Source organism: Periplaneta americana, chromosome 14, assembly GCF_040183065.1.
Source record: "Periplaneta americana isolate PAMFEO1 chromosome 14, P.americana_PAMFEO1_priV1, whole genome shotgun sequence".
Taxonomy (NCBI): domain Eukaryota; kingdom Metazoa; phylum Arthropoda; class Insecta; order Blattodea; family Blattidae; genus Periplaneta; species Periplaneta americana.
Genome location: NC_091130.1, coordinates 37,106,410 through 37,250,588, shown reverse-complemented (window position 1 = coordinate 37,250,588; position 144,179 = coordinate 37,106,410).

Genomic DNA, 144,179 nt, shown 5'->3' with positions numbered 1-144,179 from the left:
GCCCCGAAGAAATCAGGTAGCAGATGGGACATGGCATAGTTGCGCCCCGAAGAAATCAGGTAGCAGATGGGACATGGCATAGTTGCGCCCCGAAGAAATCAGGTAGCAGGATGGACATGGCATAGTTGCGCCCCGAAGAAATCAGGTAGCAGATGGGACATGGCATAGTTGCGCCCCGAAGAAATCAGGTACCAGATGGGACATGACATAGTTGCGCCCCGAAGAAATCAGGTAGCAGATGGGACATGGCATATTTGCGCCCCGAAGAAATCAGGTAGCAGATGGGACATGACATAGTTGCGCCCCGAAGAAATCAGGTAGCAGGATGGACATGGCATAGTTGCGCCCCGATGAGCATAGTACACACGAAAGTGATTGTCATAAAATAAATAAATTACTTAAAAATAGTACAGTGATAGCTGCATTGAAATCGGGTAGGCCTAGCGTATGATCAATTTTGCTATTTAAAATAACACTTTTTTATTGATCACACACAATAAATGAACTGCATTTTTTGTTTCTACATCTATATCTTAACCCTACGGTACAGGGTTTCGAAAATTGAAACTTAGAACCATTATCAATTATTAACTCTTCACCCTTTTCACTAAACTTAACATTTATTTTAAATTAACCTCACTATACGCCACAGACGGTGTGAAAATCACTAATAAAATGTCAAGACTGCTAAGGCCCCATATTCCAACGGCTCACTCATTTGAATATGTCAGTTAATAAAGTACTGCCAACTTCATGGTGTTCATTTTAACGGTAGGCTATTGATAATCACTGCATAAACAGTAGAAAAACAGTTAATAAAGTACTGCCAACTTCATGGTGTTCATTTTAGCGGTATCGATAATGAATATAAATCGAATAAGAAATCAATAGCTAAGGTTGGTTGATGACGAGGCTCGAGTTTCCGTAATGTCTTTTTCTCTACCTATTTCATCGGGGCGCAACTATGCCATGACCTTTTCTCTACCTGAAGGGAACGGGGCGCAACTATGCCATGCCTTTTTCCCTACCTGATGGGAACGGGGCGCAACTATGCCCACAAAACAGGGACCCTTTTTTATATGCTGCATTTTATCTGACCGTGTGGCGCAACTATGCCCTGCCCCATTGAGGTACCAAATTGAAGCTTAAACATATGGCTATGTTGTAAACTACTCGTACTAAAATTATTTTCAATCGATGATAATTGTTTTGTTTCTGAAGTGCGTATATAATGTGGCATATCTTTTGAATGTTTCAAGATAAATAAATATTTTTATTTTGTAACGTTCTCCATATGAGCCGTTGAGAGCAGAAGTGGTGTAAGTCAAAATTAGGTAATGAGGTTTAAAGTAAAAATTCTGTAAAATACAGCGCAAAGTAGCAATTAATATATCCTTTGTACTATCTACTGACTACTAATAGTTTAAATAAATTAAATATTAATTGCTACTTCACGTTGTATTTTACAGAATGTTTACTTTAACCCTCGTTACCCATTTTTAACTTACATCACTTCTGCTCTGAACGGCTCATATGTAGGGAATCATTTGGCGAAATAAGTTTTACCCTAGGTGAATTTCTAATGGAGTTATGTTGAACCAAAATTTTATCAATTAAAGTCTTTGGACCCCCAAATTAGATATTCAAGTTTGAATTGTATAAATTGCTTATGCAAATCAAGCTTCCAGGTATCAAGGTAATCAAGCTTTGATTTGCATATACTCGTCACTGTTCGTCAACAGAAAACCACAATTTAAGTCACACAGAGGTAATGTGCACTGAATGTTGGTTGCTTGACGGTTGTCAGCCCACTTTGAGGTCTGTGGATATAGAGGGAAAAATTGGATCGGTGTCTAGTAGAGTTCCAGGGTAGCTCAGTTGGTAGGGTGTTAATACGTTTAACCAGAGGTCCCGGGTTCGATGCCCGGCCCCGGAACAACATTTCCCTCGAAATTATTCATATACATTGCTTAATTCACTCCCAAGAATGTCACTATTGCTTGAAAACATAAAGGAATAAATGTGAATTTTTATCCTAAGAGCCGATGTATACTTTATTATCTCAAATATTCGGACCTATTTACTGGCTTCATCATTAGTTGACCAGTTGTATAGCCGACTCAGGCATAAAACCCAAACTAAGCGAGCCTTCAGGTTCTGAGCACTGGTGTTAGAACATGCACGTAGTCCCGAAACTTTGGATATATGAAGTTCCAACACACAAATGCAAACAAAAAATAATAATTAATCTTCTGGATATACGAGTATGGATATAATCGTAAAACGTGAACAATTCGCGATGACATCTTGCAAGTACAATATAAATTAACTAAATTTGTAACTACATCTTTGTTTGCTAAAGTGCCTCTTTTCAACATGACGTTAATGTTGTAGGCCTATCGGAATTGTTAATGTGTTTGCAACTGTGGAACTTTACATCTATTTTCCACATTGTCAAGGTTTTCCAGATTCTTTTACACCTCCTAGTAAACAAGTTGAACTGCGCAGTATAATGTCCTGTACTGTTTCCTGACAATTGCACGATCTTGGTTAAGGTTTCATATAATTATCATTCCATTAGTTGTTCTTTCATATTTCATACATGCTTTTAATCTCTTCACAATTGTTTTCTTAGATACTTTTTATTACCACAGTAATGAATAGAACAACATATGCTTATAAAATTGAGTCATATTTCTGAATTCTTTTTAAAGAAATAATTGATCACCAAATATCTAATTTCAAAGCAGGATGTAGCCTATTACCGACGGAATTTCTAAGTCACGAAATGCGATATGGCAGGTGTTGCTTCTGCAGTACTTTTGTTCGTATGGACGGTCACACTATTATTTTTCTTGATTTGTAGTAGCAGATCTAAGCTCTGGTAATGTGGTTTGTTTATTTCTGGTTAATGTTGCATTCCAGATTAGGAGAATCCTAAGAACTTTTCCCTAATTTGTTTCTATTTTACACTCTCATACATAGAGCTTCAAGCTCGGCTCCCGACCAGGAACACACGCATCACAATGCTTGCATGGTCGGCGTATTATTATCGATCCGTAACCTCAAACGAATATTCACTCTTTTATTGCCTATAGGTGGGGGGGACCTACAAAGGAGGACTTGTTTTGGGTACAAAGCACGTACGGTCAGAAGACCCGTGCATTGGATTTTAGGCAAAATTATGATAATATAAAATTTGTATATATAATTTAGTCAATAAATCCCTCTATCAATCTATCTTTTATTGCCAAGATACTGAAAGCGTGATACTTGTTCCACTCTTTTACCATCAATTTCTATTTTCGCTCGTCTTATATTTTTCCTACACATCGCCATGTCTCTTGTTTTAGAAGCTGAAATTTTCATATCGTAATTGTTCATGATTCCATTTGAAGAGTCCACTGCAAGAATGACGGATGTCACTTTCTTGTCGAAAATGAACCAAGACTGTCAATGCATAGCTTAAGACATATAGAATGTACACAGAGAGTTATATGGCATTAACACTGATAGTCATTGTCCAGTAATGATCAGAAAATCACAGTTAAGCTTTGAGCGCTAAGCATTTCAAACTTTCAATTGTTTCTCCTGCAAAATGTACTCCAAATGACATGCATCATTCTTGCAGTGGACTCTTCATTTATTAGTTACGTAAAATTAAAATATGTATTTTAGTTTTTGTTTTATTTATTTTTTTTTGTATTAATGCAAAAATACCAACAGACTGCCCAGTCAGTAGACAGTGTTCAAAAATGTCATTATTTTTACAAGCTGTAATCTCTCCCTACCTGTTACACATTGTTGCAAAGTAATATGGCCTCTGTATAATAATAGGGAGACCACAAATATTTATTTCCACTACTGAAAATGTGAGTTGAGCCCCCCCCCCCATTTCCGGAAAAATTCCTGCGGGCGTCGATTTCAAGAAGAGGTTATTACATCGTTACACATGAGTTTGGAAAACTTTTTTATGAAAGTGCATCGACAATAAGAAGGGATATGTCCCGGTTTTATCGTACTTAGGCTTTCGTTTTCCCGTAAAAAATAGATACGGAACTCTTTTCAGTATACTTGAGTCTGTTTTGCGTACATTACAATCCGCCTCGCTAGCAGTAGACTGAAGTTTGTCGCTGTATCAACTACTAGGTTATTTAGCGTCGATGGGATTGGTGATAGCGAGATGGTAGGTCTATTTGGCGAGATGAGGTCGAGGATTCGTCATTTGCCTTACGGTTGGGGAAACCTCGGAAAAAACCTAATCAGGTAATCAGCCCAAGCTGGACTCGAACCCGCGCCCAACTCCTGATCGGCAGGCAAGCGCCTTAGCCGACTGAGCTACGCCGGTGTCTAATTAATTACTGCTAGGCCTTTAGAAATAAATAATGACTTTAAATATAGAGTTAGAAGAATTTTAGTGCAAAATTGTTTGAGTTACCATTACCACAATTTCATGCCACTTAATTACAAACAAATAAGTGTATAATCGTGGAAATAGTCTATTATCGGCAGACCTGGAAACATGTTTTATTCCCCCTTTAATTCCGAAAATTGTTTTCTTACAATGACTGTAATTTGTTTTTGTAGTGGTTTAGAAGAATGATAATTGTGCAGATGGCCGACGTAATATTCCTGTATTGTTAATTAATTATCTGATGTATATTAATTTAGTTTTGAGATCTGTAATTAAACAATTTGCTATAAAAACGGAAATGTTTATTTATTTGAAGTTGTTTAAATTACAGAGCTTTATAAAACCCTATTTTACATGAAGTATACAGGGTTGTTTCCGATCTCTGATAACGAATTTGAATGACGTCATGTGCGTCAGGAATCACACCGACAGCTGAAATGAGGCGAGAGGTGACAGACCAGTAGTAAGTGATCATAATCATAGTGCACGGTGTATCACAGTAGCAATGTCCAAGGAAATCGATCCTTTTTGGGAGGGGTACATAACAACCCTTTCCGATGCCAAGTACAGTTACTTGAAAATCATAGGAGCCTGCAAAAAACATAGTTTCGTTATTTCCAACGAAGTCATCTTGTGTGTACCTAATAAGACTGGCAAAACTCGAATGGGATTAATTCCAGAGTGGAAAAAGCAAGCAAATCCACCCCCCCCCGTCACAAGTCGCCGCGCCCCACGAGATGATACAAATTAATTCGATTCCAGCTTTACCAATCTTATTAAGTACACAGAAGATTCCTTTCTTGTAAATAACGAAACCTCGTTTATTGCAGGCTTCTTTTATTTTCACTTAACTGTACTTGGCATTGGAAAGGGTCGTAATGTACCCCTCCCAAAAAGGCTCGATTTTCTTGGGAATTTCTTCTGTGAGTCGCCGTGCACTCTGACTATGAGATCATTCACTACTGGTCTGTCACTTTGCGCCACAGTTCAGCCGTCATGTGACTCCTGACACACATGTCATTCAAATTCGTTATAAGAGATAGGAAACAACCTTGTATTAGCTCTTCGCAAGGACGCTGGAGGATAGCTATTGGCAAAGGGAATTTATCTGTTGGATTTTTTTGCTCGGTCGTTTAATGAACGGTGTATCAATTGCTAGGTTATTTAACGTCGATGTAACTAGTGATAGCGAGATGGTATTTGGCGAAATGAGGCGTAGGATTCGCCATAGGCTACTTGACATTCACCTTACGCTTTGGGAAAACCTCGGAAAAATCCCAACTATGTAATCAGGCCAAGCGGAATGGTATCCACGCCCGAGCGTAACTTCAGATCAGCAGGCAAACGCGCTACCGTCTGAGCTACGCCGATGGTTCTGTTGGATTCGTTGAGAATTGCTTTTAGCATGGAGAAACCTATTTATTGGATTCGTTACCAAGACTGGAGAGTAAGCTCTTTGCAGGGAGGAACCTTTCTGTTGCATTTGTTAACCAGGATTGGAGAATAGCTCTTGACAAGGGATCCAAAAGATAAGTAGGTTCCTCTCCATTTTCCTACTTCCCCGATGTTGGAGCAGTTACATTGTTTATTGTTCTTTATTTTTAGTAAAATAACATGTACAAAAATACAGTCTTAATTCTACCCTGAAGGAGTAAAAACTCGTGTTCAGGGAGTAATCTAAACACATACATAACACAAATAAAGATAATTATTTGACACAAAGTGGGTCAAGGAAAAAAATATATAGGAATAAATTAACTTTAAAAAATACAATTTCAGTTTTAACAATTTAACTTATACAAATACATATACATATTAAACCAATATATATTCTTTGAAAAATTAAATTCCTAACGCTATTTTTTAAATTTCTGATACTAAACTTTTCCAAATTTGAGTATTTTTCAATGATTTTATTATACAGGATGTTTCCGGACTGGTGTTACAAACTTTCAGGGATGATGGGGATGGGCATATGTATCAATTTGAGATAAGGAAACTTGGTTCGGAAATGACTGAGTCGAAAGTTATAAGCAAAAATAGTTGTGTGGAAATGGAATTGTAATTTCGCACCACGTGCTCTCCTTCCCTTAACCTTTGGAACAGTCGTGGAAAGATGTTACGGACCGGATGTCTTCTACATGGGTACTTGTCCCGATACAATCTGTGAGCTTGTCTACTGTTCCCATTGGCTCATCCGTATTCGAAAATCATGTCTGCATATTCCGCTCTCGTTTACTCCTCCATTTCACTAGGACTCATCGACTGAACACTGCAATTTATACACATACACTGCTGTCTACAGACGTGCATATCAGGACCGACCATGTCCGTTACACATTACGCTATCTGCATTGCTTTAGTATAGTTTCCTGTCCCCACCCCTAAGACACCCCACTGAATGGAATATTGTAAGTAGACAACGTAAACGTCAAATGAATACAGTATGTGTAAGATGTACAGATAAATACACATAAATAAGGTGTACAGAGGAATAAAATTATTTCATTTCCATACAAATATTTTTGCTTGTAACTTTCGACTCAGTCATTTCCGGACCAGGATTCCTTATCCCAAATTGTCGTACATGTGCCCTTTCCCTATCATCCCTGAAAGTTTGTAACACTAGCCCGGAAACACCCTGCATAGCCTCGAACCAAAGTAGGTACCAAGGCTAAGAGCTGCTGAGTGTCTATAGCAGGCATGTCAATTGATGCCCATAGGAGCAAGCGCGCGCTTTAGAGCCCAGGAGAGTCTGAGCGCTTTACAGCGGAAAGGAAAGAGACAGACGAAAAAGGTGGTATATGCCGCTTGGTCGAGCTATATTCAGGGATGGCCAGCACTGATTCAATAGATAAACGGAAGAGAACTTATTAAAACTGTATCCATGTTAATTTTTAGATTTGCCTGAGAAGTATAAGTGCATTATAAGAATGTAAGTTTTAATTTTAATGCTCATTTTTCACAAGTTTGATTTTTTTATTCAAAAGAAATATTTTCTCAACTTTCCGTATAGAAAAGTGAAATTTTCAGGTATAGGCCTATTTATTTAGTAGCCTTACAGAATGTTTTCGTAAATCTAATATACGCTATATACATATTACTGAAGATAGTGTATTGAAAATTTTGAAAATATTCGCATGGAAATTGTTTGTAAGGAAATGAATTAACAAAGCAACTACTATTACATCATAAGCAAAAGATACGGTACGTGCCCATGTGTTGTAAACATGTCAGCTCTATAGCTTCATCAGATTTCGAGAAAATAATTTAATATTATGATGATAGGAAGTTGCTCAAAAATATCACCTTAAAAGCATAATGCGATAAGAGTTTTGTTATGTAATATTAGTTACACTTAAAACAGATACAGTACCTAGGTAACTTTGCTTTGTACTGGAATATTGTTTTGATTAGTTTATTGATTACTTTTGTAAGGCTAAAGATACCATCAATATAAATTCCAACTTATCATGTCATACTAAATCTCTTTCTTTGGAATATCACTTTCTTTATGAATGATGTGTTTCATCCACTTAATACAGTATAATATTATACTACTATGGAATTTAAGTGAATATTCCTTCTTAACTCTCTATTATGTTATTAAGATTTAAAACACAAGTGCAATATTAAGAAATCAGTGTTAGTACTTTTGTTTTACAGACAATATGGATAATGTTAAACAGAAAGAAGCCCTATAAAAATAACGACATAAAATTTCACGTTCCGTTTGAAGTTTGTGCACCACTGTTTTCTTAATCCAACAGGTTGCTTATTCATATACACAACCTTTCCTCTTTCCATACTTAGCGCTTGCTGCCCGCGCACGACGTCAAGGTCAGAAAAATGCGCTTGCTTTGACATCACTGGTCTATAGCTATGATACGGTGCAAAGTTCGAAATTAATTGCACCACGTTAAAAACCATTAAATTACTTATATAATTAATTTTTAAAACTATACAATTTATTCTTACTTTATTATTTCTTAGAGCCTTCCTGCTGCGTAATATACAAATATATTTTGACAGAACTAAATTTTTTTTCGTTTTCCACCTCCATTCAGCGACCAGTTTTCGCAGATAGAATACAAAATTGGGTATGGTATCACACTGTATAATTTGTCTGAGAAACTGCGTATTTTTACCGTAAAATAAGTTTGTCGTATGTTTTTTCTGCCTTATATGATGCACGAATTCAGATGTAATTTGTTCCGTTATCTCCTATTTATAACACGAAGTTTTCTCGTTTTTCATCTGAAGAACACGCTAACCGTTGTCACAGTCTGCAGTCTCCGTCATTGGCGACGGTCATTAAAATCTTAACACACGACGAATCCTCGAGTCAAGATATCGACGTCCGCTCTGAAACATTTTAACAGCCCATTACACTAATCCAATACGACCATATGTTTACACAATTATTATTTATTTCTGTATAAAGTAAAAGAACTATCGTGTGTTAGTTTTTTATAAACTTCCCCACCTATAACAGTTACGATTATTTCTTGCGTTACAGAATTTATTGTTCGCCGATATGTTTCAGGGTATGATGTAACTCTTGATATTCCTATGGCTAACCGCAACTCGATATTGGGATTCTCCATTGTTTCAAAATGACATAAAGGAAATGTTCATTTCCGCGCAGTTTCATTTTGTAGTAAAACCTTTCCGATGATAAAGATCCAGAAAGAAATAAGTGCTTATTAAAAAGTTATAAATTTGAAATCGTTAAAAATCTTACCTATAAAACAGTTTATACGAGGTGGTATTGATAAGTTCTTACCCTATCAAGGAAAAAAGTGACAGCATCTCAAATTACAATTTTTTATTTATGCAACATAATACCTCTGAAAGGAAATCACGAAAAAACAAATTATATGATTGTTTCGGAATATATATTAGGCCTATATGTCTTTCTCGTATTAAATATTACTGTACCTGGTTGACATGTTTCGGTCTGTTATTGATCTACTTCAGAACTGGTTGTTGTGGTCTTGGCGCCTTTTGTTTTTTTCCTGTGGGTATGTGTTTGTGTAGTGTAATGTGGAGTCAAAGAGTGTGTGTGTTCTGAAATTGAGTTGTGTGTTGAGAATTTCATTTGGATGTGTTTTTGTGTGTCTGTATATTTCGTATTATTCTAGTGTGTTTAGTTTCTGGCTTTTTGGTTCGATGTGTAGAATTTCCATGTCTGTGTTGATGTCTCTATAGGTGTGGTTAGCATTTGTGATGTGTCCTGCGTATGTGGAAGTGTTTTGTAATTTTGTTATGGATGTGATGTTTTCTTTGTAACGTGTTTGAAATGATCTGCCTGTCTGTCCTATGTAGAAGTTATTGCAGGTGTTACAATTATAATTACAAAAAACTTTCATAGTGTAGAGTATAGAGCCTACGACTGTGTAGTAGGGCGTATCGAAAAAAAATTCCGAAATTCAAATCGTAAGGGTGTAAACAAACAACGAGTCAAAGAGTCAAAGTCAGGACCGAAGAAGAAATGTCGGAAGGAAGTAAAATAGGGAGAGGAGTAGGACAAGGATGCTCTTTATCACCTACCCTGTTCAACATCTATTTGGAGGATTTAGTGAAAAACTCTTTTCAGAACATGGCAAGAGTGATACTAGGAGGAAGAAGAATAAAGTGTGTACGATTTGCTGATGTTATGACGATATTAGCAGAAGAGGAGATAATACTAAGCGATATGCTACTGGAGCTAAATGACAGATGTGAGCAGTATAGAATGACGACAAAGACCATGGTCATAGGAAGAAAAGTAAAGAAGGTAAACCTGCGAATTCTAAATGAGGCAGTAGAGCAAGTAAACAGCTTCAAATGCCTGGGATGTACTATAAGCAGTAATGTGAGCTGCAGTCAAGAAGTCAAAAGGAGAACAGCAATGGCAAAGAAAGCTTTTAATAGAAAAAGAAGCATCTTCTGCGGACCTCTGGAGAAAGAACTACGGAAGAAACTAGTGAAGTGCTTTGTGTGGAGTGTGGCATTGTATGGAATAGAAACATGGACATTACGACGAAATGAAGAGAAGCGAATAGAAGCATTTGAAATGTGGATATGGAGAAGAATGGAGCGTGTGAAATGAACAGGCAGAATAAGAAATGAAGCTGTGTTGGAAAGGGTGATTCTTCAACTGCTGAAACTGATCAGAAAGAGAAAAAGAAATTGATTGGGTCACTGGCTGAGAAGAAACTGCTACTGAAGGATGCACTGGAAGGAATGGTGAAGGGAGAAGAGTTCGGTGCAGAAGAAGGTATCAGATGATAGAGGACATTAAGATGTATGGGTCATATGCGGAGACTAAGAGGAAGGCAGAAAATAGGAAAGATTGGAGAATGCTGGGTTTGCAGTGAAAGACCTGCCCTTCGGCTGACCATAATGTAATATCATTGGATCGACAGAGGGGTGCAGACGGCTGTCACACACTGGTTTCGATCCCAGGCGGCAGACTTCTACGACACAGGGATATAAAGTTCATCACCATGGTATGACAAATGTCTCAATTCCAGCGGAGGATATGTTGACAAATAGCGCAACAATTGCTATATTTGTTCCAACAAATATTTCCATGCAATTGTGCTTTTTTTTCTGTGAACGACCTCCAAGTAAAATTACTTTCTTGACGGCCTCGTAATTGCGGTCGAGTGGCCAAAATTTGTATAAGCACATCTTTTAACATTATTAACATGGTTGGAGGAGAAAATTTAACTTTTTTATATGCCCCCATCAGAATGTTTGATTGTTAGACTAAAACACAAAGCAAGGGTATGACACACAAACTCGCAAAATCAAAATGGGAGAACATAGTAGTACAATCAAGATGGCTCTTGGCTTGTGCAGACATCTGTGGGATTTCTTTTTCAACTCTGTATCCATAGGAACAGAATGGTGTAACAGGCCTGACTGATTTACTGGACTAGAGTAATTATGCAATCATATTTAAGGAAACATAAACTCAGACATAAATGAAGAAGTTTTGATAATATCAAATGTTTCTTTAATTTTTTTCTCAATTACATTATTAAACAAGCCTTTATCTGGACATAAGCATGCTCCATTTTAAATACTTAACTAGTATGGACACGGCATTTTAGCTGTTACTAAGACAATTTTATTTTATTCTCGTGAAATATTTGACATGAAGGAAATAATTCTTGTGACGTTTACTACTGTACTCCAACCACGTGAAAGTCTCCAGGGAATGAGAGGGAGCGGGGTGATGCTATGAATGAATGTTGATGTCATAAGATGTCATAAGGTCACACACGTGGGTACTCGTATCTCTATTGCCTAGCTCTCACAGCACAAACAATAACACTGATATACACATATTTATACTACCCTAGTTACAAAATTAGATCACGGTTAATCTCCTGGTCTTTTAATCCCTCCATACAGGAAATAACATATGCAGGAGAGCGCATGATTTTTAAAGTGACGTTATAACTCTAATATTATCTATCTACTTCGCTCCAATAGATGACGCAATAGTAAGCACATTCCATTAAGGGTTATCTCCTGGTTGGAGCACAGTACATTAGTATTGAAAGTACTCACTGTTAGGAATTTATCTCTCTATCGTTATAAATGCAATAATGGGAAGGGTATGAATTGATGACGTAATGTATGTATGTATGGGGTTATATTACGACGCTGTATCAACATCTAGGTTATTTAGCGTCTTAATGAAATGAAGATGATAATGCCGGTGAAATGAGTCCGGGGTCCAGCACCGAAAGTTGCCCATGTATGTATGTATGTATGTATGTATGTATGTATGTATGTATGTATGTATGTATGTATGCATGCATGTATGTTTGATGTATGTATGTATGTATGTATGTATGTATTGAGGTTTTTTCCGGGTTTTCCCTCAACCCAATATGAGCAAATGCTCGGTAACTTTCGGTGTTGGACCCCGGACTCATTTCACCGGCGTTATCACCTCCATCTCATTCAGACGCTAAATAACCTAAGATGTTGATAAAGCGTCTTAAAATAACGTACTGAAAAAAATGTATGTATGTATGTATGTATGTATCCGCGCTGTAGTACTCAGTTATCGAAAGACATTTTCTTAATACTGAGTATACATTAGTAATTTTTCTGTGTTCGATGCAATAACACGTGACTTTCGGAGAGCGCCAACAAATGTCTATTAAAAGTAACGCACGTTAATTTCTTCAATTACCTACACCAACCCGAATCATTCTTACTTCGATCGGCATGTGAGACTCGAAGCTACGATCTCTGCGGCATACAAGAATCACAGTTCACTGCATTGACTTGGATTTGAGCCAGTCTTCCTTCACTCTGACGGTGTCTGAAGACAAGTAAAGAATACAATGCTCGCATTTGTACTAAGCGACACCACAAGTGGAAAATGTTAAGTTTGCTTTTTGAAGAAGTGTTTCTCTGTTTGGGTCTGGTTTCAAGTGTTCACCGATGCATAACGAAACTTTTTTATATGTATACATCAAGGAAGAACTCTTCTTCCACCTAGATTGCCCACAAATTTTTAGAACTGGTTGATATCTTTTTGCTTTATTTCTCTTCCCCCCCCCCCCTTCATCTTTCCTACCATCCCGTTCTTTGTAGGAACGAAAACTTCTTTTTTTATATTCCCTTACTTTTCGAGAGTCGTTAGTGATACGTGGTAGACTTCCAGTGGATGTTACGATTATAGGAAATGCTTGGAGGAGAAAAGAAAGAAGCCATCTTAGCTTTTGAAGCTCACTCTTCCATATAGGATTCGTTTTCACAGTGTCGATTCCAATACATTCCTCGATCGATCATGCTCCCATTTATGTTCGACTATAGAATTCTCATTAAATTTTGATGTAGTGGGATTTACATGCGGTTAGCCGCCTCTAATGTGGTCTTATGACTTCCCTTATGATCTGCATATCCAGGTTCGACTTTATTGCCACTTAATAAGAAGCTAGAAAATTCCTATTTCCTTTCAGATGTTACATAATCCCACTGTCCGCTCAATTTTCTTTGCAAGCACACGGAGTAAGTAATTTCATCACGAACAGATATCCTACGGTATGGAGATAAAAAAGAAATGAATAAATGTTACTAACTCACACAGAATTTTATTTCCGTTTGCTTCTGATCCTCAAATAAAAAGTTACAGCTTATTACAGGCCTGATAAAACAAACAAATGGGTAATTATATATTGTATTGTATTGTATTGTATTGTATTGTATTGTATTGTATTGTATTGTATTAATTAACATTCCATGGTATTCATACATTGCTTCACAGCTGGAATATGGAAGAAGTCCAAAAACTTTAATACTATTATAAAGTCTTAATTTACAGTCACAGTCTAGATGAAATATATACAGAAGAGGTTTACAATATAGTCTCCTAGTACAACACAAAGTTTTAGTATCAATTTAATGAAGCGTTATTGAATGTCATAAATTCACCTATAGAATATAAGGTGTGAGAAATTAGGTACTTCTTTAATTTGGCCCTAAACAGTCTTATGTTTTGAGTTTCATTTTTTATATCGATAGGGAGGCTATTAAAAATGTTTATTGCCATATAACGCACTCCTTTTTGATAGCACGATAGACTTGTTCTATCGGTATAAGAATTACATTTACCTGTTTCTTAATTTATTTGTGTATGTATTTATTCACACTGCAATGGGTATATACCCGGTGGCAGTGGTAACTAATTACACTCAATAAAGACAATAATAAACACAATTAATAATAAATACAATTAATAATAATACTAATAATTAATACTAACAATAATTAATAATAATTATAATAATAATAATAACAACAACAACAACAGGGAACATCCTAAATTAAATGAAGCACGATCGGTTAAAATAACATTTAAAGTAAATCTAATTTGTACCTTAAACCTAAGTTCGAACTAAAACCCACGAGTATGATATGTTCATATCTGCACAAGTACCTTTCAACACTACACTCATTTCGCTGTCAACTCACTCACTGCACTGGAACTACGACACATTTCACTGATTCTATCCTGATTTCACTAACACTTCAAAAACATTTCACTGTTCAAATAGTTTGCACTGCCACTATAAACTATAAAGCTTCACTGACAGGAACACGTTTCACTTACTCAACACACTTCACTGACAAACACACTTCACTGACACAACATAATTCTTCACTGATAGAACACTCCCATAACAAAATATCAATTACACCCTTTAAATACTGTGTATAATTATTGTGGTCAATTTCTAAATGTTTCATGGACTTATGAAGGACTGTGTACATTCTCTGTTCGAATTTTCATTCATGTGTATGTAGGCCTATGTATAAATCTATTACAAATGAATACACTAAGTGCTATTCTAAACGTATAAGGGTATACCTTTATTGTACTCTTCTGTCTTTTTTTTTTCTCATTATTAAATTACAGACAGTCATTGCACTTGGCATGAAAAGGAAGTCTCAGCAACATATGTTGTTAAAATTCAGTCATGTGTTATGTTTATTTGAAATAAGTGCGCAGTAATTAGTATATTCAAATAAAAAAATAAATATAAGTCATTATAACTGTATTTTGCGAAAACCGCATACTAGTTCCTTTGTCATTTGTTTTTATATCCAAGTTTAAAAGCTGGCTTGCATATTTTTTGTGCATATGTTAATTTCAATTTGATATCAGACTCTGTAACTTTATATTCACATCTGTTTTATGAATGTTAAAGGAAACATATTAATAGACTTCTGCTAACTGCTATCAAAATAAAAATTATTTCAATATTACCTCTTCTTATAAACAGAGAAGATATGTTTCATTTCAATTCAGTTTTTACTATCGTCTTCTTCTTCTTCTTCTTCTTCTTCTTCTTCTTCTTCTTCTTCTTCTTCAAGGGGAGCCGCAAGAGATCATCCTACCTTCAGCGACTATGTCTTCCGATATCCCAAGTGCCTTTAGGATTGCATTGAAATGCTAGTCTTGTTGGTTTTCCAAAAAAATTTGTTCATACCATTTTTCCTTCTTTTGAGTGTTTCATTATACAGGGTGTATCGAAAATTGTGAGAATAACTTTACATATTGATTCCTCATATGTAGAGAAGAAAAAAAGGCTATAATATCAACTTGGGTCCGGATATGAAGATGAGTAATATGACTGAAATCTAAATTCTTTTCTACAGGGAAGAGGAAGGCAAATGGACCCTGACAAAGAAAATTCAAACACGACAATTGTCTAAGTAAACCACAGAAAAACCAAGTCAGGTTCCTCAGTCCGGGGATTTGAACCGCGGAACGCATGAGCCATCTCGCTCGGTGAACTTAACCTTAAAAATGACTAAGGTATCCTGGTAGGGCAACTCAGTCTAAATCGGGTCAAAGGTTAAATCGGGTCAATTTCAAAACCCTGTCTCCATGTTCAAGCGTAAACCAGTTCAAGCAAGTGCTACCATATACTGGTTAGGAAGAGAACTTCCTGTACACGTTGAGTGCCATTGATGCTAGCTGGTGTGTGTATTCTTTGTGTTGACAATAAAAGAATAAAGAGAATATAAAGACGAGTTATACATTTTAAATTATGCTCTAAGGTTCCTTTATTATTTTACAACGACTATTGCAGAGGATTTGTGCGATTAACTTTCAATATTAAGTTTAAGCTTTTTAGAAGAAGTTATGGGTATTAACGCCTTCGTCGAAGCAGTATTCAGTACTACCAACCTCTGGCGTAAAAAAATTCTAAATTTCGGTTAAATAGGGTCAGTAATATTGGACAAATAGGGTCAACATGTTTCAAATCAGTCCACTCAAATTAAGTATTTATTTTCAATTCTTTGTGACAGATAGGTAAATATAATAGGAAAACCTCAAATTCGTGGACTGAGAACGACATGCAGAAGGCTATTAAAGCATTTCGCGAGGGAAGAAGCCAACGCCATGCTGCTGAGTTGTTGGGAGTTCCTCATTCATGTCTGCAACGACGTCTTCAAAGTGGCCAGGACAACCACTTGAAAAATAAAGGCCGTCAAACTACGTTTACTCCAGAACAAGAAAATGAACTTGTGTCTAGAATTTTGAAACTGTACGCATTGGTTTTGGACTACACTGCAACACAGTTCGCTGGTGCAGAAAAGAAAACAGTGTTTATTGGTGGAAGGTGTGAAGTGTTAAATTAAATCAATTTAATATTGATTTTAACGTTCCGTGCAGGTATATAGAGGGGAAAAAATGTGACCCGATTTGCCCTAAACATTGACCCCATTTATCCTTATACAGAAGGGTAAAAGGGGTCACTGCAGTGAAATATTTCAGTTCATGTACAGTTTGTTTAGAGTAAAAAAAAACATTTTTGGGGAAGTAGTACTTACATGTGGCTGTAACTAATGATATGTTATGAATGTAATATATTATGAAATTACCAATAAAATTAAGGATTTGTTACTTTTGCCCCATTTATCCTTGGTTACCCTACATTTTTTTTTTAATTTTGGGCCCAATTTTTTTTTTTTTTCAAGAAAAATAATTCAAATTTAACCATTCTCTCGCCTTAATTCTAGGCTTCACCTGGCTCTTTGTATGCGTGTACGGTTCTACCGGGCTCGGTTAATGTCATAAGCTATTTTTAAAAATCTTGGGTTCGGGTCGAGTTCTGGTTCAGATGGGAACGGGCCGAGCCGGGATTCAATATTTTGGCCCGTGCACACGTGTATAGTGTACGTAAAGCAGGCTTATATTGTATCTGTACACAAAATAATAATCAGAAAGTTTGGTTTCGTTTGGAAATAACATAAAATCCCATCAGTAATGATCAGAGAGCGGAATTTAGGCAAAAACCTAATTTTTTTCCTTGATACATACAGGCTTGAGATTTAATATTTACATTTTTCAAGGAAATATAGGTATAAATAAAGGGGTTTTATAGTGCCTAAAATGCCTATTTCGACGTTAGTGCCTATTTTTAAGTTTTTAAAAATATTTGCATCGTTTTTCGTAACTGTTTACTGTTTTCCTTAACATCCTGTACCGTTTACATTCCAAGACGGATAACAGTAACTCCTTCCTAGCAGTGAAGAACACAATAGAGAAGTACCTCCGGGCCACCCCTTCTCATTCTTACAATCTTTCAATCCTAAAATTCCAACTTTCAATTGGCCTGGGTAGCGTAGTCTGTATAGCGCTGGCCTTCTGTGCTCGAGGCTGCAGGTTCGATCCCGGCCCAGGTCAATGGCATTTAAGCGTGTGCTTAAATGCGACAGGCTCATGTCAGTAGATTTACTGGCACAAATTATTATTATTATTATTATTATTATTATTATTATTATTATTATTATTATTATTATTATTATTATTACTACTACTACTACTACTACTACTGGCTTTTAAGGAACTCGGAGGTTCATTGCCGCCCTCACATAAGCCCGCCATTGGTCCCTATCCTGAGCAAGATTAATCCAGTCTCTATCATCATATCCCACCTCCCTCAAATCCATTTTAATATGATCTTCCCATCTACGTCTCGGCCTCTCCAAAAGTCTTTTTCCCTCCGGCCCCCCAACTAACACTCTATATGCATTTCTGGATTCGCCCATACGTGCTACATGCCCTACTCATCTCAAACGTCTGGATTTAATGTTCCTAATTATGACAGGTGAAGAATACAATGCGTGCAGTTCTGTGTTGTGTAACTTTCTCCATTCTCCTGTAACTTCAGCCCTGTTAGCCCCAAATGTTTTCCTAAGCACTTTATTCTCAAACACCCTTAACCTGTGTTCCTCTCTCAAAAAGTGAGAGTCCAAGTTTCACAACCATAAAGAACAACCGGCAATATAACTGTTTTATAAATACTAACTTTCAGATTTTTTGACAACAGACTGGATGATAAAAGCTTCTCAACGGAATAATAACATGCATTTTTCATATTCATTCTGTGTTTAATTTCCTCCCGAGTATCATTTATATTTGTTACTGTTGCTCCCAGGTATTTGAATTTTTCCACCTTTTCAAAAGATATATTACCATTTCGTACAATATTCTCGTCACGAGACATAATCATATACTTTGTCTTTTCGGGATTTACTTCCAAACCTATCTCTTTACTTGTTTCAAGTAAAATTCCCGTGTTTTCCCTAATCGTTTTTGGATTTTCGCCTAACATATTCACGTCATTCGCATAGACAAGGAGCTGATGTAACCCGTTCAATTTCAAACCCTCTCCGTTATCATAGACTTCCCTAATTGCATACTCTAGAGCAAAGTTAAAAAGTAAAGGTGATTATTATTTCCTCCTCTGTCTGTCAGCAATTTAACATAAACTCGCTGGGTTGTACCCGAATAAGCATTCTCTTACATTCTAAGACAGATAACAACCCCTTCCATTTTTCTTACCATTTTTAAGTACAGCAGTGAGCAACACAATAGCCACTATAGGTGCTGATCATCTAATATGAAGAAAACTATAGAAATGTGATTAGTGAATGAAAAACACTCTTATACTATATATATATTATTTTAATGTACCGAAGTACATATGATATTTCCATGCAGGTATTCTGCGTCATCATACAATGAAAGAGTAATGGAACGGAGAAAGATTCTCTCCGGCACCGGGATTTGAACCCGGGTTTTCAGCTGGAGAGAATCTTTCTCCGTTCCATTACTAATATCTGCAGAATATCTGCATGGAAATATCATATGTACTTCGGTACATTAATAGTACATTATGCAACGAGCCTAAAATGAAGATAATTTTCATACGAGCTTCTTAATTACCATTATAGGCGAGTTTCATACGACTTTTTATGCTCGACCATATTTCTAACTTGATATTATTAATTTTATTGTATCTGACCTGGATCAATGTCCCGTATGTTGTGAGATGTGCGCAGACGCGAAAGTATTTATTTTTTCCGAGGAACAGATGTCCACATTGACCTTGCTAGGCCATAAGAACCTACAGAGATAACACTGAAATAAAATTAGACATTGAAAAACGAGATGACAAATTGAATTTATTTGAATATTATTTACAATTAACGCTAATTATTATAGTAACAGAACATAACCTTCTGCGACAGTATTGGATTTCCAGCCTCCGTGACTTTTCGCTAATTCTCTTTCGATTGCATATCCGAGAATAATCGATACTTGCGGTTTTATAACGGTAGAAAGTTGACCTGTCATTGGCTGAACAGTTGTAACTTGAGTCGTCATTGGCTGAAAGACCTGACCTTTAATGAGTAGGTGTACTTTAATGACATGCATTAAAGGTCTGCTACCAGGTGTATAATTACTACATTTCGGCGTGGTCGAGCATAAAATAATATATATGATACGCATAAATCACTTGGTGATTTAAGACGGCGCTTATTCCGTCGGATCCCGGCCAACTAGTCACGCATAACGAGTGCACCTCAGCACATGTGTGGACTTCAGACATCTATGACGTAGTGCAGAGGGTGGCCACTAGAGGGAACCCAAGAGTTTGAACTTAAACTGAGACGATTCTGTCCGACACCGGGATGGGTATCCGGTGTGGCTTAGTGGATAAAGCATCAGCACGTATACCTGAAAATCCGGGTTCAAATCCCGGTGCCGGAGAGAATCTTTCTCCGTTCCATTACTCTTTCATCGTACACTTATACTAGTGGCATTCCATAACAAAAAAAACCTATTTTTTATTTTATAGAGCCTAAATTAAGGAGTTTAAGAGCCTAGTTTGGGCGCCTAAAATGCTAATTTTTAGAACCTAAAATTCCGCTTTCTAGTAATGATAATAGTCCTACTTGTAATTCCTTACTTTCAAATGCGTATGTACGTTTCCAATGTAATACAGGGTGTTTCAAAAATACGGGGCATAGTTTCAGGTATGTATTTCCCACATGTAGACAATCAAAATAGTTCATTACAACATGTGTCCGGAAATGCTTCATTTCCGAGTTATGGCCTTCACAGCATTGAAATTCACCGGAACGTTTTTCTTTCCGCAGGTCGTTGTCATTACAGATGTTCAAAATGTCCACCTCCTGCTTGAATACAGACCTCACATCGATGTCTCATTGACCTGCGAACACGATCCCAAACTCCAGGAGTATTGCGTATGTCCTCAGAACATGCCAGAATTCGATTCCGAAAGGATTCCAAATCAGGCACCGGAGACGAATAAACCAATGATTTTAAATGGCCCCAGAAGTAGAAATCGAGGGGGTTCAGATCAGGTGAGCGTGGAGGCAAAGTAATTGGGCCACCTCTACCTATCCATCGATCTGCCAGCTCTTGATTTGAATACATGTCGCACAGTCTAACGCCTACACAACACTGAATGTAACCTTCGCCTCGGAATGAACTGTCAGAGTGCCCTCTTAATGTCTCCTTTGACGGCAACGATCTGCGGAAAGAAAAACGTTCCGGTGGATTTCAATGTTGTGAAGGCCATAACTCGGAAATAAAACATTTCCGGACACATGTTGTAATGAACTATTTTGATTGTATACATATGGGAAATACATACCTGAAATTATACTCCGTATTTCTGAAACACCCTGTATACTAATATTACTCCTCTATTACGACTTCTTATTGTGAAGCGACGTTGCGTAAGTCGTCTTCGACACGCAGGATGGGAAGAATGTTGAATATGTGGCCATGAGGATGGCAGACATTTGTTCTACTAATAAATTGAGGGAGAAGATGACTGTTAACGGCTTTACGTTTTAGCTAGCAGCTAGAGCTGAGAGAATAGGCGTTTTTCATTATTTTTAAGTTACATGCAACTGTACTTTCCATTAAGTTGGATATATATCTTAATATCTTGCACACACACAAACACATCGTTTTCGCAACGGCTAAGGGAAAAGTGAATCACATGTGTTCGTGTATAACAACAAATGTTGCTGTATAAATTACTCCCCAACGTGTTTGGGAGTTGCTGTATTTATGAGACATAACTGCAAGCTTAATAAGATAATTATAGCGAGATGCACTGAAGGACGAAATTCATAACAGCGCAGAAAGTTGTGTGTCCGATGCATACGGTGGTGGGTTTATATTAGACGTGAGTGTTAGCATTACGGAGTTAATAAATTTCTGTTTGCTTGTCTTTATTCAGGGTTGTGAAATCTATTGATTTATGACCGCATTTTGTTTCCAAAATTCGAACAATCACCATATTTATTGCGATGTGATCATCATTACAGCCTAATATCTTGAGCTGTGGTAGTACGCATCACAAAAAGAATGAAAGAGTTCAATAAAAATGAGTCCTAAAATTAATAGTTTTTTTTTTTTACGAAAAACATATTTTAAAATTCGTGTGTTGGCGACAGATTAATACCTTGTAGATTAATTAACTGGTTCTCAACATCGGCGTTTCTTAGCAAACAAATTGCCCGTCTTGTTAAGGGAAATGCCATACCATCAAAGACAACAAAATAAATGTAGTTTTTGCATGACGGGGAACCAGATCATTTCCATAATAGAGTCAGAAGACATCTAACACAGGTATTTAAACTTCGATGGATTGGCCGGGGAGATCCTGTACCATGGTCTGCTCGTTCCCCAGATTTTAATTCCTTGTATTTTTGATAATAATAATAATAATAATAATAATAATAATAATGATAATAATAATAATAATAATAATAATAATAATTTTTTATTTTTACTGGCAGAGTTAAGGCCATAGGACCTTCTCTTACACTCTACCAGGTCACAAAGTATACAAGCAGTTAAAATTTAACACGTTAAAGAACAGAATATTAACATATTACAAAAAATAATAATAATAGCATAATAAAATAGACACTAAACAACATGAAAGTAATACCATAATAGAAAAAAAAGAAAGTAAAATACATTGGAATATAGTAAAAGCAACTCACTTAGTACAAATAGTTAATATGGAAAACGTAAGGAAGAATATAACAATATAATGTCATAAAATAAGAAGAAGAAGAAGAAGAAGAAGGAAGAAAGAAAGAAGGAAAGAAAGAAAGAAAGAAAGAAAATAAATACAAAAATGAAATAAAATTCACAATAAAAAGATTATGATCATAAATTCATCTGCTGATCAAGAGAACAAAAAGGGGAAAGGAAGCAAAAGAAATATATATTTTTACAAAACTATCGCAGAGAAAAGGGCTTATAACTGGAATGAATCTGAATTGAAAAAGTGCAATTTTAGTTTATTTTTGAAACTAGACAATGTCCGACAGTCTCTGACATGTTGTGATAGAGAGTTCCAGAGGGACACTTAAAAACATTAGTGTATGAAACACCCATTGAAAATGAATAGCTTCAAGGTGGGCCGGGTATCGATCCTGGGACTCTTCGTTTAGCGCACGAATGCTCTACCGACTGAGCTACCCAGCAACTACACCCGACACCGTCCCAATTTCTCCCTTTATATCGACACAACTCAAGTGGGCTGACAAGGCGCCAGAAACCCACTTTGAGTGCACACGAACTGTGTGTGTCGGGTGTAGTTCCTGGGTAGCTCAGTCGGTAGAGCATTCGTGCTCAAAGCGAAGGGTCCCGGGATCGATACCCGGTCCCGGAATAATTTTTCCCTTGAAACTATTCAAGTCTGCTTCGCAGGGAGTTTTGACCTGAAAGCCAGATTTGAACCCATTGAACAGATTCAACGCTACAGGAGCGTATCTTCAACGCCTGTCAGTACATCAGAGACCAACCAGGGATGTTTGAGAGATTGCGTGGTTCCCTAAGACGTCGAGCAGAATGATGTGTTGTGATGACTGGATGAAAGTTAAGTTCTGTACTGTTAATGAGATGCCTGATGTTTTCTGCACGCCAGCTCCTCAATTCTTGGTCGAATCTTCGTGATTGCGCGTATCAGAAATCATTCTGAATTTAAGAAATTTCTGTGTTTTGTTTGGATTGATGCCATTGCAGAGAAACTCTACTCATACAAATAAGCTGAAGGTATGAAATGGCAGTGTCACTAATTTCCATTTACTCTTTTCGAGCATAACACCAAAAGTCTCAAATTGACAAGTTTTCGAATTTTATTTTCACTAACAACGGACATTTCTAGCACACTTTCTTTCAATTTTAAGGGAAGTTCAGGGAAATAGACGACTGTGGTAGAAAAGGGATTTGTAAACCAATCATTAGCTCTAATCTTTCACGAAACGTAGGCTACATGCGTATTTTAAATTTTACGTAGGCCTACCCTTGAAAAGTTATCGCGTACGGAGGTACGCGTACACCCGGTTGAATACCACTGATTGTACATTTTAGTTTGCACTTACAACCTTTAGTTTATGTACTGCTTAGATCATTTGTACTGAGGAAATTATAACGAATGATTGAGAGTAAATACGGCTCGAGAACAAAGTGTGTGGAATTGCAGTAGCTATAAAGGGCGGAGAAGGAAGGTAAAGCTGCATCCATCATACACTGCGAATGGCAGTCTGGAAACAACGTATATCCTCTTTCCGATGTAATCTGGAACAATACAAGCTACCTACCGAGATGTTCTGAAAACTGAGATTCAGAAGGCTACCATGTCTTTGATTACTTGAATTCTGTAACGGAGAGTTGACTAACACACCTTCCATTGTCTCTCAGAAAGATTAATTGGATATCACCAGATACGGCGTACTAACACATCCTACATCTTGTAAAAATATATTTGCAAATAAATACAGAGTGTCCCAAATGTATGTATGCACTTTTTAAAATACTATTTCGCGGGAAAAATGAGATAGAAATACGATTTGTGCGGTTTATGATTCAGAAGGCAGTGGAAAGCATGGAAACATGTTCATCTGTTTATAAACAAACATACATGGCGGTGCAATTATCGTTCGATGAACGTAAGTGGATACTGAAATGTTATTGGAAAGTGGAGAATGTTGTTGAGGTTCAATGACGTTGGAAGGCTGAATTTGGGACACAACCACCAACAAGGTTAATTATCACAAGAATCCGAGACTAGTTTGAAGTCGACGGAACGGTGCAAGATGTGTTGAAAGAGCGGTGCGGAAGAAAGGGAAGTTCCACCGATAACGAGATTGTTGATGCTGTCATACAGGCTTTTGCACAATCCCCAAAGAAGTCAATGAGGCAATGTTCTCGTGAGATTGGTATCAGCAAATCTAGTGTTCATCGAATTTTACGAGCTCAAAAATGGAAGCCTTACATTCCGACACTTGTCACGCATTAAATGAGGACGACCCAGAGTTTGATAGGACGAAGAGGAAGTGCTGCGGAGTTTCCGCCTCGATCTCCGGGTTTAACCCCTCCAGACTTCCACCTATGGGGAGCTCTAAAGTACACAGTGTACGCCACAAAACCACAAACATTGGAGGAACTGAGAGTACAGACTGAACATGCCTGTAATGATATTTCATTAGCAACAATTCAGTTGGTATGTCGCTCTGTTATACGTCGTTGTTGAGAGTGTACTGTGGCGGAAGGGGGCCATTTGGAACATGTACGGGCTTAAGGAATATAAAACCGCAAAAATCGTATTTCTGTCTCATCTCGTTGCTGGTAAATAGTGTTTCAAAGTGTGTATACATAATTTTGGGACACTCTGTATTGAAGTTGCATAGGTCAGCTATAGCAGCAAATCACATATTATCAGCTGAAGTGCTTATATAGAATGTTAACGACATTGCTTTTCAATCAGTGAACTATAAAGTGTATACTCTCCACCACCACCACCACCACCACCACCACCACCACCACCACCACCAGGGATTAAGCTTCGTACAGTGGACGCAAAATACTGTATCTCCCAGCCTGGACTACGTCACAGAAAAAGTTGGGCAAGTTGAGGGAAAGCAAATAAATGATTCCGTAGTTAGGATTGTTACAAGTGCATGTTAAAACTGAAAACATGGACTACTCACTGCACAATGTTCCGCTTAGAGCAGCGGTCATCAGCACAGAGCACCCTCGGGTTGCGTCCCTTACCTGCGGATAAGACATTGCACTGGCATGCATCCGTGGCTGCTGGTGGATATGCTTTCTATCTCTCCCTTCTGCACGACGGAGCATATTATGTTGCACTCGTTGTGTGTCATTATATTCAATCAATCGATCAACCAATCAATCAATCAAACTCCTGTATCTCCTCATGAGGAGCATAGGGCATTCAAAAAGTGCCTCCATCGGACCCTATTTTTAGCCAACTTCACTTCGCTCCATGTTTTCCCCTCCCTAGCAATTTCCTCCAAAACTGTTCTCTTCCATGTGTTTTTTGGCCTTCCTCTTGTTCTACTACCCTGGGGGTTCCAATCCAAAACCATTCTTTCTACTACTCCATCTTCTTTCCTGATTGTGTGCCCTATTCAATTCCACTTTCGTCTTTTGATTTCTATTGTGATTTCTTTCTGATTTATTATCTTCCATAGTTCTGAGTTTGTGATTATATCTGGCCATCTAATTTTTAAGATTCTTCCTGAACATCTATTAACAAATGTTTGCAGTTTATTTTGTATAATTTTACTTGTTTTCCATGTCTCACAGCCATATAATAAGACTGATTTCACATTACTGTTAAAGATTTTAATTTTTGTAGATCTGGATATAATATAAGATTTCCATATTGGGTACAACTGGACAAATGCACTATTTGCATTTTTTATTCGGTTCTTTACATCCTCAAAGGCTCCACCATCCTTGTCAGTTATACTACCCAAATATTTAAATTCTTGAACAGTATCAATGTTATTATTATTTATTATAATTGTATGTCTTTTTACTATTTAATCTCATTTCTTTAGTTTTCTTTACGTTTATTTTCAACGAGCCCCTTTTATTACTTCTAATAAAGTATTGACTTTATTCTGCATGTCACCAAAACTATGGGAGAGCAAATAGATATCATCAGCGAAATCCAGATCTTTCAAGGTATCGTTTAATCCCCATCTTATACCTCGTCTAACATTGCCAACAGACCTTTCCATAATATCATTCATAATAATCAGAAATATGATCGGAGAGAGAATACAACCCTGTTTCACTCCGCATGTAGTTATATTTTGTGACAGCATACCTTTATGTATGACATTTCAAGTATAATTTTCATACATAAGTCATTACATTCCGTAATTTGTTTCTGTTAACCTTATCAAAGGTTTTTGAAAATTCATAAAATCTATAAATGTTGGTACGTTAAACAAAATTATGTGAATGATTGTGAAGTGTCCAACAAAGTGTAAAGCTGGATGAACTCGGCCAATTTTCAAATAGGCTATTGTGTGTTTAGAGGTTCGCTTGTTTGTATCTGTACAATATGTCTATAAAATTAACTTATTTTCCAGTCACCCTATATGTGCGCCTTTCCGGGGCAATACAGGTATCTAGGCGCAACGTGGACGGAGATGAATTGTCTTGTTTTCAGAAACGTTGAATTTAAATTATAGCAAACAAATGGACGATGCGAAATATTCTGGCTAAAGATATATAAATTCCAGTCTGTAACGTAAGTTAATATTTATTGCTGAACAACTGAGGAGAAGTAATGAACAATAAATCCAAGATGAGATGTGTTAACCTGGTTGCGAATAACGCTTCAGAGTTTATAATATACACGATGCTGAAACTGTACGGTTCGTTGTTGATGCAGAAGAGAATTATTACAAAGAACATCCATACAAATGTTACGTGAATGGTTTATTTTTTAAGAAATTGTATGCATTATACATAGGCCAAATAATGAATTTTTTTCTAATATAATATAATGACGATCTGGACTCAATCTGGACATGGACACGGAAATTCCGACTTAAACTAAATCCAGAAAAATCACAGTCAATCATTGTGGGCCATTCACGTTTGTTAAGCAATATTACCATACCAAATTTGTCCCCGATTAAAATACACGGCACCGAAATTCCGTTCAGTGAATCAGTAAAGATACTAGGTATTTATATGGATAAAAGTTTAAATTGGAACATTCAAGTTGCAGAAACCTGCAAAAAGGTAATTTCATTAATCCACTCGTTTAGACGATTGAAGAATTTTCTACCCTTTTCCATGAAAAAAATGTTAGTGCAAACACTCGTGATGCTCCACTTCGATTACTGTGATATTCTGCTTACTGACCTAAGCGTTACTTCGGCGCAGAGACTACATCGTGTTCATAATATGTGCGTCCGTTTCGTCTGCAATATTCGCCGGGTTGATCACGTAACACCATCCCTCGAAATGTTGTCCTGGCTCCGTCTAGAAGATCGTAGGAAAATCCACTGTCTTTCCCTTCTCTTTCACATATTGCATTTCCTTGCGTCTCGTTTTCAAAATTTATCCACCCATCATAACCTAGACACACGATCACAACACTCCTCAATATTATCCATTCCCTCCCACCGAACATCCTCATATTTATCTTCTTTCACTGTGGCTGTTCCTCGGCTTTGGAATTCCCTACCGAGTAATGTCAGGGACTGTCAGACATCAAATCAATTTAAGAATAGGCTAACGAGATATTTTTCTAACAATTATTGTCAACAATAATAGCTGTTTCAGGTTTCTCAATGTTTAATGGTTATATATATCACAGATAAATATCTAAATTATCTCATTATTATTATTATTATTACTATTATTATTACCATTATTATTATCATTATTATTATAACTATTTCTTACCAGTGTCTATTATTGTCACACTAACATTAGTTATCCAATTTTCATTATTTACTTTCATGTTGTTTTATGATCCAAATATTAATGTAATAACTATGTAAGAAAATGTATTTAATTAGAATTAGAGTCTGGCTGGGCGGAAGAGTAGGCCTACTGGCCTTAGCTCTGCCAGATTAAATAAATAATAATTATTATTATTAATTATTATTATTATCAGGCCAAATTCCTTCATTTTTAAAACTAAAATAGATCAATTTTATGAAAGTAACTTGAATGAAGGGAAGTGAGGTTTTAGAGGAAGCTAGGGATAATGAATGAGATATTCACCCTCCAACAAATAAATATAAAAATGAAGAGAGCTAAATTTACTTGTTGCCATACTACTCATATACCTACTCACTTATTTACTTACATACTTACAAATGGCTTTTAAGGGACCCGCAGGTTCATTGCCGCCCTCACATAAGTCCGCCATTGGTCACTATCCTGTGCAAGATTAATCCAGTCTCTATCATCATATCCCACCTCCCTCAAATCCATTTTAATATTATCCTCCCATCTAAGTCTCGGCCTCCCTAAAGGTCTTTTTCCCTCCGGTCTCCCAACTAACACTCTATATGCATTCTGGTTTCGCCCATACGTGCTACATGTCCTGCCCATCTCATACGTCTGGATTTAATGTTCCTGATTATGTCAGTGAAGAAAATAATGCGTGCAGTTCTGAGTTGTGTAACTTTCTCCATTCTCATGTAACTTCATCCCTCTTAGCCCCAAATATTTTCCTAAGCACCTTATTCTCAAACATCCTTAATCCCTGTTCCTCTCTCAAAGTAAGTCCAAGTTTCACAACCATACACAACAACAGGTAATATAACTGTTTTATAAATTCTGGCTTTCAAATCTTTTGACAGCATGATGACAAACGCTTCTCAACCGAATAATAACACGCATTTCCCATATTTATTCTGCGTTTAATTTCCTCCCGAGTATCATGTATATTTGTTACTGTTGCTCCAAGATATTTGAATTTTTTCACCCCTTCGAAGGATAGATCTCCAATTGTTATGTTTCCATTTGGTACAATACTCTGGTCACGAGACATAATCATTTACAGTGACATCATTTTATTTTTACTTCAGCTTTTATTGTACCTGAGTTTTTTAATGTACTTCACTCCCACCCCTTCTACTAACGAAGTTCCAACTGTCCTCCACACAGAACCATGGCCGCAGTACTGAGTTAGTGATTATAGTACGTTTCAGAAATATGTTCGCGTTTTCCAGTGACGAAAACTTCCAATATTGAATCATATTTTCGCATAGGTACTGTCGTCCGTTTGCCTACGTCGCATCCTGATTTCCCCCACCTGCTTCTGCTCGCTCCACTGTAAAGACTAGTGGCTGGGCTTTCTTAGCTCTTTTCTGAAAACATTAATTTCTGTTAGGAATTAATTGGACGTCTACGTAATATTATGCAACTGTTTAAAATAACTTAAATAAAAGGGCCTCGTTAAGTTAATTAACTATCACGTGATTCCCCCCTTTTTACGATCCTGCGACATAACCACTTGGACGGACAGTAGGTAGCATGTCTGAGTAATTTTATCTGTGCGGGTCGGACAGAAGTGAAGATTGATTTTTTTTTTTTTTACGTTTACAGTACGTAAGGTATTATTTTATAGAGTATATACAGAATTATTTCAACATGAGTTACTAAGTATGAAGGACGAAACTGGTAATTGGAATTAGATGCAATAGTCTATAGTGCGATAATAGACAGAAAAGAACTGAAGCCTGTATCGAAATGAACGGCCACCATTTTCAAAAATGTATTTAAATATCCATATTATGATTATTTTTCAATTTAACTTCATTCTCTATATCGTACGCTAATGTGCTGTAGACAGTATAATATACATTGCATAATGAATACGTTCGCATGGATAGCTCAGTTCGTGAGTAAAAACACTTACTGTTAATAGTGTACTGTATTTTGATTAAACAAAACCTAATGAAAATTATCAAACTCAAAATCGCGATATTTCCTACTTTACGTAAATGGATGAACTACTTTTCTTCCCTCTTGTACCTAGTAAAGTGATTTGTTTATATTTTACGCCAGTATCATCGAACTCCAGTCGTGGAAGGAGGTAGCAAACGGTGTTTCCGGGTCTCAATCATTAATCCAAAGGTATAGCCAGGTTAATATTAAAAATGTTAGTAAAAATAAAATGATGTCCCTGTACTTTGTTTTTTCGGGATTTACTTCCAAACCTATCGCTTTACTTGCTTCAAGTAAAATTTTCGTGTTTTCCTTAGTCGTTTTTGGATGGCATACTACTCATATATAGCATTTATCCCAGTTTGATTCAGAATCAATGCAGATATCGATAGAATCCAGTAAAATTATAAGGAAAACACCATACACTCATTTTCTTCAAATTGTGGACTTGTCTGGTATTTGCAAGCTCCACATTTATAAATTTGAAAGCCTCCCTAACATATTGCTGCGAAACTTAGATTTTATACAAAAACAAAAATAGTTGGAACCGACACTTTTCCAATACAAGAAATGAGAATATTAGAAACACTTTAGAAAGTAAAAATATCGCTGAGTAAGTAAAATAATTCCAACAGCAATGGCTGCGACACATCGAGAGAATGGACAATATCGACTTTCAAAACTTGTGTTATCACATTACCGTAAAAGACGTATTCTGTAAGACCTAAAAGTTAACCTTTACGTAGATTATCACATTAAGTGATTTGGGACATCTGAAGTCTATATGAATACTTAGTATACATTGCTGAGTTTCCCAGCAGAGAATATTAAGATTCGTAAATCCTGATGTGTTCAAGACGATGTGATTGTAACCCGTAGAATTTTTTCTACATATATCTACAAGTCGGTTATTTTCAGTTTTAAATTAATAATAGAATTTATTTATTGATATTTATGTGCTAGTCAACAGCCGTTGGCCAATTTATTATACAGTTCTCCATTCATTCATTCATTCATTGTTCTGCCCAAGGGCAGGTCTTTCACTGCAAACCCAGCTTTCTCCAATCTTTCCTATTTTCTGCCTTCCTCTTTGTTTCCTCATATGATCCATATATTATCTTATTGTCGTCTATCATATGATATCTTCTTCTTCCCCGAACTCTTCTCCCGTTCACCATTTCTTCTAGTGCATCCTTCAGTAGGCAGTTTCTTCTCAGCCAGTGACTCAACCAATTTTTTTCCTCTTCCTGATCAGTTTCTCTAACCACTCTTTCCAACACAGTTCCATTAGTAATACAATAATAACAATAAATACTGTAATACAAATGAAACAGTATGAATGAACAGTATGAAACCATACATTAATAACAATAAGAATGCAGTAATACAAATAAAATTTCCCGCGCCATGGCGTCGTGGTCTAAGGCATCCTGGCTAGGACTCGCGTTACGAAATTCGCTCTGGGGGAAGAAATTTTCTCATGAAATTTCGGCCAGTGTATGGGACCGGTGCCCACCCAGCATCGTGATGCACTTGGGGAGCTACGATAGGTAGCGAAATCTGGTTACGCAAACCAGCCATAACGGCTGGGGGGCTCATCGTGCTAACCACACGATACATCCATTCTGGTTGGATGATCGTCCACCTCTGTTTCGGCATGTGGCCGTGAGGCCAGCAGCCGGCTGGTCGGTCTTGGCCCTTCATGGGCTGTAGCGCCACGGATTATTATTATTATTATTATTATTATTATTATTATTATTATTATTATTATTATTATTATTAATACAAATAAAACATTATGAATAGTGTGAGTGTTACAGCTTTCTAAAACAATGATGTAGTATTAATAAAGAAATAAAATGAACAAGTTTAACTAGTGATAATGTTAATTAAAACAAGTATTAATATAATGTAATATAATGAAAATAAAAATGACTTACGTTTACAGAATAAATAGTACAGTTAACACACTGAACAATATGAGACTATTATACATTAAATGACATTTGTATGCCCCTAGAGACCGGAGAAAGAAATTCAGAATTTATAGTATAGAAAATTGAGTGAACTCTCAATTCTTTCGTAGGAACACGAAAGCTGATATTAGTTATGAAAGTTTCAGAGATAATATCAGTCTTGATGACCTTACAAAATGTAATATTGGAATATGTAGTCAAGTTCACGTCGTCTAATATTTAAGCTATGAGATTAAAAGTATTCACTATTTACGTCCTAGCTATTTCCAAAGGAAGTTGATAAAAATCTATGTGCACATAAGGATATAAATTTTCTTTGAATATTTTCTAATTTGACCGAATCAGTGGTTGTAAGAGAGTTCCAAACTACAGATGCATATTCAAGTTTCGATCTAACTAATGTAACATAATGTGGTGGTGGTGGTGGTGATAAAATTTCTTATACTTATTTACTTTAGCTTCTTGTACTAATCAAATCCTGTTAAAATCAATGTCAAAATCAATAATAGAAAATGTAACTTACGTAACTACTATAGCATCCAGAAACTGCGTCAAGTACGCGTTAACAGTATAATACAGAGGAGCCTTGCAATACGGACAAGTTCACGAGTGACAATGAGCTGAAGTATTGAAGTTAAATATATAAAGGGTGGGCAATTTATACCAAGTTATTAGATATGTTTTATGATAAGGAATTTTAAAGATTTACAATGTATACTAACCGCCTGAAGAACGATGTCAGTGCTTATGGCTACGAAGTGAATGAAACTGGATTTTATTCCCACCACAACGCTCTGCGCCGGTCCCTTTGTACTCGTACATAGGAAGAAAGACTCCTGTGCTAACGTGATGCGAGGTTGGATGGCCCACAGCAGTTCTGGAAGTTAATGTTGAAGAGAGCAATTATTGTTACTTACTCCGGCTCCTTTATTCTACTTTACTCTGGCATAATTTGACTATGCTTCCACTTTGTTATTACAATCGATATCACCTTCGTAGATAGTACGTATTATTCACATTGAAGTTAGAATTAATACATAAAATCATCAAATTATTTGCAGTAAGTAACCAAAACAAAATGGGTAACAACGCTTGAAATATCCAGAAATGTTTTGAAGATAGAGAGGAAAACGTTGAGGAGAAGACGAACAGATGGGACTGAGGAAGAGAAGGGAGGAAGAAGAGGGGATGAAAAAGTATGGGAAAGAGATAAAGTGGAAGGAGAGAGGATATGAGTGGGAGATGAGAGAAATAGAGAGGAGAAAGAGGTGAGCGGAGGTGAAAGAGAGAAAACAACAGGTCAAAACGCGAAAAAAGGGAGTAGGTGGAGAGTAAGAGGGAAAGATAGGAATTACAGTAGGGGAGGAAAAGGAAGTGGAGAGAGAGAAGAGAAGAAAGAAGGTGAAGGAAAATAGGAGGAAAAAGAAAATCGAGAGGAAGATGCGGAGGAGACAGATGGTATGGGAGAAAAGAAGGAAGGGATAGAGAGGGTAGTGCGGGGAAGAAATGGACAGGGAGATACGGAGGAAAAGGAGATAGATATGGACGAGAAAGAGATAGAGAAATATGCGGACACAGGGAGATACGGAGGAGAAAGAGGTAGAGAGATATGCGGAGAAGATGGAAATGGAGAGGGAGAAGAAAGGAGAAAGTAGGTGGAGAGAAAGAAGAGAATAAGGAAGTAGGTGGGGAAGAAGAGGGGAACGACAAGAAAAGAGAAAGTAGTTGGAGAGAGAGAAGAATGAGAGAAAGTGATGGAGAGGGAGAAGAGTAAGAGAAAAGATATGAAGAGGAAGACGAGAAGAAAGGTGGAGAGGGAGAAGAAGAGTAAAACAGATGGAGAGTGAGAAGAGGAAGGAGGTGGTGTAGAGGGAGATGATGTTGAGGGAGTAGGTGGAGAGGGAGATGAGGAGTACAATGCAGATGGAGATGGAGAAGAGGAGGAGAAAGGAGGTGGAGACAAAGAAGTGGAGAAAGTTGGAGAGGGAGAAGAGGAGGAAAAAGGACATTGAGGGAGGAAAAAGGAGGTAGAGAAGGAGATGAGGAGAAAGTAGGTAGATAGGAACAAGAGGAGGAAAAAGGAAGTGGAGAGGAAGAAGAGGAGAAAGTAGGTGGAGAGGAAGAAGAGGAGGGAAAGCAGGTGTGGAAAGGAGATGGAGAGGGAGAAGAAGAGGAGAAAGCAAGTGGAGGAGAATAGAAGAAAGCAGGTTGACAAAAGTAGGTGGAGGAAAAGAAGAAGATGAGAAAGCACTTGGAGAGGGAAAAGAGAAGGAGAAAGTAAATGGAGTGGGAGAAGCGGTGGAAAAGGACGTGGAGAGTGGAAGAGGTGAATAATAGTTGTGAAGATGAAGAGTAGGTAGGAGGTTTTGGATATGGAAAAGAAAAAAGAAAAGAAAAAAATGATATGGAGAAGGAGGAAAGAGATGACGTGGACTGAAAGGGGAATCAATTGGAAAAAGGAGAGAGAAGAAACGAGTAGGAAGAATGAAATCCCAAAATAGAAACATGTGGAAAAGAAAGAGGAAACTGGAGGCGAGATGGTAAAGTTTGATGAGAAAACGGTGAAGAAAGAAGTGGAGAAGGGAAGATTTGCATGATAGAAAGATAGTATGTGGAGCAGAGAATGAGAAGTGATGTTAATAGAAGGAGAGATCAGAATTTAAAGCAGGAGAAAGGAAAGGAAAAGAAGATAAAAGTGGTGAAGATAGAGTAGGTGGAAAAACAGTTGAAAGGAGGAAAAAAAAGACGAAGTGGAGGCTAAAAAGAGGAAGAGGATCAAAGGAGACGGAGAAGTAGATAGTTGAGGAGAGAAGTAAGAGTGTGTGGTTAAGGAGGCAGAAGGCGAAGGGGAAGTAGAAAATAACTGAAGAGAGGATAGGAAGAGGCAAGAGGACAGGAATTGGAGAAAAGGAAAATAGGAGATAGATGGGACGGAAATAAAACCATGCGATGCATTTAAAACTTGGCTCGACGCAGAGTTCACCGAGCTAGAGATGTTCTGCACAGCCTGTAGCAGTTAATTGAATGACGCTGCAGCGATGCAGTGAAGCTGCTAATCGCACAAATAAAGAGCGCACACCTACGTTGGATGAAACAAAAAGGATCGTTGGTCGAGTTCCCGCTATATAAATGACCATTTCATTCTTATTTACGGCCCGGCAGTGTGTGGATGGGCTGTAGATCTTGTCACCAAGAAATGTTGATGACTGCACGTAATTTGTGCTCTAATTGCACAGTGGAACTGTATCAAATTGTGAAACTCTTCAAAGCAGCTCAAAATATAACTCACTAATGCACTAAAATGTTGCAATTCCTCGTGAAAATTATTTCAGTTTTTAATGCACTTGTTACAGCAATATTATACACCGTGGTTACAAATTATTGGACGATTTCAGAAGGCTATATTTTCACCAATATTGAACACAAATACAACAAGATCTTACCACCATTTGAAAGAGGGAAGTTTGAAGTTTTACACTGACCTTAGATGCACTCGATGTGAGCCGCACGTGTAATACGGCAGACGTCCCATTCTTGCCAAAACTCTCTCAAGCATGTCTTGTGTGACGTTCCTAATTTATATATCAATGCGCCTTCTCAATTCGGCCAACGTCGCTGTAAGTGGAGGTATGTAAACATTGTCCTTGGAGAAACGCCATAAGAAATCATACTGTGAGATCCGGTGAACGGGGTGACCATGTGCAAAAGGTGCTGTCTGGGACCCCTGCACGACCAATCCATCGAACTGGTAGGTGTTGATTTAGGCACCTCCGGCTTTTTGGAAAATGAACCTCTGTTCCTACTCGTTCGTGAGATGTGACATTAGCAAATTTTCCTAAATCAAATTTAGAGCTAGGATGTGAGGTGATAAAACAAACTGTGAAAGGACTAGGTTCAGTTTCTGGTTCTTCTATTTCTGTTGTTGGTATTCCTCCTAGTAGGAAGATGATACCTTCCATTTTAAAGCCATCTCCCAAGATAAGTAAACAACAAATGTTTAAAACTTATTTTGTGTGTCCATATTTTTAACGTTTTAAAATTATGTCCTATAAGAATTTAGAAAGTCGTTCAAATAAAACACTGTGGAGGGATTTTAGATAAGATAATCCAAATAGGTCTATTTTTATATGTTGTGTACGATCCTCCAATGAAAAGTATGACAATTTGGAAGCAGTTGTGCGATCCAATGAAGCCGCAGGGTTGGCAGCGCTGCAATATGATAATATTGTGGCGTTTTGTAGTTAACAGTAGCACAATATCCAGTATTAAAATGAATACATGAAAGTTGTTATGTGAGCTGACAATTAAAAGTTTAAAAGGAAAGAATTTTCAGAAGCTAGTGAATTATATAGTGATTCAAGTTTACTGTCCATAATCAAGAGCAGATTTCCCATGGACATCAAAATTTGTCACACCAACCTTCTGTGTACATTACTTATTAACAATTTTTTGTCCATTGAGGAGCCCTTATCGAGGCTGCCCTCAATTCAATGTCACAAATTGCATTTGTATTTGTTCATTTAATTTATTTAGAAGTGGTCTGTACAGCGCTAAATGTGATGGTCGATCAATAAAAATCATTAGGCCTATTTAAAAAAAAACTTACTGCAACCTGATATTCGATTCTCAACATACGGGAATGATACGATAAAAGAACTTAAACGGGAAACATTGTAAAACAGACGTAGAAAAACTAGAACAACATCATTGTACAGACCACACCTAGGTCAAAAAGTATAGGTAGACAAAACGGCTCGGTTAGAGAAGCCAACTTACTATGGTAGGAACGATCATGAGTTCAAAATCAAATGCAGGAAACAGAAAACGGATGTAGATAAATTCTCATTTTTAAATCGAACTATAAATGATTGGAATGACCTACCTGCAGCGGTCTTTGAAGGCTTCCCTTCCTTAAGGAGATTTAAAAATAAATTAAAAAGTTGTGTATAAAGTGTAAATTGAAAAAAGAGATGTTACATTACTTCAGGTGATGTGTATTTACTTAATCTGACGAGTTATTCCCTTGGTTTGAATTGTAACTTATTTGAAAATAGTTTAATGTAGTTCTGTTTGTAAGTATGAATAAGGGTGTAATTGTTTGTCTTATTTGAACTGTTGTATCAGTGAAGCATGCTGAGTCAGTGAAGTAATACAGTGGAAATTAAAAACAGAATTACACAAACAAAACAAGCAATAAATGATCTAAATTCTATTTGGTGGAGCAAAATATTACAAAAAATAGAAAATTACAAATATATAAAACCATAGTCCAAAGTATGCTAACATATGAAGAGTCCACTGCAAGAATGATGGATGTCATTTGGAATACATTTTGCAGGAGAAACAATTGAAAGTTTGAAATGCTTAGCGCTCAAAGCTTAACTGTGATTTTCCGATCATTACTGGACAATGACTATCAATGTTAATATCATATAACTCTCTATGTACATTCTATATGTCTTAAGCTATGCATTGACAGTCTTGGTTCATTTTCGACAAGAAAGTAACATCCATTATTCTTGCAGTGGATTCTTCATATGGAGCTGAAGTTTGGCAAATTCCAACTAGTGAAACAAAAAGGACTTTAAGTACAGGAATGGATGTCCTAAGAAGATCAGCTGGGAAATCTAAAATGGAAAAAATAAGAAATAGACGAATAAAAGACGAGCCAGACATTATAGATAACATAGAAAGGAAGGGGTTACAGTGGTACGGCCATATCAGAAGAATGCCAGAACAATGATTACCAAAAATAATTATGGAAAGAATCTCACCAGAAAGAAGGAAAAAAGGACGACCAAAGAAGACTTGGATGGAGGGCGTACTAGCAGCTATGGATGCTAGAGGATTAGAGCCAGGCAATGGATGAACAGAAAGGAGTGGCGTTTTGTTTCCGGAAGACGGCGACAGCTGTTATGACACCGGAATGATGAATATAATGATAATAATAATTTATTTAACCTGGTAGAGTTAAGGCCATACGGCCTTCTCTAACACTCAACCAGGAGTAAAACTGCATTACAAAAAAACAATACAAATTTACAAAGTACATTACAATTTTACACACAAAACTGAATAAGATAATAATAATAATAATAATAATAATAATAATAATAATAAAATGTAAACAACGAGTAAGTAGAAATCAGACATAATATATAACATACAGAAAGAAAGGAAAAAGCATAATAAAATGTGAACAGCAGGTCAAAATAAATGAGACATACAAAGTATAAAAAATAAGACAATTATTGATGATGATGATAATAATAATAATAATAATAATAATAATAATAATGATAAAAAATAAGAATAGTAATAATAATACTAATAATAATAATAATAATAATAATAATAATAATAATAAAATAGTGCCGTACAAAGTATACAATGAATACAATATTTTTAAGTACACACATTAAGGAAAATTATTGTTATATATAGCTCATCATCACATTATAGATATACCATTATCGGAAAATATGAAAACAATAATATAAAATAAGTTAAATATCACTAGAACATAAAAAAAATGTGAATACGTGGAACCATGCAATACAGCACTTGTCATAATAGTAAGTTAGTTTGGCAACTCATCATAAGATAATTTTCTAACTTGGATTTAAAAGATTTCAATGTTCGGCAGCCCTTGACTTCAGGCGGCAGAAAGTTCCAGTGACGAGAGGTAGCAACAGTGAAAGATGAGGAATACAGAGATGATGTGTGAAGTGGAATTTCTAGCGTGTTATCGCGTTGTGATCGAGTATTAATATTATGATAGCGAGAGAGAGTATGAAAACGAGCGAATAAATAATAGGGGGATGAAGTGTGCATAATTCGATATAAGAGAGAAAGCGAGTGCAGAGTTCTCCTCTCATGTAACCTAAGCCATGATAACTTCTCGAAAGAAGGTGTGATATGATCATAGTATCGAACATTACAAATGAAGCGGACGCACGCGTTATGAACACGCTGTAGTTTCTGAGCGGAATCAATCCTGAGGTCACTAAACAAAACATCGCAATAATTAAGTGAGGTAGAATGAGTGCCTGTACCAGAGTCTGTTTTAATTTAGATGGATACTGATGGATAATGATGATATGATGATGATGATGATTATTATTATTATTATTATTATTATTATTATTATTATTATTATTATTAGCCTATTATACTGTTCACTAACATTTTCTTCCACTTAAAGAAAACAAGAGGGGCACAGGTTATAAAAGACTAGATGTCTGATTTTGCCCATGATTTGTTCAATTCATTTTTCCCCTTTCGTTTCCCAAAATTTCAACATGTAACTCGGAATCGGAAAGTCCAGAGTTTGCCTATCGAGAGAGCCATCTCGTCTCTTCTGTTACAATACGAAATTTCAAACTAATTAAATTACAGTAGTTATTTTCCTGCATGTGATTCGTTTTACCCCGCCATCAGATTATTCTCAAATTATAGTCACGAGCTGCTCCGCTTGCCCTTTTCATGGAAATTCCATTGTAGTATTTGAATTCAAATGAAGGAAGCGCTTTCGTCCGTGTCACAAGCGATGCGTTTTTGGCATTTAACGGTGTTTGAAGTGCGTTCTGATTCAGGTGATAAGTTCTGTCCGTGGTACAGAGGGGAAGAGGATTGGCACAGTACCATCTCTGTGCGTGGGAGTGCCAGCAGGATGTTTGGTCACGGTTAGCTGACCCCAGTATACACACAACCAAAAAAAATAGGAGTCGCCCCGTTCATAAATATTGCAAATTAGCGAGATACTGTCTGTGTGCAGTATAGAAATGTAGTTGAAAAAAGCAAAAAGTGATTTGAAGCTTGTACGTTCTCTATTTATATTTGAAGAGCAGTATAAACTCGCCAAATACGAACCGTAATTCAATTCACATTTTATTTTTTTAGCCGATTGCGGCCTTCACGTGAAATAACGTAATGACAGAGATGAAAATATAGAATTCTTTCTGTACTGGTTTTCGAACGGGAGGGGTTTGAATTTTGAAAATATAATTGCGCACCCACGATACTAATACATTAATAATAATAATAATAATAATAATAATAATAATAATAATAATAATAATAATAATAATAATAATCATCATCATCATCATCATCCTTCACGAATTAGGCCTCTGTAGACCTGTTTCGGCCCCATCTAGCAGTCTTCTTAAAGGTCTTCCTGGTCGACGATGTCCTCTAGGTTTATAGTGCATCATAATTTTTGGGATTCTTGAATTTTCCATTCTTCTTACATGATCTAGCCAATTGAATTTGTATCTGCTGATTTTTTCTTCTACTAACTCTACTTCTAATTGTTCTAAAGTTTCTTCATTCCTTTTTCGGTCTAAAAGAGTATATCCTGCTGTCCTCCTGAAAAATTTCATTTCCGTTGCTTTGATTCTGTTCATGTCTTTTTTCTTTAATGTCCAAATCTCGCTTCCGTATAAAAGGGAGGGTAATGCTAGTGTATTATATATTTTTATTCTTGTAGATTTTTGTTCTAATTTAGCTTTTAATGTATTGTTTATTATTCCTAGAATTTGTGTACATTTGGTAATTTTCTTGTTCACATCATTTTCATTTTGATAAGATATTTCACAACCCAGATAATTGAAATTTTGCACTTGTTCGAGGCATTGGTTATTGTGTATTATCTCACTTCTGACTGGGTCTTGTCCTAAAAATGCCATTACTTTTGATTTTTGTGCTGAAATTTCCATCCCAAAATCTTTTAATATTTTATTTAATGTATACAATCCTCTTTGTAAATTATCCTCTGAATTGGAAATTATGACTTGATCATCGGCATAGAGTAAGGTATTTAATGTTAGAGCACTGGTTATTTTGATTCCTGATGTGTAGATTTGGTTCCATTTTAAAATAATTTCATTTATATAGATATTAAATAAAGTTGGTGATAGTGGACAACCTTGTCGAACTCCATTATTAACTAATTTTCTTTCGGATATACAGTTATTTATTTTGACACTTATTTTGCTGTCTGTGTAGATTTCTATTATATTTTGTAATAGCAAATTTTTAATATTTTTATCTTGTAATATGTCGAATAAAAGGTCTCTTCGGACTTTATCAAAAGCTTTCACAAAATCAATAAAAGCTATATGGGTTTCTAAATTAAATTCTCTTCTTTTTTCTAACAATAGTTTGATACTAAATAATGGATCTACACATGACCTTCCTTTTCTAAAGCCATTTTGACACTCCAGAAGGAAAGTTTCAGCATGTTTTTTTAATTTTTCATTTAAAATCCTACTAAATATCTTATAACATGTGTTGAGGATACTAATCCCTCTATAGTTTTCAACATTCTGTTTATCTTCTGTTTTATATAGGGGAATAATTACACTATTTTTCCATTCTTCCGGTAAAGTGGCAGTCAGATATATGCTGTTTTGAAATCTTAGTAATCTTTCTTGAAATAGATCTCCTGCACATTTAAGTTATACAATTCTGAATTTAGGTTATCTTCTCCAGGTGATTTACTATTTTTCGTCTTCTTTAATGCTTCTTGTAGTTCTTCTTTTGTAATGAATTGTTCATCTGGGTTTTTTGCGTCCCAGAATTTTGAATCAGAAGTAGAATTGTTCCATAAGTTTTTGTAAAAGTCTAGGAATGTTTCTATTTTGGGGCAAGGGTTTATCTTGGTGGATTCATTTATGTCTCTGTTCATGTATTTTAAAATGTTATACGTATTGGGTTTCATTTTATAAATGTCAGTTTCTAAAATAATAATAATAATAATAGAGGAAGTATTGCATATATGATGAAGAATACATGAATTAGTGTTATACACGACCTGAGACGTGTTGTATTGCAACGAAATTACTACGCACTGATACTCTCTTTCGCGGAAATGTGTTAGTTTGCAGTTAGAAGCTGAACTGTTGAAACGTTTACCATTATTATGTTTTCGAGAAAAAGTGAAAATTTTGTCAGTAAGTTCTTTTCTTGAATATAGGCCTACATTATTCGTATTATTTTGTTTTTAAATTATAGTTTTTGCCTTTATTTTTTCGTATCATTATTTTTTCTGAATTTCTTTCTTTCTTTCGTTACTTTTTCCAGTCTTAATTTTTTCCCGTCTTCGCGTTTTCCTGTCTTTACTTTTCCCTGTATATTTACTTTTCTTCGTATTTAGCCTACTCTTTCCCGTCTTTACTATTTGCGGTCTTTAAGTTTTTGTCTCTACCTTTTTTCTGCCTACTTTTTCCCGTCTTTATTGCAATTGACTTTATTTTCTGTCTTAACTTTTTCTATATAGCAGTGATGACAAAGCAAGTGCATTTTTCTGACCTTGACGTTGTGCACGGGCATCAAGCGCTAGGTATGGAAGGAGAAATAAGGAATCTGTTGGATTAAGAAAACAGTGGTGCACAAACTTCAAATTTTATGTCGTTATTTTTATATGGATTCTTTATGTAAAACAAAAGTATCAACACCAATTTCTTAATATTGCAGTTGTGTTTTAAACGTTAATAATAAAATAATAAAGAGTTAAGAAGAAATATCCACATACATTCCAGAGCAGTATAACTATACTATATTAAGTTGATGAAACACATTTTTCGTAAAGAAAGTGATATTGCAAAAAAAGAGATTGAGTATGACAAGATAAGTTGGAATTTATATTGATGGGATCTTTAGCCTTACAAAAATAATCAATGAAGTAATTAAAACAATATTATAGTACAAAGTAACGTTACCTAGGTAGCTACTGTATATGTTTTAAGTGTAACTAATATTCCATAACAAAACTCTTATCGCATTAAGCTTTTGAGGTGATATTGGTGAGCAACTTCCTATCATCAGAATATTAAATTATTTTCTCGAAACCTGCTGAAGCTATAGAGCTGACATTTTTATAACACATGGGCACGTATCTTCTGCTTATGATGTAACAGTAGTTGCAGTTGCTTTGTTAATTCACTTTCCATGCGAATATTTTCCAAATTTGTAATACACTATCTTCAGTAATACGTATTTACGGTATTTTAAATTTACAAGAACATTGTATCAGTGCTGTAAGGCTACTAAATAAATAGGCCTTTATCTGAAAATTTCACTTTTCTATAAAAAATAAAACTTGAGAAAATATCCCTTTTGAATAAAAAAAAAAAAACAAACTTATGAAATATGAGCATTAAAATTAAAACTTACATTCTTATAATGCACTTATACTTCTCAGACAAATCTAAAAATTAACATGGATACAGCTTTAATAAGTTCTCTTCCCTTTATCTATGGAATCAGTGCTTGCCATCCCTGTATATAGCTCGACCAAGCGGCATATACTACCTCTTTCATCTGTCTCTTTCCTTTCCGCTATAAAGCGCTCAGGCTCTCCTGAGCTCTAATGCGCGTGCTTGCGCCTGTGGGCATCAAATGACATGACTGCTATATAGGTTACTTTTCCCTGTACTCATTTTTTCTGTTCTTACCTTTTCCTGTCTTTACTTTTTATTGTATCTCTTTATTTGCTGTCTCTGATTCATCCTGTCCTTCATTCTTCCACTTTTCATCTTCCTCATTTCCGTCTTCCAAATTTTATTTGCCGTCTTCTTAAGATTTCTCCGTTCTTTCGTTTTACCTTATTTCTTCTTTCGTCTTCCGTTTCCCCGTACTTCATTTTTCCGTCTTTCATTTCCCTTTGTTTCATTTTTTCAATCTTCCATTTATCCTGTCTTTCGTTTTTTCTGTTTCTTTTTTTTTTGATCCTTCCTTTTCCCGTATTATTTACCTTCATTTGTTTTCCTTCGTTTTCTCCGACTGACATATTTCCTGTCTTTCCCGCTTCCTGTTCGTCTTTCTTACCGCCTTTTCTTCATCGTGTCCGTCCGTCCTCATCGCCTTTCGTCTTTTCTTGTTCTCGCTTTTTCTTCTTCCCGACTTTCCTCCTCCTGTCCTTGTTATTTTTTTCTTCATCAATTTATCGGAAGTGTTCTTACAACAAACTTGCATAGGTGTGCTCCTCTTGGTTAGGTTTAATATAAAAAATTATGGAATTGTAATTTAGGAGTGGGAGTGCCCCAAGAATTCTATCACTGACTCTTCATGTTTATTAAAATTCATTTTAACTCTCGAGGTTTGAACCTTGGTCCTTGTCGATGTACTAACTCTTTGATAAACAGTACATCTATTGAAAAGTACGGACGCTATATATTTGAAGCATGTAGATATATGAAGAACTCCAAGATAGCAGGGTCGTAAAAGTCCCGATAGCTTTGTCTATAATGTTCAAGTTGAAAGACCGGACCAATGTCACGTGGTGACCTCTAGAGTGGACCTAGTAGTCCTTGGAATACCAAAACACATAAGTAACCTTGTCTCTCCTGTTTGGACTGATTACATTTTGGTCTCGCATCTTTTTGTGTTATCAGAATGAACAGAAGGCAGGACATCGAAATGTTTGCAGGAGTCTGGCCTTATGGCGTGTGGCCTTGTGGCCTTGTGCACGGAGTTACAGTTACATCGCCGATAAGATAAATGACACAGACGAAATATTTAAGCCATGCCTATGAAACGGACAGTCTCGGCTCATGTACAGTTCTGGATAATATTATTGCAATTCAGTGGATGTTAATTCGTGGTCTGTTTTATTAATCCAGCAACAAGTAAAGCATTAAAACAATCTTATTAAAAATGAACACTGTTAAGAAAAACAATGCTCTCAAATTGCAGTTCTAATATTTATTTATTTATTTATTTATTTATTTATTTATTTATTTATTTATTTATTTATATTTATGTGCTGACAATAGTCATTGGCCAATAAAAGTTTAGTACAGTGCTACAATAATTAATACTTACTTACTTACTTACAAATGGCTTTTAAGGAACCCGAAGGTTCATTGCCGCCCTCACATAGGCCCGCCATCGGTCCCTATCCTGTGCAAGATTAATCCAGTCTCTATCATCATATCCCACCTCCCTCAAATCCATTTTAATATTATCCTCCCATCTACGTCTCGGCCTCCCCAAAGGTCTTTTTCCCTCTGGTCTCCCAACTAACACTCTAGGCTATATGCATTTCTGGATTCGCCCGTACGTGCTACATGCCCTGCCCATCTCAAACGTCTGGATTTAATGTTCCTAATTATGTCAGGTGAAGAATACAATGCATGCAGTTCTGTGTTGTGTAACTTTCTCCTTTCTCCTATAACTTCATCCCGCTTAGCCCCAAATATTTTCCTAAGCACCTTATTCTCAAACACCCTTAACCTGTGTTCCTCTCTGACAGTGAGAGTCCAAGTTTCACAACCATACAGAACAACCGGTAATATGACTGTTTTATAAATTCTAACTTTCAGATTTTTTGACAGCAGACTAGATGATAAAAGCTTCTCAACCGAATAATAACACGCATTTCCCATATTTATTCTGCGTTTAATTTCCTCCCGAGTGTCATTTATATTTGTTACTGTTGCGCCAAGATATTTGAATTTTTCCACCCCTTCGAAGGATAAATCTCCAATTTTTATATTTCCATTTCGTACAATATTCTGGTCACGAGACATAATCATATACTTTGTCTTTTCGGGATTTACTTCCAAACCGATCGCTTTACTTGCTTCAAGTAAAATTTCCGTGTTTTCCCTAATCGTTTGTGGATTTTCTCCTAACATATTCACGTCATCCGCATAGACAAGAAGCTGATACAATAATTAATACAACAATAAAATGAACATCAATGATACAAATTATATTGTATATAAAAGACAATACAAACAAATTGAAAAACATGGTTTACAATGGTGACTTTAAACAACAAACAAAACTAATAAATTTTAATCAGTAATATAGTAAGGAATTAAATATAGCATAAATATTACAAATTTGGGTAGAAATAGTTTGCAAATAATATAAAAGCATATAGCATTGCCATGATGTAATACTTCTTTAAACACTTGGGTGTTGTTCTTGACTCTAAGTTGACATGGGGTCACATTAATGACCTGTGTATTAGATTGTCAAGAGTAATCTGTTAAGGAGACTTAGATACCTTGTACCTAAAGAATTTCTTAAAACCTTGTATTTTGTTTTTTTTTTAATAGTATTATTACTTATGGTATTCATTTGTGGGGAAATTGTCAGAAAATTGATCATGTACTTCTTTTGCAAAAAAAAAAAAAAAAAAAAAAAAAAAAAAAAGAAAAAAAAAGGAAATACGCATTTTGACTGATTATGATTTTGATGCTCACTGCAGACCTTTGTTTATTTCTGAAAGAATTTTAACTGTTGTGAATTTATATATTTTCCATTGTTTGATTAAAATTAAGTCAAATTTAAACAGTTATTATCCACATAGCGAGATTCATCATTATGGTTCAAGATATAATAACCACCTTGTGGCCCCTAGGGTTAGATTAGCCAAGTCTAAACAGTAGTTTACATCAATTGCATGTCTATGTTTAATAAACTTGCTTATAGTGCACATATTTGTTAATTTTAATAGATTTAGGTGTTATTCGTGATTGGCTAGTCAAAAATCCTTTTTATGATATAAATGAATTTATGCTCGACCATGCCGAAATGTACTAATTATACACCTGGTAGCAGTTCTTTAATGCATGTCATTAAAGTACACCTACTCATTAAAGTACAGGTCTTCAGCCAATGATAACTCAGCATACATGTGTTCAGCCAGTGACAAATCAACTTTTTACCGTTATAAAACTGCAAGTATCGATTATTCTCGGATATGCAATCGAAAGAGAATTAGCGAAAAGTCATGGAGGCTGGAAATCCAATACTGTCGCAGAAGGTTATGTTCTGTTACTGTAATAATTAGCGTTAATTGTAAATAATATTCAAATAAATTCAATTTGTCGTCTCGTTTTTCAATGTCGAATTCAATAATCAAGGTTATAATATTATAATATTATCAAGTTTAACGGAACTACGTCAAGGTCAATGACATTATTGTTCCTCGGAAAAAATCAATACTTTCGCGTCTGCGCACATCTCACAATTCACGACCTAGAACAAGGTCACTTACGATCTTGTCAGTTACAAATAAAATGTATACATCTGAATACCGGTAATTTCAAGTTAGAAATATGGTCGAGCATAAAAAGTCGTATGAAACTCGCCTATAATGGTAATTAAGAAGCTCGTATGAAAATTGCTCGTTGCATAATGTACTATTATGGAAACTAGTGTTGTTATAGTATTTTAGTTTGTTTATCTTGTTTTTCTTTTGACTTTGTCTATGTATCTGTGAAACCACGACTGGTTTTATCAATAAATCAATATACATTGACTGGATCAAAATGGCATACATGCAAATTAGCATTTTAATGCATCTGGACCGGACAGAGAGATTTTGAATTTATAATATAGTAAAGTGTGTGAATTCTCATGTCCTTTATTGGAATACGAAAGATGACATTGCTTAAAAAAAGATTTACAGTTAATTTCACCTTTAAGGACCTTACATAAAAAATAGGTATTCGAGTTCTTGTCGTCTAGCATACAAGATTCGAAATTTAAAGTACTCGCATTTTTGCTCATGGTTATACCCGGAGTTATTAGGCGGAAATCTGTACGAACATAACAATATAAATTTCCTTTGATATTTTACAATTTTGCCGATTTAGTAGTTGTAACAGATTTCCAAACTACAGATGCATATTCAAGTTTCGATCTCACTAATGTATAGGATAGCATTAAAAGAGAATCAGGTGTAGAAAAATAATAAGTAATTGACAGTATTATTCCTACCATTCTTATTGCATGGTTATATATGTATTTAATATGGTTGTGAAAATATAATTTATTGTCGACTATTACACTTTTACTACGTCTTACAACTTTTGACCAATAAAACGGTACGGAACGACGTGTTTAAACGATTCATGGCTGCTTAACCTACAATTTTTATCACCTCCCTAGCATTTGTTTGTTTTTATCACCTACCTAGCATTTGTTTCTTTGTTTGCCAACATTGTACCTTTAAAATGATTTATGTTTATTTCGCCATCCTTAATTAAAATTTTTCTATCGTTATCTTGTTTATATTATTTAGATATGTTGTAGTTTGTGCTCTATGAGATTGTGCATAGTCACGTATCAGAGATTGTTTAATATATTGACAATTGAAGTGGAATCCAACTGTTTTATTAAAAATGAAACTGAATGAACAAAGCCTTCTTGACTAGTAATCGCCCATAGAGCTCAATGAAGTATAGTTCGCACAACTGGTAATAGAAGAACAGCTCATAACACACTACTGCCATCTAGCAGAATATTTGTATATATTTTAGTAAGTCAGTTAATATTTTATTGTATTAGAGTACTTTATTTCTTCTAATCATTATACAGGGTGATTCAGTGACTATGTTACAAATTCTTAGGGATGATAAAGGATACATTTATGAAGAACTTTCATATAGGAACCTATGTCAGGAAATATTCCGTTTGGTAGTTACAAGCCTAGATATGTTAGTCAGTGCAACCAGCTAGAATCGAACTCAGGGCCATCCTTTTGAAGTTCGGTTGCAAATGACCTGTTACTGCAAACGTTGATGATTTCTCATAAACATGGTATAAGCTAATTGGCATCTTAAATGATATTTTGACTGATTAAACCTTGCAACTTTTTTTACAACTTGCTGATACGCATTTCATTTATGGACGAATAAAAGGCAATGGAAGGAAAGTTGCAAGGTTTAATCAGTCAAAAATCATTCAAAAGTGAATGCGTAAGTTCGCAGTTTTTTGTTCAGAAGTTGTAACGGACTAAAATGGTAAAGATTTATATAGCTCACCCTGTATTACATAATTTATTTCTTATGACTATCAAACGCTTTTATCAAAATTCTATCTCGCTGTCAGCAATTCCATACACTCTAGATAAACGTGCGCCTGGTACGGCATCAATACAAAAGAATACTCGGAAATATACGAGTAATAAGATGAGATAACCTTGGTTCGTATCTCTTCTGCAGCGTAGTCGGAGTATAAAAATATTTATAATACAATTTACTTGTGCTGTAATTGAAAAATTAAGTTATTCATTTCTGATTTTGACATTTTGCTTGCAAATGTACCGAGTAGCGGCCTGGGTTCATATTCATGGGCATTCGGCAGTCTTCGAGCGAGAAGGGCGGTTTGTGGGGGGAGAGACTAGTCTCTCAATTTGCGCCTCGACTTTATTCATTATTATAATTAACTTATAAAGTTCTGGCAAGTGTGTATGTCTGTCTATATGAGGAGAGGAGCTTGGGATAAAATAGATTGAAGAAGGTGGTGTGGACAAAAGGAAAATAAAAGTAGCAAACACTACAGATATGGCAGCATGTTGGCTTACGTACGGCTAAGGTGAGGGGGCAAAGAAGGCAAAAGCCATCCCAGCTGTTCGTAATCCTAAGTACGCTTGATTACTAGTACATTTTCCTCGTCTTTTTTCTTTCTCATCAGCATGCAGGAACAACCGGCTTGTCAGCTGCTATTTACATACAGTTCTCTCTTGTTACAACATGAGGGAAGGGGTACACGAATTGTAGTCTATATTTTAAGCTTACCAAGTCAAGATGAGAACTGCGAGTCAAGAGCTAAAATTCTGTTCTATCTTTTGTCGTTTTATTGGACGTTTTTATGTATGTAAGTATGTATGTATGTATGTATGTATGTATGTATGTATGTATGTATGTATGTATGTACAGTATATATGTATGTATGTAGGCCAATGTATGTATGTAAAATTTAAATTGTGATTTATTTAACGACGCTCGCAACTGCAGAGGTTATATCATCGTCGCCGGTGTGCCGGAATTTGTTCCGCAGGAGTTCTTTTACATGCCAGGAAATCTACTGTTATGAGCCTGTCGCATTTAAATACACTTAAATGCCCTCAAACTGGGCCGGGATCGAACCCTCAACCTCGAGCATAGAAGGCCAGCGCTGTGTGTGTATGTATGTATGTATGTATGTTATGTTGTGTTATGTTATATATGTATGTATATTTGTATATATGTGTATGTACAGTATGTATGTAGGCCAATGTATGTATGTAAAATTTAAATTATGGTTTATTTAACGACACTCGCAACTGCCGAGGTTATATCAGCGTCGCCGGTGTGCCGGAATTTTGTTCCGCAGGAGTTCTTTTACATGCCAGTAAATCTACTGACATGAGCCTGTCGCATTTAAATACACTTAAATGCCATCGACCTGTGTCGGGATCGAACCCTCAATCTCGAGCATAGAATGCCAGCGCTGTGTGTATGTATGTATGTATGTATTTTTATTTTATTGGGTTATTTTACGACGTTACATCAACATCTAGGTTATTTAGCGTCTGAATGAAATGAAGGTGATAATGCCGGTGAAATGAGTCCGGGGTCCAGCACCGAAAGTTACCCAGCATTTGCTCGTATTGGGTTGAGGAAAAACCCCCGAAAAAAACTCAACCAGGTAACTTGCCCCGACCGGGATTCGAACCCGGGCCACCTGGTTTCTCAGCCAGACGTGTTGACCGTTACTCCACAGGTGTGGACTGTATGTATGTATGTATGTATGTATGTATGTATGTATGTATGTATGTATGTATGTAATGTAAGCTTATGTACTGAGTGGAAGTGAAATAATTTTGCAGATTGGAATTGATAGGGACGATAGGTTACACTTAATGAATAGAAAATCTATATTACGTTTTGTGATTAATTGCACGCTTAATTAGAAAATTGGAGTTGGAAGTTTCGGCAGTCTGGCAACGTCGACGCCAGATATAAGACATCAACCAACTCTGGTCTGTTTCGCTTAGTGAACTATCTCCCAGTTCTCTTTCTGGCTACAAGCTGGTCGCATCGGCCAGTGGCTTCAAATTAGTAGTTTTTAAATTAAATTTACAAGAAAACCGTCCACGCTATTGAAATAAGCCAGAAGGGTAAATGATTATTTATTAGATTTTCTATCGGTATGGACAAAAATCATGATCCTACTCATAATAGTTACCGAATGAGAGGGTGTTAATATTTGGGGGGTGGGGACTTTTTTTTTTTTTCTGAGAAAAGTATGGACTTGCCACCAATAAGTTATTACACCATTTTGCTACATACAACATGAGTTATTCGCTCTGAAAATCTACAGGTTATTTCACTTCCATCATGTATGTATGTATGTATGTATGTATGTATGTATGTATGTATGTATGTATGTATGTATGTATGTATGTATGTATGTATGTATGTATGTATTTATGTATGTAGGCCTATGTATGCATAGAGAGTGAAAAGAGACTAAAACCTAAAGGACAGGCATTTCTTTCGTCTCTCGACGCTGCAGTGTGGCTGTCTAGTGAATTATCTGTTTACGGAAATGGATTAGTATGTTCCCTAATGGAGAGTAACTACCTGAATTTCGGATCATTTGCTGAGAACTTTCTCCATTACATTATGTACACATGTTACAGCCGTGTATGAAGTTCTGGAACACACTATAATATGTGAGGTCTGGAAAACTGATTGCACTACGCCACACACGAATCTCACAGCTTGGTAAGAATGCTAGTGACTTGGGCTTACTTTAAGGAGGTCGGAATAGGACACAATGGTCAGTTTTCTGTACGCAGTTAAATGTCTGATGAGAAATACGCATTGTTAAACATGTTTAGATATACTTGTACAGTAGGCTATAGCAGTGCTTTTTCCTCGTTGAAACACAGACTACTGAAGAAGAAGAAAAAGAAGAAGAAGAAGAAGAAGAAGGAGGAGGAGGAGGCGAAGGAGGAGGAGTAATACTTTCGGCTGTGCTTTCCAGAGGCTGCACAACCATATAGACATATTATTAAATTATTTCATAAGTGGAGGGAAAGAGATGATGAGGAGGAGGAGATGATGATGATGATGATGATGATGATGATGATGTGCCCGGCTAATACTCAATATGAGGAAGCATGAGCTCCAGCGAGTGTAGTAAAATGTTGCAAAAGACTAAAGTGGAGGGACTTGTAGGAGGAGGGTGGAGCCCAAAAAGGAAATAGTTACAAGAGTGTGAAAGCACTGCCACTCGTGTTCAGGCGATTGGGAAGACCAAGATCTCAATATGTAGATAACATAGAGAAAGAAATGAAGTCGTTAAAAATGTGTAATTGGAAGAAGATCTATACAGATTTAACTTTGCTCTAGAATATTCCATTAGTCCAGGAAAACAGAGAGAGTTTGGAACTGAACGGGTTATTTCAGATTTTTGTTTATGCGGATGACTTCAATATGTTAGGAGAAAATCCACAAAGGATTAGGGAAAGCACGGGAATTTTACTGGAATCAAGTAAAGAGATAGGTTTGGAAGTAAATCCCGAAAACACAAAGTACGAGTATATTACTGTCTGTCGTGACCAGAATATAATACGAAATGGAAATATAAAAATAAAAAAAATATTTTTTGAAGAGGTGGACAAATTCAAATATCTTGGAGCAACAGTAAGATATATAAATGACACTCGGGAGGAAATTGAACGCAGAATAAATAGGATGGAAAATGCCTGTTATAATTCGGTTGAGAAACTTTTTCATCTAGTATGCTTTCTAAGAAACTGAAAGTTAGAATTTATAAAACAGTTATATTACCGGTTGTTCTGTATGGTTGTGAAACTTGGACTCTCACTTTGAGAGAGGAACAGAGATTAAGGGTGCTCGAGAATAAGGTGCTTAGGAAAATATTTGAGGCTAAGAGGAATGAAGCTATAGCATAATTGAGAAAGTTATACAGTGCAGAACTACACGCAGTGCATTCTTCACCTAAAATAATTAGTAACATTAAATCCAGACGTTTGAGATGGACAGGGCATGTTGCACGTGTGAGCGAATCCAGAAATGCGTAGGCCTATAGATTGTTAGTTGGGAAACCTGAGGGAAGAAGACTTTTGGGGAGGCCGAGACGTAGATGGGAGGATAATGTTATAGTGAATTTGAGGGAGGTGGGATACGATGCTAGGGACTGGATTAATCTTGCTCAGGATAGGGACCAATGGGAGACTTACATGAAGGCGGCAATGAACCTCCGGGCTTCATAAAAACCATTTGTAAGTAAGTAAATTATTAGTTTTAGTATTAGAATTAGTAGTACATTAGAATTTACGTTATAATTAGTAGTACCGGTAGTATTAGTGTTAGTGGTGGCAGTGGTAGCAGTAACTCCAATCAACGTCGGGTATCAGCACGAATCCATAACCTCGTGCTCTAACACAGAAGTACGGGCAGGAAAACAGCTTAATTGTCTACCATAATATTCTCATGGACTTCAATTCTGTGTATGCCACAGATAAGAGATTTTTAGAAACATTTAGTAATGTCTTAATTATCTGAAACGGCTTGACTTAAATAGCTGAGAATGACCTTTAAACAGTTGGTGTTATATTGGTTCAGTGATATCAGAAACACCATGACCACCACACTCGCACGTGTCATTGGTGTCTGACCTCAGTCTAAAACGTTGCAGTTCACTTCTTCTTGACCCCACTTTCGGATTCTGTTCTTATTACATTTCATTATTGTATTTTTTTTCGAAAGCCAATTCTGATTTGATCAAGTGATTATGCTTATAACTTCATTTTTAAATACAATTATTGTCCTGTTCAGCAAATAACCTGGTGAGAAGACTATAATAGGTAGTAACCTATCGAATAAAATATTTTATATATTATTAAAAATACTATTACAGGTGATTATAATTATTGCTAATAATAAATAAAAATATTTTATTCAATAACGAAAGAAAATATAGAAATAATAATAATAATAATAATAATAATAATAATAATAATAATAATAATAATAATAATACAATGGGTTACATCAGTTGCTTGTCTATGCGGATGACGTGAATATGTTAGAAGAAAATCCACAAACGATCAAGGAAAACACGGGAATTTTACTTGAAGGAAGTAAAGACATAGGTTTGAAATTAAATCTCGAAAAGATAAAGTATATGATTATATCTCGTGACAAGAATATTGTACGAAATGGAAAATTAAAAATTGGAAATTTATCCTTTGAAGAGGAGGAAAAATTGAAGTGTTTGGAACAACAGTAACATAATATAAATTACACTCGAGAGGAAATTAAACGCAAAACAGATATGGTTGAGAAGCTTTTGTCATCCAGTCTGCTCACAAAAAAATGAAAGTTAAGAATTTATAAAACAGTTATATTACCGGTTGCTCTGTAAAGTTGTGAAACTTGGACTCTCACTTTGGGAAAGGAAGAGAGGTTAAGGGTGATTGAGAATAAGGTTCTTAGGAAAATATTTGGGACTAATAGAGATGAAGTTACAGGAGAATGGAGAAGTTACATAACGCAGAACTGCACGCATTGTATTCTTTAGCTGACATAATTAGGAACATTAAATCTAGACGTCTGAGTTTGGCATGGCATGTAGCATGTTTGGGCGAATTCAGAAATGTTAATTGGGAGACCGGAGGGAAAAAGACCTTTGGGAAGGTCGAGACGTAGATGGAAGATAATATTAAAATGGATTTGAGGGAGGAGGGATATGATTGTAGAGACTGGATTAATCTTGCTTAGGATAGGAACCGATGGCGGTCTTATGTGAGGGCGGCAATGAACCTGCGGGTTCCTTAAAAGACATAAGCAAGTAAGTAGGCCTAGTAGTAGTAGTAGTAGTAGTAGTAGTAGTAGTAGTAGTAGTAGTAGTAGTTGTAGCCAGCACTAGTAGTTTTTTTATTAGGTTATTTTACGACGCTTTATCAACATCTTAGGTTATTTAGCGTCCGAATGAGATGAAGGTGATAATGCCGGTGAAATGAGTCCGGGGTCCAGCACCGAAAGTTATCCAGCATTTGCTCATATTGGGTTGAGGGAAAACGCCGGAAAAAACCTCAACCAGATAACTTGCCCCGACCGGGAATCGAACCCGGGCCACCTGGTTTCGCAGCCAGACGCGCTGACCGTTACTCCACAGGTGTGGACAGTAGTAGTAGTAGTAGCAGCAGCAGGACTAGCAGTAGTAGTAGCAGGACTAGCAGTAGTAGTAGTACTAGCAGGAGTAGTAGTAGTAGTAGTAGTAGCAGGACTAGTAGTAGTAGTAGTAGCAGGACTAGCAGTAGTAGTAGTAGTAGCAGGACTAGCAGTAGTAGTAGTAGTAGCAGGACTAGCAGTAGTAGTAGTAGTAGTAGTAGTAGTAGTAGTAGCAGCAGGACTAGCAGTAGTAGGAGTAGTAGTAGCAGGAGTAGTAGCAGGACTAGCAGCAGTAGTAGTAGCAGGAGTAGTAGTAGCAGGAGTAGTAGTAGTAGCAGGAGTAGTAGTAGTAGTAGTAATAGTAGCAGGAGTAGTAGTAGTAGTAGTAGTAGTAATAGTAGCAGCAGAAGGAGTTGGAGTAGTAGCAGTAGCACTTGTAGTAGTAGTAGTAGTAGTAGTAGCAGCAGCAGTAGTAGTAGTAGCAGCACTAGTAGTACTAGTAGTAGTAGTAGTAGTAGTACTATTAGCAGTACCAGCAGTAGTAGTAGTAGTAATAGTAGTAGTAGTAGTAGTAGTAGTAATGGCACTAGTAGTAGTAGTAGTAGTAGTAGTAGAAGCAGCACTAGTAGTAGTAGTAGTAGCACTAGTAGTTGTAGCAGTAGCAGTAGTAGTAGTAGTATAGACTTTATTAGTGATTACTGCACTATAAGCTGTAATATTCGTATAACGTGAATTCATAGAAGGCTAATAACTAGCAATTTGCAAGTTTCTGCAAAGCTCTTAATAATGACTGGAGATGTTGTTGGATGATAGCAAACTCGTGTAGTAAGTAGGGCGTAAGCATTGACATCTGGGGGACTGAGCCTTTGCTACAGGTGATAGCACCGAGGCAGCTGCTATAACTACATGACACGTAGAGATGATGTACAGCTCCAAGGATAATATAATACATACATTACATGCAAGAGTGTAAGCCACTTCATTGCAGCTGCGGCCGCGACCGGGAAAAAAGAGAAATGACTCGCTATGGCACATGATACGTTAATTTTTGGATCAAGGTGGTAATTGGGTAAATACTTGAGGAGGGGCATTCGCTTTCATATCTGACCCGTACGGCGGGTGTTGGTAAGGTACTTAAGAAGGAAGACACGTGTTTATAACTTATTAACCGGTCAGTAGAAGCGGTTCATATTAATAAATGTGAAGAAAGGCGGTTTCGATTATTATTATATGGTAGCGTAATAAGGAACTGGCGAGCATGAATTTGCATTGTGTGTATCAGATAACGCGATAAAATACCATCGTCCTTCCTTACGAAGGATGTCAAATGTCAGTGTACATTTAGCGGCTGACAGTGGCTCGTTTGTGTAGGAAACGCGTTGGAGAGGGCAGCTTGGTTTTATAGCTATGAACTTTGTTTTATATAAAAGAATAATGCAATTTTTGTTCGTAATATTCTACAATTTTTATCCCACATGTTGCTGGAGCTGTTATTTTTTTCATACTTAAAAGCGAGAAGTATTCTACAGGATAGTTTAGTCTTTCACCATCCGCTGCATTAACGTTTCTCACCTAATGTTGTGTCATCACAAGTGATCAGGCTTTAAAGAAGACTATCCCCTTTCAGTTGAAACACTTTTGGTATGAAACAATTTTTCAATTGGTGCTTGCATACGAAGTTATTTTGAGTGGTCAAGTAATATAAAGATTAGAAGAAATAAAGTGCTCTCATACATTGACTTACTAAAATTCTATTTCAGTAATATTAGCTTCACCAAAACCTTTGAATGGAGCCGCCATGTTCAGTTGACTATCCGGTAAACAAATGACGACCACAATAGTAATAGGCGTTACAAGAGAGGTATGTTGAAGTTTTCATGTTCGAGGAAAAGTTTGAAAAAGCGAAACATAGTTGAGCTTTTTTATTTTCCGAGAATTGAAAGAAAACATACCGCTCGTGTATCGTACATTATTTTGTGCGAAGATCGTTTATTACATACCTGAAAGAGGAATTTCTAATTAGTTGCAATGAAATCTCCATCTTGGTTTCTGTTCAATGACGGCAAATTTGCAAAACAAAAAAATCTATCTTCAACATTGTTGCTTTAAAATGTTTTCTGTGTTTACTATACTCCAGCAGGCCGTGATATACGTCTGTCTTCCCCCCCCCCCCCGGGTCTATAAATGCGAACCTAAAACAAACGGTAAGGTTATGTAATGATTTATTTTTCATTTTAATATTTAACAATAATATTTATATAACATATTGCAGTAATAACATCGGCAAGTTTAATTTTGCCGGTCAAGGAGATGTTTAGAAATGGAAAATATCTTTGACATCTAATTCTGCACATTGAAATGATGAGTCTGGAATCTTGTTGATTTTTTTACGGCTTCCTTAATGTTACTTGCATCACGAATGCAGTAACTTTAGTGGAGTTGTAGAATTTACTTAATTTTTGCAAATATTTAAAAACAATAATTAACAGTGCAGTTTAGGTGAAATTGCAGTGGTAAGTTTCCAATTTATAATATTATTACTATATTGAACGTCTCTAAAAATAATATGCTAAAAGCCTAAAGCAGTAAAATCAGTATGTCACTTAAGCGGTAAGAAGAGGTAAATTGTTATGTGTGTTACGTTGGGAATACTGAATGAGGAATTTTAGACTTTCCGCGGATTGGTTTTGTGCGGAAACCAAGCAAATACGCACGTTCTCGCACAATAGTAATATGCGTTACAAGAGCGGTATGTTGAAGTTTTCATGTTCGAGGAAAAGTATGAAAAAGCGAAACGTAGTTGAGCTTTTTTAATTTCTGAGAATTGAAAGAAAACATACCGCTCGTGTATCGTACATTATTTTGTGCGAAGATCGTTTATTACATACCTGAAAGAGGAATTTCTAATTAGTTGCAATGAAATCTCCATCTTGGTTTCTGTTCAATGACGGCAATTTTGGAAAACAAAAATATCTATCTTCAACATTGTTGCTTTAAAATTTTTTCTGTGTTTACTATACTCCAGCAGGCCGTGATATACGTCTGTCTTTTTTTTCCCCCCAGTCTATAAATGCGAACTTACAACAACCGGCTTCCTTAATGTTACATGCATCACGAATGCAGTAACTTTAGTGGAGTTGCAGAGTTTACTTAATTTTTGCAAATATTTAAAAACAATAATTAACTGTGCAATTTAGGTGAAATTGCAGTGGTAAGTTTCCAATTTATAATTATTACTATATTGAACGTCTCTAAAAATAATATGTTAAAAGCCTAAAGCAGTAAAATCAATATGTCACTTAAGCGGTAAGAAGAGGGAAATTGTTATGTGTGTTAGGTTGGGAATACTGAATGTGGAATTTTAGACTTACTGCGGGTTGGTTTTGTGCGGAAACCAAGCAAATACGCACGATCTCGCAGAAAACATGTTTTATAGTACGATAAAGAATTTGCAGTTTGAAATGTTGGCAAACAAAGAAACAAATGGTAGGGAGGTGATAAAAACAGAAGAAAGTATATAAAGATTACAAGAAATAAAGCACTCTAATATAATAAAATGGGTGTTAATTGACTTACTAAAATTCTGTTTCACTAATGTTAGCTCCACCAAACCGTTTGAACGGAGCCTCCATTTTCAGTTGACTACCTATGCGGGAAACGAATGACGATTGCAAAGCATGTTTTACAGTACCGCAAAAATTTGCACTTTGAAATTTTGGCGAATAAACAAATACTAGGGAAGTGATAATAACAAACAAATGCTAGGGAAGTGATACAATTTTGGTGATAAACAGCCATGATTAGTTGAAACATGTCCTTTCGTACCGTTTCATTGGTCCAAAGTACTATGACGTAGTAAATGTGTAATAGTCACCAGAAATGAACTAAGCATTCAATATTGAACATTTTCACACACACACACACACACACACATTATACTTATATAGGAAATTTTTAAAGAATTAAGAGAGTTACTATTATACAGGGTGATTCACAAGGATTTATCGTCGCTTACAGAGACATTCTGAGCAAAAAATGTCATATAAACATGTTTCAATATTTTCGGAGTTACACTAATTTTTCCTTATTTTAAGAGTAAAAAAATATTACAAATAGAGAATGAACTATTCTGAAGCATAATTTATTTAATTAGCTATTGTTCTGAAGCTAAAAATGTGTTGTTAATTGCTATGTACAGATTTTGTTTTTTTTCAATTTTTAACTAAAATGATGTAAGCAGAAAAAATAACAAATTTTTACAAATATTAGGACTGCTAAACCATACCCTAAAACCAAGTTTAGTAGAGAAACATTCCAGAATAAAACTATATAAAACCCTTGCACTACCAACTCTCCTCTATGGAAGCGAAATTTTGCTTCTGAAACAAACAGATATCAACAGATTAAGAGCAGCTGAAATGAAATATCTGCGACGAACTGCAGGATACACACTTCTGGACCACAAGAGGAACGAGGATATACTGCACGAACTCAACATGCAACCATTAGAAGAAAAAATTACAGAATACAGAAACAGATGGCTTGAACACATTTCTCGTATGGAAGCTGGCCGGACACCCCAAGAAATGCTAAAATACCACTCTCAAGGACGACGACGACCTGGACGTCCACAGAAACGTCTATTGGATCCTGTATAGCTGGAACCGAAACAGGTCAACAATGGCCTAATTTCGTTCCTGGAATATGATGATAATGATGAACTAAAATTTACATTATTCTTAAGCACTTAACACAAAAATTGTTACAAATCATAAGACTTTAGGAACTTGATTCTTTACAGTTTAATTATGCATCTTAAAGTATAGTCTTAAAGAATTTACAAGAGTGGCGTGATTTGTAACAATTGTTGTGATAAATGCGTAGGAAAAATGTAATTTTGTGGTTTAAAAAACTGTACGTAGCAAGTATGGAATTCACAACACATTTTTAGCTTCAGAATACTAGCTTATTAAAGAAATGATACTCCTGAATAGTTCATACTTTATCTGTAATATTCTTTTACCCTTAAAACTGAAGAATAATGGTATTTTAGAAATAACTTCAAATTAATGTAACTATGAAAATATTGAGATTAGGACACATAAAAATAAAATAAAACAAAAAAAATAATTTATATAATATTTCAGATTATACCGAATTGCACGATAAAACTATTCAGTGTAAATGAAATTCTTAACTTAAAGATTTAATCTGTATTAAATTATCATCCATGTTAAAATTAATTAATTGTTTTTGTATATGTTGTTGATTAAATTTTTTTATGCTCGACCATGCCGAAATGTAGTAACTATACACCTGGTAGCAGACCTTTAATGCATGTCATTAAAGTACACCTACTCATTAAAGGTCAGGTCTTTCAGCCAATGACGACTCAGGTTACAACTGTTCAGCCAATGACAGGTCAGCTTTCTACCGTTATAAAACCGCAAGTATCGATTATTCTCGGATATGCAATCGAAAGAGAATTAGCGAAAAGTCACGGAGGCTGGAAATCCAATACTGTCGCAGAAGGTTATGTTCTGTTACTATAATAATTAGCGTTAATTGTAAATAATATTCAAATAAATTCAATTTGTCATCTCGATTTTCAATTCTAAATAAATTTCCAGGTTATACCACGTTTAACGGGATTACACAAGGTCAATGTAGACATCTGTTCCTCGGAAAAAAATCAATACTTTCGCGTCTGCGCACATCTCACAATTCACGACCTAGAACAAGGTGACTTCCGATCTTGGCAGATACAAATAAAATGTATACATCTGAATACCGGTAATTTCAAGTTAGAAATATGGTCGAGCATAAAAAGTCGTATGAAACTCGCCTATAATGGTAATTAAGAAGCTCGTATGAAAATTATGAAACTCGCTTGCGCTCGTTTCATAAACATCCATACTCGCTTCTTAATTACTATCATTATAGGCTCGTTGCATAATGTACTATTATATGACTGTTTTGCTCAGAATGTCTTCGGAAATAAGCTCCGTAAGTGGCGGTAAATCATCGTGAATCACCCTGTATAATATATTGTTGGGGCGGATACTGATCTAAAGCTCTTGGACGAATGCATAAGTCGTATTCGTTTGTAACTTGTAGGTGCAGTAAAAGTAAATAAATAAAGAAGCAAGCGCTAAGAGCATAAAAAGTCCTCGTCAATAAATCTATATTAACACGCTTGTCTGATAATTCGAAAACGAAGGTTGTGAGTTTTTGGACCAACACGAACAGAATGCAGCTACACAATGCACAGAGAGGAGTAGCAATTGCTCCAACTTCCTCTGTACAATGACTTGCAGGCTAATGATAGCCTGATAGCACAAATTGTAGCAATTAGCCACCTGTACCGCATTCCTTCTGTCCGGGGCTATAGCCAGTCTTTTCCTGTTGCCGTTGTTACACGTCATGAGAAATTAGCGTAATTACGGGTCTGTTTCTTAGGTGGGTACAGAGTACGTACGATTACAGGGGTACATTTCAGAGCACTAATATTGTATGTCAAGGCTCTCAACTTGCTATCGGATAGGAATGTTCCCAACCGTAGGCTCGCGGGCCTGTCAGGTCCGACTAACGGAAGGAAAGGGAATTCGGGTCACCAAAGCAAGACATTTTTGTACCTTAACCATTTTCTGAACATTTTCAAAACAAAAGGAAGAGAGAATTGAGAAATATTAATGCGAATAATGGATTTCAGGTAGTCAAAGAGTGGTTTGATTCAAGCACACTTTCCTTAACCCTTTGATGCACGCATTTGGGAAGGAAATAAAAAATTGTGTTTGCAATCAAATTAAACTTTTATTTGTCTAAGAGAAGTGCCTCAAATTAAAAAAATTTAAAAAACTTCCATTTTTTACACAGAAAGTGGGTGGTTTTATGGTAAAACCACTATGCAATACTGCAGAACACAATGTCTTCAGACTTATTGCGAATGATACAAAAGGAAACAGTTTCTGGTTTCATTAAGGCAGAGTGCCACTTCACATGTGTTGTCTGGTAATTAGAAAGGAAAAGAATGGATCTTCTATCCTTCCAGGACACTCCAGCATATGACGTACGGCTATCACTCTCACCACGTTTCATGTCGCGGTCTCTTCTTTCGTCGTGCGGTAAACCAATACGCCCATGTCTAACTGTACCACATGCATAGATATTTTGCTCCCTTAGAGATCATCAGATTCAAACTTGTGAAAAAGTTGTCAAAAACACTTTGTGATTGTCACCAACCATTTCTTCCTTGTAGCCAGGATGAATAAGCTGACACAAAAATGGAACATTTTGTTGGATATGGTAAGCATAACTAGCCTGTTTTCGTAGTGGTTACGTTTTGAAACCACCACATTATTTCTATATTGACGCCACATATGTCGAAATAGTACATTATGCAACGAGCCTATAATGATAGTAATTAAGAAGCGAGTATGGATGTTTATGAAACGAGCGCAAGCGAGTAGTAAGTAGGCAGGAAACGCAAATTTAAAAGGTGGTTATGTACTGTAACCACTGCGCTTCAAAGGATTAAACATCCAAAACAACTGTTGTTCCGTTTTCACTAAGGTCCAGTGGTCTTAAATCTTCTCAGTCTTCTTTTAAGCTCAAAATTCATCATTCTCATTGTTCTTCTCAAAACTGTGAATGACCCATACTAATCGAATTCTCAGAAGTTAAGTATTTAGGCATTACGATCGACCAGTATTTACGATGGAATAAACATATTACATATTTATGCAATAGATTACGTAAAAAAAAATATATCTTTGTTATGCTTCGGTCATATTTACCATGTAATATTTTACGTCTAATTTATTTAGCTTTATTTCAATCCATTCTCCAGTATGGAATTTTAGGGTGAGGAAATGCTTGTAATTCTAATCTCACTCCACTAATATTTATTCAGAAACGAATAATTAAACTATGCCTTAATAAACCAATTGATTACTCATCCGAGCTTTCGTTCACTGATTTCAATGTTTTGAAAATTAAACAAAATTATTATATTGCCTTATTAAACTTCATACAAAAAAATCGCAATAAGTTCAAATTGTATCATAATTATGGAACTAAAGATCCGATTAATTAACTTATTACTCCAAGAACATGTATTTTACCAGCTTATTTCCTAATGGCTTTCGAAATGGACTACGTCAGCAGTCGAAACTACAACAATTTCAATAGATTACTCGCTATCTTGTGAATGCGGGCGTGGCATGTGCAGTGGCTCATTTCGGGGACTTTGATTGTTCCGTCGGTCCGATTTTTTTTTTGCCACTACTGTACTTTGAATATAGAGGACTTCAGATTTTCCTCCTGCGTTAAAGTTTCACCCAATGGGATGTCATGGTAATCTAAAATTATCCTTGTTTATTTTTCGTATCAAATAACGAAAAAAAAAAAAAATTATCGAGCGTATCCCATGACCAAGTATTGCTGCTTTTAGGTGATAGTGGGATAAAACCTGGGGAGGGTATGGTTTGTCCATATATTAATGTAGTCAATCTTTTTTCATGGTTGTAAAGGCTAAATGTGTAAAATTTGGAAAATATTGGTCAAAATATACTTCGACTTAGATTTAGGTAATCTTAAAGTGTTGATTTCACTTGGATACCATGATTCCCTGTCACTGTTTTCTTTTGTAGTTTTTAAATCGTCATCAGCAGTGTAATGATTTTGAATTTTAACACCAGTGTAGCGCTGTGTTGACTTCTGAGAAATTTTCTTGATCTATACTTTCTCATTATAAGAAGATATCGTGAGAAAATATTGTGATTCTTCAAAAATATATTTTGAGATCTACACGGAAAACACACTTTCAGCATACGATGTAAGAGTAATGGAACGGAGAAAAAAATTCTCTCCGGCGCCGGGATTTGAACCCGGGTTTTCGGCTCTACGTGCTGATGCTTTATCCACTAAACCACACCGGATACCACCCCGGCGTCGGACAGAATCGTCTCAGATTAAGCTCCAACTCTTGGGTTCCCTCTAGTGGCCGCCCTCTGCACTACGTCATAGATGTCTATGAACGTAGGACCGAAGTCCACACATGTGCTGAGGTGCACTCGTTATGAGTGACTAGTTGGCCGGGATCCGACGGAATAAGCGCCGTCTTAAATCACGAAGTGATTTACGCATATCATATATATTATTTTAATGTACCGAAGTACGTATGATATTTCCATGCAGATATTCTGCAGGTTTTTCTCCGTTCCATTACTTTTACATCGTATGATGACGCAGAATATCTGCATGGAAATATCATATGTACTTCGGTACATTAAAATAATATACATTTTCAGCATCTTAATTAGGAAAAGTGGTTTTTGACATGGAGTCTGTCAATCTGTCTCTATTCAGCAATTTCTTGCAGTACTAGTTCCCACTACTTGCTATCATAAGTTAGATTTAGATCCCCTTTCATCTTGTCGCGCATTGTCTTCGAGTGGCGAATATATGAACGACAACCAGGAACTCTCTAGAAAACCCCATTTACTGAAAGAGGAAGTGACGACGAATTGTCTGTCCATTAGTTCATTTTAGTAAATGGACGGTAACTTAAATGCCCTCTCATATCTGCAAAACACTTAACTGGCATCAAGAGCTGTGCTTACTAGAACCGTTAGAAATATCTATTCTCAGAGAATGTCGCAAATATTGACACCCTTCAGTCTTCTGCCTCCAAGCGGTACATTGTTTCGAGACCTTTGAACAGTTACCCACACGGTACACCTACCCAAAATAGTGGCATTTAACTGGCAGCTATGAAAGTTCGAGTTGTAGTTGTCTGTATTTGTAACGGTGTTATACAGTTATTCGTTCATTATTGTTTAATTTAGATTATAGCTAGTGGATAGGGTCTATAGCAGGGGTTCTTAACCTTTTTTGACTGGGCGATAAACTTAACGAAACATAGGCCTATTTTGAAGTTAAACAGTGCTATTGTAATAAAAACAAATAGCCTAAGTGGATCAATTATTTATTAACATAATGAGAGTTATAATATTTCATAATAAGCAATAATTATAAAATATAATCATAATCCCAAGTATTTTAATTAACATTACTTACTTACTTACTGACTGGCTTTTACGGAACCCGGAGGTTCATTGCCGCCCTCACATAAGCCCGCCATTGGTCCCTATCCTGAGCAAGATTCATTCATTATCATCATATCCCACCTCCCTCAAATATATTTTAATATTATCTTCCCATCTACGTCTCGGCCTCCCTAAAGTCTTTTTCCCTCCGGCCTCCCAAACACTCTATATGCATTTCTGGATTCGCCCATATGTGCTACATGTCCTGCCCATCTCAAACGTCTGGATTTAATGTTCCTAATTATGTCAGGTGAAGAATACAATGTGTGCAGTTGTGTTGTGTAACTTTCTCCATTCTCCTGTAACTTCATCCCTCTTAGCCCCAAATATTTTCCTAAGCATCTTATTTTCAAACACCCTTAACCCATGTTCCAAGTTTCACAACCATAAAGAACAACCGGTAATATGTTAATTAACATTTCTTTAATTAATTAATTTTTTCGGAAAGATACGGCGACCCATCCCGAAAGCCACGGCGACCCTTGTTTGGGCTCCGACCCATAATAGGTTAGGGTGACCAGACGTCCTTTTCTGTCCGGACATATCCTTCTTTTTAGGGCTTTGTCCGAGGTCCGGGCGGATTTTTTAAAATCTAGAATTGTCCTCCTTTTCGTAACTTCTACCCCTGATATTTTGAAATTATCTGATTTGACGCCTTTTTCAAGTAATTTATCTATAGGTGGCAGCAGCATCGACGGAATATATTGTTTGCCAACCATCATAACTCTCTTTGCTCCTGCATGTTGTGGTCGTTGCTCACAGGTAGCTAGTAAATCGAGAGATGGAGGTGCGAATATAAATCTAAATAGATATTTGCTGTTCTCTTTAATAATTATAGTTCCCTTGACTTTCATATGTAGCTAACTGTAAAATGATGAGGTATTATTAAATTTTTCCATAATTATTTTGTAATAAAATAGATATTAACATACTTTTAAGCATAATATAAGCCCAAATATGTACTGTAAATATTTTCTAATAAAATAGTTATTGACGTAATTTAAAGTATAATATAGGCCAAGCCTGAATCTAAGTACATATTTTCTGTCTTCTTTTTTCGAACAATGTCTCCCTTTTTGAAGCTTTGTGTCCTCTTTTTATCGATGCGAATCTGATCACACTACCATAGGTTAAGAATCCCTGGTCTATAGTGTACATTATATCTCTATATAGTTTTCTAATGTGTGGATTCTATAAGCTAAAATTAATAAATGCTACTTACATTTCCACCAATGTAACTGTATTTAGCATACCAAAGAACATATTGTGCCCGCTTTTGATTTGTAGTAGTTATTTTAATCATTTACGATTTTCATTTGTCCTATCAGATCATGCGTTGTTGATTGTTATACCGTATATGGAAACTCCCATCTTTTAATCATAATATAACCAGGAAGATATTTTTCCTACTATCATAATAGCTTTATAATAATAAATTAATATTATCCATATCCAAATGCATCAAACTGTAATAATAATAATAATAATTTATATTTATATTTATTTATATTTTTATTTATTTATTTATTTAATCTGCTGTACAACAGCCAATGGCCAATTACAGTTCAGCACAAATATAACAAAAACATAAAACAAAAATAATTATTACACATAAATATAATTACAATTAATTACAATAATGACGATGAATGGATAACTAAGAATACTATGAGACAATGTTAATTGAGTATAATGCCTAAAAGAATACATAAATGATAAATCGTTGCCAAGAGCAAACAAAGTCTATACATTGAAGGGATCGAATTCGCAGCCATGCATGTTGGCATTTTTAATGCATCTGGAGACTGGTGAAAGAAATTTCGAATTTCTAATATAGAAAAGTTTGTGGGCTCTCATATCTTTTGTTGGAATACGTAAGGTAATATTGTTTAAGAAAGAGTCACAGGATATATCACCTTTGAGGACTTTACAAAAGAACAGATAATCTAGCTCATGGCGTCTAGCATATAGATTTTGACAATTAAAATAGTCACATTTTCTCTCATAACTATACCCGGAATTAATGGGCAGAAATCTGAATGAACATAAGGATATACATTTTCTTTGTACTGTATATTTTCTAATTTAGCCGAGTCCGTAGTTGTAATCGAGTTCCAAACTACAGATGCATATTTAGGATCGAGATAGGTCTGTAGTATCTGACATCATTTCTTTTTCCGTTTTTAAATATAGAAATAATTGCAGCTTGTTTCCATAGTGAGGGAAATTCACCATTTTTCAAACTAATATTAAATATGTGGGCTAAAAGAGGAATAAATATATTAGAGCATCCTTTAATTATAAAATTTGGAATACCGTCAGTGCCAGTTGTTTTTGTTGGTTTCAGTTTTTTAATTGCTTTACGAACGTCATCATGTGTTACTTTAGGTATAGGTAATGAGTCTGTTATATTCGTAATAATGTTTTCATATGTATGACTGTTTAGTCTGAACAGATTTGAAGTGATCAGCAAAAGCATTGACAATATCTAATTGATCTAATATTAATAATAATAATACAGTAATAACAATGAAAATAATAATTAATATTATTAGGATTTTTAGGTGCTAAATATCTGGAAAATATTTATTTTTATCTGTTAAAAATCGGGAAAATATGTGACAAGGAAAGAAAAATATTTAATTATGTTTCAGTTATTTTATGTGAATATAAACAATATGCAGTACTCACAAGAATAAAATATAATGTCTCGCCAACTGCTGAAGAATTACAGTACACAATGAGATTCATCCTCAAGTTGTCCATTACAAATTAGTGACGATTATCGCGGAACACTGCATGGTACTGAGAAAAAGAGCGCCCTGGCCATTGAGAAACAACATGGACTCCCTAGAGACTTGTTTATGATAGGAAACGAAAACAGAGGCAGCTGATGTTTATGAAATTTTAGTGTTTCCCGAATCAACATTATGATAACTTACAAGGTACACATTATGATAATTTACAAGGTACACCTAAATGACACATCGATGTTTATGTGTGTTAGTTACAGTACACTTTTTAGAGATGACAGTTCTTATCGCTTATGGTGAGAGAGTTCCACAGGTCTACAGATAGGCAATTCCGAGAAATAGTTGCCAGCTGTCACGTCTAAGCAACTGCACTGAACATTCGGGTGATGATTAATCTGAAATGGGGCGTTTATCGAGAATTATTTCATTAAAACTTAATTTTTTGTATGTTTTTATGTGAATATTTGAAAATATGTTGCATTAAAAATTCAAAATAAGTATTTTTATGTGAAATAAATTTTAAAATATATGCTCAGATGATCCGAAACTTAAAACACAATTACGAGTTTTTGTTACAGTGCAAATATAGTATATTATGCAACGAGCCTATAATAGTAGTAATTAAGACGCGAGTATGTTTATTTATGAAACGAGCGCAAGCGAGTTTCATAATTTTCATACGAGCGTCTTAATTACCATTATAGGCAAGTTTCATACGACTTTTTATGCTCCACCATATTTCTAACTTGAAATTATTCATAAATATTCATGTTATGGTTATCGAAGTGAGGAGCGGAACTGACCTTCTAAATTGCGAGATGTGCGCAGACGCGAAAGTATTGATTTTTTCCGAGGAACGAATGTCATTGACCTTGATATAATCTAGAGAATAACATGAACATTAATCTTGATATAAGCTGGAAATTGATTTAGAATTGAAAAACGAGATGACAAATTGAATTTATTTGAATATTATTTACAATTAACGCTAATTATTACAGTAACAGAACATAAACTTCTGTGACAGTATTGGATTCCCAGCCTCATGACGTTTTGCTAGTTGTCTCTCGATTGTATGTCCGAGAATAATCGATACTTGCGGTTTTATAAAGGTACAATGGTGATTTCTCATTGGCTGAACAAGTGAACTATAATGAATAGGTGTACTTTAATGAGGTGCATTAAAGGGCTACTACCAGGTGTATAGGCCTATATAATTACTACATTTCGGCATGGTCGAGCATAATAGTAATATACGTTACAAGAGCGGTATGTTGACGTTTTCATGGTCGAGGAAAAGATTGATAAAGCGAAACGTAGTTGAGCTTTTTTAATTTCCGAGAACATGAAAACAAACATACCGCTCGTGTATCGTACATTATTTTGTGCGAAGATCGTTTATTACATACCTGAAAGACGAATTTCTAATTAGTTCCAATGAAATCTCCATGTTGGTTTCTGTTCAATGACTCCAACTTCGGAACACCAAAATATCTTTCTTCAACATTGTTGCTGTAAAATGTTTTCTGTGTTTACTATACTCCAGCAGGCCGTGATATACGTCTGTCTTCCCCCTCCCCCCAAATCTATAAATGCGAACTTAAAACAAACGGTAAGGTTATGTAATGATTTATTTTTCATTTTAACATTTGAACAATATTATTTATATAACATATTGCAGTAATAACATCGGCATCTGCAATCTCGTTGATTTTTTTCACGGCTTCCTTAATGTTACTTGTATCAGGAATGCAATAAGTTTCGTGGAGTAGTAGACTTTACTTAATTTTTGCAAATATTTAAAAACAATAATTAACATTGCAATTTAGGTGAAATTGCAGTGGTAAGTTTCCAATTTATAATTATTACTATGTTAAACGTCTCTAAAAATAATATGTTAAAAGCCTAAAGCAGTAAAATGAATGTCGCGCTTAAGCGGTAAGAAGAGGGAAATTGTTATGTGTGTTACGTTGGGAATACTGAATGTGGTATTTCACACTTACCGCGTATTGGTTCTGTGCGGAAAACAAGCAAATACGCACGATCTCGCACACAAATATTTATATATCTAAGAATTCTATCCCTAATCATTAGTTGCTTAGCGCACAACGAGAACTTGTTACTCGTACAGTTAGCCTCGAGGTTGGAACTCTGGACCTCTCAATTATGACACGGAAACGTTAATTACCTGTAAGTACACTGAAACCCGCATGTAGAACAGAACCCGAGCCATGTGTTAAAGCGAGCGAGAACTTCCAAACGGCATCGTAAAAAGTAAACTTGAAATGAAAAGTAACAGGACAAACTAAAATTTACAGCAGCCTTATATTAATTGCTATATATAATACAACTACTCAATTAATTTCCGCTGACCTACATATTTGTCTTCAAAAAGGGACAGGTGAGGATGTAAATTAAACGTGTTTTGTCGGCGCTCTTAATATGTCAACTGGAAACATGCAGCTGGAATGAAAACGTATGTCCCATGACAGACGTAGTACTAATACAGAAAAAAATACTTTCTAAGTAAACGCAATATTAAAATAAGGTCTACCGCCTTGACTCTGTAGATAACGTACTCGCATTCCTTGCAAGCGATACGCGGTTCGATACCCACCGAGGGCAATGGAAGAGATTTATCTTCTTTTTACGCGACTTAATGTATATCCTTAATATCAGCTGGTCTTAACTGTCACCCAAAAGATATACCGTACCCTACAATGGGAATGGAAGAAAAGATTAGAAAGAAAGGAAAAGTACTGTACTCCAACCAGGAGAAAATCTCAAGGGAATGAGACGCAGCGGGGTAATGCTGTGAATGAATGTTGATGTCATAAGGTCACACACGTGGGTACACGCATCTCCATTGGCTAACTCTCAAACCACAAACGATAACATTGATACACACAAACTTATACTACCCTCGTTACAAAATTAGATCACGGTTAATCTCCTGGGGCCGTAATCATAGACATTTTTAGCGCGGGCTTTCGGTGGATTATCAGCTTTTTTCGTATTCATAAACCAGTGTTAGCGATAGGATATGATTTGAATTCTGTACTAGTAACCAGTGGATAGCCGGGGCTAGCTTAGTACGCTCGTAGCGCGTGCTGCGAAATGTCTATGAATAGCACCCCAAGTCTTTTAATCCCTCCATACAGGAAATAACATATGCAAGAGAGCGCATATTTTTTAAACTGACGTTATAACGGTAATATTATCTATCTACTTCGCTCCAATAGATGACGCAATAGTAAGTACATTCCTTTCACGGTCGGTACGATGAGGAGGAGGAAGAAAGGAAAAGGGAAAAATTAAGATAAATGAAAGAGGAAAAGAAGAAAATGGAAACCCAAACGGAAACGGAGGAGAATTTTTAGCTTTATTTTTAATTGGTTATGTTACGACGCTTTATCAACTACTGTAGTTATCTAGCGTCTGAATGAGATGAATATGATAATTTTAGAGAAATGAGTCCGGGGTTCAGCGCCCAAGTTACCCAACATTTGCTTTCAGTGGGTTGAGAAAAAAAAACCTCAACCAGGTAACTTATCCCAACCAGGATTTGAACCCGGGCCCGCTCATTTCACGATCAGGCATGCTAACCGTTACTCCACAGCGGTGGACGGGAGAAAAAGATGCGGAAGAAAATGAAATTGAGGACGAAAGGAGAAAGGAACAAAATTTGAAAGAAGAAAAGAATGAGAAAAATAAAGTAGATGAGGAAGATGGAAGTGCATAAAGGAAGAATATGGATGAAATGGAGAAAAAACAGAAAAATAAAGATAATTATTTAGAAACAGGGAAACATCAAGAGAAATAAGGCAAAGAAAGGAAGGTGATAGAGATAAAGAGAAGAAAATGAGAAGGAAACGAAAAAAGTAGAAGAGGTCAACAGGAGTAGATGATGATGTGAAGGAAATGGAGGATAAGCAGAAGAGATGAGTATGAGAAAGGGAAGGAAAAAATGAGTAAGGAATATGTGGAATAAAGGGAACAAAACAATGAAAAGAAGAGAAAAATATCAAGAGTAAAACAGGGAGAACGGGAAAGATGTAGTTGAAAAAGAAAATAAGAAATGGAAATGAAAAAGATGAGGGACGGGTGATGAACACGGAAAAGAAGGATATAAAGAAAAGGAAAGGAAGTAAAAGAGAGAAGAGAATTTGGACGAAAGGATTGGAATTGGGAAGGGAATATAATGAGGGAGAAAGGAAAGGAAACAAAGAAACATGATGAAAAGGGGTTTGGATACTTTATCCTGTAGCCTATAACAACGTATTTAAGGCCACTTTTTATTGAAAAGTGATAGATGGTAAGATTTCTAAAATAAAAATATGTACTGGATTATTTAGATTTGTTCCATAAAATGACATGCATTGGACATATTGTATTCACACACACACACACACACACACACACACACACACACGAGCGCGCGCGCTCGTACGGAATGCAATTTCTGTGGAACTTATTTACGAAGCGCAAGCTTGTTGCTTAACAATTTTACGGTTAAATTAAATACCTGAACTCGAATTTTGCGATGACGTATATCTGTTGTCCGTGACGACAAGTTCGCTATTGGAATATAACTAATAGACAGTGTTGCCAACACATAAATTGTATCCCTGTCAGTATAACACCTGGAAAACCGCCATAATCTGTCAAAATTAAGAAAAATAAGACCCGATAAATAAATATATACTTACTTACCTACATACTTATTGGCTTTTAAGGAACACGGAGGTTCATTTCCGCCCTCACATAAGCCCGCCATTGGTCCCTATCCTGAGCAAGATTAATCCAGTCTCTATCATCATATTCCAACTCCCTCAAATCCAATTTACTATTATCTTCCCATCTACGTCTCGGCCTCCCCAAAGGTCTTTTTCCCTCAGACCTCCCAACTAACACTCTATATGCATTTCTGGATTCGCCCATACGTGCTACATGCCCTGCCCATCTCAAACGTCTGGATTTAGTGGTCCTAATTATGTCAGGTGAAGAATATAATGCGTGCAGTTCTGTGTTATGTAACTTTCTCCATTCTCCTATAACTTCATCCCTCTTAGCCCCAAATATTTTTCTAAGCACCTTATTCTCAAACACCCTTAACCTATGTTGCTCTCTCAAAGTGAGAGTCCAAGTTTCACAACCATAATGAACAATCAGTAATATAACTGTTTTATAAATTCTAACTTTCAGATTTTTTGAAAACAGACTGGATGATAAAAACTTCTCAACCGAATAATAACAGGCATTTCCCATATTTATTCTGTGTTTAATTTCCTCCCGAGTATCATTTATACTTGTTACTGTTGCTCCCAGGTATTTGAATTTTTCCACCTCTTGAAAGGATAAATTTCCAATTTTTATATTTCCATTTCGTACAATATTCTCGTCACGAGATATAATCAATATACTTTGTCTTTTCGGGATTTACTTCCAAACCTATCTCTTTACTTGCTTCAAGTAACATTCCCGTGTTTTACCTAATCGTTTGTGGATTTTCTCCCAACATATTCACGTCATCCGCATAGACAACCAGCTGATGTAACCCGTTCAATTCCAAACCCTTTCTGTTATCCTGGACTTCCCTAATGGCATACTCTAGAGCAAAGTTAAAAAGGAAAGGTGATAGTGCATTTCCTTGCTTTAGCCCGCAGTGAATTGGAAACGCATCTGACAGAAATTGGCCTATACGGACTCTGCTGTATGTTTCATTGAGACGCATTTTCATTAATCGAACTAGTTCCTTGGGAATACCAAATTCAATAAGAATATCATATAAAACTTCTCTCTTAACAGAGTCATATGCCTTTTAAATAAATATATATAAAGCAAATTTTAACACAACTTACTTACCAATCCTGATTAAAATAATAATTCGTCAACATCTAACTTCATTACGAGAAAATCTGAAACAGGGGATTGTTAAACATAGTACGGAACAGGCAGAGCTGTTCAACAAAAAATGAAATTTCCCAAAAATTAAACAATTAAAAATGACAGCAGCTAAAAGTGTCAAAAGACGATGTAAATCGTAATTTCCGCCAGAAAATCCGTCATCCGTCAAAGACTTTTTTTTTCCCGTCCGCTTCATTGAAATTCCGTCCGTTTTGACGGAATTTGACGGAATTTCCGTCCAGTTGGTAACACTGCTAATAGATAAGATATTAATTATATTAGCTTTTGCGACGTGATGCATGAGCCACTTCAAGAACGTTTCAATAATTGCACTGATAGGCTGCTGAGAGTTGTAGTGACTGGACTCCTCCACATGCGAGATGTTACGTCACCGTTAAATAGAAGTGTTATGTTTACGATATTGATGTTTTCAAGACGATAACTTTGTTTATTAGTAAATCGTTGAACCCTGAATCGTAGATGGCAGATGTTAAATATATAACAAACATATTGGCAACCTTGAAGAAAACTGGCATGAACATTATCTTCCAGAAACTATTCATGCTATTGTAAGGTACACGAAGAGGCTGTGTTAAAATTAAATATTCCGCACGTTTGGTGGTCTGATTTTAAAATATTCTGCGGATTTGTATCACTCAGGGGATTTTATTTTTGTGCCAAAGGCGGTTATGGGCATGGAATCATTGTTTCTCTGCACACATGTTTCAGAATTCAGGTTTTGAAGTCCATCTAAGGAAATACTCGAATACAACAACTCTGAAAATAATTATATGCAATAGTATAAAAAAGGGCTCCAAAATGAATATTACATGTTACAACTGTGCGTATTTGCATTATGGGAGAATAATTCCATACATCTGGAACAAAGACTATGTTCTAAGTAGGCGTCATTCACTAGACGCGTTCGTTTTGAGTATTTAGTTGGGGAGTCCGCTGTTCGATTCTGAATATCTTAACGGTAGCTTTATTTTTTATTCATTTATTGTATTCTATAGATCTTTTATACCTGAAGTTTTTAGCTTTGAGATGTGAATCAAGTGAAATTTATACAATAATATACAATAAACAGAGTCAAAATGCAATAACCCTGCAGATTAAAAGGGACGATATAGTGCACTTAAATGAATAGTAAACCTATATTACGTTTTGTGATTAAATGCACGGTTAATAATAAAATTAAATTGGAAATTTCAGCAGTCTGGCAACATTACCGTTAAAACACTGCTCTTTCTTCTCATATTGCAGATGTAAGAGGTCAACGAACTCAGGTCTGTCTGCTAGGTCATACATGGGCACAATTTTCGGTTACGTGAGGCACTCGATTTAAAATAGTTTATTTTCTAGGAGAGGAGACTGCAGAGTAGGTTGGGAAGTATAAACTGCTGTGATCTGCGTCACCTTATTGTAATCGCTAAGGCGGTCAGTGGCGAATTGTTAGGAAAGCGCTTGGTTAACATGAGAGACTCGAAAACCTTTATTCAATTTGGCAAATTAATTCGGCAGCTTTAATCATAAATCTCTTTACTATTTCTCCATCATTGAATTGATTTAAATCACAGGCGAGAAATTGCGTAACTAGCCAATAATATTCCATCACGTTGTCTACGTTTATTTTCTTGAATTTTCTGGCGTTTATCAAGATTACCTAATAGATTTGCACGTTCTCGACCTAAAATAATTTCAGAAAATCATATTTCGTTTTCTACGCACATTTGATTTTTTTAATAAATTTCTTTTGGAAATAATACGTACAAACAACATTTAATTCCTCGTACCTTTTAATGCAGCGTGTTTAAGGTATAATGTCGTATTTAGTATACTATGCAAATGTAAAGATCATAAATTTTCTTCGGAATAGCATGAAAAATAACATTTAATTTGTCTTACCTTCTAATTCAGCATGTTCTTTATGACATAGGGAGTAATGTCGTTGTATATTAAAATTATTAATGCCTAATAGGATTTTCGAGCAAAACATACATCGTATGTTCTCCCCTTCTAAACAGCAAAAAACTCTTCCTCCCATTTCTCATGAAATAATCGTTTTCTAACGCGTACACGCTGCTTTGATAATGCCATTATGCCACCAATGGTTATGAAACTGATATCTTAGAACTTGCCCACGCCTAGGAGCTGCGTGAGGGAGGAACGGGGACTGTGAAGATGATGTCACTCAGAGCGATAAGATCTGTGAAGGTCAGTGAGGCACGATGCCCATCCTTGCTCTAGGTGAACCTCTTCTTCTCTGACTACAGCGTTGCAATCTGTTCGCATCGTTCAGTGGCTTGAAATTTGTGGTTTTCAAATTAAATTTACACGAAGACCGTCCAAGTTATGGAAATATGCCAGAGCGATAAATAAATATCTATTAGATTTCCTATGAATATGGACAAAAATCACGATCCTACTCGCAATAGTTACCGAATAACAGGGTGTTAAACATTTGGGAATTTTTTTTCTGCGAAAACTATGGACTTTCCACAAATATGGTATTACACTTTTTTATTACGTACAACATGAGGTCACCCTGGGTGCTGCAATAGGTATAGTGCTGGCCTTCTGTGCCCGAGGTTGCGGGTTTGATTCCGGCTCAGATCGATGGCATTTAAGTGTGCTTAAATGCGACAGGCTCATGTTAGCAGAAGATTTACTGGCATGTAAAAGAACTCCTGCGGGATAAAATTCCGGCACACCGGCGACACTGATATAACGTCGGCTGTTGCGAGCGTCGTTAAATGAACAATAATTAAAATTACAATATCAGCTATTCACTCTGAAAATCTGTAGGGTTATTTCACTTCCACTGTGTATAATAAGTAGATTAATTCAATTTACAAGCATAAACAAATATTAAGTTTTGTGATTAAATGCATGGTTAATTAGAAAATTAAATTGGAAGTTTCAGCAATCTGGCAACATTGCCGCTAACACACTGCTCTTTCTTCTCGTAATACATATGTAAGATGTCAACGAACTCAGGTCTGTCTCTCTAGGTGAACCTCTCCTTCTCTGAATACAGCGTTGCAATCTGTTCACATCGTTCAGTGGCTTGAAATTAGTGGTTTTTAAATTAAATTTACACGAAAACCGTTCACGTTATGGAAATACGTCAGACGAATAAATAATTATTTATTAGATTTTCTATCGATATGGATAAAAATCATGATCCTATTCGCAATAGTTACCGAATAATAGGCTATTGAACATTTGGGAAAAATAAACATTATTTTCTGAGAAAACTATGGACTTTTCACCAATATGGTACTAGACTTACACTTTTTTGTTACATACAACATGAGCTATTCGCTTTGAAAATCTGCAGGGTTATTTGACGTCCACCCTGTATAATAGTAGATTAATTCAATTTAGAATCATAAACAAATCCCTCAGTTGGGCAGACGGTACGTACTAATATTGTAAATTCTATTGTAAACCTTTTCTCATGGCCCTTCAAAGCTTTACAATAATTAGGCAATGCACTGAAGACCGTAATTCATGAATAGTGAACTTCTTTTTTGTAACAAATGAAATTGGTAGAGAATTGTTGGAAATCTAATTTGTATCTTCTCTTAAAATAATCCTGCCTAGGACTCGCGATACGGAATGCGCGCTGGTTCGAGTCCTCATGGGGGAAGAAATTTTCTCATGAAATTTCGGCCAGTGTATGGGACCGGTGCCCACCCAGCATCGTGATGCACTTGGGGAGCTACGATAGGTAGCGAAATCCGGTTGCGAATACCCGCTATAACGGCTGGGGATCATCGTGCTAACCACACGATACTTCCATCCTGGTTGGATGATCGCCCACCTCTGCTTCGGCATGTGGGCGTAAGGCCAGCAGCCGGCTGGTCGGTCTAGGGCTCTAGGCTCTTCACGGGCTGTAGCGCCACGGATTATTATTATTATTATTATTATTATTATTATTATTATTATTATTGTTATTATTATTATTATTATTATTACTTACTTACTTACAAATGGCTTTTAAGGAACCCGAAGGTTCATTGCCGCCCTCACATAAGCCCGCCAGCGGTCCCTATCCTGTGCAAGATTAATCCAGTCTCTATCATCATATCCCACCTCCCTCAAATCCATTTTAATATTATCCTCCCATCTACGTCTCGGCCTCCCTAAAGGTCTTTTTCCCTCCGGTCTCCCAACTAACACTCTATATGCATTTCTGGATTCGCCCATACGTGCTACATGCCCTGCCCATCTCAAACGTCTGGATTTAATGTTCCTAATTATGTCAGGTGAAGAATACAATGCGTGCAGTTCTGTGTTGTGTAACTTTCTCCATTCCCCTGTAACTTCATCCCGCTTAGCCCCAAATATTTTCCTAAGCACCTTATTCTCAAACACCCTGAACCTATGTTCCTCTCTCAGAGTGAGAGTCCAAGTTTCACAACCATACAGAACAACCGGTAATATAACTGTTTTATAAATTCTAACTTTCAGATTTTTGGACAGCAGACTGGATGATAAGAGCTTCTCAACCGAATAATAACACGCATTTCCCATATTTATTCTGCGTTTGATTTCCTCCCGAGTGTCATTTATATTTGTTACTGTTGCTCCAAGATATTTGAATTTTTCCACCTCTTCGAAGGATAAATCTCCAATTTTTATATTTCCATTTCGTACAATATTCTGGTCACGAGACATAATCATATACTTTGTCTTTTCGGGATTTACTTCCAAACCGATCGCTCTACTTGCTTCAAGTAAAATTTCCGTGTTTTCCCTAATCGTTTGTGTATTTTCTCCTAACATATTCACGTCATCCGCATAGACAAGAAGCTGATGTAACCCGTTCAATTCCAAACCCTGCCTGTTATCCTGAACTTTCCTAATAGCATATTCAAGCGCGAAGTTAAAAAGTAAAGGTGATAGTGCATCTCCCTGCTTTAGCCCGCAGTGAATTGGAAAAGCATCAGATAGAAACTGACCTATACGGACTCTGCTGTATGTTTCACTGAGACACATTTTAATTAATCGAACTAGTTTCTTGGGAATACCAAATTCAATAAGAATATCATATAATACTTCCCTCTTAACCGAGTCATATGCCTTATTATTATTATTATTATTATTATTATTATTATTATTATTATTATTATTATTATTATTATTATTATTAAAATAATGAATGGTCTGATTAGTACTAAATGTTTATAGTTTTTAATATAACAAATTGTGAGGAAAAGACTGAAGTTTAATATTCCTCGTTTACGTGGTATCTTTTATGCCCACCTTTCATCCTTAGTGATTTATTTCATAAAGAAAAATATGTTTATTTTCAGATGACTTTCTTCAGAATATTAATCCTTATTTCATTATGGAATGAAAGTATGCAAAGCCATCCTAATTATTATTAGAGACATGATGTCTGGTAACTTTTATGCCCACCTTTCATCCTTAGTGATTTATTTCATAAAGAAAAATATGTTTATTTTCAGATGACTTTCTTCAGAATATTAATCCTTATTTCATTATGGAATGAAAGTATGCAAAGCCATCCTAATTATTATTAGAGACATGATGTCTACACCACGATGCTACGGCGAGGGACAACATACGCCTATTAATTTTACTGTATTATTATTATTATTATTATTATTAATATTAATAACAGTCCCACGCCCTCGCGTCGTGCTATAAGGCATCCTGTCTAAGACTTGCGTTATGGAATGCGCTCTGGTTCGAGTCCTCATGGCGGAAGAAATTTTCTCATGACATTTCGGCCAGTGTATGGGACCGGTGTCCACTCTGCAACGTGATGCACTTGGAGAGCTACGTTATTTAGTGAAATCCGGTTACGATAGCCAGCTATAACGGCTGGGAGGATCATCGTGCTAACCACAAGACATCTCCATTCTGGTTGGATGATCGTTTACCTCTGCTTCGGTATGTGGACGTAAGGACAGCAGCCGGCTGGTCGGTCATAGTCCTTCATGGGTTGTCGTGTCTCTGTCATTATTATTATTATTATTATTATTATTATTATTATTATTAACAGCTTTATCTCATGAATGTTTCAAATAGGCTACAATTCTGTGTAGACCTATAAAATTATTGGTCATTAAGATTGTGTCTGAGTTTATGACTTATACTTACTTACTGGCTTTTAAGGAACCCGTAGGTTCATTGCCACCCTCAAATAAGCCCGCCATAGGTCCCTATCCTGAGAAGATCAATCCAGTCTCTATCATCATATCCCACCTCCCTCAAAGTCATTTTAATATTATCTTCCTATCTACGTCTCGGCCTCCCCAAAGGTCTTTTTCCCTCCGGCCTCCCAACTAACACTCATATATATGCATTTCCTGATTCACCCATACGTGCTACATGCCCTGCCCATCTCAAACGTGTGGATTTAATGTTCCTAATTAGGTCTATGTCAGGTGAAGAATACAATGCATGCAGTTCTGTGTTGTGTAACTTTCTCCATTCTCCTGTAACCTCATCCCTCTTAGCCCCAAATATTTTCCCAAGCACCTTATTCTGAAACATCCTTAACCTATGTTCCTCTCAAAGTGAGAGTCCAAGTTTCACAACCATAAATAACAACCGGTAATATAACTGTTTTATAAATTCCAACTTTCCGATTTTTTTACAGCAGACTGGATGATAAAAGCTTCTCAACCGAATAATAACAGGCATTTCTCATATTTATTCTGTGTTTAATTTCCTCCCGAGTGTCATTTATATTTGTTACTGTTGCTCCGAGGTATTTGACTTCTTCCACTTCTTCAAAAGATAAATTTCCAATTTTTATATTTCCATTTCGTACAGTATTCTCGTCACGAGACATAATCATATACTTTGTCTTTTCGGGATTTACTTCCAAACCTATCCCTTATGACATTATTTGGTTAAAAAAAAAGTAATCACGAAATTTCTGTCGCATTTTTAACCATAAGTTCAATAGCCTACTTCATATATTTTTACGAAAATTTTAAAAAATATTCGCCAAAAAAAAACTAACCCTATCTGAGTGATATACTGTATTAACTTGAAGCGGTAGAGTGAAATGTACAGTTACAAATGATACTTTGTTTCGAAATTATATATCCAGAATTTTTTCTGCATAGACTACACCACATTACTATATAGAATTCGGGACTCTCTGCCCCTAAGTAATAGCCTTTCGCCCCCTCCCCCTTCTTCAGCTAATAAATTCTAGGCGGTACTAACTACTTGAATAAATTGACGGAAGGTTACATTCCTAACGCTATTGCACTTAATTATTCGCAACGTTCAAGACACCTTGCTAAGTTAAGAGCTCGTCTATTTCATTTACGCGGCCTATGACATGCATTTTGAACTGCAATTTATTAGCTCTGTAGCCGTATAATTGCATGACAAGGGATGCTACAACTCTGATGAAGCATTGTATTATATGTTTTATATAGTTAGGCCTATTGTGTGTCAGACGGTTGTCACGTAAGCTTCACGCAACTCCTCGAATGTATTGTCTGTGTGCTGTTGTAGCAATTAGCAAATACTTTATGTTCGCACTTAGTAAATCGTGTATGTAGGTTTACGCAAATCTTTGACCAAGCCGAACTGTATGGCGTTCATATCTAGGCTACCTAAACACTGAAGTTAGGGTCCCTTCAAACGAGGACACTTTTAGTGGCGCGTTAGTGGCGCTGCTAAATTTTTGTAGAGAATTTTTCAGTCTTCCAGTGAACATGGACGTAGACGGAGATATACTTTTGGAAAATTTGCTCAGACGGAGAAAGAATAGACGTAAAAATAGAAGAAGAGTTTGAGCCCATCCATTAGTTTTGGAAAGACAGAATCGAGGATTATTCCATACCTTGTTTGATGATTCACATGAGAACAATAAAAATATTAATTTAAAATTACGCAAATGAAGAACGATATAGCATAAAACATATTTTTGTTTACCTTTTAAGAATTAAAAACTAAATATAATAGGCACCAAACATGAAATCAATCATAGCACGTGCGAGTAATTCAACTAATATACTAGAAATGTTTGTCTGTAGGGTAATGACAAAGACAAAGGCCGTGGTGTAATTGAACCCAGGTTCGAACATGAGATCACCTAATTTTCCATCGCTTTATTAATATTTTATTTAGTAGGCCTACAATATTTTAGATGCGTTATTTTATTTTAACATGAAATAAGGGGATTTTACTACATAAATAATATATCCGTAATTCTCACTAGTCTATGGTTATATTATTATTATTATTATTATTATTATTATTATTATTATTATGCCATGACACATTTTTCTAATTAAGCCTGTACAGACCGATTATGTTTAGTCCTGACAGCTCAGCGACGCGAAGGAGGGGAAGTAATAGGAGTAATGGAGAGAGCTCCGGAGTAGAGATAAGGGCGAGCAGTCGGTGAAGGAATGCAGTACAGCTTAACTGTACTAGAAACATACCTCTATACCGCACGCATGACATCCGATCGCTCCGAGTGCAAGCCAGAGACTAACCCAAACACCCCTTGGCGAAACTAAATGGACTCGCCTGACCCAGGCGCAGATCGCCGGGGACTGTCAGGACTAAATAATCTTACTGTACATTGTCGTGATGGTGTAGGGCAGCGTTTCTCAAACTATGGTCCGCAGACCACCTGTGGTCCTCGAGGTCTGCCCTTGTGGTCCTTCAAAAAGGACAGAAGAAAAAATAAAATTCAAACGAATTGCGTATCACTCTATAGCTGAAAATATCAGAGTTTGGAAATGGTACATGGCAATCGCCTTTCACTTTTTCTCCCAGTACTGACATTTTATGAAATGTATTACCCTATCCGTCTACTGACTTCCCACTTTACTCTCAAGAATAAAAGAGGGATTTAAAGCACTATGAACGTGGCGTTTCGTCCACGCCTGTGGAGTAACGGTCAGGGCGTCTAGCCGCGAAACCAGATGGCCCGGGTTCGAATCCCGGTCGGGGCAAGTTACCTGGTTGAGGTTTTTTCCGGGGTTTTCCCTCAACCCAATACGAGCAAATGCTGGGTAACTTTCGGTGCTGGACCCCGGACTCATTTCACTGGCATTATCACCTTCATCCAATTCAGACGCTAAATAACCTAGATGTTGATACAGCGTCGTAAAATAACCCAATAAAAAAAACGTGGCGTTTCCCTGCACATCTGGCGCCGCGCCTGTAACCCAGCCAGGGACCACCCAAATTCATGACAGAGGACCGAACCTTATCATGTATTTATAACTGTCTTAATAGTTTTGCCGACACCCAGTCTGCACATTGAAATGTTTACGTACTGTACGTCGTACGCCAATAATACAAGTCTGAGGTCACAATTTGAAACTTATTTTCCAAGTAAATACGACGAATTTTCATGAGTTGTGATCATTTAATTGCGATATTGAAACTAACAAACTTTCTTTGAGTGAAAGAGAACAGATAATTGAACTTTCCAATGACACCGGACTTCGAAGCGCATGGTATGGTTACTTTCTGGACCTCATCACAAGTGGAAAGAGAATATAGTGAACTATACAATGGTGCTTTAGAGATTATAATTCAGTTTGCTTCTACTTATCTGTGTGAGAAAGGGTTTTCATCACTAACTCTAATAAAAACAAAGTAGGCTACCGAAATCGACTCGATGTACGGGAAACTCGGCAAATTTGGCAATATGGGAAATTTGGCAATATGGGAAATTTGGCAATATTCTTGTATTTCTTTTATTGCCAAATTTCCTCCAGAGTTTCAATGACACCTTCATAGAGTGCAACATCTGACTGTACTTTTAGTTTTCGTTTCATCCGAATCCGCGCATTATAGTGGCAGATATTGTTACTAATAGAAATAAGTGTTGAATACTTCCTGTTGACGTGGTGGTTGTGTGGACATGTGTATACAAAGACGGAAAGAAAGTGTTGTTCATTACCTACGTTTGTTTGTGCATTATATATCAAAAGCTGAGATTCCATATTATAAGGTAAGCCATTTATATCATTAATATTTTCTGTTAACTCATCAGGCCTTAGCTCGTTTTATGTTCTTCCTAGCAAAAAATGTCTTCTCCAGGGTAGTGTGAATTACCCATTTTCCTTTATAGTGATATATTGCTGCTCTCTTTGAACAAGAATGTGTATTCGATGGTAAAATTTAAGAGTAGGGACGTATGAGGGATTTTTACAGTCTTCAATGTAGCACTGTGTGTGGTGTGTTGCAGATATGCCAATGGAACGAGGACATTATTCTGAAAAATATTCGAAAGTTGATTTGCAGGCTGCGGCTGGGAGTCTTTTGAAAGATAAATGGTCGACTTATAAGGCTTCTAAGAAGTACAATGTACCCTTTAACAACTTAAAGAGGTTTCAGTATGCATCCTCAGGACCCGATGACGTTGTCATTCCCAAGAAACGACGACCCTAGCTCTAACCGTTGAGGAAGAGCAAAAACTGGTGACATATGTAATCAAAATGCAAGAACTTGGGTTTGGGCTATCAGCAAAAGAAATTAGAAGACAACCCTTCAATATAATTAATAAGAGTGATCGGGAAAATCCATTCAATTCATTTTTTTCCTTTTGTTTTGTGTTTATGATGTTTAGTGACTTCTTTTTTCCAGTAAATTAAGTCTTATAAACCTTGTACCACTGTTTTATTTTGAAAATTTTACTTTTTAATCCTATTGCCTAATTACCCCTGTACTATTGCCAATTTATCCTGATGAAGTACCAAATCTGGAAACATGTCATTTGTTATTTATTAGTGCGTTATGTGTAAAGTAATCTAGATTTGTAGAATTTTCTTTCAGAGGTTTATTGGGATTTAATGTTTAAACACATTCCATAATAGAGGAATATTTAATTTCAGAATATGTAACTACGAACTGTGTCAAAATACAAATATTGCCACATTAAACGAGTCTCTCCTAAGTGACCGTCTCCGACTTAAGCTTACCAGCATACGTCCAAATATACAACAACTGTGCAAGAATCGGCAGGCTCATCCATCTCATTAATGTGTGTAGTAACATTTTTTTTGTTACTAAGTTAAAGATTATCAAAACTCCGATAGCCTTGAATTATTAAAGAAAAAAAAGATGAATTTTCTTCTATTAACATTAGCTTAATTACAGTAGTTAATACTAATATAAAATTAATTTAACTTATTTAATTTTAATTAATTAATTCTATTTTAAAATATAAGTATACTGGTATTAAAATATGCTACAAAAATGATAAGTTTGCTTTCGAAGGGAACAAGAGTAAGGCGGTCCGCGGAACTGTTCTGACTTAAAAAAGTGGTCCCCACTTCAAAAAAGTTTGAGAAACGCTGGTTTAGGGAATTGGTGGGCCAACAGTCGGCCGTTAGCAGCGCTACTGACGCGCGTTCGAAGCGCTACTAACGCGCCACTAAAAGTAACCTCGTCTGAAAGTACGCTTAAAGACACAGTGGGTATATAGTACGTCGAACACAGATATAGGTCTCGCAAGCAGGATTACCGACGCGACGACACGAATGCGAACGAAACAATTCGATAAGGATGAGCGGACGACAGGAAAGGTCGAGAGACAACTTGAATGATATTCAAGAGTACAGTCGGAAGAGAAACGACAACCATAGAATCAGTCTTGCGTTGTGATAGTTACATTGCCCCAAGTGCGTTTATTTTATTGTATGTAGTGGAGCGTTCCCCTCGCAAAGTATCGTTACTTTATTCGTAAACATATGTTGCGCGTTTAATTCGCTTCGAATTTTTCTCTTGTTACGCTCTTCATTTCCACAGGCGATGTCCTCATCTGTAACCTTACACTAATTTACACTAATAATGCCGATTGTCGACATTATTAGTAAAAAATTAGTGTAAGGTTAATAATTAATAATATTAATCTATTTACAATACATTTTCTGCTTAATCTTCTATGATACTAATGGAATGTTGACTTCTTGTCTTGTTGACTGCTTCATGCTGTCGTATCATAAGTTTAAAAGCTGGTTCACAATAAACCGGAAACGGAAACGACAATGAGAACGAAAACGGAAATGATGTTAAAATAAATACTGTATATTTAAATGGGAGCATTCACAATTAACTATTTGAATAATAATAATAATAATAATAATAATAATAATAATAATAATAATAATAATAATAAAAGCCGTAAATCCCCAGTGGGGTAAGGCCTCCTGCTTGGAAAGGGGTGGCTCAAGTCTTTACCATCAGAAGAGCCGACCTGATGGTCTATTTACATTCCTAGTTCTTTGTTCACAATTTCACTAGCACTGGTTGTTGCTCCCGCACAAAGTTGGCTGACTGCGTCCTTCCACCGTGTTCTTTGGCGTCCTATTCTGGTCCACAGTCCTCCTAGCTGCAACTTGAGGTCGTCCCCCCATCTGGTTCTCGGTTGTCCACGGTTTCTCCAGCCAATTCTTGGATCCCACAGTGTCGCCGTGTGTGCCCATCTGGTAGGTTGCATTCGTACCACGTGTCCTCCCCAGCGCCATTTCGTCCTATTAGCGAGTGTGACCACGTCCTCTACGCCGCTTCGTCGCCGTACTTCTTCGTTTCTGATTCTGTCCTTCAGGCTTATTCCGAGTATTTTCCTTTCCATTCTTCTTTGGCATCTTCCTAATTTTAATGCCTGTTTCTTGGTGAGTGACCGGGATTGTGCCCCATATAGAAGTACAGGTGCAATGCAGCTTTTGTAGATCTGCCTCTTGTTCTGCAATTTATGGCTCTTGTCCATTAGGATGAAGGACAGACTCCAAATCTTTCTCCATGCCGATGCTATTAGTCTATCAATTTCTTTATCCATGCTGTTCTGAAATTATATGGTCTGGCCAAGGTAAATGTATTGTGTGACAAATTCGATGTTCGCATTGTTGACGATCAACTGCCCTTCTGCGTCATTTGTCAGTATTTTGGTTTTGCTGGTGTTGATTTTTAGGCCTACTGCCATGCTTTCTTCGCACAATTCGTTCAGCATTTCTTCCAATCGTTTCCTGGATCTGGCAAACAGAACCACATCATCAGCGAAGCGTAGATTGGTCAGTTTTCTTCCGTCGATAGATATGCCGTGCTTGCGACCCCAAGGTAACTTGCGAAAGACCTCCTCCAATACACAATTAAAGGTCTTCGGTGACAAGGGATCTCCTTGTCTTACCCCTCGCTGTATGTTGAATGCTCACATTCAAAAGCACATATTAATTATTTTCCTTCTCGTTCTCGCTGTCGTTTCCGTTCCCGGTTTATTGTGAACCAGCCTTTGCTCTGTATCTAGCACGATCTTTAAATCTTAAGAAAACTCAGTAGTTCCGTTGAAATTGAGTCAGTGGAAAATTTTTTCTAAGAAGTTATTATAAAATTTCAATTATACATTGTGTAATATGTTGCCAGTTTTTATGAATTATAATGCAGTGATAGTTCCAGTGTCTTGAGAACGCACTATACCTACGTCTTTATTCTGTACTTAGCTTCCTTATGAATATTTATTTTTTTCTACTGTATTCCCAGGTTCTTGAACTTTGGCACATTTGCAAATGACTCATTTGCAATCCTGCTTTTACGATTTTATCCCGAATTCTATGAGTCATAACAAGGATATGTACATTCGAGCTAGCAGCTTCTTTCTCTGTCGTTCATGGGATTTACTGAAACTAATTGCATTCTCCTTTCTAATTCCTTCTGCCTTCCCCCAGCATTGTTTCTAAAAGTGAAACTAAAGAACGTTAGAAGCCTTTTCTTTGAAAACATAATTTCTTGACCGGTTGTTCTAAAGCAATGCTGTCGTGTCATTGTTTCGTGCTTGGCTACGTAAGTGATATTACCATCTTTTTATTGTTGCACATTTTCATGGTTGTCATAAAGGAATGACGAAGCATGTAGAGTGTTTTAACCTTAACTGTTTGCTATGAGGTCACCACTTAACAATCGCCGTTGTGCAGCATGCTGGATTAATGTAAACACTTCCGCTATGCACTTGACCACTTGAGTATTTCTGTGTGAAAGAAGTAGGAACTTATTTTTTGGTAACAGCGATACAAGCAAAATATTCCACAATTAATTTCTTCGTTAAATTTACCCTTCTAAATACCTAAAATACTACTGTATATATATATATACAGGGTGTAAAGGGTATAAGTGCCGTCCTTTTCACATTCGTCGGGGACGGTCTACAGGATCAAAAAATGTCCATACAACATGGGATCAAAACTCGATAGTTTTCCCAGAAAAAAATATTTCTTTCCTTATTTGCATTATACTGCTTATATCGTTACTAAAATTACGAAAACAGTTACATGAGTAGGTGTATCTAGCAAAGAGTTAATATTAGCTTAAATATTTGTGTATTCTATTACGTTTTCGTGAAATTAAATAAAAATGCATGCTTCTGGCGTGAGAGAAGTGGCAACGTTCAGCAGATAGTACTCTACACAGACGTAAGTACGAGTCAGCTCCGTTCAAGCTCCCTGTCCATAGCTCTACTACCGAGCGGATGGCAGTTCAGTACAGGGTATTCGATAAACAACTTACAATGTCGGTCACAGTTTAGGAATATCATATGTTATTAATGTATGGAGAAAGTCGTCGTAATTCAAATGAGGCAAGAAAGAAGTACCGTCAACGTTTTCCTCAAAGAAGGTTACCTAATCGGCAAACGTTTGTAGCAGTTTCTCAACGATTATTAGAAACTAGGAGTCTCTTATCTCGTTTCGACAATCACACAACCAGAAATTTGTTTACAAATGATATTGCTTTACGGAAGCGGGAGAGATTAAAATGTTGCATTAGAAGAAGAGTTCGTGTGATTTTGTGCAGAAAATCATTATTGTTTATTTTTTAGACCTACAATTAAATAATGGAGCAATATTGTTACATAAAATATAAATTTACCATAATGTTCTATTAATGAGATTGAAAGTTTGTATTTGCTGCTCGTTTTATGTAAACAACAGTATTGTCATGGTCCGCTCCTGCATTAGAACAGAGCATCTGTTTTGTACCGGTATGTCTGTACCTGCTTAAGCTGTACTGTGCACTCCTAACCCCCTCCTTCCCTCTTTTGCTTACTTCAAAAGCCCCTCCGTCCCGTTTAAGCTGTACTGTATACTTCTAAACCCCCTCCTCTCCATCCAGCAACGTTACAAAACGTCTAATATTGTAAACTTTAATAATTAGTTAAATATTGCAATTAGAAACAAATTGTAAAAACATTTTTTCTTCCTTATAACATGAATAATCATCAGTTAAAATAATGACACTTATACTCCTTACACCCTGTGTACACAGTGGAAGTGAAATAACCCTGCAGATTGAAAGGGACGATAGGGTACACTTAAATGAATAGAAAACCTATATTACGTTTTGTGTTGAAGTGCAAGGTAAATTAGAAAATTAAGTCGGATGTTTCAGCAGTCTGGCAACATCGCCGCTACCACACACCTCTACCTTCTTTCTGTAATACAGATATAAGAGTTCAATGAACTCAGGTCTGTTACCCTTGGTTAGGCATGTCACAGTGAGCCATAGATGCCATTTGCCATAGCCGTGGTTCGTCTTTTCTACAGTTCCAGATGATTGACAGCTCAGCTGAGAGTTCGAATGCTCGAAGCTAAGCTTTTGTTTTACTATTGAGTTCATTATTGCAATGTGTTAGTAAAGGTCTGTAATGAAAGTAAAAATTACAACCTTGATAATTTGTGAATACCGAAAGATTATTGTAAGTACAATACACGAGTAGACGTTTTCTTGTGAAATATTTGAAGTGTGAGATAATTCAATTTCAGTGATTTCAAAAATCGAATGTTTATAAACCTGTTTCCCATACTTCAGAACATTAAAAATAGCAATAGTTTAGAATGTATTATTCATTATGTGAAGGGGATAATAATATATTATGTAATTAACTAATTAAATGGTTTTCAATAAACATGTTTAATATTACAATTTCGGAGTAAACCGCTTGTATGAATCTAATTATTTCAATACGAGCACAGAGTTCTGGACTTCACGTATAGCATCACAAATTTAGCATTTAACGTAAGAATCTTGTAACATTTGTAAGTATCCCAAAGTTATAGCACAGTCTAGTATATCGTCGTTGTTCCTGCAATAACTCCTATGTGACATATTTATCGATTTTCATATTTTTGCTCTATTAAATAACTTAAATAGTGATACAGCAAATAATAAAATATCATATATGTAATTATATTTCTTTCTTTTGAAAATGTAAGAATTCACAATCCCTTATGTACGGCTGCCATAGAATGAATATATGTGTTTTTTTCCTTCTACTGAAAAATTGTATATTTTGCACATAGGAGTTATTGCAAAAACGACGACGATATACAACTTACTTACTTACTGGCTTTTAAGAAACCCGGAGGTTCATTGCCGCCTTCACATAAGCCCGCCATTGGTCCCTATCCTGAGTAAGATTAATCCATTCTCTATTATCGTATCCCACCCCCTCAAATTCATTTTAATATCATCTTCCCACCTACGTCTCGGCCTCCCTAAGGGTCTTTTTCCCTCCGGCCTCCCAACTAACACTTTATATGCATTTCTGGATCCGCCCATACGTGCTACGTTCCTTGACCATCTCAAACGTCTGGATTTAATGTTCCTAATTATGTCAGGTGAAGAATACAATGCGTGCAGTTCTGTGTTGTGTAACTTTCTCCATTCTCCTGTAACTTCATCCCTTTTAGCCCCAAATATTTTCCTAAGCACCTTATTCTCAGACACCCTTAACCTATGTTCCTCTCTCGAAGTAAGAGTCCAAGTTTCACAACCATAAAGACCAACCGGTAATATAACTGTTTTATAAATTCTTTCACATTTTTTGACAGCAGACTGGATGATAAAAGCTTCTCAACCGAATAATAACAGGCATTTCCCATATTTATTCCGTGTTTAATTTCCTCCCGAGTATCATTTATATTTGTTACTGTTGCTCAAAGTTATTTGAACTTCTCCACCTCTTCAAAAGATAAATTTCCAATTTTTATATTTCCATTTCGTACAATATTCTGGTCACGAGACATAATCATATACTTTGTATTTTCGGGATTTACTTCCAAACCTATCTCTTTACTTGCTTCCAGTAAAATTCCCGTGTTTTCCCTAATCGTTTGTGGATTTTCTCCTAACATATTCACGTCATCCGCATAGACAAGCAGCTGATGTAACCCGTTCAATTTCAAACCCTCTCTGTTATCCTGAACTTTCCTAATGGCATACTCTAGAGAAAAGTTAAAAAGTAAAGGTGATAGTGCATCTCCTTGCTTCAGCCCACAGTGAACTGGAAACGCATCTGACAGAAACTGACCTATACGGACTCTGCTGTACGTTTCACTGAGACACATTTTAATTATCTAACTAGTTTCTTGGGAATAGCAAATTCAGACGATATGCAACAGTGGCAAAAAAAAAAATCGGACCGACCCTTGCAGCTAATTTCAGAGCCTTGTTCACTCCAGAGCACGATAGATTGGTAACTAAGATTTTTTTTGTTCCTTATTCAAATTTAAAAGGTCGGAGAAAAGGGAAAGGTGAAGGAAGAAGAATAGGAAGAGAAAGAAGTAGTGTAAAAAAGAAAGAGGATCATAAGGAAAGTGTAAATTGATAAACTGGCCAACTTGAATCGATAACATTCTGATGTTCGATACTTGCACCCACTGCTTCCTCGTCAGTCTGCCAGTTTGTCGTAACCCAGTTCCCAGATCTTGAGTGTAGATCCGGACCCTTTAAGACGGTTAGAGTTTTTAGTCTATTAAGGTTTTATTACGTGGCTAATTCATAAAGCCTGGAACTATAAAGGAAGTGTTAATTTGACAATGCCATGCTACCATAAACGTCATTCACTGTTACCAGAACAACATTGAAGCACACGAGAGACGTTAGGGTCCGGTCTGACCTTCTCAATATAACAGAAATGATCTTCACTGAGAGCTGTAAAACCCGAGTTCCTGCTTCTGCATTCTTCTTTCAATTTGGAAGTATTATTTCGAGATTTTCTTAACTGAAAGGGAGAGGAACAGTAGGCCTAGTTTGATATCAACGTGCAGCCATACCCAGCCCAGAACAGAAGCAATTATTTTGCTATCAGGATTTGCTTTCTCTTATTTCCCTCTTGGTTTGTTCTTTCTCTAAGTAAACTCTGAATAGCATAAATGGCTTATGTATGTAATTTGAGTTTTGTGTCGCTAAAGAACACAAAAAATAAATGTTGCTAATTGCGGTATTAATTTAATGAAAACAAATTTGCTTACGTGAGAATAGGGTGACCAGATTCACATCGATAAAAAAGAAGACAAAGCTTCAAAAAGGAGGGCATTCTTCGAAAAAAGAGGACAGAAAATATGTACTTAGGTTTAGGCTTGGGCCTATATTATACTTTAAATTACGTCAATACCTATTTTATTATAAAATATTTACAGTACAGTTCTAGGTTTATATCATGCTTAAAAGAATGTTAATATCTATTTTATTACAAAATAATTACGAAAAACTTAATAATAATGATTTTACTGTTAGCTACATACGAAAGTCAAGGGAACTATAAGAGGACAGAAAATATCCATTTAGATTTTTATTTGCACCTCGATCTCTGGATTTACTAGCTACCTGTGAGCAACAACCATAACAAGGAGGAGCAATGGGAGTTATGATTGTTGGCAAACAGTATATTCCGTCGATGCTGCTGCCACCTACAGGCAAATTACTTGAGAAAGGCGTCAAATCAGATAATTTCAAAATATCAGGCATATAAGTTACGAAAAGGGGGACATTTCTTGATTAAAAAAAATACGCCCGGATCCCGGACAAAGGCCTAAAAAGGAGAAAATGTCCGGACAAAAGAGGACGTCTGGTCACCCTCTGTGAGAAATAACAGCGAATAAAATAGATTTTATTTGTTTACAAAGTTACATGAAGTTTAATCAGAATACGAACTATGAATAATAAAACTATAATTTTATTATGTAAAATATAATATATCTACATGTTGTCCTTCTTTCTTGACTAAAATGTGAACTTCCAAAAATGTCCATGTCGAAAACTCCTAACAGGACAGGAGTGAAAGAATACTGTAAAGGAAAAGCTTCTATTATTTTAAGGCAACTGGGTAGTAGGCCTATACATGTTGAAAGAATGTTAATAAATCTTCTTTTTTTTTTTTCATACGATGAAAGTGTAATGGAACGGAGAAAAATTATCTCCGGCGCCGGGATTTGAACCCAGGTTTTCAGCTCTACGTGCTGATGCTTTATCCACTAAGCCACACCGGATACCACCCCGGCGTCGGACAGAATCGTCTCAGTTTAAGTTCCAACTCTTGGGTTCCCTCTAGTGGCCGCCCTCTGCACTACGTCATAGATGTCTATGAACGTAGGACTTAAGTCCACACATGTGCTGAGGTGCACTCGTTATGAGTGACTAGTTGGCCGGGATCCGACGGAATAAGCGCTGTCTTAAATCACGAAGTGATTTACGCATATCATATATATTTTTGCGTCATCATACGATGAAAGAGTAATGGAACGGAGAAAAATTCTCTCCGGCGCATGGAAATATCATATGTACTTCGGTACATTAAAATAATATATAAAATAATATATTTTTTTTCAACTAATTAAATATAGTCTATGAATGGGTTTCTGTTCTTAACAACACATTTATATCCTCATATTATCTTTCGTGTCCATTTACGTACAGTTTTACAAAAAAGTTTTGTCGCACAGATAATTTATAAATAGCAATGCACATGATCAGAGGACGAGTGACCTGGTTGCAAGGGAACAACTAGTTGAGGTGATAAAATTAGTTTTGTTTCGTTGTATGTTTGATCATGCGCACTGCCTCCTTTAGGGACTTAAAGTATTTGTGCGACAAAGCTGTTTTCTAAGACTTCACATCCTAAAAGATAAATTATAAAATAGCCTACACTTGCGTAGTCTTTTAGCTGGTCCAGTTCTTTAGAGTAGACAGGAATTTTTGGCACAACAGAGTATGTGTCAATTTGACCTAAAGTTGGAATGAGGTTTCAAAACATAGCGGATCAGTAAAGTCTATATGTGAAAAAGAGGAAAAAAGGTATTAAATTGCCATTTTATAAACCTGATGGTTCGAAATTGTGTGAAAACTTCATATTTCTATATGCTTCTGTGAACATTTCCCTCATATAGGAGGGGGTCAGAAAAAAGGGTATAAGTGCACTTAAGTTATTTTTTAGAAACTGTGGTTGAAAGAACTTAAAACTTTCGTAAATATATATACACACAATTGAAAACGTCATAGTTATTCTTGTTATATTTCTGAAAAGTTATATTTTCCGTACGTTGTTATAAACATCACTCCAAAGGATTCTAAGAAGTTAAATTTCCGTGTCTCATTTATAAATATACATATAGGTCTATGCCTGAAAAGTTACGTTATACACATCCTTCCCGTAGACTTCTGTTATTACAAATATCTTTCCATAGATTTGTATTGTTATAAATATGCTCCGCATAGCTTCTCTTGTCGTAAATATTCTCTCCATAGATTTGACTTGTTAAGAATATATTCAACATAGACATCTGCTGTAAACATCCTCGCCATACATCCTGTTTTTATAGACTTCCTTCTCATTCATTGATCTTGGTGTAAACATGTTGTTCCTAGATTCCTGTTCTTATGAAGATCCACCCGTAGATTTATATTGTTATGAAAATCTTGCTTATAGCTTCTGTTAAAAAACATCCTTATCATAGAGTCTGCCGTTATAAACATCATTTTCCCAATAGATTTCTCTTGCTTAAAACATACTGCCCATGAATTTCTATATTATTAACATCCGTCCCGTAGATTTATGTTATTATGAACATTCTCCGTTTAAATGTTTTATTATAGACGTCACGTTGTCATAAACAACCTTCCAATAGATTTATATTGTTATAAACATTGTCGCCACAGATTTCTGTTATATTCTCCCCATAGATTTATTTCGTTACAAAAATATTCCCCATATATTTCTGCTATAATCAATCCCACCATAGATTTCTCTTGTTATGAATATTCTTCTTATAGCATCCTATTGATATACGAGATATCGTAAATATCTTACTCATAGATTTATGATTTGTACACATACTCCAATAGATTTCCAAGAAGTTAAAATTTCCAGATGATTTTTCTAAAAACATTTCCTCGTAGATTTCTGGAAAGTTGAAATTTCTGAATGGTATGAAAATCCTCATCGTAATTTTATGGCAAGTTCAAGTTTCCATATGTTGCAACATTGTATGTAAATTCGAAATATCCATATGTTGTTTTAAATATCTTTCCATAGATTTATGAGAAATTAGATTTTGTAATGCGTTATTACATGCCAGTATATACTCTATAATATATCTTAGAAGTTAAGAATTCCATTTTTATAAACATACTCGTCCACACCTGTGGAGTAACGGTTAGCGCGTCTGGCCGCGAAACCAGGTGGCCCGGGTTCAATTCCCGGTCGGGGCAAGTTACCCGGTCGGGGCAAGTTACCTGGTTGAGGTTTTTTCCGGGGTTTTCCCTCAACCCAATGTGAGCAAATGCTGGTTACTTTCGGTGCTGGACCCCGGACTCATTTCACCGGCATTATCACCTTCATCTCATTCAGACGCTAAATAACCTAAGCTGTTGATAAAGCGTCGTAAAATAACCTACTAAAATTAAAAAAATAAACATACTCCTATAGTTTTCTGCGTTTTATTTATTTACTAGAGCTTCCTCAAATTAGAGGCTGCCATTAGACAAAGTATACAAAACAATACAAGAATAAATAGATGATGAAAGATAACAGAGTAAGAAAAAAGGTAAACAAGTATACACAAACAAACATACGAATAATGGCAGTTTACAGGATAAAAAAGTTACAAGTAAGGAAGCAATGAAGGCTAATAAGAAATAAAAATCTCCGAATAGATCTCGGAAAAGTTAAATTTCTGTGTATTTGTAATAAATATTATATCATAGAGCTACATACTTATCTAAAAAGTTTAAATTTCCATTTGTTAAATAAATACATCCTGCCTACAGATTCATAAAGATTTAAACTTTGCATTTATTTGTATAAACATTCTCCTCACAGATGTCTAAATCCCGGTACCGTAGTTCAAATTTACGGATGATGTTACAAAACTTTCCCCAGATACCTATCTGTAAAAATTTAAATTTGCTATAATTTTTTTTAACATTTCCTTAGGTATATATTTCTGAAAAGTTAAGATGTTCATGTTTTATAAAACTATCTCTCATGCGCTTTGATTCAGTCCTGGAAAATAGCTTCTGGTAACGGACACAATAGGTGGGTTCCTCTTTTGTAGATTTCCCTTTTGATAGAGCGAGATGTTACTCCGAAACGTTGGGTTTTTCTACAGCTTTGACACGGTTAAAAACCTAAATACTTCGCAGCACTTGAGGTCATATTCTTCTGAGCCCTGAGGCATTTGTTGTTTTATTTTTAAAGTTTAATGTAATTCGACACCAAAAAAAAAGTCACTGACATGACGAAAATTACTGAAAAAATTCTGCAGATTACAGTTAGGGCACAAATGCAAGTATATTATACTATACTTCGGGTCTCTGCACATACATTTTATATCATCATGTATGAAGTATGATATGGTGTACTATACTGTCAGGACTCAGGAGGTTAAGTCACACTGCAGTTATTACGTGTTACAATGTGCAAATGTGTTTAGGAACTCGGATCAACGGAAGACTCTTGAACCACTGATGCACGCAGAGTTGCACAAGTTTCATGCGTGGCGGAGCAAGGCAGCCGGATCGGGTGGGATTAGAGAGGAGATGGCTGCCTGACAAGTCAACCGACTGACTTCACTACCGACCGATTGTTCCCTGATTTGCTGACTAACTCTTGTGACTGATCTAATAAGTAATGTCTAACTTGCGAAATAACCTTTTAGACCAAGTTTCTTCTCCTCCATTTATCAGAGAAGCACCGCTTTTCTGCATTTCGTCCGGCGGCAGGCGATGGAGGCCCTGTCTCTGACAGGATGATGGACGTTTCCGTGCCTGCTTTGAGTGTACAAGAGACTAGTTGTGTACTTAAAGTATACATCGTTTGAGGATTTCTACCGTCCTTTGAAAAGAGTTCAAAGATTCGAACTCCCAAACTGATACCAGTGGCGGCTCCTGCGTATTTCTTAAGAGGAGGAAAGAAGTTAACAGCACGAAATGACACCTTCTTGAATAAAACATGCTACAAATTAGCCTACATGCATACATTTAAGACCAGGTAGTGTTGGGGTTGGCCTTCCCTTCTGTATAGCAATAATCTGTTCTTGTAAACTGAATTTCCTAAATTTTACAAAATATATTATGTTTTCACTTCCATTCATTATTGAATAATTGCACAAATTAACAATTACAAGGAAATTCACAACCTCGCAGCATTTCTCGCGCACACTACAGCATCACACGTGTTGGAAGAGACTATAGCTACTAACACGTAATCGGAAATGGGAATGGGAAATAATATGAGAAACGCGAGAACACTGCACCCAACCACGTGGTCTGTGTTGCCACATGTACATTTTACAAGATCAGTATCACATGCTTTTGAAGAATGTCAGATCCTGTGGCTGTTGCCCTCTCCAGTAGACAATGAATGGAAGTGAATTTCAGGGGCCAAAAGACCTGCGATACTAACGTAGAACAAACTACTTCCTCTTTTTTTTTATATAAACCCACTTTAACTTCCAAATATCCTTGAAAGATTCAAACCATGAATAGTAACCTATATAAAGTGCAATGAATAATATTTATTTATAATTTAAAAAAAAGTTTATGTGGTATCTTTCATAGCTTTGCGTTAAAACTGTTTTTATTGTGTCTCCTCCTAAATGTGTTATAGTCTGGTTGAATGCAAAATCGTTAGATGGCAGCAGTAGCGAGCTTACTGCATGACTAGTCGGTTTCTATTTCCCGCCCATGCGCTGATTCAGAGGAGGATCTCCTCCCTATCCGTTCATTTACTTGCTTTAAAAGTCTGTTTCTTTCTCTGGCCGCTAGTGTGCTGTTGTGTATGTGTGTTAACTGCAGTAAAGGAGGAATGGATCGACTTTCCTCCACACAAGCAATCTCGCATCTTTCTCACAGTTTTCTAGCAGCACATGAGCGCGCGTCGTTTAAAACTGATTAACCGAGGTTTTCTTATAGCTTCTTCTTCTTCGGCTTTTTCCCACTTATAGGTTCGCCGTCTTCAGTTTCCATATATATCTATCGTTCCAATCTCCTTCGTCCAAATTCCTGTCGTCCATTATTGCTTTGACATGGGTTTTCCATTTCAATTTTGGTCTACCACGTTTATTTTTTCCTGGGGGTGACCATTGATAAATATTTTTTGGCCATCTTTCGTTGCCCATTCTTTGTACATGTCCATACCATTTCAGAGTTTGATTTTCTATTCTCTTAACAACAGATGTGGTGACGTTCATTTCTTTCCAAAGGAGTTCGTTTCTAATTTTATCCTGTCTTGTTTTTTGAAGACTTCTCCTAGGATAGTCGAATTCAACTGTTCTAATTTTGTTTTTTTGTAGTTCTGTCATGGACCAAGTTTCACTTCCATAAGATAAAATATTCTGTATTATACTCTTGTAGATTTTAATTTCAGTTTCTTTTGTAATATTTTTATTCCAGATTATTCCATGCAAAGTCTTGGTAGCATTTTTTGCCAAAGAAATTTTATTTTGAATGTCTCTCTCACATGTACCTATATTTGTGATTATTGGTCCAAGATATTTAAAGGATTCACATTTTTTAATTTTTCCTGTTTCAAGTATGAGGTCACCCACATCTTTTCGTAAACACATATAGTCTGTTTTCTGTAGATTTATGTTTAGTCCCCGTTTTCTATATTCTTCCATTAGTTTATTTACCATATATATCATATCATCTTCATCCCCCGCAAATATCACCTGGTCGTCGGCGAATAATAATGAGTGTAGTGTTTTATCTTCTATAGGAATACCCATTTCAGAGCATTTCTTGTACCATAGGTTAAGAGCCTGATCTATATAAATATTAAAAAGAGAACTTAAAAATTATCAAATCTTCCTCGAATTTCAAGACACATATTTTATTTGGTATTTACTTTCAAAAGAAAAGAAAAATGTGAGGAGGACGTTCCTCCCTTCCCTCCCCCGAGGAATCGCCACTGACTGATACTACTTGACAGAACGCGCAGAACTAAATACAAGTGTTACAAGCCCTGATTTTTTTCTTATTATTATTTAAATTTCGTTTCTCTTTATTTTGGGGCTGCGTCTTTTGTATTGACATTGTTCTGCGATCGATTTATTGATCGATACATGACGTATTTTCCGTTTTTTCTTTCATCATACAGGATGATTCAAAATGTTAAACCTCGGAGAAAACCAACCAGGTAATAATCCCAAGAGGGAATCGAACCCGCGCCCGAGCGAAACTTCGGATCGGCAGGCAAGCGCCTTAGCTGACCTAGTTACGTCGGAGTCCAATGTTATGTTCAAACTGGTGATCACAGAATGGTCGAAATATAACATATAGACCTATTTTTGTGTGGGGGGGGGGCATTGTCTCCAGAGTGTTAGTACACTGGATTCCATTAATCTCGTTCTTTAGTTGTATTCACATCGAAACTACGACTTCTATCCCACATCTATGGTGTCATTAAAATTATTCCTTTGGCACAATCTTTATAAATTAAATAAAAAAAAAACATATTCAACATAGTCCTTTTTTCACCCATATAATCTTTCTACTCGTAGGATTTTATAGATTTCTTCATAGAATTAAAAACACAGTCACAGATTTTATCAAAGATATGATGATGACCATAACTTTTATCACAGAACTATTGCACAGCTACATGTGATCAAAGGTGCTACCCAATTACACCGTAAAAAATTCTATACTTGACCATGCCGAAATGTAGTAATTATACACCTGGTAGCAGACCTTTAATGCATGTCATTAAAGTACACCTACTCATTAAAGGTCAGGTCTTTCAGCCAATGACGACTCAGGTTACAACTGTTCAGCCAATCACAAGTCAGCTTTCTACCGTTATAAAACCGCAAGTATCGATTATTCTCGGATATGCAATCGAAAGAGAATTAGCGAAAAGTCACGGAGGCTGGAAATCCAATACTGTCGCAGAAGGTTATGTTCTGTTACTATAATAATTAGCGTTAATTGTAAATAATATTCAAATAAATTCAATTTGTCATCTCGTTTTTCAATGTCTAATTTAATTTCAATGTTATCTCTGTAGGTTCTTATGACCTAGCAAGGTCAATGTGGACATCTGTTCCTCGGAAAAAATCAATACTTTCGCGTCTGCGCACATCTCACAACATACGGGACATTGCTCCAGGTCAGATACAGTAAAATTAATAATATCAAGTTAGAAATATGGTCGAGCATAAAAAGTCGTATGAAACTCGCCTATAATGGTAATTAAGAAGCTCGTATGAAAATTATGAAACTCGCTTGCGCTCGTTTCATAAATATCCATACTCACTTCTTAATTACCTTCATTATAGGCTCGTTGCATAATGTACTATTATGCTCGACCATGCCGAAATGTAGTAATTATACACCTGGTAGTAGCCCTTTAATGCACCTCATTAAAGTACACCTATTCCTTATAATTCAGTTGTTCAGCCAATGAGAAATCACCATTGTACCATTATAAAACCGCAAATATCGATTATTCTCGGATATGCAATCGAAAGACAATTAGCGAAAAGTCACGGAGGCTTGAAATCCAATACTGTCGCAGAAGGTTATGTTCTGTTACTATAATAATTAGCGTTAATTGTAAATAATATTCAAATAAATTCAATTTATCATCTCGTTTTTCAATTCTAAATCAATTTCCAGGTTATATCAAGACTAATGTTCATGTTATTCTCTAGATTATATCAAGGTCAATGACATTCATGCCTCGGAAAAAATCAATAGTTTCGCGTCTGCGCACATCTCACAATTCAGGTCAGTTCCGCTCCTCACATAACCTTAACATGAATACTTATGAATAATTTCAAGTTATAAATATGGTCGAGCATAAAACGTCGTATGAAACTTGCCTATAATGGTAATTAAGACGCTTGTATGAAAATTATGAAACAAGCGCAAGCGACATACTCGCGTCTTAATTACTACCATTATAGGCTCGTTGCATAATGTACTATTATCACATATGTTTATCAAACTTCTGTGACACAGAAATTTGATAGTGTAATATAGGCCTTATACACATTTTCTAATGTAATTTTGACATTTCCTAAGATTTAGTTGGAGGCAGTAATTCACATAACACAGCGAAGCAACGCGCTATGTTGTTAGGTGGTTTTGTTTTCAAGTGTTAGGAAATAAAAGAAACCCGAGAACTCTAAACAAAATAAGCTTCATACTACGCTCCTAACGAAGAAGTCTCAAGGCTATGACCTCAGCCAAGGCCTGTGTCGTTCTTGTCGCAGTATCGACAGTGTAAGAAATCCGGGTTCAAGGTTTGGGCCCTCGCTTTGATAAGACGAGACCAGAGAGTCGTTACGCATAACACGTTTTGTAAATAACCACACATTATACTGTGTAATATATCTCACACATTCTTCGGTTTATTATGGTAATTGATAATTGTATGCTTAATGTCTGAATGCAGTTACGTAGGCTTCGATATGGCTCATCAAGGAATCAAAGGCTTAAAAAAATCGGACTGCCTGTTTTTATTCTAGTCATACTTACTTACTGGCTTTTAAGGAACCCAGAGGTTCATTGCCGCCCTCACATAAGCCCACCATTGGTCCATATCCTGAGCAAGATTAATCCATTCTCTATCATCATATCTCACCTCCCTCAAATCCATTTTAATATTATATTCCCATCTACGTCTCGGCCTCCCCAAATGTCTTTTTCCCTCCGGCCTCCCAACTAACACTCTATATGCATTTCTGGATTCGCCCATACGTGCTACATGCCCTACCCATCTCAAACATCTGGATTTAATGTTCCTAATTGTCAGGTGAAGAATACAATGCGTGCAGTTCTGCGTTGTGTAACTTTCTCCATCTCCTGTAACTTCATCCCTCTTAGCCCCAAATATTTTCCTAAGCACCTTATTCTCAAACACCCTTAACCTATGTTCCTCTCTCAAAGTGAGAGTCCAAGTTTCACAACCATAAAGAACAACCGGTAATATAACTGTTTTATAAATTCTAACTTTCAGATTTTTTGACAGCAGACTGGATGATAAAAGCTTCTCAACCGAATAATAACAGGCATTTCCCATATTTATTCTGTGTTTAATTTCCTCTCGAGTATCATTTATATTTGTTACTGTTGCTCCAAGATATTTGAACTTCTCGACCTCTTCAAAAGATAAATTTCCAATTTTTATATTTCTATTTCGTACAATATTCTCGTCACGAGACCTAATCATATACTTTGTCTTTTCGGGATTTATTTCCAAACCTATCTTTTTACTTGCTTCCAGTAAAATTCCCGTATTTTCCCTAATCGTTTGTGGATTTTCTCCTAACATATTCACGTCATCCGCATAGACAAGCAGCTGATGTAACCCGTTCAATTCCAAACTCTCTCTGTTATCCTGGACTTTCCTAATGGCATACTCTAGAGCAAAGTTAAAAAGTAAAGGTGATAGGGCATCTCCTTGCTTTAGTCCACAGTGAATGGGAAACGCATCTGACAGAAACTGACCTATACGAACTCTGCCGTACGTTTCACTGAGACACATTTTAATTAATCGAACTAGTTATACTATAAGAAATTTGTCCTTCAGTAATTGATTGAAGACCTTCCCGGAATAAGGATATAATAATTCATGTTTCGGGCTAAAGAAAAATGATTCCAGAGGCTTATTTCATTATGCCTTTATTTACTACCATAATCATTTGACTAAACAAGGATACAAGTTTATTCAGTCATTGAACGTAATAATTTGTGGTTATAAATAAATTTATTGTTAATATTTACTTGGACGAAGTCATACAAATATGGATGACTAAGATCGAACATTTTACTATTAATAAACTAAATTTTACAACATTATTTTATGCAGACGATCACCTATTAATGATCTACAGAAAGCAATTTTCACTTCGCAATATGTATGATAAGAATTTCTTGTGTTAAATTCTAACGTACCTTGTTACATGTTTCGACCTATTTATGGGTCATCCTCAGAACTGGTCGTTGTTGGTTTATTTTTATTTATTTATTTAAATTTAAATATACAGAATAAAGAATATAATTGCAAACAAACAAGAGAAATAGAAATAAAATAATACAAACAATATAAAACAGGAGATACAGTAGTATTAACAAAATTTGAGACCGAATGAGCAGCGCTCGTGTTCGGTCGCAGTTCAGATATAATATTAATAGGCCTATAAGAGAATATAAAATAAAATAAAATAAAATAGGAAATAGAATTCAGATTACAGTTACAGAAATTATATAATACAATAATTAATATAAGAGAAATATAGAAAATAAAAAAATAATAATAATAAAAATAAATAAGCAAAATGAAATAGGAACTAAAAATAGGTCTTGGCGCCTTTTGTTTTGTTTCCTGTGAGGATGTGTTCGTGTGGTATAGTGTAGAGTCAAAGAGTGTGTGTGTTCTGAAATTGAGTTGTGTGTTGAGAATTTCGTTGGGGTGTGTTTTCGTGTGTCTGTATATTTCATATTGTTCTAGTGTGTTTAGTTTCTGGCTTTTTGGTTGGATGTGTAGTATTTCCATGTCTTTGTTGATGTCTCTGAGGGTGTGGTTAGCTTTTGTGATGTGAGACAATATTATATTATTATTGTTATGATTATTATTATTATTATTATTATTATTATTATTATTATTATTATTATTATTATTATTATTATGCATTGCCGTTGCCATTTAATAATAATCCATAATTATAAAATACAAAGTAGAGTAAGAACTAAGGCAATTTTTTTAAAGTAAAAATACAGAAATAGGGCGCTCCCATGTTGCAGAAAAAAGTACCGGTGAGGCGCCTTGATCCCCTCTCGCTTTGGCCCATTCCAAGAGTATTCGTTATCGTAAACACAAATTGATAAAACACCGTTCGAGCGGGATTAAATGGAATTCAACTAAAACTATTTATGTTCAACAAACTGAACAGCTATTGTGGTAACTGAAGATTTGCATTTAATACATTTAATTTCTTCTGTACAGACACAGTATCCAGATTTTTTCAATATCACATATGCGCTGTTTAAATTCTTCTTAACTTTTGAGTGACTCTGTACCTCTTGTAGTAGGATGACGTAGGCAGGATGCAGGACACTAAACAACTGGTGGTGATGTTCTTCTGTTTCTACGCTGTGCAGTTTGTCAACTGTCTGCACAACCGTTAATCTGTTACGCTGACAGAGACGACCAAGCATGCTCAGAACTTCGGACAGTATTATATATTGTGTTTCCATTGGCAAAAATTTCCGGGTATAATGAACACGGTAGCTTGGGTACACGTTGCTAATCTGGGAATCGTGTACCTGAAGGAACGCACTGTTTAAGTGTTTAGTTCGGTCACTGTAGCGCTTGTAAATTGGTATCATTAAGAGAGTTCTTTTGTAATGTTGTAGAGCTGAGAGAATTCACTCAGAGTCAATAAATGTTATATGACAGCCTACTGGACGACCAGATACTATTACGTTCACCTATTTTTAATGTATTCATTTTATTAACTATTCTCTTTCTTCTATATTATTCTTCTCGCTTCTTCTGCTGCTTCTACAACTCACACTTCGTCGTATTATACCTCATTCATTCATAGTGTTCTGCTCAAAGGCAGGTCTTTCAGTGCAAACTTAGCATTCTCGAATACTTCCTAATTTCTGCCTTCCTCTTGGTCTCTGCATATGATCCATATAATTATCTTAATGTGTCTATCATTTGATATCTTCTTCTGCCCCGAACTATTCTCCCGTTCACCATTCCTTCCATTGCATTCTTCAGAAGTCAGTTTTCTCAACCAATGACCCAGCGAATTCCTTTTCCTCATCCTGATGAGTTTCAGCATCAATCTTTCCAATACAGCTTATTCTGTCTCTCCACTTCACACGCTCCATCTTTCTCCATATCCACATCTATTCGTTTCTCTTCATTTCGTCGTAATGTCCATGTTTCTGCCCCAAACCAATGCCACACTCCACACAAAGCACTTCACTAGTCTCTTCTTTAGTTCTTTTTCCAGAGATCCGCAGAAGATGTTCCTATTTTTATTGAAAGCTTCCTTTGCCATTGCTATCCTCCTTTTGACTTCCTGGTAGCAGCTCATGTTACTGCTTATAGTACATTCCAAATATCATTTGCTCTGCTGTCTCATTTAGAATTTGTAAGTTTACCTTCTTTACTTTTCTTTCTAGGACCATAGTCTTCGTCTTGTTTGCATTTATCTTCATTCCATACTGCTCACAGCTGCCATTTAACTCCAATAGCATATCCTTCAGTATCATCTCCTCTTCTGCTAACAACGCTATATCAGCAACAAATCTCATGCACGTTATTCTTCTTACTCCTACTATCACTCCTCCCATGTTCTGAAAACAGTTCTTCACTAAATCCTCCAAGTAGATGTTGAACGGGGTAGATGATAAAAGGCATCCGTGACGTACTCCTCTCCCTATTTCTCTTCTTTCTGACATTTCTTCTCCTATTCTGACTTTGAACTCGTTGTTTCATGTAAAGGTTACTGAAGTGCCTCCTCTCTTTCCAATCCACGCCAATTTTCTTTAGGATCCGCATCAGTTTATTCCAATCCTCTCTGTCAAACACCTTTTTTATGTCCACGAATACTATATACAATTCTTTATTCTTCTCTAGGTATCTTTCGCCGATTGTACGTAGCAGTCCAACTGCATCTCTCCTTCCTCCTTTTTTTTTTTTTTTTTTTTTTTTTGCTTTTCCTGCCTTTCTTGCGTCATTTGTTTAACGTACTTTTCTTCTTCTCCATACTTCTGCTTCCCTCTTTCGCCTGGTTTTACTGCTTCTTCTACTGATAAATGTTTTCTTGCTATCAAGATTTTGTTTCAAGCCTTTGTTATTTTTTTTTTTACTTCTTCTGTCTTTCTTGCCTCTATTACGCTTCACTTGCCTCTCATGTTTCTTTTACCTCTCCTACTTCTACTTATTTTTTCTCCTTCTCTTGCTCCTCTTGCATTTCCTGCTTGCTCTAATTTTGCTGTTCCTTCTGCTTCTGTTCCTTCTAGCTCTGTTCTTTTACACTTTCTACTCTACTTCTGTTTCTCACATTTTCGACTTTTACCCCTGTTCCATTTATTGTTACTTCTATCGTTTATTCTCCTACGTGTTCTTTTTATTATGTAAATTTTCAGTTGCTATTTTATGTGTAAAGAAAAAAATCACGACCTTGGTAATGATAAAAATGACGATGAAAATTCACAAAGTTTTGACAAAAATTTGACTTCAATAAATTTAATGCCTATTCAAAAAGAAATAGGCCTAATTAATTCTCCACTTCTGTAGGAATATTTATAAGAACACTTTTCAAGAATAGAAACCGATAGAAGGACTAAGGTCCGTGTAGGAACTAATTAATGAGGGTTTATCTGAGGTTAGGGTCGCGTCCTCAACGATAATTTTCCGCTGTGCGATTCAAGACTGGAAGACAATAAGACATCGACCATGACTTTTGCTCACCAGTTTTTGCTGTTTTCGCTGTTAGACATTGGCCTTGCTATGTCAAACCACCTCCTATTCCAACTGTGCCAATTGACAGCTTTTCATATGACGTTACATCAACGTCACTTGTGTCATCACGGCGCAATCTGCAACGAGGAATACAATTAATTATTGTTTTTACTATTCACTTTAACACCTGATTAAAACTATAAACCTTTCTAGAGTTAAAACGTTAAAATTATTACGATTTTAAGGTATAGTAGTGGCAAAAAAAAACCGGACCGACCCTTGTAGCTGATTTCAGAGCCTTGTTCACTCTAGAGCGCCGGTGCATATTCCTTGGAACCGAAACCACCTGTGCAGTTGAACAACAGCCACGCAGCTGGTTACTGTTTTCGTCTGGGTTTTTTTGCCACTACTGACAAAATGTTGCGTCACCGCGTCTGAATATTTTGTCAGTAGTGGCAAAAAAAATAATGAAAACAGTAACCAGCTGCGTGGCTGTTGTTCAACTGCGCAGGTGATTTCGGGTCCAAGGAATTTGCACCGACGCTCTGGAGTGAACAAGGCTCTGAAATCAGGTACAAGGGTCGGTCCGGTTTTTTTGCTAATAGCCTACTGTACATAAAAGTACATTACCGTTTTAAAAAAAAATCGTAATACTTTTAACATTTAAATCTTGAAAGTTTTATAGTTACAATTAATTGGTAAAACATTTTGAAGATTAATTCAAATGCGAAATTCTTCCAATTGCATTTGTATCAAATTTTAAACCATTACGACTTGTTCTTCCATTTAGTCATCCGCAGAAATCAACCCAAGATTATTGATAAAATGCAGGTGAAATTTCATGTTTTACACAAGACATTGGCGGAATGTAGGGGAGACTGGGGCAAAGTGGTCACCTTAAGAGAAAATAAGCTGCACAACGTAAATTAGCTTTGTTTTCCTCTCACAATCTTTGCTACTAAAAAGACGTTTCCTTCCCCTTTTTAATGCAATCATTACGAATTGTTTACTAATTCAATTTTTATGCAATCAAGAATTTTTTGTTTGTCTGCACATTGACCACTTTACCCCAGGCCCTGGGTAATGTGGTCCCCCAAGAATAAAGATACTTCTAAATGAATGATTACAGTTATGAATTTTTTCGACAAAAAATGTATATTAAGCGTTTTTATCGAATAGTGCACCATTAATTCACATTGCAAAAAGACAAAAACAAAATATAGTAGTGAAAGTAGAACATAGCACAATGGAAAAAGGAACGCTGTCAACATTCATACACAAAACCTGTGTTAGTTTAAAAAAAATAACATAGCATTGAAAGCAGAATTAGGATAATAAAGAAGTTATTGTAAACATTTCTAAACACAAGCTAGTCTTTGTGCGATATAATATATATTTTTTTATTTTTTAAGTTTATTTACACAGAAATCACATTTGAAATCGTCGCTCCCATCATCTTCAAACACAGCACTTTCCTCGTGAGCCCATTCTAAGCAAGATGAACAACGTATCCATCCTTCACCTCCGGTTGACCTGAGATAGCTTATGAGTCCTTACAGAAAATGCACTCCGCATCATCATTATCACTTCCTTCCTCGCTGCTTGTTTCTTCACGAAGAGCGACCTTCGTCGTTTTCTGTTGCTGTTTCTTAGTTTCTATGCGATTATTTTTCATAATATTTCTCCGCACTCCCTTTATTGTGGACTGTTTGTTGTTCTTAGTTTTATCTTTGGCTCCTTTGTCCTCTCTCTCTTGAGCCAATTGATTTTTATACGGACTACTGGTCAGGATTTCACCTGAACCTGTTTTTCTCTTTTGGGAACGGGCAATAGTGGATTTGGGTGGAGAACTGATATCTTCCAGATTTACTGTGAAGGATGAACTAGGCTGGGGAGAAATTGCTGCAGGAAGAATGATAATGGAACCATCATTAGGCGTATCTGAGGATGTGGATGGAACTGGGTCAACAGGCAAGGTTTCTGAATCGTTAGAAGATTCTACAAGATTGAGAGGTCTGACAGTAGGCAACGATGGAGCGAAATCCGTATCATCAAAAACATCTTGATCAAGAGGATATAATCCACATTTTTTGAAGCCATTTATTGCATTTGTAGGTGTTGCTGCTCGTAGATAAGCCTCTCCAAAAGTTTACTGACCTAAAACTGTGTCTTGGTTCGACTTCATTACTCTTCTCTTAAGAGTCATTCTTGGAATTCCGAATAATTTACTGGCTTTTTTGCAGCCCATTTCACCCTTCCTAACACACCTGATAGCCTCGCGCATTTTTGTTGGACTCCAGCTCTATTGGGAAGTTTTGCGGCGTCGATTTCTACACATTTTATCTGTATTCTGCAACAACAAAGAAATAGTCACGAATTTAACAATTTCTGGGGCAAAATGGTCCCCTAGAAAAATGGGGGCCACGTTACCCCGACCGCTCTATTTTAAACAAAGTCATGGCTACGGACGGATACCATCTTGTATAGTTTCGATAAACATTGAAATATGTAGTATAGAACTGGGTCTTACTTGAGTAATAACTTTATATAGTAACTCTCCTAATGACAGAACGTACAGTGGTATGAAACAGGAAGCTTACCTTACATCAGATCTTCAAAAAATGGAATTTTCTCTGTATCTTATCATTTAACACGTCCAAACACTTCAGCAGACACGTACGTAATGGCTGGATAGAGAAGGAAGTACTACGGAACTCTAAACGGAGATGACAGCACCAACTGGAGAGATAAGTAGAGGGTACCACTTTACCCCGGGGGACCACTATAGACAGGTCTCCCCTAAATTTCTCCTACGCACCAGGAGTGTAGATTGGGATAATGTGTGGGACTCATAACCCGAGATTGTTTTGAAATGTGGGATCGATTTCTCCTTGCATCGACTACCTGATCGGGATTTTTCTCAGGTTCTCCCAAACTATAAGGCGAATATCAGATAATTCCACGGCGAATCATCTCGTCGAATACCATTTCATCACCGACGCTAGCTAATCTCGTAACGAGATTTTCTTTGGAATAAATAATTATTATATAAAATCCTTCATTGACTGTCACAGACACTGTTTAATCAGGTCTTTTTGTATGTGAATAACATAAAATAAATTAAGTGTTAACAACGTGTACTTTTGCCTTTTCGGGCGTCATCAGGTTGCACTTCTGTTCATCTGTTACTGGAGAAAATATTATGAAATCAATGTGTACAAATAGTCTACTTAAAATTTGAATGTTGCGTTTCGCTCTACATTATAGTGTATCGGGGGTAGATGCCTGACTTTTTCTTTGATTGAAAATTTAAAATACTGTTCATTTAGTTTTGAATTTCATATTCAAATATCAAATTCTGGAAGGTGTTTTCAAACTATATGTTTAGTACAAAACAGAAAACATTAATTACCTTGTTTATAGATAGAGGTTTTCTTCTTACCTGCACTGTAGGCATCTTTCCCCGATAGTCGGATAAGATGGCAAATGCAATTAACACATTTACTGATGTACATATTTTACATGAACTTGGTTTCATACATGTATATAACAAAATTGACTTAATCTAAAGCTCATGGACACTTTCTCACTCGTTTATTACTACTTAGGAACACAGTCATTGCACATATTTTATTGTCGTGTGCAAGACTCGCGAAATGACTTCTTGCACACAATGAATTTAATCCAGTACATTTTTTGTCATCATTTTTTTAGGAGACATTTAAGGGTACGGTAAGAAATTCCGTATGCTTGCGATGCTCTAAAACAGTTCATACCCCCTGTTATTACATGTTCCATCGCAAGTTGAAGACTGTCCTCAATCCACTGACTTCTATCAGAGGATCTTACGTAATGTTTACACATTTCCTGCAATAAAACAAAAACTAAAACTCATGCAACAAGTTGCCATCTTACCCCGAAAAAAGTGATCATCTTCCCCAAGTATCGGGGTAAGATGCCTAGTGCTGTGAAGCAATCTAAGATAGCGGAACAAGATCGTTGGTTGTTAACAATACAAACTTTAGAACCTTTACTACAATATTCATTACAAAGGTTTGGCAGTTATTACGAATTCAAGGATGTATTATAATATTAACATACCTTTGCAATTATTTTATAGCAGAAAAATGAGCTGTTTTCTTTCTTTTCTTCTTCTCACAACAAGAACACGTGACAAAATGAGTTAGCTTCCATTCTACAGTTATTCAACTGTCTCAGTGATCATGAAGACATGCGTGTGGCTCTCTCTCTTGGAAGAATGTGAAACTGCAAAGAAATAAGCATCTTCACCTGATAGTCGTTTCCCCTCGATTCACTCTATAAGTTTGTTTTTTTTTCTTGTAACCGGGACGCCCCAGACTAAGACCGTCGCGACACACAGTTTGGGAACCCCTGAGCTAGGATAAAATCATAAGAAAAGTATGAAAACTTTCGATACGTATATTGGGTACTCCAATTAGTTCCGTTAGTAGAGGGCCACATTACAGACTAGCAATCCTAGATTCTAGTCTAGGTAAATATAAGATTTTGGTCTCCTTTTTAAGTGCCAGAACCACTAGATGTTCACTCAATCTGCTATAGAATTCAGTAACGCATTGAGTAATATCACTGGTAACACGGAAGAAGACTAAATTTTCTGAAAGGCATAAAACATATAATGAGAATTGTGTGTCGTGCTTTTATTGAATAAATACCTTACGGCTTACACATTTTATGTTAGGCTTTTATCTCTGAATCTATGTGCTTTCAGTTTATTTTAATATCAGAGACCGATATTCAACAGATGTCGGCGGCGACGTGAGCAGGGCATTGTTTTGTTCAAGTCCACAATTTTTGGAATTCCTCGAGATGTGCAGTAATGCTGTTTCTGTTACAATAGTAAAAAATATTTCCAATTTCTCTCGGTAGCAAAATGTAATAAAACTCGAGGCATTCCTTATTTAATTAACATTTTTCTGGTTTATTGGCTTAATTTGGAGGAAGAATCTTGGCTTCCTCTGGCTTTGTGATATAGGAATGTGTTTCGGTCTTAATATGACTTTACTATTTTTCTTTCTTCTTGAAAATAATAAACTCACAATTATGTGGACAGGTTTGCAGGTTGTTTAAATATAGCCCAGTACAATTAAAAACGTTAAGTATTTACTAATTTTCGGTGATATGATCCGATAACGGAGTATTTGTTTAAACATTCTGTCAAAGTTTACTCTAGAAGTTAAGATATTATCTCATTATTTATTTATTTATTTATTTATTTATTTATTTATTTATTTATTTATTTATTTATTTATTTATTTATTCTGGTGTAGTTAAGGCCAGCACGCCTTCTCTTCCACAACACCAGGAATACAAATACAATAATAATTCTTCAATTAAAATTATCAGGCTAAGAGTAAACCTTTCGTATAATATTCCATATCACACTAACAAAGTGTCGAATCCTATTCTATTCTATCCTATCCTATTCTATTCTATCCTATCCTATCCTATCATATTCTATCCTATCCTATCCTATCATATTCTATCCTATCCTATCCTACTCTATCCTATTCTATCTTATCCTATCCTATTCTATCCTATCCTATCCTATCCTATCCTATCCTGTCCTGTCCTGACTATCCTATCCTATCGAATCCAGTCTTATCATATAATATTATCATATAATCTAGGCCTATCCTATCCTATCCTATCGAATCCAGTCTTATCATATCATATTATCATATAATCTAGGCCTATCTTGTCCTATCGAATTCATTTCTATCCGTTGTTATCCTGTCGAATTCAGTCCTATCTTATACAGAGTACGTTATCATATGGAATATAGTCCTGTCTTATGTCGATCTAATCCTAATGATGTCCTACTCTCTCTAGTCTTATTCTGTTCTACCTATCGAATCAAGTCCTCAACAATGCTATCCTACCGAAACCAATCTTATTCTATGTTATCCTATCGAGCCAAGATCTATCCTATGATATTCTGTGGGATGCAGCGAATCTGTGTTATCCTATCAAATCTGGCCCTTTCCATTTCGATCAAATTTAGTCCTATGCTATCCTATCGAATAAAGTACTATCCTGTTGAATCCAATAATAATTTATGCTAAGTTATTCTCTCGATTTTAGTATTATCTATAATATTCTGCCCATTACATTCCTATACTATGTAATTCTGTCAAATCCAGGCATATTATATGATATTCTCTCAAATTCAGGTGTATTGTATGATATTCTGTCAAATCAAGTCCTATTCTATGATATCCTATCGAAACTAGTCATCCTATGCTACCCTAACGTATTCAGCCTTATCCAGTTCTACTGTATATGATACTGAGTCTACTCCTATCCTATCGAATCTAGTCCTACTCTATACTATCGAATTCAGTTCTACCTATGCTATCCTATTGAATAATATCCATTCATATCCGATGGTATCTATCGAATCCAGTTATTATTATTATTATTAGTATTATTATTATTATTATTATTATTATTTATTTAGTGAAATGGCAGCCGATAACATGATCATTGATCGTTAAAAATGTCATATCCGTTCACCGTCAAGCATTTTCCCTTGGTCTGCACAGGCCTTCTTTCTATACTTTCAGACTTTAACAAACAAACATTTGATAGGTCTGTTTTACACAGCAAAACCAGTACAGATCTAAATAAAATTACAGTGATACTTTGATAACTAATATGCATTCAGTAGTAATAGTGATATCCTTACAATATTGTATTTATCTAGGCCGTCATTTGTCTCTGTCTTCCATACCTTACAGGCAGAGATGCAATCTGCTCATTGTATAGTGTAGGCCAGTAGTTCCCAAAGTGGGGGTCGCGTCTTATCGATATTCGTTACGATGTATTTAGAAACATAAATATAAACAATATTGAACATAAAAATAAAAAAAAAAATGTTTAAAAATCATAAAGTCAAAAATAATAATTTGACAAATGTGCTTATTTTTCAGAAAGTAGCTTCTCAAATCTGAACTCTGTATTCAACACGCACACACACACACACACACACACACACACACACACACACACACACACACACGCACACGCACATATTTGAATTTCAGGAAGATTTCTCGCGTTTGTTTTGATGGCAGTCACAGACAAGAAACTTATTTTTCATAAATTGCGAGGTTGTTGCAAATGTTTCTTTTGCAAGCTCGAGGTATTCTTGCATTCTTTTGATCCAAAACTGGTCTATGCTCTACGGAAAAAAAAATTAGTTTCAAGATTCCAAGATAGGTACGTACGTATTCAATCAGTATTTTCTTAATATTTTTACATTGGAGATCCTCAGAAAATTAAAGGTTTCTGATAAGACTCTTCAGACAATTGCATCAACCATTTTAAAATCTTCACTGAACATCATCAATCACCACCTCTATTCAATCACCTCTATTCATCTTTATAATATTCAATGTATATTATTTATTTTCAATAAATTTTTATCGTTTTAATAGCCACCACATCTTGTCGTAGAATATTCTTTTTTAAAATTTCATTATGTACTTTTTAACATTAATTAACATTTTATTTTTTGTTCATTTGAATTGATTAGGATGCCGATATTTTAAATCCAAGATTTGGACGGCTATCATTTCCATGATATTCTCTCTGGAATTTCATCCAGTTACGCGCAACTGTTTAAAAACGGATTGAGTATTCTTCTTTTACTGTCATATTTGTTTTGAGGTTATTCCGGTATATTCTAAAAAAATCTGTTGTTTAAAATTGTGCAAATTTTACTGTATGTCCGCAAAAACAAACAGTATTTGTTGTAGCATACGGTACATAGATGAATTTTCCATAACTTCTTTAATAAACTGGAATTAATCAAATTTCGTTTTGTCAGGTAATGTCGACCAGAAATCACGTTTATTTATAAATCGATTTTATCCCTATCTATTATGTTAGTATCTTGGTCTTGCAAACTACTATCCAAAGTATTTAAGTGTTCGGAAAATATGTCAGCAAGGAAGGCGAATCTAAAAAGACAAAGAGAATTCAAAAATATATTGCATATTCCGATTTCTCGTCTTTTAGGCACCGATACATCAGAATTTGTGTGGTGTACACTCGTTTTGAGTAAAATTATCGTTGTTTTCTATTTCACAGGGATTTATATTTTTCGAATGGGGTTAAGAACCTGTACGGTAGTGTAGCAAACACAATTCTCGTCCAAAAGTGGGTCGTGTCTTCAAAATGTTTGGGAACCAACCACTGGTGTAAATAAATTGGTCATGCGGTTCATATTCTTCTTGTAGCAAATTGTGTAAAAATAATAACAGTAATAATATAAAAGTTTTCATATAAAATAATTTAAATTCGTACAACGAATTGCCAGTACAGTGAAAGTACATACTATGTATATGGAAGCTAGTGTATACTGTGAAATGTGTTTGTTGCCGGTAGGAGAGTACAAATATTTGAACTTGGAGAATTGTAGAAATTCATATATCCAAGTGAATGCAGACACTGTTTGAACAGCAGTTATCGCATGTTTACATCATCAGAATTCCGTTATCGCTTTACAGTGGATTTTATAACCATTGTGAGAGTCAGGCGTACACTTTCATCATGCTTGATAAAGAGACATTTTTGTATACTTTCAAGTACACACAATAACAGCGTTATTGCTCACCGATACTGCGCAATGTGTTATATTTTCAGCATAGGTGAAATTCCAATATTTGCAATCGTTTTATAAATAAATTTGTGGAGTTTGTTGTAGAAATATCCTGCACTAGATTCCCTCAAATGTATTTCAAATACTCCACACATTCTAGTACCTTCTGTGCTGTGTATAATTTCATATTCGTAAAATGTATTTTTTAACAATCAGCGTATGATTTAGCCGTAGGTGACACAGTACCGAAAACATGTTTTTTTTTTAAACAAGCAGCGTAAGATTTAGCCGTAGTTCACACAGTACCGAAAAAATGTATTTTTTTAACAAGCAGAGTATGGTTTAGCCGTAGTTCATACAGTACCAAAAAATGTATTTTTTAACAAGCATCTTAAGGTTTAGCCGTAGTTCACACAGTACCAAAAAAATGTATTTTTTTAACATGGTTTTTTAAGGTTTAGCCGTAGTTCACACAGTACCGGAAAAATGTTTTTTTAACAACCAGCTTAAGGTTTAGCCGTAGTTCACACAGTACCAAAAAATGTATTTTTTTTTAACAATTAGCGTATGATTTAGCCGTAGGTAACACAGTACCGAAAAAATGTATTTTTTAACAAGGAGAGTATGGTTTAGCCGTAGTTCACACAGTACCAAAAAATGTATTTTTTTAACAAGCAGCTTAAGGTTTGGCCGTAGTTCACACAGTACCGAAAAATGTATTTTTTTAACAAGCATAATGGTTTTTGCTGTAGTTCACATAGTACCGAAAAATGTATTTTTTAATAAGCAGCGCGTAGTTCAGCCGTAGGTCGCACAGTACCGAAAAATGTATTTTTTTAACAAGCAGCGTATGGTTTAGCCGTAGGTCACAAAGTACCGAAAATGTATTTTTAACAAGCAGCGTATGGTTTAGCCGTAGTTCACACAGTACCGAAAAATGTATTTTTAACAAGCAACGTATGATTTAGCCCTCTTAGTCTTCTTTTTTAAGCTGAAAGTGTTATAATTTTGTGTTTTACATACATTACATACATAAGTTTTCTGCCCCAGGCTTGGTCTTTCACTGCAAACTCAGCATTCTCCAAAATTTCCTATTTTCTACCTTCCTCTTAGTCTCCGCATATGATCCATATATCTTAATGTCATCTATTATCTGAAATCTTCTTCAGCCTCGAACTCTTCTCACATTCACCATTCCTTCCACTGCATCCTTCAGTAGGCAGTTTCTTCTCGTTTTTCTCTTTCTGATCAGTTTTTGTTTTATTTCATACAAAATATTTATTACAAACTTTGCTTCATAAAATATAAAATTATAATATGTAAGTTCGTAACTTTAAATAAAGTTATTTTTCCCATTTCGTATTAATTTCGTGCCACATGGTTTAAAGGGAAATGTTTTTTGTAATACGAAGTCTTTCTTGCTTCCAAAATACATAGGACTAGTTAGAAAATAATTATAGTTCAAGCGTTCAATTAATGCCCACTAGGTGTCATAGGCGACGTTTTCCTATGAAAATATATGAGTTTCTTTATTGATTAGGCATCCTCAGATGCCACTCCAATCACAAGGACCGGTAATCTATGCTTCCAATGACGCGTTAGCACTTTGTTATTGACGTTCTCATTATCAACGTGGAGTGAAAATCAACGTTGTCTTATTCGGGATGTTTTACAGCCACAGAAAGGTTAGTAATTTTAATTTCATTCTTAAGGTACTTCGAAGGGAAATTTCAATTTTCTAAACTAATCAAACTAGAAATCTGAAATTTTTGCGCAGTTATTATGCTGTATATAAATAATGTGTATACCAAATTTTCCATTTTTTTTACTTTTAAACCCTTCCAAACAAAACTTACCCTCCAAGTTTTTCATTAGTTTCACCCAAAAATAATTTTAAAAAATATTTTGTATTATCAAACCTAAAAACAGTAAAAGAATGCAACTGTTGCGAAAACAAATTAATATTTAAAAAACTGTGTCACTTAAAGAAAATCCTGATAGTAAGTTTTGTTACACGCATATTCAAAAACTATCACAAAAAATCATGCATGCAGTACAAAATTTGTAGTAGAAACAGCAACATGTGCAAAAATTAAAAACCGAGAAAAATTAGTTTTAAATTTTAAATAAATACCCAGAGCACGTAGCCTTTTAAAATTGGCCGCCGTAGCATACAATAGGAGGGACATAATGCCACGAAAATTGGTCCAGTGTTTTCATAGACCATAAATGCTAAAAACAAAAAAAAAGTGATTTTTTTTTTACCAAAAATGACAAATTTTCTCCTTGGTGTAGCCTTAATTAAAAGTCATCTTATAACTCAAAATGTATTCACTGTGATAGTGGTAGAAGTCAATGTATTGATATCGATATAAAAATAATTCTAATTAGGGATAATCTTTATAACCAAAACGTGACAACGCCGCTCTTGACATTTCAAGTATTGACGCGTGCAAAAAAGATAAAGTATATCCAACACAAAGCCTGCCGCTCGAGTATTAATAAAATTGAACGATTTTACTATACCAATGTTATGATTATAAATGTCACAGAATGTAATTTGAACAAAATCGGAGCATTCACCAAGGCCATATTGCGTAGAACATTACTGTTAAACAAAAAAAGGGACAGGTGCGGGAGTTTGAAGGCTATGTGGCAGAGGGCAGTTAACATTATCCTTCATATGCGTAAGCATAGGCTACAGCTCATGCATATGTCCTGAATGACGAATGCCGTGCTTACTTAGTATTAGAGACAGGTTTAAGTAAAGCATTTGGTACGTGATGATGATCAAGTTGTGGAATTCACTCCTATTCCTGGAACCGTGTCTATTGCTCCATTTCAAGGACAAGAGATGTTGTTTCACTGATCTCGCTGTCTTTGTAGACCAGGCCTGCACAAGGTTTGCGCTCTCCGAGCCGGCTCACAGCTCATGAGCGGAATGCAGATATTAGCTGCGCTCTGTATAAGGGTGGACTGGGAGAAGGGGTGGATCTCGTACAAAATGTACACAAAAGGGAAGTACTATTATGAGTGTTTATGAAATGAATTCCCGTTCAGTCTTTGCAAAACTATCTTGGACTATGATTAATTAATAAAAAAATATTTATTTTACAGAAGTAATAGAAATTCTATAGCTACTTAAATGTACAATATCATTTTGTTATATTTTTATTTGTCAGTACATCAAAACGAGGTTTTATGCTGTTGGCAGCTGAAAGGAACAGTAGCCTACTGATCATAATGAAACATCACATACAGATGTTCGATGTCTGCCTTTATTAAAGTTGATTATAGAAAACAGTTTCTCACAAGCATAAATGTTGAGCTAAACATAGCAATCATTTTCACAGCCAGCCTGTGTAGCCGTGGATATTATTTCTAATGTTTAGTCTCGTAAAACTCAACCAGGCTAGTAGTATTATTCAAACTATCTTTAGCCCTTAGGTTACATTGAAGATCAATAAGTTCGAGCTGTAGGCCTAAATCGTTAAATGTATGTTCCGTCTTTTAGATTCCTCCATACAGTAGGTAAGCAACGTGAAACAGTTACTGAGAATAGGCCTATACACTGAACTCCACTAGATAAATGAGTGGTCGTTTCCCTCTCCTCTACCTATAGCAAATCTATGTCATTCTGACGTATCTTCCTCTCCGTTTCGGCGAGCGGTAAATACCGCTCTCCCGCTCCGAAGGAGCGCGCGCGCTCGTTGAGCGCTGTTTGTGCAGGGCTGTTGTAGACACACAAGAATCACATCCATGGCATATTTCGAGACTGTATTACGTACAGAGTTATTAAATTTCATTTAAACTATAGGCTTTATTATTATTATTATTATTATTATTATTATTATTATTATTATACACAGAAAAAAACTTTGTACAATGTTAAAAGAAAATGGAATCCCGAGACACTTTATAGAATCCGTTAAAAACTTATATAAGGACACAAAATTTGTCACATAAAATGAAAATGAAACAAGTAAAAATCAAATTTACTTTTTTTTTATTTCATTTATTATATTCCATAGATCTTACATGAGCAATGAAGCTTTAAGATGTGGAACAATTCAAAATTTTACAATATTACAATTACATTTTTACAAATGTTTACAATTTTTACAATATTACAGACTACACTGTTGCTTTTTTTCTTTAGACATCATCCTGATTGTGCTGCATTTTCAAAATTGTCTCATAATAATCTCTTTCTATTATCTAATATAATTTGAAATATATTAACATTCTATGTATTTTAGTTTCATTCTGCTACACAGTTTATTTCAGTGTTTAATTAATAGTTCATAGTATTTTGTTGTTTAATTCGTAAATAACTCTTGTATACATGTAACTCTCATCTAAATCAAATTATTGAATTCTTTGTAAGTTCATGCATATGTATATACACTTTTGCTGGTTGTGTGGAAGAGAAGGCCTTAAGGCCTTAACTCTGCCAGCTAAAATAAATCATTATTATTATTATTATTAGTATTATTATTATTATTATTATTATTATTATTATTATTAATATCTTACCATTTTTACAGTTTTTACAATTTTCTACAATTTTTTACAATATTTTGGCGAGATGTAGTGAGATGAGGTGAGGCCCGAGGATTCGCCAAAAGATTACCCGGCATTTGCCTTGTGGTTGGGGAAAACCAAGGAATCAAACAAGGTTGCAATCTTTTTGCAGTTTTATTATCCGTACATGAATGAAATAATAAAAATGAAATGAAACAAATAAAGGAATAAAATTGGACAATACATATTACTTGAAATCATTACTACATTCCAGAGCACCCTATTAGTCAAGGATATTTCTTATACCATGACAATTGAAAATTGCGATTTTGTCTTCCTCCATCCGCTATTTTAACATGTAAATGTGGTGTCGATCTCCTATCTTTGCAGCACATGTTTTTTCATAGGTCCAACTTGGAAACGGTTTCTCTTTTAATTATATAAAAAATGACATCAATGTTCTCTCAGTATGAACCATTTTACACAAAATTAATATGTAACACACATACGCATAGGCATACACTATGGATTAAAGTAATATTCAACAACGCAACGCATTCACAGAACACTAATAATATTGTGCAAAGTATTTTTGTGAAGGTGAGGCTAGCTGCGTTTCGTACGGAGATGTAGGAATTCCATTAACGAGTAGTCTTCCTAATAATGAAGTGAATATGGTTCTGTCGTATTAATTTTTTTTCCAGATTAATTACAAGAAATTTTACATAATGACAAATTCCTTCGCAATAAATCGACTATTGGTCAATTTTTTTGTATTCGACAGATACTGGAGTAAAATGGCAGTTTAAGGCCCAGTATGTCACTTATTCATAGATTTCAGAAAGACATTGACTCGGTTAAGAGAGAAGTTTTATATAACATTTTATTGAATTTAGTTTTCCAAGAAGCTAGTTCAGTTAATTAAAATGTGTCTTAGTGAAACATACAATAGAGTTCATATAGGCTAGTTTCTTTCTCACACTTTCCAATTCACTGCGGGCTAAAGCAAGGACATGCACTGTCACCTTTACTTTTTAACTTTGCTTTAGAATATGCCATTAGGAAAGACCAGGACAACAGAGAAGGTTTGGAATTGAATGGGTTACACCAGCTTCTTGCTATGCGGATGACGTGAATATGTTAGGAGAAAATCCACAAACTATTAGGAAAGACACGGGAACTTTACTTGAAGCAAGTAATAAGATAGATTTGGGAGTAAATCCCGAAAAGACAAAGTATATGATTATGTTTCGTGATCAGAACATTGTACGAAATGGAAATATAAAAATTGGAAATTTACTCTTTAAAAAGGTTGTAAGAATTCAAATATTTTGGAACAACAGTAAGAATTATAAATGACACTCGATAGGAAATTAAACGCAGAATAAATATGGACAATTTCTGCTATCATTCGATTGAGAAGCTTTGTCATCCAGTCTGCTTTCAAAAAAATTGAAAGTTAGAATTTATGAAATATCTATTTTACGGTTGTTCTATATGATTGTCAAACTTGGACTCTCACTTCGAGAGAGGAACAGAGTTAAGGGTGTTCGAGAGTAAGGTGCTTAGGGAAATATTTGGGGCTAAGAGGGATGAAGTTGCAGGATAATGGAGAAAGTTACACAACACAGAACTGCACGCATTGTATTCTTCACCTGACATACAGTAATTAGGAACATTAAATCCAGACGTTTGAAATGGGCAGGGCATGTAGCACGTAAGAATCAATGCAGAAATGCGTATAGAGCGTTAGTTGGGAGACCTGAGGAGAAAAAGAATTTGGAGAAGCCGAGATATAGATGGGAGGATAATATTAAAATAGATTTGATGGAGATGGGATATGATGGTAGGGATTGGATTAATCTTGCTCAGGATAGGTTTCGATAGTGGGCTTATGTGAGGGCGGCAATGAACCTCAGGGTTCTCTAAAAGTCATTTGTGAGGCAGGTTTCTACGATTGTAGTGTTAGTGAGAATGATATTTGCTTAGTTTTGTTGAGTCTTACTATTCTTAGTAGAGATGGGTAAAAAAAGCTGGAACAGTTTATTTGAAATTGTTCCACAATTGAAACTGTTTCGTATCGAAACAGTTTCGTGATATAACCTGTTCCAACTGTTCCAAAGAGTGTTACACTGCTCCGTTAATAACTTCAACGTTCCACATGGTTCCAACAGATAAACAGTTTCGTTTCTAAACAGTTTTTCTTTTCTTTGTTGTCTGCAAAGGTCATATGTAGCGCTATCATTGACCTCCAATCGAAAGTAGATATAATATCCATGTTCCACACGGCCTAAGTGCAACAGTAGCCAATGTAGGATCGCGCAATTTAATTGCACGAATCAAATTCCCTAATAAATCTCCTAATTATTAGCTGTCCATTGATGAAGAATTTATTCATAGTGTCCTGGCATAGTGTTAATTATTAATATACCGCGAAAATTATAATCAGCTAATATCATCGTTATTAAACTCTCCTAGGGTTATATGCGTTATTTTTACTAAAATCGATTTATTTTGAATTGTAGTTATTTACTTAGTAACTTACGAAAATTGTTTTTCGTTGTCATAATACACTGAACAGCTGATTTAAAGGTGATTCAAGGGCTTTGAAACATATTCCCGAAGCAGATGAGAGGTTGAAAGAGTTGGAACACTTGGCACTGATGTTGTAAACATATTCTTAGGAAACTGTTTCTTTGAAACTATTATTTTGGAACAGTTTCGTTCATGAAACAGTTACAGTCGAAACTGTTTCTTAAAAAGAACAGTTTATCCCCATCTCTAATTCTTAGTCAATTGAGCATGAATCCTCTTAATGTAGGACATCATAGGAAAAATTAGCCATAGCTGGATGTTATTGTACTACGGGCAGTGAGCATTGCTTAACTTGATTAAGCTGGCAGCTGCCGCACAGCGCCGATCTTGCGGAGGAGGTTAGCTTCTAATATTTTATCTTTCTTGAGAGAATTTTACTCCCCTCCTCCTCTTTCCCTTTCAGAGGTCACACGTCCGTCAGATGACCTTTCTCCTATGCACGCCATAAATATTATGTGCTATGTACAACTGGGATGTTCTTCTTATTTGATTTTTTTTACATTCGTACAAAAACACGTTTATAACAATCATTCATGACGATGCCGGTTATACATGCAGTATCAGATCAAATTATGTTCATTGTCTTCGTGTGTATGTGGCTGATCCCGAGTACCCAGGGCAACGTCACCTTGCGTGGGTTTCTGTAAGTCGCATTAATTCTTTGTCATTTATAGGAGGTGTGCATATGTCACCTTCATCTGTCACTTTCGTTCTGATTACCTCATCGTTATATATATGAAAGAGTAGCACTGTTATCGAGGGCTAGAGTGCCTGATTTCCACATAAGATATCCAGGTTCATGTCCCCTTGAATAGAAATTCTGCCACCTTAGGTGGGGTGAACGGTTTTTCTTTCCTGAATTTTGGGATTTTTCTGCTTTTGCATAAATTCCCCCGACAGCAACGATAATGCTCTAGATTCCCGCTTTACTTTTAAGCCTAGCAGAGACCTTACGTCATAGATGGGCATCGTGCCTCACTTGAGAAATAATGCCTCACTGACCTTCACAAAGCTTATCGCTCTGAGTGACATCATCTTCATAGTCCCCGTTCCTCCCTCACGCAGCTCCTAGGCGTGGGCAGGATCTATATCAGTTTCATAAGCAATATCAGTGATGGCATAATGGCATTATCAAAGCAGTGTGTACGCGTTAGAAAACGATTATTTCATGAGAAATGGGAAGAAGAGATTTTTTGCTGTTTAGAAGGGGAGAATATACGATGTATGTTATGCTCGAAAATCCTATGTATTAGGCATTACTAAATTTAATATACAACGACATTACTCCGTATGTCATAAAGAACATGCTGAATTAGAAGTTAAGACAAATTAAATGTTATTTTTTCGTACTATTCCGAAGAAAATTTATGATCTTAACATTTGCATAGTATACTAAATACGACTTATACCTTAAACACGCTGCATTAAAAGGTGCGAGGAATTAAATGTTGTTTGTACGCATTATTTACAAAAGAAATTTATATTATAAAATATCAAATGTGCGTAGAAAACGAAATATGATTTTCTGAAATTATTTTAGGTCGAGAACGTGCAAATCTATTAAGTAATCTTCATAAACGCCAGAATATTCAAGAAAATATGCCTAACGTGATGGAATATTATTGGCTAGTTACGCAATTTTTCGCCTGTGATTTAAATCAATTCAATTATGGAGAAATAGTAAAGAGGTTTATGATTAAAGCTGCCGAATTAATTTGCCAAATTTAATAAAAGTTTTCGAGTCTCTCACGTTAACCTAGCGCTTTCCTAATAATTCGCCACTGACCGCCTTAGCGATTACGATAAGGTGACGCAGGTCACAGCAGTTTATATTTCCCATCCTACTCTGCAGTCTCCTCTCTTAGTAAACAAACTATTTCAAATCGAGTACCTCACGTAACCGAAAATTGTGCCCATGTATGCCTTACATAAAACGCCATGTGGACAGTCGTTTCTATGTGCCACATTTTCTGTCAACTAGTTCTTCATAGATTACTAGCCTGTAAGTTTCGTTGTTGTTTAGTCAACTGTCCGAAGACAGATTTGAACCTCATAAGTAACACCAACAAGGCATCACTCGAGGCAACTAGGCCAGGAGATAATGGGGTAGGGTGGCCAATTCCTTTCCCCCTCCAATGTATACATTGCCGATTAGCTACATATTCCACTAATCAGACTTCAGATGCATACAAACAATTGTTCTTCCTCTGACACATCTGAAGTGAAATGTACTGGCTGATAATAGATATACATATCTGCCAGAACCTCAATCAGAGGTACCTGTAAGTTTATTGACTTAGAATACATCTTTTCCCGCATTGAGTTGGCCTGTGCTTCCAGGGTGACCAGATTCACATCGATAAGAAAGAGGACACAAAGCTTCAAAAAGGACATTGTTCGGAAAAAGAGGACAGAAACTAGGTACTTAAATTTAAGCTTGGGCCTATATTATACTTTAAATTACGTCAATACCTATTTTATTACAAAATATTTACAGTACAGATTTAGGCTTGTATCATACTTAAAAGTATATTGATATCTATTTTATCACAAAATAATTACGAAAAAACTTAAAAATAATCATGTTACAATTAGCTACATACGAAAGTCAAGGGAAGTAGCCTATAAATATTATAAAGAGAACAGAAAATAGACTATTTAGATTTATATTCGCACCTCGATGTCTCGATTTACTAGCTACCTGTGAGCAACGACCATTATAAAGAGAAGCAAAGAGAGTTATGATCGTTGGCAAAGAGTATATTCCGTCGATGCTGCTGCCACCTACAGGCAAATTACTTAAAAAGACGTCAAAATAGATAATTTCAAAATATCAGGCATACAAGTTACGAAAAGGAGACATTTCTTGCTTTTTTTAAATCCGCCCGGACCCCGGACAAAGGCCTAAAAAGGAGAAAATATCCCAACAAAAGAGAACGTCTGGTCACCCTACTATGTGTGTCATTTCCGGAATCCTTGCGAAACAGAATACGAAATGCTTACTGTAACAACATTATGAGTGTCTTCCGGTGTCTTCACCCCCGGTGTGGATGCGTTTGTGTTGTGTAATGTGGAGTCAAATAGTGTGTGTGTTCTGAAATTCAGTTGTGTGTTGAGGCTTTGTTGTGGGTGTGTTTTTGTGTATTTCTATATTTCGTATTGTTCTATTGTGTTTAGTTCCTGGTTTTTCGGTTGGATATGTAGAATTCTGTGTCTATGTTGCTGTAGGTATGGTTGCAGCTTGTGATGTCCCATAACCAAATCACAAAATACTTCCACATATACGCAGAACACATTACAAACGTCAACCACACCTACAGCAACATAGACACAGACATGAAAAGTCTACATAGCCAACCGAAAAACCAGAAGCTAAACACACTAGAACAATACGAAATATACAGATTCAAAAAAAAAGACCCACAACAAATCCTGAACACAACTGAATTTGAGAACACACACCAATTGACTCCAAACTATACAACACAAACGCACTCCCAGCAAACCAAATTAATATACCGGAAGACGCAAGGACCTCAACAGTTCTGAAGATGGCTCCCAAGTCGAAACTAGGCAACTAAGGTATTTTTAAAACTTTGTTCAAATTAACACGTGAAAGTCATATACATATATTTTCCGAACATTATTAATATTGCATGCTTGCAATAATTTTGTGGAAAATGTGATAATTTCTATACTATAATTCTATAATTTTGTATTTGAAGTTGCAACGCTGGCGCTGCATGGCCTCTCTAAGTAATATCTCGGCATCGAGAACAGCTATAGGCCGCGCCACCGTTTTTGGCATGTGAAATGAGCAATGGGAACCTTTAGTGCGAGCGTCTTACCTTTGTAGCAGAGTATGGGTGATAAAGCTGGCAACTGTGATTGGGAAATTGTTGATGTGACGTGTATTTAGGAGGAGGTGCCGTTCTCAGCTGCAGTGGCAACAGAAACTCACTGACTAGACACTGTACTCAAGGGGACACCGCAGGAACGCTAGACATTTTTGATACTGGACATTAATGATGGGACATTTTTGCAGTGGACATTTCGCAGTGGACTAATTTACTTATAATCGAATTTTATTCTGAACATGCTGATTGAACAGGGTAGGTCTACAGTATTACAGGATTAGTTTAGTTGCAATCCAAGCAGTACAGGTAATTTAGAAGGTCGAAGAAATATATGGGAGGAGTAATTACATTGGAGAATGGAAGATTATGACAAAAACTTCGCCGTAAATCGTGAGTACTAGAGGAAATCTGTTCCAACGCTTAGTTCACCACACTTCTTTTTGAACTTGAAAAGGTTTGAGAAAGTGGTTTCAGCGTCGAAGAAGGTTGTAGTAGTACCATAAAGTGGGGATATTTCGGACGCAGGGGTAACATCAGACGGTAATTCAATTTATCATATTTTATGTTGGTAACACCAGTTCTTAGCATCTTTTCCGCGCTTTTTACCATGTTCGTATGTTTCTGCACATTTTAAAGACCCATTGGTGAACTGGTATTACCAACATAAAATATGATAAATTGAATTACCGTCTGATGTTACCCCTGCGTCCGAAATATCCCCACTTTACGGTAGTTGTTTGGATTATAGTGCGCAACTTGTAACTTACTGAGAAATAAATCCTTCTTCCATTAAGTGGGTAGGTTAATAAAAGAATGACTTACTTCAGACTGTAAATTAAAAATGTTTAGTTTCGTTGTAATCCCAAAAAAAATTTGTATCTTATTATTGATATTTAATATTTCAATTGAAAATACATATTTTTTTGTTTTCGAACGAAATGTTATAATCTATCACAATTAGGCCCGGTTTCTTCAATCTTTGTTAAATATAACAGTGTGTTATTCCATTTTAATTGTAAACTTAACTGTTGAAGGATTTCTTCAACTACTGTTAGTACTAACAGGCTGTTAAAACCTATGTTAATTTAAATGACCAATTTCATACTTAACTCTCTGTTAGCATAGAAGTATCCAATATGGCTGGTGCATTAGATGCTGAACTTTTATATCTTGATTATTTAGAAAATGATATCCATGAATACACAAACAGAGGGGATGATTTCTGTGATTTGACAGACCAGAAGTTCACACAAAGGTATAGGCTATTTTCTGCCAAGCCTCACTTTTCGCTTTCATCTTAGATCCGTTTGTTTGTTTATTCCCATTAATTGGTTTATACTGCGAAATAATTTCCAGCAGAAGGCTTCTCTCAAACGAAGAGAAATTAGTCTCACGATTTTTTTTTTTGTTCCAGTGTTTTCCATTTCACAACAGCAATACCAATATATCGCTAGACGACGGAAAGAAGCAGAAATCAAACCTGAGAGAATAGAAAGGCTTCTATCCTCCCTGAATCAAACAACGGAAACAAGCGAGAATCGCAATTGTCAGAGTTCAGAAAACAGAATTGAGCCTATACTTTATTATAGGTTATGGTTAAACTGTAGAATCTCTGGTCCTAACAGAGAGTTAACAAACAGAATGTTAAAATTTGAAATGTAAAGTTGAAGAAAAGCAATATTTTTAACAGCAATTCATAGTTTTAACTTACAGTTAATTAACGCTATGTTAGGTGCATTTTAACAAAGGTTGAAGAAACCGGGCCTCAGAGAAGTAAATATTTTGTTGTGCTGCAGTTGTGACAATCGCAGAAACTGTTGTGTTAGTTAACCCACTTTATCACTGAACACTCAACTGTCTGAATTCCTAGGCAGTGCAGTTGGTAGACGCTGTGGTATGTAGCCATTCTATATCATGTCACATGTGACTTACTGTAAGTCTGCTTGAGGGAAGAGAGACGCTTCAAGTTACCCGGCATGTCGCTACTTGAATTCTGTCCCACATATTCTAGGTATAAGGCGATTGATCAAGACTGAGGAGATATTTGAGCTGGATCTCTGGCTGGACATGGCTGTGAAATCATTTAGATACGCAATTCAAGATTCTTTGAAGTGTTAGTTGTACAGGGACATCATTTTATTTTTACTAACATTTTTAATATTAACTTGGCTATACCTTTGGATCAACGCCGTTTGCTACCCCCTTCCACGACTGGAGTTCGATGATACTGGCGTAATATACAAACAAATCACTTTAGTAGGTATAGGAGGGAAGAAAAGTAGTTCATCCATTTACGTAAACTAGGAAATATCGCGCTTTAGAGTTTGATAATTTTCATTAGGTTTTTGTTTAGTCAAAATACAGTATAGTATTAACGATGAGTGTTTTTACTCACGAACTGAGCTGTCCATGTAGACGTATTCATTATGCAGTGTATATTATACTGTCTAAAGTACATTAGCGTACAATATAGATAATGAAGTTAAATTGAAAAATAATCGTAATATGGATATTTAAACACATTGTTTAAAGTGGTGGCCGTTCATTTCGATACAGGCTTCAGTTATAATGTGCATATTATCGCACTATAGAATATTGTACCTAATCCCAATTACCAGTTTCGTCCTTCGTACTAGTAACTCATGTTGAAATAATTCTGTACCTACTCCATAAAAGAGTACCTTACATACTTCACTTCTGCCCGATCCGAAAAGATAAAATTACTCAGACATACTATCTACTGTCCGTCCAAGTGGTTATGTCGTAGGGTCGTAGAAAGAGAAGAAATCACGTAACAGCTAATTACTTAACGAGGCCCTTTTATTTAAGTTATTTTAAACAGTTGTATAATATTACGTAGACGTCCAGTTCCTAACAAACATTAATGTTCTCAGAAAAGAGCTAAGACAGCCCAGCCACTAGCTGGTGAATAAGAGCTGGTGGAGGAAACCGGGATACGACGTAGGCAAATGGACGACAGTACCTGTGCGAAAATTATTCAATATTGAAAGCTCTTTCGTCACTGGAAAACGCGAACATATTTTTGGAACGTACTGTTTAACTATGACCCTAAGGCTACTATGACTGTAGGCCTATATGCGGTCTTGGATCTGTGTGGAGGACGCTTGAACTTCATTACTAGAAGGGGTGGGAGTGAAGTACATTAAAAAACTCAGGTACAATAAAAACTGAAGTAAAAATAAAATGATGTCCCTGTATAATATTGTATAAAAACTTCATCGTCCTGTGTGGTATTGCAGTTAATGTGTTCGGGATTAGATCAGAATTTCGCGGCCAGAGCGATGGACTTGTAATACTTATTCCATAACTTTAATGTTTATGAACTTTATTGAACTTATTTATTTATTTATGTGTTTGTTTATTTAATTATTTATTTGTTTATTTATTCATTTATTTAGTTATTTACGTAAACCGATTTGGCGCTAGCTATAGTGAGAATCACGTAAGAGTAGTTCCTAAAAGGCTAATTTGGCCGTCTCTTCAGTGTTAACAACAAATACCAAATATCACCAAAGTGGATAAAGTCAAATGACATGTACTGAAATAATAATAATAATAATAATAATAATAATAATAATAATAATAATAATAATAATAATAACACAAGCTGCATTCCGAACAATGGTACACAGGTACTCAACATACCAGTGAACCAACATGACTACAAAGAAGAGCTAAACACAATCAAATACACAGCACAAGAAAACGGATACAACCCCAACATAATAGATAACACTAAAGACAAAACATAATCGCAAAAAAGAAATAAGAATACAACACAAACACAAGAATACAAAAAAATACATCACACTAACATACGAAAACAAAAACACACACAATATTGCAACCTCACTCAAGAAATTAAATTACAACATCGCATAAAGAACAAATAACACTCTACAAAAACATCTCAACACACAAACAACACAAACAAACAAATACAATCACAAACTCAAATGTAACATCTGCAACAACTGCTACATAGGACAGACAGGTAGATCATATCAAACACGTTACAAAGAACACATCACAGCCATAACAAAATTACAAAACACCTCCACATATGCAGAACATATCACAAATGCCAACCACACCTACAGAGACCAACGCAGACATGGAAATTCTACACATCCAACCAAAAAGCCAGAAACTAAACACACTAGAACAATACGAAATATACAGACACACAAAAACACATCCAAATGAAATTCTCAACACACAACTCAATTTCAGAACACACACACTCTTTGACTCCACATTACACTACACAAACACACCACCACAGGAAACAAAACAAAATGCGCCAAGACCAGCAACAACCAGTTCTGAAGAAGGTCAATAACAGACAGAAACATATTAACTAGGTACTGTAAAATTTAACACGAGAAAAACATATAATATATATTCCGAAGTGATATAGTGTTATAAGTTGTGTAATCGAGATGTACAATATTGTTATTATAATATTAATAACAATATCGTGCTTATTTATTTATTTATTTACCACATCTCATCTTTATGTTGGGAGGTGTTTTCTAAATGGTTCAATAATTTGTGAAAGAGTACCTATATTTTCCTCCTTGATGGCACATTATGTCGGTAATTAGTATGATCTAATATTAAAATGTATTTTGTCTGACAACATAAAATTCATTGCTTTGACTAAAAAGTTTACGATTCACGAGACCTAACCTAAAAATGTATTTTGTTCGATCACGTGAAATGATTAGTATGAATTCCGAAAACAGAATAGCAGTTTGAAATATATAGTCTGCCCTACTTAAAATACATACTCCTAAGTCGCTACCTTGCTATTTCCTCTCTTGGAAATTGTAATAAAAATCTGTGCATTAGCGACGTGCATGTTTCATACCAATTAGATCTGTGAGTTGTATGTTATTTAATTACACTTATCTGAATATAGTGTTGAATTGGAATCACAACGCAACACAACTGAATTATGTATTGATATTAATATTAATACCAGTATTACTAATTAATTATTAATTACGTTCAAATTTCACAAGAATAATTCCATTTCATCAGTTTCCTTTACTGCAAACCAAAATTATTGCTGCCAATATAACAGTTAGAAAATAACTGTCAATTGTCGTATTTGTCAGTACTCGAAATTCGAAACAAAGTTGGTAAAAGAAAATTCAACTTGACATCTAGAAAATTACTATAATCCACTAGCATATGTGGTAATAGGGTAAAAGTTGTTAGATGTCACCCTTAGGGTAATAAGTAAGCTGATCCGGTCTATATACGATGCGTTTAACAGAAAATACCTCCGAGCCTTCAGTATGAGGGAAGCGTCATAATATGGAGGACCTTGTATAACAGGTTATAATTTTCGGTCAGGCCTGGGATTTTTCATTGACACTTGTGACAACCAAGTTGGTATTTTTACTGGACTCATCGCACATTTTTTGTAACACAGGTAAAATTACCGACCCTGGCTCAAAAAATGTTTATCCAGAGTCTTCCTTTAACAGGGAATCAGCCTTTAAATTAGGAACATTCATTTTTCACTAGAACTATAACCCCAGATTCAAATTATGTAAGCTTTGACTTGGATTCTAGGAGAAACTGAGTTCATCTCCCTTTTCGGATTATTTTATTATTTATTTTTATATATATTTTTTGCTAATAATTATAAAATAAAATATAACATAAACAGATGAAACTTTAGCTCACCCCTGAAAGAGTAGAACTCGTGCTCAGAGGCGGATTCCTGAATTGAAATTAAGAAGTAGGAGAGAGTTGGGTAGTATCGGACATCGGGTAATATCGGACAGTGAGTTTCTTTCATCTACCACCAGATGATAGTACCTGAATGACATGGTTTCATTTCTGTGATGTCGCATACAGAAACATAACCATGTCATTCAGGTACTATCACCTGGTGGTAGATGAAAGAAACTCACTGTCCGATATTACCCGATGTCCGATACTACCCAACTCTCCCCTGTATAATACAATTTGTCTTATATCTACTACACAATAAAAATATATAAATTTAAATTTACAATTTTCCAATATTTATAAAATCTATACATAACTTTTTTAAATTTAACACTAGAATTATCAGAATTGACAAGATTAGGATATTTAAATATAAATTTTGTTATATATTCTTGGGCCTAAATTACTACTATGATTAAATTAATACTGTAGCAGTGTTGCATTTTGGTTCAAACAATCTTAAAGAATTCATACCTTTTGTTTCATAACTATGAGAATACAATTTATTTAGATTTTTGTGTATGAATTTTATTAATATAATATAATAATTTGTCTTATTTGAGAACATTAAAGTCTAAAAACAATTTTTGAGGTGGAAATTCAATAGATTTATGAAGACATATTTTAATTATTTTCTTCTGTAATAAATAAAGTAGATTAAAATTTGTTTTAAATAAGCTACCCTATCCTATAATTCAATATATAATTACCGATTGAAGTAAAGTTAAGAGTATTGTGCGTAATAAATTATTGACAAGTAATTATACTAAAAACTTTCGTAAAACGATGATGGACAATCTCGGGATAACAGAAGTGTTTGGGGAAGAGAAATAGGCAGTTTTAGTATTTTGATGAGTAAAGAACTTTGAATTTCTCTTTATAAATTAATATGTAAAATATTTGCTACTTAGTTTATATGAGCGACACTACATTTTCCACGTTGTCGGTAAGTGTAAGCGCATTCGCCGAAGAAGGTAAAGTCGGCTGGCGGTAAACCGTTGAACTGTTCACTTAGTATTTTAAGATAAAAGTTTCCTTTCTCGTCCCGTACAGATACTTCTAGGAATCGAAATACAATATTACCCTTAAAATATTTCCACGATCTCAACGAAGTGTAAATGAAAAATAGATTATTTACATTGTGAGTGGAAGAGAGGGGAGAAAATATTACATCACGGAAGATTATAGAAGACAGATGACGGCACTTCACCTGGATGCAAAACTCTCGGTTCAATACGTTGTTCATACGACCTGGAGATAATCTTTAGTAAATGATCATAATGTCTGTGTCATCAATATATTGCAATTTATCGAGAATTTAGCTGTAGAGGACAGAGGTGAAATGGTGACGCAAGAGGTCAGGGAAGTCTTGCTGAGATTATTAAGCACCGAATGTGCGCTAACGTCCCCTATACCTGTTCTAAAAGAATATGAATCTGATAGGAAGAAGGCGGACAATTTTGCTTGGATCAGCTTCTTCCCACCCATGTTCCCCCTCTCCGGCGAACCATAGCGACGTCCCTGTGGGGCAGAAGTTCATATGAGAAAGCAACTATACCCCAATTTACTTATCACGTCTACTCATCTTAAATACCATCGTGGTAAACCGTGACACTAAAGGTCATGCCCAACTTGAACCCATATTATTTTTCGACTGTTTTCGGACACATGGCGACGTAGGAGCACATGTTTAAACTATAGGATAAAGTCTCATCTCAGATAGGGTGTCAGATTTGTGACAAAGTATCCTATTTAAGTTAAACTGACTACATTCATTAATTATTTATTTTGTCTGTTTTGTTTTAACTGCCTCTTAACCTTTTTGTCTTTCTATCTGCTTTCCTTTACTATGTCTGTCTTTCTGAATCCCTTTTTCCTATCTGCTTGCCTATTTATCTACAATTCTATCTGTCAATGTGTTTTTCTTCATAACATCTCTCGTTATATCGTCCTACCTGTAGCTTTTCATCTACTCTCTATCTGACTTTCTGTCTAAATGTCTTTTTTCTAACTGCTGTATATCTGTCTTCCTATCTACTTGTCTTTATTCTGTCTGCTGATTATCTTTCTATAACTAAACATCACATTTTTCTTCGTGCTGCTTAACTGTTTATAACTACCTAACTACTTCTTTTTTACCTGCTACCTATCTGTCTTTCTACAGGCTATATTTTTTCTGTTTCCTTTTATTTTCAGCTTATCTACGTATCTTTCTATCCCCTTCTCCGTCTCTTGTTTTTCTGTCTGCTACCTATCTGTCTTTCTATAAACTTTTCTGTTTCTTTTTACTCTCAGCTTATCTATCTTTCAATCTCCTTGCCTGTCTCTTGTTTTCTAACTGCTGCATATCTGTCTTTCTAGCTACTTGTTTGTCTCATTTTACTATTAGTTTGTTTATCTGTCTTTTCATCTTTTTGTCTCCTTTTCTGCCTCCTCATCTGCCTTTATATTTATCTATCTCTCTCTTTATTATACCCTATACCAACAGGTCGGTATATCTCTCTGTCTGCCCATTTTTTTCTATTTGCTGCATATCTGTCTTTCTATCTACTTGTCTGTCTCTTCTTTCTATATTCTATCTGACTTTCTATTTTCTTACCTCTTTTTTACCTACTGCTTATCTGACTTTCTATCTACTAACCTGTCTCTTTTTTAAATCTGATATCTATCTTTCTATCTTATTGTCTGTCCCTTTTTCTATTTACTTCATATCTATCTATCTATCTATCTATCTATCTATCTATCTATCTATCTATCTATCTATCTATCTATCTATCTGTCTGTCTGTCTGTCTGTCTGTCTGTCTGTCTGTCTGTCTGTCTGTCTGTCTGTCTGTCTGTCTGTCTGTCTGTCTGTCTGTCTGTCTGTCTGTCTGCCTGCCTGCCTGCCTGCCCGCCCGTCTATTCTCTTTACGTATATGCAGCCTCTCATCTTTCTACCTTCTTGTCTGTCTCTTCTTTCTACCTCCTGCTTATCTGTCTCTGTGTTTACCTGTAATTCAATATTCTTGTCTGTCCTTTTTTCTATTTCCTGCATATCGGTCTTTCTATTTACTTGTTTGTCTCTTCTTTCTATATTCTATCTTGCCTTCTCCCTTTTTTCTGCCTACTGCTTATGTCTTTCTATCTACTTGCCTGTCTCTTTTTATCTGATACCTATCTCTTTTTCTATCTTATTGCCTATCGTTCTATCTTAATGTGTGTCCCTTTCTCTGTCTATTTCTCCTTTCCACATATAAGCTGCCTCTCTGTTTTTTTTTTTATTTTCTTGTCTGTCTTTTCTTTCTACCTGCTGCTTAACTGTCTATCTACCTGTCTGTATCTTTTTTCTATCTACCTGTCTGTCTTTCTATGTACTTGTATCTTTTTTCGATCTGGTGCTTGTCTTTATATCTACTTTGTCTTTTTTATCTTCTTGCGTGTCTCTTTTTTTCTCTTACATATCTGTCTTTCTACTTGTTTATTCCTTTTTTCTATCTACTATTTGACTTTCTATGCACCTGCCGCTCTCTTATTATCCATCTGCTGTGTCTGTTTTTTCAATATACTCGTACTTGTTTTTCTCTTTTTTTTGTACCTACTGTCTGTTTTTCTGTATAATTTTCTGTCTGTTTTCTCTACCTACTGCGTAGGCTCTATATGTCTTTCTACCTATTTGTCTATTTACCCGCTCTCAACCTATCTTTCTAGCTACAATACTGCATGCCTTCTGTCTACCTGGCCTATCCACCTGTCTGCCTTCCTATCTTCATCTTTGTGTTCACATATCTGTAATTTTTCTACCGACCTCTTTCAGCCTACCCTCCTATCTACACTGCCCGTTTATCTTGTCTCTCTTCTCTCCCTGACTTTGGCTGCCTGTTTGTCTATCTTTATTCCAGAAGTTTTCGGACTTTGCTCATAATAAATTGAAGACCTCTCCGGAATAAGGATGTAACAAGCAAAACTGTAATTCATTTTCAGGAAAAGGGAAACAATTTCAGAGGCATATTTCATTAGGCCTATATTTACTATCACAACCATTTGATTAAACAAAGATACAAGTTTATTCAACCATTGATCGTATAATTTATTGTTATAAATAATCATTCCGTCAAACTTTCCGAAGACAGGTTTGAACCTCATAAGTGATACTCATGAAGCAACTAAGCCAGGAGATAATGAATTAGGTTGGCTAGTTCCTTTCCCCTCCCCCATTGCATACATCGCTGACTAGCCACATATTACACTAATCAGACTTCAGATGTATACAATAAATGATTTAAAATTACTTTTGTGCGAGATCGTGCTTATTTGCTTGGTTTCCGCACAAAACCAATCCGCGTAAAGTCTAAAATTCCACATTTAGTATTCCCAACCGAACACACATAACAATTTCCCTCTTCTTACCGCTTAAGTGACATATTGATTTTACTGCTTTAGTCTTTTAACATATTATTTTTAGAGACGTTCAATATAGTAATAATTATAAATTGGAAACTTACCACTTCAATTTCACCTAAATTGCACTGTTAATTATTGTTTTTAAATATTTGCAAAAATTAAGTAAACTCTACAACTCCACTAAAGTTATTGCATTCGTGATGCAAGTAACATTAAGGACCCGTGAAAAAATCAACAAGATTCCAGACTCATCATAGACTGGGGGAAAAAAAAGACAGACGTATATCACGGCCTGCTGGAGTATAGTAAACACAGAAAACATTTTAAAGCAACAATGTTGAAGATAGATATTTTTGTTTTGTAAATTTGCCGTCATTGAACAGAAACCAAGATGGAGATTTCATTGCAACTAATTAGAAATTCCTCTTTCAGATATGTAATAAACGATCTTCGCTCAAAATAATGTACGATACACGAGCGGTATGTTTTCTTTCAATTCTCGAAAATTAAAAAAGCTCAACTACGTTTCGCTTTTTCAAACTTTTCCTCGAACATGAAAACTTCAACATACCGCTCTTGTAACGCATATTACTATTTCCACCTACGCCACATATTTCAGGAATCTGATGTTACACCCTTTTTTCCGGGAGATCTTCAGTCGTTATTCAAGAGACAAGGAGGCTATATTCTTTTTTGAGAAGTCACTAGAAATGAATCGGATTTGTCCGTCCTAATGACAAATACAATATAAAGTACGGTAGGTATCCAGATCTTATACTTTCGTGCCAGGACTCGAACTCGCGTCCGCAGAATTTGTAGCTGGAGCCACAGCTAAAAGCAACAGGAAATTATTAATTTCAGACTGTGTGTGTGTGTGTGTGTGTGTGTGTGTGTGTGTGTGTGTGTGTGTGTGTGTTGGCATAACTTATTTGTTAATGCAAGGGTTCGGCCGTTGTTTGTATTTGAAAATATTAGCCTATGTAGGCGTCATAATGTATCCATATACCTATTTTTTCTTATACTTTTTGCTTTTCATATCTTCTTACTTCTACGCAGTACTTGTTTTGAAGTATGTCTAAAGTAGACGAACATATTTATGTACTGAAAGTGTGTATTTGTATGTATGTCATATGCGCCTTGCAGAACGAGGAGAGGGGATCTCCGTGGGTGGGAGAGTAGCAAGTGGGATGATATGCAACTGTGTTTGCATCAGTGCAGAGTTATGAGCTTCACATCTTGGCATTGGACTGGTGACCCACTCTAGTGTACATAATGCACTCGGACATGATCTTACGTTGCCATTTCATCTGTTTCTCTGTCTCTCTAAAAGCAAGTCATCTCATCAATTCATCAGACCACACAACAGTCTGAAGGACAACATAAATGATTCTCTGCTCAAATGATAATTATCTGTTTACTGGAATTAAACTAAGCACTAATGAATTTTAAAAAGTAGATTTCATTACCATACATTTAAAAATCAAATGGACGTTGATGAATACACTAGCCTTTTAAAAAGAGCTATTTGAGAAAGTATTATAATCTGTATTATGTTCACTACAACCATCTGTGTACGATCTCACATTGTTTTGTTCAAGGTCTTCACAAGGTTCGAAAATGTTATGTTAAATTCATAGTTACATTACCGTAACTAAAATTAAGTTAAATTAAAATTAATTTGCAAGGAGATATAATTCCCTTTTTCTCAGGACTGACAACACCACAGGACATCATCTTCTTCTTTTTCTTCCTCTTCTTCATTATCCATCATCTGTCCGTTTTTCTGTCCTTCTCTTAAAACACATTATTCTAGAGGAGGAACTTTGAACATTTTTCCTATTTATCTCTGAAAGAAAGTTGGAGGCCTCCGACCGGTTATGGTTTAACATCGACACCAGTCTCTTCTTTCACTAGTACAGTCTGTCCTTTCTGAAGTCTCTTTCGTCATTTACTTTGTCCGTTATTTCGTCAGATCCTTCGTCACATCTGTAACCTGTAACTTCGTTTGTACTTCACTAATCCATTCTTTATGTCGTTATTCCCTTCGACCACTCATCAGTCACTGCGTACTCTCGTCTGTCTTTTTTTCCTCTCGTCAATCTCTTCATCCTCTCATTAAACTCTCTACCCTTTCTTGAAACCCTTCATCCTCTCACTAGTATCTTTGTCCTCTCGTCTGTCTCTTCATTGTCTTACCAATCTTTTCGTCCTCTCGTCTGTCTCCTTGTCCTCTCGTTAATCTCTTCACCCTGTCTTCAGTCTCTACGTCCTCTTGTGAGTCTCTACGTTCTCTCGCCGGTCTCTTTGTCTTATTGTCAATCTCTTTGTCTCCCGTTAGTCTTTTTGTCCTCTCGTAGGTCTCTCTGTCAATTCGTCAATATTTTCGTCCTCATATGTCTGGCTCTTCGTATATTCGTCAGTTCCTTTGCCCTCTCGTCAGTCTGTCTCTTCATCTATTCGTCATCTCTTCTTCCTCTCGTCAGTCTCTTCGTCCTCTCGTCAGTCTGTCTTTTCATCTATTCGTCAGCCTCTTCTTCTCGTCAGTCTGTTTCTTCGTATATTCGTCAGTCTCTTCTTCCTCTCGACAGTCCCTTCGTCCTTTAGTCAGTCTCTTCGTCCTATCGTCAGTCTGGCTCTTCGTATATTCGTCAGTTCCTTTGTCCTCTCGTCAGTCTGTCTCTTCATCTATTCGTCAGCCTCTTCTTCCTCTCGTCAGTCTCTTCGTCCTCTCATCAGTCTCTCTTCATCTATTCGTCAGCCTCTTCGTCCTCTCGTCAGTCTGTCTCTTCATCTATTCGTCAGCCTCTTCGTCCTCTCGTCAGTCTGTCTCTTCATCTATTCGTCAGCCTCTTCTTCCTCTCGTCAGTCTCTTCGTCTTCTCGTCAGTATCTTCATCCTTTCGTCACTCCATTTCTCCATCTATTCATTAGTCTCTTCTTCCTCTCGCCAGTCTCTCTGTCCTCCCGTCAGTTTCTCTGTCCTCTCGTCAGCCTCTTCGTCCTCTCACCATTATCTCCGTCCTTTCGCCAATATCTTCGTTCTCTCGTCAGTCTCTTCGTTCTCTTACCATTCTCTTCTTTCTCTCCTCACGTCAGTCCCTTTGTCCTCTCGCCAGAATCTTTGTCCTCTCGCCAGTCTTTTCGCCATCTTGTTAGCCTATTCGTCCTATCATCAGTCCCTTTTTCCTTTCGTCTATCTCTTTGGCCTTTCGCCAATTTTTGTTGTCCTCTCGTCAATGATTTATTCATATCTTTGATAATTCCTTTGTGTGTCTTTTCGTTCGCCCCTTCGTCAGTTCATTCTTTCGTTTTTCACCATTTCCTTTGTCCCTTCTGTTATTTGTACCTTTGTCTCTGCTGTTTATATTAATTTATTTGCCTGCTTTTTCGTCTGTCGTGCTGTCATCGGCTATTCATTTCGTACTTCCCTCCTTTCTTTCAGCCATCTTCCTGAAATCGTTTTCGAAAACATACATAAATATAAGGAACGATGAATAAATAAATATGAGTGAAATTTGAACCCTTCACGATTGTGTAATGTCTCTGTAAGCTTTCCAAATGTATAGCCTACTATCCTATTCAGAAAAATGTGACGTTTTCCTTGAAAATACAAACCAGACAGCGCACTTGTGCTTCACGATGACTAATACACGACACGAGATAAAGGCAGTGAGTAGTACGCTGCCTAATTTGCAATGCCAGTTGGGAATGACACAAATTACTGATAAGGCACACGTGACTAATACATGACGGTTAACACATAAATTAATAAAAAGACTGTTGCATTGTTGAAGTGCCTTTCTAGAATAAATTTGTACCACATAAATATAGACCTACTTACTCAACTCGGTACATCCGTTATTCAGTCATTACTCATTAGTTTCATGCCTTTATCTCTACTCCCGCCTGTTTGTCATTGTCTGCGAGGTAGCTAATTTCATTCGCATGTCTGTCAGTCAATGTACGGGTATATTTATTGTTTTCTCAAAGGACAGCAAGTTTCGTATTGAGAAGGTCAGTGGCACATGTTCTTTAACGTTAAAAATACTTAAATACATACATTAAAACGACAAAACCTACTTATTGAATATTTTATTCTTTCCATCTAAAATTCTTATTTCATTTATTCTATTAAGAGTTTAATGAAATAATTAATCTGATATCATTGTAACATTTTGGTCTAATATGCAGTTCTTACACGCATTTTGACTACAAATTCATTTTAATGAATGAGTATTAACTACTCGTATTTGTAATACAAGACAAAAAACTATTTGCAATACTATTCTAGCATCAGACATTGAAAATATTCAAGTGCCAAACATGAAACAGATTTATGAATAGCACATTATGCAACGAGCCTATAAGGTAGTAATTAAGACGCGAGTATGTTTATGAAACGAGCGCAAGCGAGTTTCATAATTTTCATACGAGCGTCTTAATTACCATTATAGGCAAGTTTCATACGACTTTTTACGCTCGACCATATTTCTAACTTGAAATTATTCATAAGTATTCATATTATTCTTATCTGACTGGGGAGCAGAAGTGACCTTGTGCAATATCTCGTAAATTGTGAGATGTGCGCAGACGCGAAAGTATTGATTTTTTCCGAGGAACAAATGTCATTGATCTTGATATATAATCTAGAGAGTAAAATAAACATTAATCTTGATATAACCTGGAAATTGATTTAGACATTGAAAAACGAGATGACAAATTGAATTCATTTGAATATTATTTACAATTAACGCTAATTATTATAGTAACAGAACATAACCTTCTGCGACAGTATTGGATTTCCAGCCTCCGTGACGTTTCGCTAGTTGTCTTTCGATTGCATATCCGAGAATAATCGATACTTACGCTTTCATATTGCTACAATGGTGCTTTCTGATTGGTGGAAAACCTGAACTTTAATGAATAGGTGCACTTTAATGAGGTCCATTAAATTACTACATTTCGGCATGGTCGAGCATAAAACTATTTTCCATACCAGACGTGAAAATTATTAGACTACTCATACCAGACATTAAAACTGTTCCTGATACCACAGACAAGAAAACACTTCTCCATACCAGACACGGAAACTATTCCGCATACCAAACATGAAAACTATTCTCCCTAACAGACATCCAGTAACCTAGTAGTCGATACAACGCCGTTCAGTGACCAAAAAAAAAAAAAAAAAAAAGGATATACAAATTTTTCCCCATATCAAATATGCTGACAATGATTCCCCATACCAGACATGAAAACTATTTCCCTTACAAGACATGGCAAATATTGCCGTGTCCGATATGAAAAATCTTGCACGTACCAGACATGAAAATTATTCCCCATGCGAGACATGAAAACTATTGCCCGTACCAGACATGAAAACTGTTCCGGTACCGGATATGAATTTTTTTTTCCCGCACTACACTTGACGTACCAGAAATGGAAACTATTTCCCGTGTCGGACATGAAAACAATTCTCCGTACCAAACATTAAACCTATTTCCCTTACCTGATATGAAGACTATTCCCTGTACCAGACATGAAAACTATAGGCTAATCCTTACCAGACAGGGGTAAACTATTACTGTACCAGACATGAAAACTATTCTCCATACCATACATGACAACTTCTCCACACACCAGACAAGAAAAGTAGGCATGAAAACTGTTGCTGTACTGGATATGAAAATTTCTTCCAGTCACTAGACTATTCGTACTAGAAATTGAAACTACTTCCCGTGTCGAACATGAAAAAAATTTTCTGTAACAGACATGAAACCTATTTCGCTTACCTGATATGACGACTACTCCCTGTACCGGACACAAAACTATAATCCTTACCAGACAAGTAAACTATTACTGTTACTGTAACAGAAATGAAAACTATTCTCCATCCCAGACATGACAACTTCTCCACATACCAGACAAGAAAAATACTCCCGTACTACAGAGGTGTGAAAATTATTAGAATAATCTTAATTTTAAAGGTTTTTTAATAGTTCCTTCACAAATATTCATTGAATTGATGAATATTGGTATATAATATTACTATACTGATGTAGGATATATTTACTACTAACAATGCCGGAAACCATTGTTGTACATTGGTATTTTTCTTATTTTACAATTGTTATGGGAATTCAGAAATTATTATATTATGTTGACGGAATTGGAAACATAAAAAATTAATTAAGAAATGCTTTAAACAAATTGTTCTTTGCGTTTACATTGTTATGAACAGGGAAAGGATTTATATGTAAATACATATTTACTTATAAAGCTAATATAATTTATATTTTGCATTATCTTTATGTTTCACAATGTGTAGGGTTGAAAAATCCTACTTTTATTTTCCATATTTTTCCATATTTTAGAGTTTAGTACATATTTTCGTTAATTTCCATATATTTTCCATATTTCACATAAAACAGTCCATATTATATTAGGTTTAACAATAAAACAAAACAAAATTCCATTAACTTTTAAAAATACATTTCAACAATAGAGATTTAAACACATGTTCAGTAATCCCTTTAACATCAGAGTTATTTGAAAATTAGCAGTCCTATCAACAATGGGAAAGTAAGTTACAAAACTGTATTAATTTAATTTAAAATTTTTAACAGACTTCAGTTGTGCAGCTCAACAGTTAAATGCCAGTCAGAGTACACATAGGTTCAGTTTTGTAAATCATACTATAAAGACGGTAAATATGCCAAAAGTACGTCATTCAGTCAATTTAAAATCGAAACTAACAAGTTACATTTCAGAATTTAAAGAAGATGGTTTATCAACTGACAATAAAATATTATTTTGTAATTTGTGTCAGTGTGCAGTATCATCTACACAAAAGTTCCTGGTGCAACAACACATTACAACTAGTAAACATCAGGCCAACAAACAACTAAATTCCAAGCAGAGACAATTGTTTTTAACACAACCAACAACATCGAATGTAAGATCTGAGTTTAACATCGACCTGTGCCGTTCTCTTATCTCTGCTGATATTCCTCTCTACAAACTAAAGAATAAGGTCTTCAGGGAATTCCTTGAAAAATATACTCAACATACAATCCCGGATGAGTCAACACTTAGGAAGACGTATGCTCCATCCATCTACGATGAGACAATACAGAAGATAAGAGATGAAATTAAAGATAGTTCAATTTGGGTTTCCATTGATGAGACTCCCGACAAAGAAGGTAGACTTGTTGGTAATGTAGTTATCGGTTTGTTAAGTGAACAATATTCTGAACGAATTCTTTTACATTGTGATGTTCTAGAAAAGTGCAATAACAAAACTATAGTTAAACTGTTCAACGAAGCTATGGGTATCCTGTGGCCAAAGGGTATTATGTACGATAATGTGTTATTCTTTATTAGCGATGCTGCCCCTTATATGGTCAAAGCTGGACAAGCATTATCTGTTGTATATCCTAAATTGACTCATTTTACTTGTGTGGCGCATGCATTTCATCGTGTGGCAGAAGTGGTCAGAGACAATTTCCCTAAAGTAGATTTGTTGATTTCATCAGTGAAAAAAGTATTTCTCAAAGCTCCCAGTAGAGTTAACGTGTTGAAAGAAATGTACCCTGAAATTCCATTGCCACCAAAGCCAATTTTAACTAGATGGGGTACATGGCTAGAAGAAGTTGAATATTATGCCGAACATATAGACTCTATTAACAATGTTCTCCTTGCATTGGACTCTGAAGATGCAGTCTCAATTGATACTGCGAAAACAGTTACCTGTGACATAAGTGTGAAGAATGACTTAGCTCACATTCAGCATACATTTTCATGCATCATAAAAACGCTCAAAAGTCTCCAAAATAGGCACCTTTCACTATCTGAAAGTTTTGAAATTATAAATAGTACTGTGGAACAACTGAATCGTGGTAGAGGTAAAGTTGCAGATGCAGTAAGAGCTAAGGTGGACACTGTACTTTCAAAAAACCCTGGATATGAAGAACTACAAAAGG